Source organism: Trachinotus anak, unplaced genomic scaffold (assembly GCF_046630095.1).
Source record: "Trachinotus anak isolate AG129_WGS33_773 ecotype Australia unplaced genomic scaffold, CSIRO_AGI_Tana_v1 ptg000032l, whole genome shotgun sequence".
NCBI lineage: Eukaryota > Metazoa > Chordata > Actinopteri > Carangiformes > Carangidae > Trachinotus > Trachinotus anak.
Genome location: NW_027273883.1, coordinates 26,030,715 through 26,145,455, shown reverse-complemented (window position 1 = coordinate 26,145,455; position 114,741 = coordinate 26,030,715). Strand labels below are relative to the sequence as shown.

The window sequence follows — 114,741 nt, the reverse complement described above, 5'->3', positions numbered from 1 at the left end:
GTGATGGCTAACCAACCAGACATCGTGTTGGTCGACAAACTACAGAAGAAGCCAGTGGTGATAGATGTAGTGATCCAAAGGGACAGCAACACCAAGAAGAAGGAACACGAGAAGCTCCAGAAATACCAAGGGCTGACAGAGGAGCTAGAAAAGATGTGGAGAGTAGAGGCAACAGTGGTACCAGTGGTAAAAGGAGCACCGGGGGCTGTGACCCTCAAACTGGGAGAATGGCTCCAGCAGATTCCAGCTACAACGTCTGAGGTCTCTGTCCAGAAGAGCACAGTGAGAGCTATATATATATATATATATATATGTACAGTCAAGCCCGAAATTATTCATACCCCTGGCAAATTTTGACTTAAAGTTACTTTTATTCAACCAGAATATAGTAATAATCAATAGAATATATTCTATTGATTATTGAGAAGGGTATAAATAATTTTGGACATGCCACTTTTTGTTCAAATGTAAATAAAAGCTGAGAAATAATTTTTTCCACAATGATGCCTCTTGTACATTGTATTATTATCTTCTGGGAGATGCCTGTGTCATTTCCAATCAAGAAGAAACTTGCTGGTTGAATAAAAATAACTTTAAGTATATGAGCACACACATATAATCTAAGTAAAATAATAAAAAAAAAAAAAAAACATGAACAGTAAACGTCTTTTGTATGTGTGTGTCAATAAAAACAATTAACAGCAATATATTGATGGAAAATGATGAGTATGAGAAGTGAATTAAAGAAAGTGTGAGGAGACTGACACAGCTATCGTGTGTTGTCATGTGCTGCTGTTTTCTCAGGTTGTGTATCTCACTGCTTCTATGGTGCTGACACAGTTTCCTCCAAGTACATGTTGTAATTTAGTCACAGAGTGAATTTCCATTTATTTTTGTAAAGAACTTTGTTCTGATGCATTCATATGTTCTACAACATAGTAATCTCACTGGTGGTAAAAAGAAGTCTGATTGTATTGAAGTCTATGTGAAAAAGTCTCTACTTCTCACTTGATTTATTAACTCAGTAAACGTTTTCCTGATGAGTTGATGGTCTCAGTCTCTAGTTCCAAGTCTTCTTCAATACAACATGATGTTCAGTTTTTAAATTATGCTCCATTTAGAGGAAAATAGACCATAAAGCAGGGGATGCATTAGGGTGGGGCTACTGTGTACAGGACAGAATACAGAGCATCTCATATCCACCCATCTCTTAAAAACAAAGGTGTGATAACATGATTACATTGTTCTAACTCATCACCTGAAGGCATGAAAATCTCCAAAGGAGGCCAGAGTGAAGGTGACAGCCACACCCCTCCTCCAGGCTGTGAATGACAGCGAGCTGATTGTTTGACACCTGAACGGGTACAGATGTTGTAATAACACTTCATGTGATTCAAGCCAAGAACAGAGAGTACAGGAAGCAGTTCACTGTCTGGATTGTGTGTTTCGATCCAACACCTACAGGAGAAGCATTACTAACTATTCTCAGAAACTGTGGTCAGGTCTGTCCATCAGGAGAATCAGACCCACAGACTCTGGTCCAGTGCTGGTCCAAACACAGGACAACATGCAGCCTCACTGGATCTTTATTATCCAGACATATGGGCCTGTTTATGTCAGCATTCACAGTAAATTACTGACATACTGTATGATCTGACAGATACACTTGCTTCATAAATAAAGGTGACACCTCAGTGGTACTCCATGTGTCAGTTCATGGACTGATGGATGCTGTTTGCTCAGTGATGGATACAGGCTGGTTTCTTCTGCCAGACCGTTCAGAGTCTGCATGCCTCCATACAGTTAGTTAAAACAACAGCAACTGTTCTGGTCTGAAGTCAGTGTATTTAATGACCCTGACACAGACCTAGAGCTCCCCCTAGAGGCTACATAACTGAAGTGACATCACATTGTTAATCCCCCCTTTCTGTTAACATCTAAATAGAATAATAACAGTAAACGTCATGAATGTGCATATTGTGCATAACATGATATAAGTGCATTACTCTGTATACTTTATACTCTGTATATACACTCATTGGCCACTTTATTAGGCAAATATCTAATCACCCAGAATGTAGACATGGTCAAGACGACCTGCTGAAGTTCAAACCGAGCATCAGGATGGGGAACAAAGGTGATTAAAGTGACTTTGAACGTGGCATGGTTGTTGGTGTCAGACGGGCTGGTCTGAGTATTTCACAAAATGCTGATCTACTGGGATTTTCTCTCACAACCGTCTCTAGGCTTTACAGAGAATGGTCCAAAAACAAAAGAATATAGAGTGAGTGTGAGTTCTCTGGGAGAAAATGCCTTGTTGATGCCAGAGGTCAGAGGAGAATGGCCAGACTGCTTTGAGCTGATAGGAAGGAACCACTCGTTACAACCAAGGTTTGCAGAAGAGCATTTTTGAACGCACAACACATCGAACCTTGAAGCAGATGTGCTACAGCAGTAGAAGACCACACCGGGGGCCACTCCTGTCAGCTAAGAACAGGATAAACAAAACTGGACAATAGAAGACTGGAAAAACGTTGCCTGGTCTGATGAGTCTCGATTTCTGTTGCAACATTCGGATTCTAGGGTCATTGGTCAACAACATGAAAGCATGGATCCATCCTGCCTTGTACCAAGGCTTCAGGCAGGTGGTGGTGGTGTAATGGAGTGGGGGATATTTTGGTACCAACTAAGCATCATTTACACTCCACAGCCTACCTGAGTATTGTTGCTGACCATGCCCATCCCTTTATGACCACAGTGTACCATCTTCTGATGCTGCTTCCAGCAAGATAACGCACCATGTCACAAAGCTCAAATAATCTCAAACTGGTTTCTTAAATATGACAATGAGTTCACTGTACTCAAATGGCCTCCACAGTCAGCAGATCTCAATCCAATAGAGCACCTTTAAGATGTGGTGGAATGGGAGTTTCGAATCATGGATGTGCAGCCGACAAATCTGAAGCAACTGTGTGATGCTATCATGTCAATATGGACCAAAATCCATGAGGAATGTTTCCGGCACCTTGAGGAATCTATGCCACGAAGAATTAAGGCAGTTCTGAAGGCAAAAAGGGACCCTGTGCTAGCAAGATGTACCTAATAAAGTGGCTGGTGAGTGTATACCCACTACAGAGGCAGGAAGCAGGAGGTAATGTCTTCATATTTTTGGTTATGTACTTGAATCCAGACACTTTGAGTTAGGATCCTGTTGTCCTGGTTGTGTCACAGTTTGATGCTTTGACAGCTCGACAAACGGCTGTGAGACCTGATCTGAGTTTGTTTTCTTAGTAAAATGAGTTTTATCTGTTATTGACTCTGCTGCCACATGTGTGAACAGACAGCTGATCATGTGTCATCATGCTGGCACAGACGATACTAAACCATTATATAACAGATTATTGGGAAGGTAAACAGCCTGGTGCTGCTCATCATCGGGTTTCAGTCTGAAAGTCTCCAGCTCTGAACCTGTCTGTCCGGTTCAGCAACATCAAATAGGAAGGTGGGAGGAGACAGCAGCGCCACCAAAATCCTCCTCACTGTGTCAGTATCCTTGTTCTGTTAAGAGGCTGGGTCGATGAGGAAGAGAAAGTAGTCCCACAAAGGCTCCAGGATCATTATGATCCTGATTTAAAGGCTGCAGGCAGAACAGGAGAAACTGGAGACCTGGTCTCAGCTGAGAGGAATGTGAACTCCAGTCCACACTGTAATGGGATATAAGTGATGTGAAACTCCACAGTAATCCATTCTGTGTGACACTGGGGGACATGATCACAGTCAACAGTCTGACAGGTTTTCATTGGCTCATCATGTGCAGAGAGACCAGGACTCAAAACTATATATATATTTATATTCATGTATTAAACATTCACAGTCTACATGTGAACATTCTTGTCATCCTTTTAAAAGACACAATTATGTTCAATAACTTATTGTTTTTATTTAACAACATTATTTATTTGACATAATTCTTTTATACTGACAAACATTCCTGTTAGTTTTCATGGTTTTGGTATCAATTTCTGATGCAACACCTTTTATAAAGGGCTGATAATAATGGTTATTAACTCATCCACTAATGAATGATAACTTAATGTTAATAAAGCATTTATAAATTTGTAATAAAGAACAGTGCAGCAGAGGAGAAATGTTGTTTTCTGTCATATGATTAAAGCCTCCATGTCAGTGTGTTACTTAAATAAAGTCTGCTGGTTATAACCTTGGATGGATTGGTGAACAGGTCTACCACACACAGGCCCCGGGGCCGAAGAGGTCATGGGCCCCTGGACTGTGACACCCTCTACAACATGGATCAGTGTCAGAAATGAAATGACATTTCTTCATTCTCTAACGTGGACCCGGACAGTTTACCTGCAGACTGTCCCACACCTGCACACTGATTCACTTCAGTATATCGTCATGATGCTACACAGACTCTGACTCTGATTGGATGATCTGCTTTAAGATGTTTGAGAAGATGAAGCTGATGTTGAGGATGTACAATGTGAGTTCATCTGCTGGTGGGGTCGGATCCACTTCAGAACTCTTTCACAACAAAAACAAACTGCTTCAGAGTTGACTAGGGACCAGATCAAGACCACCTCCTCAAAAGGGTCTTGGTCTACACCCCAGAGCGATTCCTGTTTTCATAGCTGCCCAAATAAATCACACTGAGGGGGAAAATGAACCAGGGTTCGATTTAACCAAACCAAAAACCTCAGTTCCTTTAAAGCTGCTGTGGACTTCATAAACCCACCACTTACTGTTAGTCCAGACTGTGGTCTGTTCTTCGTCATTCCTATATGACAGCATCATCATCATCAAACAGTTTATCAATCTCTGTGAACACAGACATGACTTTTTTTTCCTCTTTATTAGTTCACAAACAAGTTACATAATATTAATAATAATTCAACAAACAGGAGGCCATCATTTCTAACCCTTCCAAGCTTTAAACTCTAAACCAAACCTTAACCAAAGTATCCCTCAAACAGTATCAGACAAAAGCTCTGCTGATATCCTGAACTGACTATACTCTTTTGTTACGGCACAAAAATTTTTTCGTTATATACAGGACTGACAGAGAGTTAAGCAACCATTTTTAGCTTTGGGTAGACTGGGGACAGTTGCAACAAATCTTTTTCCTCCAATCAGAAACATGTCAAAGTCATGACACTTATTCTGCACATGCTCAGTTAGACTCTCCTCCCGCCAGGATGCCAGAAGACACATTCTACATCTGCTACTTCATTTAAAGAAAAAAATAGTTTTTGAGGAATCACAGTATTTTTTTGTCATTAGCTGTATTTTTGTCAAACTGTCCTGAAATTTAATGTGTTTTTAAAATTACATCAGGGGTGAGGTCAGTTGCAACATCTGGATTCTTCCATTCAAATAAATATTGTGAATGATATCTCATATATAATCATCTTTAAATGATATGGGTAATTAGCAGACTGATGTAAGTTTAATATATGAAGGTTTGGTTGGTCTGGTCCAAATAGTCTCTGAGTAAGTGAGAGAAATGCAACAAGAGTTGCAACCGTCTCCAGTCTTCTCTTCATCATAAGAGAAAACAAAATCATAACAGCAACAGCAATACAAATATTAAAATAAAACAAAAATGGTGGTCTCTGCTCTTTTCCTGCTTCCCTCCTCCTTTATATTGACAGCTGGTTCCTTTGCACTGCAGCACACATTACATCATATTCTGGCTCATTATTCTGAAAGCTACCTTTTCCACCTTCATGATTTCTGTTGCTTCAGTGCTCCACTCTGTCTGTGTTGGTGTGTTTGAGGAAATCCAGGTGTTCATAATGACCTTCTTTGTGACTACTGACAATGAGAAAAAGATACTTTTATTCTCTGAGGGAACTCTGCTGATGTTATGTAAATGTTTGAGGTGTGAGTGTTTGTACTAGTGCTGCTGCTGTAGTGTTAGTGTTAGTGTAGTGTGTAGTGTTCTTTAATTTTGATGCAGCTCCACAGCAGATGGAGCAGAGCTCCTTCAGCAGCACCACACTTTATACATTTACCATCATCCTGTAACCCATTCAGTACAGCTGTGATGGAGTGTGACAGAGTATTTTAAATAGTATTGAGTTGTTCCATGTCACTCCAGGAAGTATCTTCCTCCCATGTAAGGAGGCCCCTGATTCATTTCATAGCACAGATCTTAAATGAGTCGATGGTGCATTTCATATTTTGTAAAAATGTTTGACTGTATTTTTATGGAACAAATTGTGGTTAAAATTTGTGTGTGTCAGTGCTCAGTTTGTCAGTGGGAATATTCTTTTTAACAGCAGCTGTGGAGTGATGTAATTTAAATCTTCACTTCATCTTCACTTAGACCTTGATGTTTTAAAGCAGTTACTAGAAAATATGTGAGAGAGCTTTGTGATTTCTATGTCTTTCCATTTATTCCACGTAATGATTTTTCTATTTACTATTATATTTGGTTGATTTAATGAAAAGACTGTGCTGATCCCAAGATGTAATAATGTTAAGTGATGCCTCAGTTGGACTTTGCTCCACATCCTTTGGAATTGTTTTCATGAAATGTTAACATTTCACATTAATGTTTAGGCTCTGTAACGTGTTCTTCCATGTGTTCTCAGTCTTTACTTACTGCAGGGTCAAATAACTGACTAACTGAACACAGACATGACTGGTGCTGGATGGCAGCTGTGGTCAGACACCCTCAGTGCTGTAGAAAATGTCCCAGGATGGCAGCTGACCACAGCTACACCCGACTTCACTGTGACGGTCCTGAAGGCTCAGGGTGATCAGGTGGAGTCCACAGACAAACTCTATCAGCTGTAACAGTCTGCAGACTCTCATGTCTGTGTTGGCACTGATGTCAGCTGACATGACAAACAGTTTACAGGAATCCAGTCCTCACAGAGCATCCTCAGGTTATAAATACCTCTGACCTCTCACCTCAGATCTTCAAATGTAAAATCTTTAGAGTGAATATTTCTAACGTCAGTCACATGCTAGTGCTTCTCCTGAGGCGGTGCCGTGTCTCTGAGCCTCTGTGCAGACTTGTGCAGCTGGTTGTGTCTCTGCAGTCTGTCACAACAGCAGGTTTGAGAGGATGATCTGCAGGCACAGAGAGGGACAGAGCACTGATGGTGACCTGCTGACAGCTGGACTGTTGCTCTGACCCTGAACATCCAGACACAGAGACAGTGTCGCTGGTTTTGTTGGAATACTCGTAGAGTTTCTTCCTGAATGCACTCTCTGTGTTTTTTTCCTTCTTAAAGAGGATTGTGTAGCACTTTGGGAAGAAATGGCAGCTGAGGATGCCGTAGTTAGAGATGAGGATGATGACCATCTCCACTGCCGACCGGTACACTCCTGGAGTGGTGACGTGGACGGGGATAAAGAGCAGCCAGGAGATGAGGTAGAGCAGCATGCTGAAGGTGATGAACTTTGCCTCGTTGTAGTGTTGTGGAAGTCTGCGTCCTTTGAAGGCGCAGACAAAACACACAAAAGCTAGGACGGCTATGTAGCCCAACATCACCCCGAAGGCCACGTTTGAGCCCTCGTGACATTGCTCCAGCAGAATCCTGGGCTGCGAGACAATGTCTTCAGATGGGCTTCCGAGGACCAGCCAGCAGATGCAGGTAACTACCTGCAAGGCCACGATGATGCTGACAATGACATACGGCTGGTAGAGCCTCCGCAGAACCTCCTGCAGCTCAGGGTTGAACTGGAAGACCAACAGGATCTTTAGGGTCTTGACCAGGATGCAGGAGACACACACAGTAAAGCTGATGCCAAACAGCACCTGTCGAGCCTTACACTGGAAAGAGCTGGGCCGGCCCACAAACAGAATGGCACTGATGTAGCTGATGACCAGAGAGAAGAGGATGACCTGGCTCAGGGGCCCCCCGGCAGCCTTCACTACTGGAGTGTCACGCTGGTGCAAGAACAGAGCCGACACCATCAGAACCAGGACGATGCCCAGGGCAGCGAAGGCCAGGAGCACCACAGCGAAGCCGTCGTGCCAGGAGAAGTAACTTGTGGTTTTGGGGGTGCAGCTGGAGCTGCCGTTTGCAGACCACTCTTTGGTTGTGTCGCAGCTCAGACACTGGTCCATGTCTGAGGGAGGAGGGAGCACAGGTACACATTAACACACCAGCTCACAAAGACCTGATCCTACTGCACATAGAATTCCAACCCTGACCTGGTTGTTCAGCAAACCTGGTTCTGGGTCAACTGGAAACAACTGGACCAGTGAGGAGTCAGAGACTGGATTTACTGGACTTATTGTTTCAGAAGATTCTCAGGCTTTCAGACCTTTATAGGTCATTCTCATCCTGATGTCAGATGAAGGCTGTGAGGTCACATTTCAGTTGAGAGGGTCACATGACTTCATGTGGGGGTCATTAAAGTCACATCATGGATGTATTATAAGACCTGGATGCCGGATTTAAAAATGGCGCCCATTCAGTTCAATACGAGTTGCTCGCCTGGCGCATATGCCGAAAAAATTTCAGGCTTCCAGGTTACTTCCGCGTTATGCGGCCCATAGAGACTGCGCAGTAGTGTCACTCCCATCGTGCCTTCGGGCAATGAGAACGAGCAAAAATGTTCTCGATCTGGCGCTGCGCGTTCACGAGTGCTCTGCTAAAGGACTTTATGATGTTTAACAGACTAATACAGGACTCGCTCAGGGCTTTAAACCACGGATTTAAAACGGCAACAGCAACAACATTCAGTGTGAAGCTTTAGAGCCGAAAGTCACATTGGAATCAACATTTTTTAAAAATCATAACCAGGCAAAAATATTACATTTAAATTGTCTTTAAGGCAATTTTAAGATATGGATGCTGCATGTGACAGATAACTACAACTCATCAGATAAAGTTATTACGTTTACTTTCTGTCATTGAGAAGCATATTTATACGGCATGCCTTCTTTAAAAAAAACAAACAAAAAAACAACCAAAACTGTGCAGGGCTGTAGTTATGCTTTATGTCCCGTCATTACTTAGCCCTTTTTCTATTTTTCACTGTTCTGTTTCACAGATATTTGATTTGAAAATGAAAAATATATCAAAATTATTTTTATAAAGATTTAATTTAAATGATGAATGCCACTGGACATTTAGCAAACTGTACACTGAGCACACACTGAGGACGTGGGGAGTTAGAGGCGGTGATGAGGACGGTTCCTCCCTCAGGGACAGAGAGGGGCAGCGGGCTGCAGCGGCTCAGGCCACCGCTGCTGACCCGGAGGACGCTGCATCCAGGCCGGACTCAGTTATAGTTTAACCCGCTGACACAGTGAAGGTCATTAAATAATCTATAAAAAAAATAACGTGGTTGTTGTGAGCGGATGACAGGCTGGTGACCTGCAGTCAGGATGAGACACTGCTGCTCACACATCACAGAAACTATCACATATAAGATAAATGACTCGCGAAATTAAAATACCTGAAGAAAACTGTTAGGGAGGAAGTTACGAAAAATCATATCGGCGTCTTAGTGAATCCAGTTATGCGGCGAATATATCGATTAAAGAACAATTACATTCCTGAAAAAAGTTTAAGAAGTGACGAATAAATGCGACAAATAAAAACACAAAATCAATGAACCTCGATGTGTGTAGAAGAAAACTCGCATTTGTGCCGTTTATTCACTTTTCATACTAACTTTTTCTCATCCTTACGATGCTAGCAGTAACCTAGCAACCAGACACAGCACGACCGCGGATAGTGCACGTACACAGTGGTGACGTCACTCAGAGAAAAAGGACTTTTCTGGGCTTTTTCTGGGCTTTGAAAAACCTTTACAAAGATTAAAACCCCATGGCTTAAGAATGAAGAATAGAAAGATTGATATTTGGCTGTGTGCACAGCTGGAGGGGTCCTGTTAAACGTTTTACAGGCCTCTCTTTTACTATTGCAGTCGATGGGGAAAATGCTTTTTGGGCCGCAGGGGGATTTTTCACTGCAATACCACGAGTGGCCACTGGAAAAAAATTGGCTGCAAGGCTGAGCGGCGGCACCGTATCCAGGTCTTCTAATACATCATGAGTCACATGAAGACATGAGCAGCTAACAAGTTCACGCTGGTTCATACTTTGTGGCCCGTTTGTCTAAAGGGTACCAGCTGAATGAACTTTTCTTTTCTTTTGTGTCAGTGTGTTATTGTGAATTATTATGTGTCTGTAAAAGAGCAGAGCATTTTCATTGTGGTGCCTGCTGTTGATAATAAATGTGTTTTAGTAGTAACTCCTGTCTGTTGTCACTGAGCAGCTCCACCACCTCTGTCATTGAATATAACCACCCTGTCCTCTGGATGCCTGAACATCCTTACAGCAACCGCCACATCAGTTGGTTAAAGATTCAGGTGATTCAGAGAGAAGGGAGGTGTACCTGGGGACAGGAAGTTGTTCTCCACCACAGCAGAACTCAGGAGCTCTACCTGCCCTCTGCCCACAGGACCTGAGAGTCTCTGCTCTGGGGGGGGGTAACACCCAGTGACTCCTGCTGTTTGTTGTTGTGTAGTATAAAGCTGCTGGCACAACACAAGCCTCACACACTGAAGGGCTGGTGGTACTCTGGGCAGGGACACTGCAGCGGCTCTGTTTACACAGATGTGCTCAGAGATATGTTCACTGATGCAAATTACACTGAAAACTTGTTAAAGGTGAGATGAAGAGATGACGTGTGAGCAAACGAGGAAGAGAGACCAAGCAAGTGAGGGAGAACCAATCCAGAGAGCTCAGAGTAGAACTGAACAGGCTGTTTGATTCAGGGTTGTTGCAGCAGGAATCAATAACCAATAAACACTGTTCAGATCAATCAGTTTGGAGACAAACTGTTCATACTGTGGCTGAAACATGAGACCTACTACTTCCTGTGTGTCACAATGTGATTGGATCACAGTGCTTCCTCACAGCACCTTGAATGTGACCACACCTGGTTTCTTAGAGCGCACAAACCTTGGTGACAGGTGAAGAGGGGCTTCATGTCAAGAGAGAGAGAGAGAGCGAGAGAGAGAGAGAGAGAGAGTGTGTGTGTGTGTGTGTGTGTGTGTGTCTTACCTGTTTCATTAGAGTATTGGTTCTCAGAACAATTGGCGCAATCATAACAGCAGGTGTGTTGACCCTCAGCTGTCTTCTTGAACTCTCCAGGTTTACAGCTGTTAGAGCATCTAGACGTGATGTTCTGAAGACAACAGAGACCAGGATCAGAGTCCAGAGACCAGGATCAGAGACCAGATACCATGATCACAGGGTACAAACCACGATCAAAGACCAGTGACCATGATCTCAGACCATGATCTCTAACCATGATGTCGGACCATGATCTCTGAGCACTCAACTCTCTGTTCCATTGTTCCTGATTTATTTCTGTATTTTCTTTTATTGTTCTCTTCACAGCCAGCTGTAACAGTTTGCATGTTGTCAGTCAACACACACTGCAGTGTGTGTGTGTGTGTGTGTGTGTGTGTGTGTGTGTGTGTGTGTGTGTGTATAAAATGACCTAAGGGCAGCAGGGTGTGGGCCTACCTTCAGGTCCTTGAACTGCTGGGTGCTGCTGTGGTTGGTGTGAGTGAAGTTGTTAGTGAGTAGGTCGTACTCAGCCACAATTTCATGGCAGTGGATTTCTCTTCCATCTGACCTCCACAAGTTCACGTTGTAGCCCTGGTTGACGTCCCCGTTGATGTTAAACTTGTAGCTCTTTCCTCCAAGTTTAAACTCCTGTGTCCTCAGAGCCTTCAGTACCTACAGGACCAGATCAGGTATTATTATCATGATCAGCTCACTTCCCTGGATCAGTCTATCAAACCACAATATTTCCACATGACAAGGACAAACAGCCTCTTCAGAGACTCTCAGCCTTTCATGTTTGACTGTGCCTGTTTGTTGCACTTCAGCTCAGCTCAGCTTCCTGCCAGAGAAACAGAGACCTCTAGGTGACTGTACAGCCATGTTTTCCTACAATATAAACCCTCTGGACCCCCTGGACCTCTGACAGTTTGAAATATGGTCTTAATATAGAAAAACACCAACAGTTCCACAGTGTGAGAAACAGGCTGCCAATGGTGTCAACCATGTGTTTATGGTATGTAAACCAAGGTGTCATATTTAATGTGACAATGATCTCAACAGCCAGGACCTGATCCTCAGATGTAACCTGAATCTAGACTTAGTCCTAATCTTAGCTGCCTGTAAACCTGAATCCTGATCATCAATCTAAAATTAACTTATACCACACATACACACACACACACACACACACACACACACACACACACACACACACACACACACACACACACACACAGGTGTGTGACTACCTCCCAGGGCTGCACTTTGCCTGGTGTTTTGCAGTCTGTGCTCCTGCAGACAGATGCCACAGCATAAGCCACGGCGCTCACAGCCATCTCAAGACCCAGGACAGTGTCATCATCAATGTGTTTTTTGAGGGTCTTCAATGCCTCAGACACCAGCTCGGCCTCTGTGGAGTCTTTACTGGCATTTAGCTGGATGTAGAACTTCTGCAGGAAGGAGTTATTCCTTGTGCGTTGATATCCAGCTGCTTCCAGCCTGCTAAGGTACTCATTGAATGATGACGAATTTCCATTTTTGAAGGTGAAGCCCACAACGTGTCCTATGTCCTTCAGAGTTAAGTTTCCTGTCACAGAGCTGGAGGAGGACCAACTGTCACTGGCCAACCAGACTCGTTTCATTGACTCCACAGTTTTTCCCTCTCTCAGCGCCTGGTCCTTCAGCTCCTGGTAAAGGTTCCTCATGTGATTAGACCTGGCAAATGACACGATGACCCTCGCCTTGGAATTGTTGTAGATGGTTTTGGCAGCCTGCGTGATAGCGTGACTGTTCACAGACTGATCTGACAAAACTGATTTGAAGGCCACACAGATCCCATTTTCTGAGGCCTTGGACTCAAAGTGCTCAAGAGCTGACCGGCCATACTCTCCATCTGTGATAACGATGCCCACCCAGTTCCAGTTGTTGTTGCAGAGGAGACGGACCATGGCAGCTGTCTGGTGCTCGTCATTAGGGACAGTCCTCATGAAGGCAGGATAGCGAGTCTTATCACTCAGAATCACAGCGGTAGATGAATAACTTATCTGGAGAACAGAAGACAAAGATGTGATGTTTCTAGGTGAATGGAAAAGTTCATCAAAATATCAAAACATGGGGCTTTGTGGTCCAGAGGTTAAGGTGCCAAACATGATCCATGTCATGACTGAGCACCAGTGTTTGCCAACATTAGATCATATATGACATTTTATATTGGTAATGAAATGATAAGCTAACACTGGGTGCACTATCAGATAGCTTACATTAGTTAGCTAAGCTGTAACTTAAGGCTAAGGTTATAAACTAGCTAACATTAGATAGCTAAACTATAACTTAAGGCTAAATATAGAAACTACCTAACATTACCCTCATATGTAAATACTTGACACTGTCTAATTCTGAAACTTAGAAGGTAGTTAAGAGTATAACACAATCTAGATAGTTAGCTACTGCTACATGCATTTACATACAGTGTCTCATTTAGCTGACATGATGCGCGGGAACAGAGACTTGAGGACGGGAGCCACTACAGAGAGTGAGGCAGAAAGAGATGTGCAGCTGACTCTAAGGTTTAGAAATGGTGCGGACCACTTTAGGGCTATCTGAAAAAGTAGTGCATCATCCAGGCGTGCCGATACACACTGCCACTCATGCTTGTGCTGAGAACGAATACTCTGATGAGACATATACAGTGCATCCGGAAAGTATTCACAGCGCTTCACTTTTTCCACATTTTGTTATGTTACAGCCTTATTCCAAAATTGATTAAATTCATTTTTTACCTCAACATTCTACACACAATACCCCATAATGACAAAGTGAAAAAAGTTTGCTTTGCTTGAAATTTTTGCAAATTTATTAAAAATAAAAACCAAAAAACATCATATGCACATAAGTATTCACAGCCTTTGCCATGACACTCAAAATTGAGCTCAGGTGCATCCTGTTTCCATTGATCATCCTTCAGATGTTTCTACAACTTGATTGATGTCCACCTGTGGTAAATTCAGTTGATTGGACATGATTTGGAAAGGCACACACCTGTCTATATAAGGTCCCATAGTTGACAGTGCATGTCAGAGCACAAAACAAGCCATGAAGTTCAAGGAATTGTCTTTAGACCTCTGAGACAGGATTGTATCGAGGCACAGATCTGGGGAAGGGTACAGAAACATTTCTGCAGTATTGAAGGTCCCAATTAGCACAGTGGCCTCCATCATCTGTAAATGGAAGAAGTTTGGAACCACCAGGACTCTTCCTAGAGCTGGCCGCCCGGCCAATTTGAGCGATCCGGCAGAAGGGCCTTAGTCAGGGAGGTGACCAAGAACCCTATGGTCACTCTGACAGTGCTCCAGCGTTGCTCTGTGGAAAGAGGAGAACCTTCCAGAAGGACAACCATTTCTGCAGCACTCCACCAATCAGGCCTATATGGTAGAGTGGCCAGACAGAAGCCACTCCTCAGTAAAAGGCACATGACAGCCCACCTGGAGTTTGCCAAAAGGCACCTGAAGGACTCTCAGATCATGAGAAACAAAATTCTCTGGTCTGATGAAACAAAGATTGAACTCTTTGGCCTGAATGCCAAGCGTCATGTCTGGAGGAAACCAGGCACTGCTCATCACCTGGCCATGTTTTTCGTCAGCAGGAACTGGGAGACTAGTCAGGGTCGAGTGAAAGATGAATGCAGCGATGTACAGAGACATCCTTGATGATAACCTGCTCCAGAGTGCTCTGGACCTCGGACTGGGGCGAAGGTTCATCTTCCAACAGGACAACGACCCCAAGCACACAGCCAAGATAACAAAGGAGTGGCTTTGGGACAACTCTCTGAATGTCCTCGAGTGGCCCATCCAGAGCCCAGACTTGAACCTGATTGAACATCTCTGGAGAGATCTGAAAACGGCTGTGCACCGACGCTCCCCATCCAACCTGATGGAGCTTGAGAGGTTCTGCAAAGAAGAATGGGAGAAACTGCCCAAAAATAGGTGTGCCAAGCTTGTAGCATCATACTCAAAAAGACTTGAGGCTGTAATTGCTGCCAAAGGGGCTTCAACAAAGTATTAAGTAAAGGCTGTGAATACTTATGTACATGTTATATTTTTGTTTATTTTTTAATGACTTTGCAAAAGTTTCAAGCAAACTTTTTTCACTTTGTCATTATGGGGTATTGTGGAAAAAGTGAAGCGCTGTGAATACTTTCCAGATGCACTGTAAGACACACTCACTCACTCACTCTCACACTCTTTCTCTCTCTCTCTCTGGTTAAGAGTCAGATTCACCTGTTGACATGAAGCCCCTCTTCACCTGTAATCAAGGTTTGTGCGCTCTAAGAGACCAGGTGTGATCACATTTAAGGTGCTGTGAGGAAGCCTACTTATCTGATAGGACACAGTGTGTCTCCTATAATAACACTATATCAACATACTCTGCTGTGAAATACGGAGTACCCCAGGGCTCTGTTCTTGGCCCTCTGCTTTTCTCCCTTCAGTCATGGAATAAATTTCCACTGTTATGCTGATGATACTCAGCTATATATGCCCATAAAGGTTGATGATTCCTTTCAGATTGCAAAGCTAGAGCTCTGTTTGTCTGCTGTAAAAAGCTGGATGTCTCATAATTTTCTGCTCCTAAACCCAGACAAAACTGAGATGCTGATAATTGGCCTGAACTGACATAGACACCAGTTTGATCAAGTAATATTAACTATCGACAATTGTGTGTTTGTTTTATCGACAATTGTTTCTCACAGTCGCACAGCCAAAAACCTGGGTGTCACATTCGATTCTACCCTTTCCTTTGATCAGCACATTAAAGATATCACTAAGACCTCCTTTTTTCACCTATGTAATATAGCTAGGATTCAGTCTTTTCTGTCTATGACTGATGCTGAGATCCTAATTCATGCCTTTGTTCCATCAAGACTTGACTGTTGTAATGTCCTGTTTTCTGGCCACATTCTCGTATTAAAAGTCTTCAAAAGGTTCAGAATGCTGCAGATAGAATTTTAACCAAATCCAGGAAATGTGATCACATTACTTCAGTTTTAGCTTCCTTCCTATCCATGTCAGATCAGACTTGAAGGTGCTTCTGATGACATATAAAGCTCTACACGGACTTGCTCCGTCATACCTGTCTGATCTTCTTCAACCTTATCTTCCTTCTCGTGATCTCCGCTCCCAGAGTTTAGAGCTCTTGTCTGTTCCTAGAGTTAAAAAGTCTTCTGTAGAGCCTTCTCCTATCGGGCCCCTCTGCTCTGGAACAACCTCCCTGCTCATATCAGGCTGTCTGACTCAATTCATGCCTTTAAATATAAATTTAAAACTTATTTTTATGCCTTTACTTGAAGATGTATATTCTCCAACTACCTCAGACGTTTTACCTGTCATTCTCCTAACAACGATGCGTGGGCCACAGTCTCAATAAATCAATCATACCCACAATATACACAGTATAGCCCTAGTTCTTCTGCCAACTAAATTACTGTGAACTCTCTGAATTTACTGCATTATTCTAACCACCCAAGCTGTGTGCCCCTCCACCTCTCTGTCTCCCTGTGACCCACCTCCCACCCCTCCTCTTCCTCTCTCTTTCTTTCTCTCCCCCTGTTGTTCTCTACAGGTCCTTCTGCCCCAAGCTGCAGAGTAAGAATCTCCAATTGCAACTGCCTCCACGATCCTGCTCAACAACTGCTGCTAAATTTGTTAGTCACTGTTATTAACTATCATTAATACTATTTTTATATCAGTAGCAGTATTATCGTTAACATTAACATAATCGTTGCTGCTGTTACTGCTTATTACTGTTACAACTATTAGTGCATCTCTCTCTCTCCCTCAAACCCAACCGGTCGAGGCACCGCCCACCCTGAGCCCAGTTCTGCCCGAGGTTTCTGCCTCTTAAAGGAAGTTTTTCCTTGCCGCTGTCGCCAAGTGCTTGCTCTTGGTGAGAATTGTTGGGTCTCTTTCTCTCCAATACTTTAAAGAGAAGGTCTTGAGATAACTTCTGTTGTGATTTGGCGATATATAAATAAAACCTGACTTGATCAGCCTCTCCTATGTGCAAGGAGGCGCTGGCACATAAAAGTAGGGTCCTTGAAATGCAGCCTTCCTGTAAAAACCTATGGCTCATTTACACACTATAATTTGATTTGTCTTATATCACAATGACTCATGATCATTTCAGTGTAGTGAGTGACTGACATGGTTTTCCTGGATGTATTGATTGGTTAAAATAATAATAATAACAACTTTATTTATATAGCACTTTTCTAAAAACAAAGTTTACAAAGTGCTTTACATACAATTAAAATCCTCATCCCTCAAGATACAGAAATAAAATACAATAGAATAAAATAAAGAATAAAACAAGATAAAATAAAACAATTCACACAAAAGCCTGTTTGTGCTAGCCTAATATTCTCGGGCAGGCTGTTCCAGAGCACAGGTGCCCTTACAGCAAATGTGCAGTCACCTTTTGTTCTGAGCCTGGACTGTGGCACGACTAAAAGGGCCTTACTTGAGGATCTCAGGCTCCGTTCTGGCTCATAGTAGTCTAAAAGGTCTGCAATATAGCTTGGGGCTAGACCATTTAGTGCTTTAAATGTTATTAATAAAATTTTAAAATCAATTCTAAATCTTACGGGTAGCCAGTGCAGTTGTGCCAAGATTGGGGTTATGTGGTCTCAATGTTTAGTGCCAGTTACAATTCTTGCAGCAGCATTTTGAACAAGTTGGGGGCGTGACAGTGATTTCTGAGTGAGGCAGGAATAAAGTGAATTACAATAGTCTAAATGAGATGAAATAAAAGCATGAATAACTTTTTCTAAGTCAGAGTGAGATAAAAAAAAACAACAGATTTTTTAGATATTTCTGATTGCACTACCCTCTTTACCTGCTCCTTAAAGGTCAGGCCACTGTCAAAGAGCACTCCTAAATTACTGGCAACAGGTTTAATATTATGTGAAAAATCGCAGAGAATGTTGGTAAAATGGTTTCTAATGGTAGATTTTCCAAGGATTACTATTTCTGTTTTGTTTTCATTCAGCTGAAGGAAATTGTGTGACATCCAACCATCAATGTCCTTCAAACACTTCCTAAGAGTAACAATACAATTAGTGTCATTTAGCTTAAGGGGTAAATAAAATTGTGTATCATCAGCATAGCTGTGAAAAGAGATATTATGTTTATGAATTATGTGGCCAAGTGGGAGCATATAGAGCAGGGGTCATCAACTACGTTTGTGGAAGGGCCAGAATCTTTCTCGGCAGACACTGTGGGTGCCAGACTTTAAAATAAAATTAAACAAAATTTACATTTTGGCCTCATTAATGTATTGTTGTTTTGATATTTTAATTTTCTTACAAAATTGATGTCATTTTTTAGCCTTTATCAGTCAGGCTCCTATCACCTATACCGCTGCCTGCCACCAGGGGTGATAGAGATATTTTGCCTTGAAATTTGTGGAGCTGTCATGTCCAGCACTGGAAGAAATTTATGCGTTTTGGAACAAACTTGATTGGTTCCAGGCAGATTTGTTGTCAAGGAGGCTGCTTTGGCAACTTCACAGAGAAGATGAAGGAGGAGAACTCGATCTCAATTGCTTTTTGGGTTGCTTTAATAGCGGGGATTTTTTTTTTTTTAAAGGATACCCTAAATACCACAAGAGATTTTCTTTTTCCTTCTCACTATTTCAGAATTCAATTGAGGGCCGGATTGGAAGCTTCGGTGGGCCGGATTCGGCCCGCAGGCCGCCAGTTGATGATCACTAATATAGAGGGAGAAGAGGAGGGGACCAAGGATTGAGCCCTGTGAGCTAGACTGCTGGGGGAATCCCATGATGCACTGGGCTCTCTCTCTCTCTCTCTCTCTCTCTCTCTCTCTCTCTCTCTCTCTCATGGAATGGGCAGTACTCAGGGAAGGTTCAGAAGAGGAAGAAGGAAGAGCTAGATGAATTTGTGCGTGGCTAGAGGAAGGTACTGAGGAGGAGGTGTGGCATGTAAACAGTCATGCACGTGGAGCAATCTGAACAGCGTGTTTTTATATTAGCCGCTAGCATGCAGCTGCTTAGCCGGTTAGGATGAATTACCTATAAGGCTCAATAATGTATGTTAATATCTGTGAAAGTCCTGTTGGTGTGAATCTATGAATGTAAACACTGCTCTGAGTGATGAACCTCAAATTTTATGTTAAGGAAATTTTAAGCAGGGTAACTACTGACACCTGTTTTACCAAAAGGTCTGACATGCCTGTTGGTGATGAACTGACAGTCGTTGTTGGTGACAGGTTAAAAGACTCTGAAGCTGAATGACTGTTAGAGTGAGAGTGGATGGAGAACAATGAAGGGAGCCATCTTTGAACAGAGACAGGGGCCACCTCCTTCCTACCGTAAATGACTGTGTGTTATCACATGACCAAACTGCACACTCTTGCTACATACACTGTTCCTAGATGTCCAGAATAAAGTTCCCTGCTCAGATGATTGTTCCTCCTCTACGCAGCATGAATGTGACTAGCTGATGTTGCTCTGGATAATATTGTTGGATGGAAAGACCAATCAAACACCCCAGTCCTGTGGCTCTGCTGCTGTGACGGCAAAAATAAGTTTCTTAAATGTAAATTGTTTTTTATAAATCATTCAAAGTGATGTAGATCTTTTTGAATACATGTATTTTTTACATGCTATGTGTCTATATGTTAATACAAAAATAACTGTGTACAGGTCCTAACACAGGGTCAGAGGACTGTTTGAGAGTCAGAGCAGGTCTACTGCAGCACACCTCCACACATGCTAAGGTGCAGGTCATTTCTGCTGCCAGTGAGACCAGTGGTATCTCTGTCCGTGTTCACTGTGTCCCATTTAAAGCACAACTAAGAGGAGGCAGCTGTGTCTTTTCCTGTTCATCTGTGGCGCCTCACCTTGAAAGTGTCCTCACCTGTGTTCTCTAATGACTGTCAATCATGCATCAGCTGACAGTTTATGGTCATAATAAATCTGTCTGACATTTATCAGCTGCAGCAGCTGTAAACCTGTTTGGGTGCTTCAGTGAACTCTGTGTCAAACCTGCTGAATCAGCAGCCTGGTCCTGTCTCTTACCTGAGGAATCATCCTGAGCGTCAGTTGCCTGGCGATGGCGATGGATGTTTCGGAGTTGGAGGCACCTATAACAGACATGATTGGCTGTCCACAGGTGGAGGCGTTGCTTCTTGCGTGGCAGTCGACCTGCTGCATGAAGTCTGCAGTTGCTCTCAGAGCTGTACTGACATCAGAGCAGGAGTCCAGGATCCGGTATCCCAAAGTGACATTCACCTCTGTCAGTGGAGGGGATTTATTCATCACCTCTATAGCGTTGATCATAATCAGAACGGAGACCAGGGCTCTCTCATTAAACCTGAGTGAACGGGACAGATAATAACTACAGCATCAATAATAACTGCAGCACCAATAATAACTATAGTACCAATAATAACTACAGCAACAATAATAATAACTATAGTACCAATAATAATAACTATAGTACCAATAATAACTACAGCACCAATAATAACTATAGTACCAATAATAACTATAGTACCAATAATAACTACAGCAACAATAATAATAACTATAGTACCAATAATAATAACTATAGTACCAATAATAACTAAAGTACCAATAATAATAACTATAGTACCAATAATAACTAAAGTACCAATAATAATAACTATAGTACCAATAATAATAACTACAGCAACAATAATAATAACTATAGTACCAATAATAATAACTACAGCAACAATAATTATAACTATAGTACCAATAATAATAACTATAGTACCAATAATAACTACAGCACCAATAATAACTATAGTACCAATAATAACTAAAGTACCAATAATAATAACCATAGTACCAATAATAGTAACTACAGCACCAATAATAATAACTATAGTACCAATAATAATAACTGCAGCTCCAATAATAGCTATAGTACCAATAATAACTAAAGTACCAATAATAATAACTTTAGTACCAATTATAATAACTACAGCACTGATAACTACAGTACACATGTGAAAGACTGGAGAACTTTTTACTCCACTACATTTATCTGATAGTAGTTATAGTTTTAACTTATGAACAAATATATAATCAGTTTAAACCAGCCAACAGTATAAAGACTCAGGAAGATCACTCCTGACTTTGGAAATTACAGTTTGACAGAATTATTTTAAATCAAGTTTCATTTTGTGGCTTTTTCCAGAACCCACTCTTCATGTTCTTCATCTTCAGCCACTGATGAAAAGGGTGAGAAGTGGTTGAAATCTCCAGAAAACATCAGTAAGTGTGTGCTGAGCAGATGTTGGTTAAATTAACACAGTGACTGTGTCATCATTCATCAGTCGTCCTGACAGAGGCTCTGCCTCACTCAAAGATACAGGATCAGTTAGTCTCTTCTCTGGTTTATCCAGTATCTGGACCTGGACCAGGGGACCAGACCACATCAAGTCCAGTTCTTCAGTCCTTGTACTGATAACAGGGGTCATCTTTTAGTCTCTTCTCTGTTTCCCTCTCCTGTTATCTGAAGGTTACTGATGCACTGAGTCTTTAACACTAGAACGGCCGTGGCAGTCATTCTGACTGTTTTGAAACTTACATGTGTAATAACTTGGTTAAATATATAAATACAGACCTTCTGTTTCCTGACTTTTCCTAAAATTGCCTTTTTTTTCATTTAAAGGAGTTTTCATGTAAATCACACAACAGGCAAAAAAAAAAAAAAAATCTACATATTTTGTCCAGTGACGGTCATTTTGACCACACAGAATTTCATGCTGTTATATTGTTTATACTTACTGTTACTGTTTATATGGGTTGCTTAGCAACTATTAAATCATAAACATAGAGGTCTTGTATGCTAGCTAGTGGATTTATATTTGACAACAACTATAAAATATTTTATAAAAATTGGCTAATCAGAAATATAAATATCAGAAATTGAATAATTGTCTGTCTTGTTGAATAACTGTCTACACAAGATATTTGAGAATTTGGAATATGTCAGAAATGAAAAGAAAAGATGAAGACAAAAATGACAGCTGCCATGGCCCTGGAGATGCTTCAGCAGTTGGACAGTGACGATTCTGATGCAGGGGGTCTGTTGGAGGTGGAAAGTGACAGCAACTTTTCCTGGGTGAATGAAAACAGTTCATCCTCATCAGAGAGTGATATAGAAGCGAAACCAGTGAAAATGAGGCGGTTGCTTTCGTCAGAGACTACCGATCCAGATGTTCTGTTCACCACTGATGCACCAGGTGAGTTCCGCTGCCCTGTTCTGTCTTGTGCTGAGCCAACTGGAGTGCTCAGCCTGCCCTCGGAGTCACCTCAGGCGGAGGCAGCTATGGAAAAGGGGAAGGATGGGACGGTGTGGACTGTCCTTCAGCCTACTGAACGTCCAGGGAGAAGGTAGAGCCATAACTGCCTGACAGAAGTTGCTGGCCCAACAGCACACGCAAAGCACAACTCAGACAATGTGCTCACAGCCTTCTTGTGTGTCTTTGATGATGGTATGCTGAAGCATATCAGAGACTGCACTGTAGCTGAGGCCCATGGGCACCATGGTGACAGCTCATGAGACTTGACAGTAGCTGAACTAAAAGCCTTCATCGCCCTGTTATACATCCATGGCGCACAGGGTGCAAAAAACATGGAGCTGGGCAGCAAGTGGTCTGAGAAATGGGGCTTTCCATTTTTCAAGGAAACTATGGGCAGGAATTGCTTCAGGGAGGAAATGAGATTCTTGCGGTTCGACAAGAAGGAGACACGGCTTGTGCGTCTGCAGGACGGCAAGTTTGCCCTGGTGTCAGGCACTTGGAACAAGTTTGTCCAAAACAGCATTGCCTGCTACAAGCCCGGTCCCGACATCACAGTGGATGAGCAGCTTTTCCCCACCAAGGCCCATTGCAAATTCATTCAGTGTATAGGGAACAAACCAGATAAATTTGGCATAAAATTCTGGCTGACTGCGGATGTCAGATGCCAGACAAAATATATGCTGAATAGGGCTCCGTTTCTGGGAAAGGAGGAGGCGCGGAGCAGAGGTCAGCTGGTGGGAGAGAGTGTGGTTCTGAGCCTGGGAGAGCCATATCTGGGGAAGGGAAGAAACATAACCACTGACAATTTTTTCACCTCCCTGAAGCTGGGGAAAACGAAACGTGAGCTGCCCCCCTCTGTGAATGAGCAAGCGGATTTGTTTAGCACAAAGGTGCTGAAATGTAGTGATGCGACACTCACCATCTACCAGGGAAAGCCGAGGAAGAATGTGTGCATTCTGAGCACACAAGCATGAGCATCACTGATGGGCCCAAGGCAAAGCCGGAGTCAGTGGTGTACTACAATAACACCAAGTATGGTGTGGATGTCCTCGATCAGATGGCAAGGAAGTACTCCGTGAAAGGCGGCACACGTAGATGGCCACTAGCTGTCTTTTACAACATCCTCAACCTGGCTAGGATCAATGCTCACATCCTCTTCCAGGGGTGCACCAGCATCAAAATAATCATAATAAGGAAGTTTTTGCAGAGGGGCTGAGAGCGGACTTTATGGACGGTAAAAGAGCAGGATGGCTATTTTATTTTATTTTTGTTTTACAGTTAACACTATAACATTTTACTCCTTTTACACTTTAGATACATTTGTAGTTGAGTGCAGGACTTTAACTTTGATTTGTGATGGAGTATTTTTAAATAGTGCTGTTATTACTTTTATTTGATTATTTGTTACTACAGATACTGAATATCAGGATGTTTTGACTCATGGGACTAAACTGTGACTGCTGACAGAGGAGGATCAGCTGTTAATCATGTGTTACATCAGTTTGATTGATCTCACCTGATACACGGCTGAATCTGAGGTGCATAAGAGTCGTTGTTCCTCTTCTCTACATTCCTATGAACGGGGAACATTCCTCCGATGATGATGTCTCCTGGGGCTGTAGCTGCCAGTGCTCTGGTGTCGGCTTCAGCAGCAGCGTGTCCTGTCTCCAGGATCATAAGCAGAAGTGTGAGGTGAGCAGTCCAGGCCATGGTCCTGCCCTCTGTACTGTCTCTCTGTACTGGGTCTCAGCTCCTCGTCCTGGTCTGTGGTGTTTCTCCTCCAACACACTGATACTCTCCTTTTAAAGCATCTTCATGCGGCTTAAAGAAAATTCCCTCTTGCTTCACTGATCTCAAATTCTCCCCTGCAGCCCTGCCCACTGTTTCCTGATTGACAACAGGTGAGTCACTGTTCAGCAGAAGCATCACATCTGTTGTTGTTTTGCATATTTCTCAGCTCTCACGGATCTGATCTGATCTGATATACTTTATCTTTATGGATGCACAAACAGACACACGCTGTCAGTCACTTTTGCACACAAACATTATTGTTTGATATTTGCATTAACTAGGACCTTATGTGGTAACTGCTGATGCCAAAATGCATTTTAGGTTGTGCTTAATAGTGTGATTGATATACATGGTAAACTCTGCAGCTGTTACCTGTCATTACATTAGATTAGATTTGACATTAAATATAAAATAATACTTGGATACTTTTTTCATAAAAAGGAAAAAACATTTTCTCTTTGAATGTGTAGGCTGTGTTTATGAAATCCCTTACGAGAAAATTACATGTGGAGCATATGTGGTATTCTGATATTTCACATGTGAAGCATTCAGGGATGTGGCTTTTTGACAATTTCAAAGTGAATATGAATGTTTATCCAGACTTCATGTGATAACAGTCTAATAAAACACAAATCCACATCACAATCATATGATAAAAACATCTAAATTAATGACTCCCTAGCTATGAGCAGAACAGGAACTGCTCAGAGCTAATTCAGCATAGAATTTTGAAAATACAAGACTGCAAGACTTAAACAAATATAGGCATGAAAATGGGAAAATGAAAAACACAAGGCTGAATTTGTAGCCCACAGCTAACCTCCTGACTCCATGGCAACATTATACATCCTCCTTGCGTTCCCTAAAATATTTTGAAGGATTGCAGTTTCTAAACTCTGAGAATAATGATTGACAAATTCTATTTATACCTCTTCAACATTTATCCTTTTAACATTGACACTCTCCTCTTTTAATTTATACACAGATATTTATTGTGTTCTGAACATGTATGGGAATATAGGGCATAAAAAAAAGTATAATAGTTTAGTTAAAAACTGCCACAGAACCATCAGTGTAACACATTGGTGTGTTTTAATTGTTTTTGGAAACAATGGAGCTCTATGGCCACAGGGAATGAGATACATAAGACTATGACACACAAACGGTAGCAGGTGCATTCACTGTTGAGATTTGCTTCTTAGTTGCCAAAAGGAAAAAACTGCTGCAGAATATGGAAGACCGTGGGTTTCTGAACCATGAAAACAGAACAATTGACCACTTTCTGTGATATACTGATATCATAAATACAACAACAAAGAATACTGATCAAACAGATGATAGTTGGGGCCCTGCTTGATCTTGTGAAGTTACCATTGCAGAGGTCAGTATGACTCCACAGTATGTAGGAATCAAGCCAGATATTCATTTAACCATCATGCATTATGATTGACAGCGCACAAATGAGGAACTATTATGCAAACTAGTACAGTAAGTATGGAGAGGAAACAATAGTGTCTCTGCATATTGAAATTGGAATTACAAACTAATATTTGAATTCTGCAGTTGTTGGTGACCAGAAAATAACTAAGCTACTGTTAATACTACTACTGTTAATACTTAAGTGTGTTAAGGATTCGATTTTGTTGAATCCAAAGAAAAATATTTTTGAAGGGTGCACAACAAAACATGTTTGTTTAGGTGTCTGCCATTTTGGAAACAAACAGCTTTCCAAATTAAACTAATACATGTGTGTTGTTCTGCATCCTTCAACACAAAATTTCAGCTTAAACTATGTTGTTTTCCTGTCTGTATCGATTTCATTTATTTTGAACCAGTACACTACCAATGACGCTTTTTGATGGATTTTAAATGGACCAAACTGTATTACATTTGCATAGAGCAGCAAAAACCACTATATGTGTAAAAATCCCATATATCACTCAAAAATACTTTTTACTCACCCTGGAGGGTGTCCTTAACAAATGGCACTTCTTTCTAGTCATGCCATTTCCAATGTACCTTTGCCACCATGCAAAGATTTGCCTGATACAGTCTCATACAACTGTGGTATCTGGTTGCATCCTCTGGAACTGGCTATGAAAGACCTCCACATGAATTGCAATGGAGGAAACTCATAAAGAATGCTTGGTGCCCTAATAGGAAGAGAGAGAGAAAAAGAGAATTTGCAACATTTCATTTATCATTTATATACACTTATTCAACCATTAGTGAACCATTTCATAGTTAAGGTTAGGGTTAGTGACACAGTTGAACAAACTCTGTATTAAGTGTTACCAGTATTCCTTCTAACAGGTCAGATATGAACATTTAGGTGGCATTAAGACAGCAATGTCAGCCCTAAATATCAACTGTTGTGTAGGCAATAATAAGAAATACTAATAAGAAACAAAGTAGATGCTGTGATTCCTCTGGAAGCACATACTTTAAGTCAGTGTCATTAGTGGCTCTTTCAGCTTAAACACAAATTGATCAAATTCCCCCCACTTCCTGAAAGCTCCTTTAAAATAGAACAGAATCATACTTTCTGTGAGGCCACTATCAACCGTGTCATCATCTGAAAAAAAGTAAGCAGAGGGAGATTAAATAGTTGGCTAAAAAGTATGACAAGAAAAGGTCCATTTAATTAGGGAGGTAACATTAGCTTTTTGTCCAACACCCAGGGGATGCATACCCACACAAAATTAAAATGCTGTAACATTCAGTGTTTACTCCACCATATAATCCACTACTATCACCCCTTTCATTTTTAGAAAATGAGTATGACTAAATGAGTGATAGTTAAGTAAAAAGAACTTCAAGTGGTAAGCTTGGCCAGCTAAAAGGCGCCATTTTACATTAGCAAGCGCGCTAGCTTTAGCTAACGTTAGCTAGAGCAATAGCATTAGTTACCCCCACCTACCCCCCAAATACCTAACTGAAGCCGAACTGGTACGTGTCATGTGTTAGTTAACATGGTTCTCTTCAAATTAAGACAAAATGAATTGAGTTAGCGAACGTTGGCCTGCCGCGTTAACGTTAGCTAAAGCTAGCACGAATGCTAACGTTTTGTCAACTGACATGGCTGTCCAGTTCAAATGTAAACTTACCTCAGAATCTCTGTGCTTCAGCTTCGGTCTCCTGTACTCCTGCTTCAGTTATAATTTAAGAGGTCTTCAGTTGAAGATTGTACGATGCGAGTTGTCCTAACACTAGCACAGAGTGAGTGTGTGTGCATGTGTGTGTTGCTTATCATTTACTTGCAGTCATATTGATTGAATGATTGTATTTTTTGTCAGTTGTTCAGTTATTTATTTATTCTATTTAAAGGATTCTTAACCATAACTATGGAGCCAAATCAGGGCCAAAAGTGTTGTAATTGAAGATTTTCAATTTGAAACTGAAAGTTCAAGTTTTGATCTTGAACTCTAAATACAACAATGAATTCAAATTAAAAATAAGGGTAGGAAAAGTTTTTTTTTTCAGTTTAAATATATATATATATATATATATATATATATATATAAATATATATATATACCACCCCCCCACCCCCCTTATTTTATATACAGTCTAAGGTCGAAGAGGACGCCATTGCAAGCGGACACTACGCTACTTTCACGGTGGCAAGTGGAAGTGGGAAATGACATTTCGTAAAGCGTGGCTGTTTAACTGCACCATCTGGCATAGTTTATTGCACTTATACTGTGATTGGTTCCAAGTGTGGTCTAAAACAGCTCGCTAAACGGAGCTTTGTCAGTTTTTTCACTGCCAGTCACGTAAAAATGGTGGATAGAAAGTGCTGGGTCATACTTTTCACAGAAGAACTTGAGGAACACCCTCCTCCTCCTTCTTTGTTGTGTTTGTTATGCTGTCACTCACGATTTCACGCCCCTCTCAGTTGAGGCCAAATGCCACGCCCCCCATGCCACATCAGGGCCAAAAGTCTGAAACTGAAAAAATGTGATCTGAAAGTGAAAAAATAAAATTTGCAACTGTAAAAAAAATAAGAACTGAATCTGGATGGGGTGTGCCTGCCACTGCTGCTGGATACAGGAGCTTCACAGTCATTGCTGAACATGTCCACAGTTGAAAGGCTTTTTCCCCAATGGAAGGTTGCGCCTGGCACAGAGGATTTTTGTGTCTGTGGCAACTCAAAGATTATAATGGTGGGAACCATATCCTTCTCTGTTCACTACAGAACCAGGGCACTCACATCACTCACTTTCCAAGTGTCCCGCCTTGACCTGTTGTGTGACTTCTCCCTAATTGACAATGCTGGTGGCGCCATCCTGACTGTGGGCTTATCATGGCAACAGTGCTGACTCTCTCTTTTCAATGGCCTAGGCTGCCTTGACGGCTTTAACCACCGGCCCTTCCTTAACCCTGAGGTGCGCCCACTTATCCAACCCCTGCGCCGCCTGCCCCTCACTGTGTGTGAGGATGTGACAGCTGAGCTGAAGAAGCCGCTGGATGCATGCATAATTGAGCATGTAGATGCATCACCCTGGATCTCAAAGCTGGTGGTGGCAAAGAAAAAGTTGCTGTATGTTGATCTCAGGTCAGTGAATCAAGCTGTGATCCCTGACAAATACCCACTGCCCACAGTGGAGGAACTGACTGCCAAATTCCACACCTCCTCTGTGCTCTCAAAACTCGACCTTCTCCTGCTTTGTCTACAGGTTCCACTGCACTCAAGCAGCCACGACTTCACAGCATTTATGACACACACTGGGGTTTTTCACTACAGAAGATTGCCATTTGGCCTTAGCTCCGCCCCCAGCTGCTTCCACAAAATAATCTCCACCATATCAGCAGGCATCTATCTGGTGGTCATCTATCTGGACGACATGGCCCAATGGCAAGCATCCATGATGAGCGCCTGACTAAGGTGCTGAATGTCCTCACCTGCCACAATCTCACACTAATGGGGACAAGTGCTGCTTTTCAGTGTCCTCTATCAACTTTGTGGGTTTTCCCTTGACGGTTGAAGGTCTCAGCCACTTCATTCTAATGTGGAGGATGTGAGACACCTTCCCGAACCCACATGTTCCACCCTACTGGCTTCTTTCCTGGGGATGACTGCCTATTACCTACACTTTCTTCTGCCCCACTATTCATCAACCACAGCCCCACTGCACAACCTCTTAAAAAAGGGGCATGGACTCCCGAGTGCTTATGTAGGTGTACACATGAATTTGGGTGTATTAATGGTGGCACATGTACCTTTACGGGTGGCACTTCATGCTGCGGACTGACCATCAGGCTCTCACTGCCTTGCTAGCAACCTCAGGGTCAGGACACAAACCACTGCAAATCCACCCCTGGTCAGAGAGGCTCCAGCAATACAGCTTCTCTCCACGATACACCCCAGGCCTTGAGAATGCTGTGGCAGGCTTGCTCTCTCGAGTCTAACACTGGACTTGGGCCTGGACCTGCAGTCTCCCTCCAAGATCTCCAGCTCACCTTAGAGACTGATCCCCTCTTCTCCCAACTGCATACTTTCATCTGGGAGGGATTGATGCCCTATCACCAAGTTAGAGACGAGCTCTCGTGCTGGAATGACATCTGTGTGGCCCAAGGCCTCCACTCTGTGCGAGCATGCATCCTGCCCCTGGCTCACAAAGTTCATCTGGGCATAGTGAAGGTGCTGCAGGGGCCTTGTGTGTTGGCCAGGCATTGACCAGGACATAGAGTCCATGGTAAGACTGCACAGCCTGACTCATCAGTGGGAAAACTGGACCTCCATCACCTCCACCACTGCAGCCATTGCAGTGGCCAGCCGCCGCTTGAGAGCACATTCAAGTGGACACCTGTCAGGAGCTCTGTGGTGTCCCACACCATCAGCGCTTCCTCATGGTGGTATATGACCTCCACTCCAAGTGTCCATAAGTGGCCACTACAGGTTCAGTCACAGCCCAGATGATCACTGCCTTCCTTGCCTCTCTGTTCGCCTGGTGGGGGATCCCCAATGCCATCACCACAAACCCATGCCAGCTGACTATTTCACAAAACAAAACAACAATTGATAAAACAAAACAACATTTCACATTTTCTGAATTGTTGTTTTGTTTGGTGAAATGTTGTTTTGTTTTCTGAATTGTTTCGTTTGTGAAATGTTATTTTTTTTGTGAAATGTTATTTTGTTTTCTGAAATGTTGTTTTGCCCTTCAGGGCCACTGTACTATACACATCCCTATCGATTTTCATACATCTAGGTGCAACGCAGGCTGCTTTATTGAAATTTTCTAGGGGGCAACCTCGAGAAATTTTGCCACACCCATGGCAAATGCCCATACCATTTACAGAGTTAAACTTGGGATGGATGTGCAAAGTTTCGTGTCTTTTCAAGTACCTAGGGGGTACTACTAACTAGGGGGTGCTATAGAGCCAACATGCCACGCCCCTGCCCAATTGTGATATCAAAACAAACTACTCATTAGTAAAAATGTGTGCACAGTTTAATGTTTTTGAGCATTGCACCTCAAAAATGTGTTCATAAAATGAAAATTGTCACAGGAAACTGCTGAAAATTGCTGACTTCCTGTCTGGCAAATAAAAATTGAAAAATATGGATTATTCCCTTTATGATGTGATCAATCATCCCACCAAATTTCATGTAACATCCAAGCACCTTCGTCTCAAAGGTACTTGCTCTACATTAGGGGGCACTATGAGCCTGCTGTCAGTGCCTGCCCATTTGCTACATAACTTTGCCACATAACCACGCTTGATGTTTTCATGACTTTTCAAGCATGTAAATGTCCTTAAAAATGCATTTTCCAGCAGAATAATAATGATCTCAGTAAAAACAACATTCCTTGCACTTTCAGTGCCTGGGACCGTTGGGTTCAGGTGGTGCTCAAGCACCTGCCCTTTTGGTCCATGACTAGAAATGTGCCCTTTTTAGAACATTTCTACTTCTATTTCTTTTTTAGGGTTAGGGTTAGTTTTAAAATTCTGCCCATGGCATCAATCCTCAACAAAAAATTTGCTGTTGTGCACAACAACTTAGCTGTAATTCTGCGAGATACCTGAGCTCCTGCCCCCACATCTTCAGCTTCCCTCTCACAGCCACCACATGAATGTGCACAAACTGAGAGCTCTGCGGAGCAGCACTTCTCACTGACCTGCCTTCACTGGTGACAACCAGGTTATCACAGTGTTTGTCCTAAGCCTGGACATTGTTCGTCACTGTCGTGAAATCAAACTACTATTAAGCAAATCAATACAACCACGCTCCCTCAGGCAATAACCCTCCATTGCGCTTTACAACGAGCAAGCTAGTCTGTTGTTAAATAATGTCAGTGGAAACGAGTGCCTGGCACACTGGGTGCTGAGGCCCTAATTAAGTAATAGGCCACACAAATATATACAAAAGGCCATGGGTCAGAGTCAAACCAGCTTTATAGATACAGTATCTTTCTCTTTTCCTGTAGAAGACAACCGTACATGTATTTCCCCACAGCCCACAGAGCGTGTCAGTCCACTGCTCATTGATAAACTTCTCCAACACACTTGTAGACTATAACTGGTTTACAGTTACTACTAAATATCACATTTTCGTTTTATATCTTCAGTTTGTCCTAAGTCACGTTATGAGGTGTGTGTGGTCTACTCACAGAGTCTGCGGGTTCCCTCTGCGGGGCCGCTCCCCTCCCGGCCACCGGGCGGCAGCACCGCGGTACACTCACGGTCAGCGCGGCGCGCAGGATGAGCGCCCGCCGGAAACGGCAGTGAGTGATTGACGGAAGAAGAAAGATGGAGGCGGCAGTGTTCATTCTGTCGCTGGTGGACTGCTGTGCACTGATTTTCCTCTCGGTGTACTTCGTATCCTTTCTGCTGGGTGTCAAGTGGCGGGTGTTTTGTGGCGGGGTCGAGCTCACCCACCACAGCGGATCCACTTATTTATGAGCGCTCCAGCTAACGCGGACTCGCCGAGCGGTGACCCGCCCTGCTCAGGTGTCGGTGAGGCCGGTGTGTACTGAGATGAACCGGCTTCTGTCCGCGGGGTAACGGCGGGACAAGGTGGTTACTACAACCTGAAAACATCACTGTAAGCTGGGTGTCAGGTCTCAGCCACCGCGGACACAGCGTCAGATACAGGCTCATCTCCAGCTCGCTCCTCCGTCGCTGAGACCGAAAGTCCGGCCGAATATGTGACTGTTTAACGGTGATCGGTGAGTCAGCAGCTGTGTTTGTTTTTTACAACCTCACCGATGACCTCGTTGACAACACTGAGATCGTCACATACCTTCGGCCTGGAGCTGCTCACACATCGAGCAGCGTCTATCGACACAGAAGGAAAACTTTAGACCGTCTCCAAACAGACAGCACCTGTTATTATTTCAGGCATGGTGTAAAACCTGTGTTAACTTTCTGTGCGGCGATAAACAAAAGTACAAAGGTAGTAATCAGGTCCGTGTGATGAATCCCGTGCTGAGCTAAAGTGCCCACACCCGCATGGGATTTTTCCATGGCAGTCACTGTCAGCTGGGTCTGCTCAGTCTCCGTAGTTGTTTGTGTCCCTGTCTGAACTACAGTGGGCAAACAAACTCCACCCAGTGTTTGTTGTGCAGTGATAATGTCCTGCAGGTGTCTGTCATCAGTCTATCCAGTAGAATCAGGTCATGTTGACGTGTCTGTATCACCTTGACTCAGCTCAGATCATCACCCTGTCTGACCTGGAATGTGACTACATCAACGCTCGAGCCTGCTGCTCCAAGCTGAACAAAGTAAGTCATGTAGTCTGGATCCTGGGGCCTCCTTTGTCGTCAGTGATTTATATGTGATTGTTAAAGATGCTATAGAGAGAAGTTTATTAGTGAAGCTCATCTGTTATGCCTGATTGTGATGCATGCGTGTTTGACATGCTGTGTTTCAGTGGGTAATTCCAGAGATGGTGGGCCAGTGTCTCTCCACCATGCTGATGCTGGTCTCCATGCACTGGTTCATCCTCCTCCTCAACCTGCCTGTAGCAGCCTGGAACATTTACAGGTGTGTTTATGCTGCTGCTGCGTCCTGCAGTGACTGAGAGAACAGGCTCCTCTGTAGAGTTAAAACTAAGGAGTGTGAGACAGTACAAACTAGGGCTGCGAGATATGCAAAAAATAAAAAATCATATTGCGATTATCTTGGCAGATATCGTGATATGAATCGAGGTTTCAGTTGGAATGCTTGTTTTTACATTTCATATTCACTGAAACTTTTTTAAAATGATGGTTTGATTTTTGTCTGGGCTAGTACCAAACCACGTTCGCTTAGGTCTGGAGAATATGATTTGTAGGCCGGGGCGTCTCTGTAGCACCACAACACTTACACACTTATGGTGATAACAACGCACAACAATGTTGTGACACTCTGCAGCTCTAGTACAGTTTGTACTGCAGTGGTTACTTTTGTATTATCTCCGGGTGGATCAGGCTGTCAACAGCAGTGATGCAGACTATTGACCTCACACACCTGTGGTCCACTGCAGGTAAGAGCACAGGGCCCATGGAGCAGCGAGGCTCCGGGTTGGTTCACCCTCTTCTTGTCCCTGCAGGCACGTGAAGGTCCCTATGGGAAACATGGGCGTGTTTGACCCCACCGAGATCCACAACCGAGGTCAGCTCAAGTCCCACATGAAGGAGGCCATGATTAAACTGGGCTACCACCTGCTCTGCTTCTTCATTTACCTGTACAGGTGGGAGCAGCAGTGTTTAGTGTCAGCAGCTTGCAGCAGCTCACTGTCTGTGTGATGGTGGTGGCTGTTTGTATTAACATGTGTCTCCACCTTGTTTCTGCAGCATGATCCTGGCTCTGATCAATGACTGAAGCTCCTAGCAGGCTCTCTTACCCCAGCTGCCAAACTCCAGGGTTCCCCCTCTCCCCCTGCTCCCCACTCTGGTCCTGCTCCAGTCCTGTGTCCACCAAACCTGTCAGAACAGCCCAGAGAACACGTTCAGTCTGTGGTCCAGTTCACTGTTATCTGTGTCGTCAGAATCCCAGAGTTTCTACTGTTTGACTCTTCAGTACCATCACGACAAGACTCCACTGAGACTCACACGGTTTTTTATTATTAGCAGCAGTTACACAGCTCCTGTAACACACAACTCCACAGGGTGGGCCTCCTTCAGCACACACACACACAGACAGACACACACAGACAGTCAGTGAAGAGGTTTATATTACCAAGCACAGCACTATTGATAATATCAGAGTTTTCTGTCTAAACAGAGGGTGGGGCCCTGTCACCAAAGCTAAACTGAGAAAAAGTATTGCTTAAAATCTCAAAACACAGTATGACCTATTTTACCCCCCTTCCCACCTGTGGGAGGGGGGTAAAAGTGGCGCTGTGGCTCCATGCAGAGTTCAGCTGCTGGTGTGTCACCACAGGACAGAAGCAGCTGTGCTGTGCTCAGGCCTTCAGCTCTGAGACACATGTAGCTCCATGTTTGGCTCCTGCATCACATGACCCTGTTCAGGTGGAGGCGTGGTGTTTCAGCTGTTTGCTGACTGATCCACCTCCATCTGTCCTGCTGAGGGTCTCATGTGTCTCCTCATCAGCGATGCTTGAGTGTTGGAGCTCATGAAGAGGCCGTTCACATGTCAGCTTTTCTTTCCACACATTAAATGTAATCAGACGTGTTCTGGTTTAGAAGAATCTGGATCAGATCCACAGAGGAGGGACATGGCTGATGGGTGTGTTTGTTACACACCTGCATGTTTATTAGATCAGAGACACCCTGACGACGTGTCTGCTCTCTCACACACACAGACACAGATAAATCAAAGGAAAAGCCACATAAAGTAACTTTTAGCTGCACAGCACCGTCCAGAAACAATAAAGACAGAATAAAAATAAATAAGATCTAAAACAGGATCAAGTAACTTTAACAAACACAACAACCAGTGAAGAAGAAGCCTCAGAGGAAGAGTGAGGAGGTTTAGATGAAGACACTGAGTCAGTGTGAATAAGGCTGCGGGTGTTCAGCTGGGTCACAACCACTCACAGGTCAGTCACCTGCTGATGATGTCGTCTGTTGTGTGTCACTCTGTCCCCTCCCAGGCTGTTGCTGTCTGAACTCACACTCTCCCTCTTCACTACAGCTAAATGCATTTTAGTTGGTTTAACACAAAGTGTTCAGACACCAGAGCTTTGTGTTGTTTGTGTTGTGTTGTTTGTACTGAAGTGAGGATAAAACTCTGTGATTGTGACGACACCCGTGATCCTCACTGAACCTGCTCTGAGAGTCTTTGTGCAAACAGGAGCTGCCTGACCTCCAGCATCACACTCCATCACTGATCAACCACCACAGCTCAGCCTGCACACACACACACACACACACACTCTCTGATTGATACATAAACAGTCACATTTGATCCATATTAGTCTGTGTGTGTGTATTCATCACACATCACCGGCAGAGTGAAGGACAATCACACTAAACACACACATCAGTCCTGTTGTTCTGAACTGGGGGGTTGTGTGTCTTGCCATAAATCAGGTTGTTGAAAGAAGTGATTTTGTGTGTCTGTGTGGGGGGTACTGTATGAGTGACTCTGGATTTGACTCCTGCTCTGATGATGTTTACTGACCTACTCCTCTCTGTGTGTTAAACTGTGACGTTCCCTGGATCAGAGCAGGTGTGTGTTTTTGCTCTGCTCTGTGTCAGGACGTTCATACCTGCTCTGCTCCACTGCTGTTCTGGAGCCACTTCTTTCTTCAGTGTTGGTGAACTGGGAGAACTGGTGAATGGGTTCATGTCTGATTGACACCACAGTATAATGTCTTATGCAGTGTTCGGTTTGTTTCTGGAGGGAAATGTGGAGTTTCATAAATAAACATGAAAGACAAGTTGTTTGTCCTCATTTGATTCCATGGTAACTGCAGCAGTGAATCATATGTTCTGTACCTGTGTCATTTACATCAGTGACCACAATGTGTTTACTGTTAGTTTAGAAGAGCAGCTGAAATTGTGTCTGTATTGATTCATCCTCAGATCTTCCTCCATCCAGCACTGCAGTTAAACCCATGACACAGTTTAGGTTTAAAATAATTATAATAGCTTCAAAAAACTCAGGAACACCAATTATCATCATAATGATAATAATATTGTCATTAGTCTCCTGTATGTGTTTGATATCCAGAGAAAGTTTCTCAGATAATTCATTGATGTGACTGTTGATGAGTTGACATGATTACATTTACAAGTTTATTTGGTGCTGTTGTAGCACCAAATAAATGCATAACAGTTAAATAAACCCACGGAGTCCATTTTATTGACAGTTAAATCTATTCAGAGACACAGTGTGTTAATGATGAATGATGTTTGATGTTTTGATGTTTCAGATGACATGTTGAATAGTCAGAGATCTGCTAGTATGAAATGCTTTTAATACCACAGTTATTTTCACAGTAACGCAACACATCACACAAGAACACTGTAGAGTAAAATAAATATGTACACTTCAAATTCAAGATTTAGCTTGACATGAGAGAAACTCGAGTGTCTTTAAAAGACACCATGTGACCAGGAAACAGTGACAAATGAAGACTCGTCATCAAGGAAAAGCTGATGTTGGAAAAATTCATGCACAGGAAACTGGTCCTGACAAATGTGAGTTTTATCTCAGATATAAAGGCTATACATCAATTGATTTTTGTCTGCTTTGAGTCAGTGATAAATTATGAGATGTAGCACTAGATGGAGTTGGGCTCACCTGTACGCACTGGAGAGGGGCTGGACTCTCCTTTCCCAGAGTTGCCCAGGGTGACAAGTGCTGGGCAGATGTGGGGATACTCACAAGCCCCTGGCTGAGCACCGTTATGTTGGAGGACATGAGAGTCGCCACCATGCGACTGTGTGACACCTAGTTGAGGTGGTCTGGGTATCTGATTACGCCTCCTTTGGGGGTTCCCCGCCACGTCCAACTAGGAGGAGACCCCGGGGTAGATCCAGAACTTGCTGAAGGGATTACACATCCTACCTGGCCTGGGAACGCCTTGGACATCTGGAATACCCTGCTCAGCCTGCTGCCTCTGCGACCTGACCTCAGATAAGCAGAAGATGGATGGATGGATAATTATTTATGATGGATTACTGTTGATTGGAATCATGCATCTCTTTTAGACGGTCTACAATGTGCTTTACAAGAGATTTTAACAGGCTTCATTTTATAAACATACAGTATCACAGGCTACTCACCTTTAATCCAGCTCCTCCTGTGCAGCTGCAGTAAAACTGTGCTGCCTGTACAACCACAGCAGTGACGTGTGCAGTCATGTGATCTGCGCTCAGTCATTAGTGCTTCTGATCCTGGTTCAGACTTTCTGCTCTTGTTGCATTAATCTTAAAGCTGCAGCTGATGTTTTTGGCCACATGAACTTGATCCTGCAGCTCTGGAGTCAGACTAACTTTCCCCCTCGATCTACACTCAGTCATCCATACTGACGAGTTGAAAATGTTTTTAAAAATTTTAGTGAAAAAGGGGTCTGAATACTTTGATTACTGTATGTGTATATAACCTTACAGTATATACACATGTTCAGTCAAGTGAAGGACATTTCAGAGTGAATTCCATTTTAAAACCCTGAATGCTTTATTTAAAATATGCATACATAATACTTCTCCTACAGAACAATACAGAACAGTACAATCACTTTTGTAGTAACACATTTAAAATGTAAAACTGCCTGCAAGCAAACAAAGTTCTACTTTGGCTTCTTACAGCGAGAAAAGAAGAGAAGCCTGAAATACTCAGAATGAACAAACCGCAGAAAGAAGCTGGAACACATCTGTGTGTGACATCTGGTGTTGTGTGTGTTCTGTGACGGCAGAGCTGAAGCTGGTGATGGCTGTGATGTGCCTGGGCTGATGAACAGGGTTCCCACAGTCCTCACCGTCCTGCAGGTGTCATCCTGGTTTTGAAAAAAGCTTGTGAAAACGTCCCAACAACAAACAGACGTGGTTTTGTCTGAGCTTTAAACAGATGCTCTGTGTCAGCAGGTGTGAAGGTGAACGTGCTGCTTTACAATCCCACAGTGGTACAGTGAGGTGCTGCTGACACCTCACAGAACCAGGTGTGGGAACCCTGGACATCTCTTCATCCTGTCCGCCAGTGGAACATGGCACACATAATACATGCCATAACATACAACTATACAGCACAAATCACACTGAACATCACATCAGGCAAGACTGTTCTCCTGACTCTGAAACACTTTGTCAAGTTCATCATAACTTTATGTTACAGTTGTGTACAAATGTGTCACACACTGACACACTGTGAAACCCTCACTCCATCAGTGTGTTACTGTGAACTCAAAGGATGAGGCTGAACTTCTTTATCATGAACCAGTACTTACTGTGTATGTGTGTGTGTGTCTACAGCCTGCCTGAGTCTCACACACACCGTCCCACTGCCCCAAACACTCACTATAGCACCAAATGTGGATTAATCCGCCGTTGAAAATGGTTCCCAACAAAGACACTGTTTCCTCCTGTTGATAAAAACTAGTGATCAGCTGTTTCAGTAAATTACTGAGACTCAATGAAAATCAATGTATATATTTGTAGATTAATGTCTTCAGAGCTGAGAAAGAGGAGGGAGACAGACTAACACACACACACACACACACACACACACACACACACACACACACACACACACACACACACACACACACACACACACACACACACACACACACACACACACACACACACCATATGAAACAGAACTCCAGCCTCATCTTTTGAAGCAGATGACATGTGAGCTGAGGTTTTGGGGGCATCAGGGAGCGTCTCCTTCACTGTCACAGCTCCACATGAAGGAAATTAAAAAAAACAAACACAGTGATAATAAATGAAACTTAAACATGTAACAACTGAAGCAAAGGAAGAGAGATTCCTGTGAAGATGCTGAGGCTGCGACAGAAGCAGAGTGAGGAGGGAGTCCACACTGACAGCAGGACGGAGAGCTGACAGCTGACACATCAGCTGCTGTGTACCCTCAGCAGCAGCCACTCAACACATTTAATAGATATACTGCAAGTGTAAAACACAAGTTACCATCAAACACATCGTCCTGTGCAACATGCTCATCAACACTGTTCTTCCTCTGGCTCTGCACAGGAAAGCTGAGGGGAAACAACATGTGGCGCATTAAAAAGACAAGATAACAGATTTTAAAATGAACACATCCTCTTCTTCAAGTGTGACAGCATCAGATGTCCCTGCAGCTAAAATCTCCTCAGAAGGAGACGGAGGGAACCAGAGACTGAGACTGAAGAAAACTACACCCACCGCTGCACCACCACAGCCGAGCACTAGTCAGTGAACTACTCATGAATAAATAATGTAGCAGATAATAAATAAGAGGAAGTGGGTGGTCCTGGATGGTGCTGAGGGAACGGGTCCAGACAGGAGGAGGAGGTGAGTCAGATATTGGAGGTCCTGGAGCCCAGCTTCATCGGCCGGCTCTGCTCTCAGTCATGTGACTGAGTCTGACATCATCACATGTGTTGTGACATCCTGACACGGAGCCCTGCCGGCCCCGCCTCCAAGAAGCAGCTGTCCAATCACCAAAGCTTTCCCCGCTTCATCCATTCAAGTGTCTACAGAGTCTTAATGCTCCTCAGGTTCAGAGGTCCAGCAGATCATCAGCTGTCCATGCTGCAGCATTCTGGGACAGGAAGGAGACAGAAGGAGACAGGTCACACTTACATTAGTTCATAAAATGTTTTGAAAGTCTCACATCTCATTAAAGTCATCTTCCCTCCAACTTCCCGCAAACAGACACCATCGCTGCAGCCCTGTACACTGAGCTGAGGAACATCAGGGAGCCGTGTCAGGATGCTTTTTACAGCTCCACCTGACATACAAGTCAATGAGCTGACCTCACCAACACCTGCAAACAGTTAAAATGAACCCCACTGCTCCTCCACCTTCAGGCTCAGCACTGACTCTCCACAGGGCTGGGCCTCTCCTCTGTGGTCTGTACACTCATGACTGAACTCCACCAACACCACCATTACATTACATGGGCTCATGCGTGTGGTGTGTGAAGTGTGTGTAGTGTGTGTGTCAAGTGTGTCATGCGTGTCCTGTGTGTAGCGTGTGAAGTGTGTGTCGTGTGTGAAGTGTGTGAAGTGTGTGAAGTGTGTGAAGTGTGTGAAGTGTGTGAAGTGCGTGTCCTGTGTGTAGTGTTTGTTTTGTGTGTATTGTGTGTGTCATGTATGTTGTGTGTGTAGTGTGTGTAGTGTTGTGCGTCCTGACAGCAGTGGCTCAGAGATGACAGCAGTGAACTGATTCCATCATTGAGCTGCACCAACAACCATGTACACTGCTGTTCATGCTCGTACCATTAAGCCCCTCTGCATCCTGGACATCCAGGAAGGGGGCGGGTCCCCAGATCCGGACAGTTCCGTCGTCTGAGGCGCTGGCCAGCAGTCCGGGCAGGACGGGGTTCCAGCTCACACAGTTGACCGTGCGGGTGTGACCGGTCAGCTCTGCGATGGGCAGCTCGCTGCGCCGGTGCCAGATGTAAACTTTGTGGTCTGTCAGGAAACAGGGACCGGATTAGACTTAAAGGACCAATGACAGCCTGTTTACTCATGATGTGGACCAGGTCTCAGACTGCAGGTGTGACCAGTAAGCCCCCTCTCTCTCTCACACTTAATGTGGGGACACATTAACTCTGAACTGACTCATCAGGATTTAATAAAACATCATCACAACAGTAGAAGCAACATCTGGATCAGAGTCATCATGGAAACATCAGGATCGTACTGAAGGTCTCACCTTCGCTGCCGCTGGCGATGAAGTCTTCATTGTGGCCTCCGAGGCAGGAGTGGATGGTGTAGAAGCCCTGGGTGACCCCCTGGTACTTCCTGACCAGCACGCGGTCCTGCAGGTCCCACAGGTGCACTCCCTACAGAGCACAGGATTCACTGAGACACAGGTCTCTGTAGAAACTGGTTCAGATTCAGAAAGTGGAGCAGCTGCTCACCTGGGTCGCAACGTTCAGCAGAGCTAACCTCCCATTTTTGGACACGGTGAACGACATGATGGGATGGTCCTCCTGCACTCTGCAACAACACAACACACAACATCATCCACAACACAACAAACACACACAGAGGCCCCGGGTCCAGGACTGGAGGAAGCAGAATCACCACCTCACAGCCGCACCAGTTCCACCAGCCAGTCAGCTTCCAGTTTACATCCATATCAGAACATTATGATGTCACAATGAAGCTGTCCTTTGACCTCTGACCATTAAAATTCTAACCTTGAGTCTGAGTGAATGTTTGAGCTGAATCTGAAGAATTTCCCTCCAGGTTCACTGAGATAGACTCAACACCGACCAATCAAAACGGACCAATAAAAATGTTCAACTCCACAACAGCAGCTTCAGTGTTGTCTAAACTTCACACACAAATAACCAAACAGCAGGTGTGACATGGACAGTTGCGTGCAGTAAGATGTTCGGGATCTTTGGGAATCTCAGGATTTAATCTAACTCTGAGTCTTGGATCACGATTAGATTCAGGATCAGTTCTCAATTCAAAACCGATCCTGGATTCAGTACAGGAGGAAGGAGGAACCAGTTTCAGGCTCTGACCAGTGAAACCTGAGTTCCCACTACACTGGGCACAGAAACTGACTGTGAGCCAAAGAGCTTCTCTTCAGACGTCTGTGAAATGGTTCATTCTCCGATCTGGTCTTGGTTATGCGCTCAGTCTCCGCTCTGCCTCCTTCCTTCTCAGTTCCACCTGACCCCTGACTGATCAGACACCAGGTCTCATTAAAGAGCAGGTTTCTCAGGGTGTGACCTACATGTTTCTGTCCGTCAGGTCCTCAAAGTTGTATCCTCGGATACGTTGGTGGGTGTCGGATGCGAGGACGGTCCGGCCGTCACTCAGACACCACAGGCACTGCACCCGGACCCCTTCCCACGAGTCCAGCAGGTTTCCGTCCAGGTCCTGGGAGTCAGGAGGAAAAAACATTAATTCAGTATTAGGATCTACACCAGACTGCTGCAGAGACCAAGTCCTTCTGTATCTGAACGACAGTCATTTATTTTTACTGTATCTCACAGTGACACACTGTTGGACTGTTGTGGGTTTGAACACTTTCTGTAATAAAACACCTAAAAGCCTGAATCTGATCAGACAGCTCTGTGGTCTGACTTGTGTCAGTTTAGGTCCCTGATGTCAGAGAGTTTGGGAACCATTGGTCCAGTGAACAAACATCATCTCAACAGAAGACCCGTTCATGTGTTCTCAGAGTCAGTATCAGACTGAGATCTGGACCGGCTGCTTCACACACTCATTTAACAGCTCTGTTAAATGAGTCCAGTGTGTGACGCTCTGACACCATGAGTGTGCATGTGCTGGGACAGATACTCACACATTGGTAGAACTGGCCTCTCTGGCCTCCAGTGACGAAGCGTTTACCATCTGGGTTCCAGGCCACGCTGGTCAGGCTGTCCTCATGAGACTGACTCATCTTAGTCCGTAACTCCCCCGTCTGCACAGCAGAGGAGGAGACACACAGATCAGACACCACACACTCTGCAACACACTGATGATGAGGTTTGTCATGTGACCCTCTCATCACCTGAAAACACTCTCTCTTAATACTGTCCTCCTGCAGAATTGGAGGGGACTGGAGCAGCAGCAGGAAGAAACACACTGAGCTTAAAACTGCATTGATCAATATTTAGATTTTTGGGTTATTGCAGCTTCAGGTTTAAGTTTAATGAGTCGTGTGCAGGTAAAAACCCACAGATTACTGTCTCCAGTAGACTGGAGGAGATCCACCCGATGTGACCACCTCACATTCACTTCAGCTGAAATCCTCCGTCTGTCACACAGCAGTCACTCAGTGGGCATCTGTCCACAGCCACTATGAAGAGCAGGGTGACCAACCAGAATCACCTGCTCCTGGCTGTTTCCTCCACCAACCAATCAGGTTACAGGAAATATGGTTACAGCTCCAGCGTTCAGTAATGATCAGAACATGATAATGAAGTTGACCTTTGACCTTTTAGATATTTAAGGTCATCACTTCATTTTCGCCTGTTAGACATATGTGCTGAATTGTGTCATAATTAGTGACTGAATTAATGAGTTACGGCCAAGAACATGTTTTGTGCGGTGACAGTGACCTCGACCTTTAACCTTTGACCACCAAAATCATATCAGTTCATCCTTGAGTCCATTGGTCATTTGTATCATATCTGAAGATGTTGAAAGGTGAGGCGTTACTGAGATATAGCGTTGTTCATGAGAGTGGGATGACCTGGGAACATAATACCTCCTCCAGCTCTGACCATTGCCATGGAGACATAAAATCTTTTAATGTATGAAAGACAGAGCAAATGTGAACTTGTCCTTTAAGAGTCTCACTGTTTCTAACTATCAACTATGATACTGTTGATGACATCATCAAATCATCATGTCAGTGTCTAGTGATGTCACAATATTTGTGTTATATGCAATGTTCACCTTCAGTTCACTAACAATTAACTAATGTCCGAGACCGGTGAACGTTGATGTACAACAACCACCGTTCAGTCAGACCTGAGGGAACCCAGTGACCAGCTGACGTGCACCTCTGTCAGGTGCTGTACCTGTATGTTCCACAGCCACAGCTCAGAACAGTCATCAGGACCACAGGCTATCAGGTAGGCATCATCAGGGCTCCAAGCCAGGTATGAAACTCCGTAAGCGTGACCCTCCAGAGTCTTCATCAGCTTCAGCTGCTGGGTTTCCTGTGGAGCCACAGACACACAGTCATGAATCCAGTTACTTCAGCTGTGAGGTGGAGCTGATGAGGAGCAGACTGATTACCATGTCGACGTGCCACACGATCACTGTGGTGTCTTTGGACCCGGTTGCCAGTTTGGTGCCGTTGTTGGAGAACTTGCAGAACCAGACTTCGTTGCAGTGTTCAGTGAGAATCTGCTGAGTGTAGCAGGGGAACTGTTTCCTACAGTTAAGGAACACACACACACACACACACACACAATAATTTTGTCAGTTTGAAGCTGTTAAAACAGTTGTGTGCATTATTATCTTCAGTTTTAAATGAAGTGTCTGTTTATATGTATGTCTGTGTGTATAAATATCTGCTGTGTATGGATGTGTATATGTCCTGTGTTAATTCATCATTTTAATTTCCTTCTCTTTTCTTTTCGTTACTTTTTGTCTTAACATTTACTTCATTCTCTGTGCACGTGTATCAATATAAAATTCACAGTACCTGCAGGTACGGGACCCAGTGCAGAACTCTGTACTTCACTCATTAGAAACAGGAAAACCCTGATCTGAACTGGTTCTATATACAAAAGGAGATTTATTTCAAAGCAGAGGGCAGTCCTCTGTGTGTGGGTCTGTACCTGCTGCAGGCGTGGTCCAGGAGCAGGGACACAGAGTCCAGTCCACTGTCCAGCTTGGTGTTGTGGTAGAGGCAGCGCTCTCTCTGCAGCTCCACCGCCTGCTTCAGCAGAGTCTGCAGGCGGCGAGGGGGCAGCATCACTGAGGGAGGCAGGTAGGCTGTGCACACACACGCACATACACACACACACACAAGTTCAGATCATAATGCACAGCTTTATTAGAACATACTAATGTGTAATATTCAGCACATCTGTCACTAGGATCATCATGAATCAACCACAGCCTCTCAGAGTCACTGTTCTCCTCTCCAGGCGTAATGCAGGTGAACATGTGTGTGTGTGTGTGTGTGTGTGTGTGTCTATTTTTTTTATACTTGTATGTGGAAGGTTTAGGTTTGTTCTGTCCATTGTGAGCCTGCCTCCTGACAGGAGTTGAATCAACAAATCAACTTGCTGATCTGCAGAACGCCGTGTGTGTGTGTTGGCTCCACTGCCAGCCTCTGACCTACAGTTACCCTCCTCCTTTGCAGGTCCACAGAGAAGTTTATATGTGCGAGTCTTCAGTCAGTTGTGGAAACTTTGTACATGCACAACAAGCTGAGTGTTTCCAGTCTGTGTTTCATGGTGTCAATACTGAGCCAAGACCAGGAGACAGTACTGAACAACTAGTGAGGAAAGTTTAAATTCATTTGTTAAAGGTCCATATTTTACTCTTCTTCTTTGTTTTATTTAAAGTGTTGATATCCATCAGAATATATATTTGTGGTTTTAAGATCATCTCAGTATTTTACATCTCCTCTCTGGCGACTCAGAGAAACCAAATCTTGCAAGGTTGTATTGCGGGTCCAGATGGGCGGGGCTTGGGGAATCCCTGAGGGCAATGACTGCTTTGTTGTGACATCACAAAGTTACAGAAGTCCTGACGGCTGGTTTTAAGGCTCAGTTTCTAAATACAGGTTGTGTGCATTTCTCTGTGGACTTGATACTTTCACAGTATTAATATAGAACCTGACCTGCTTTATAATCAAAAAACACATGGACATCTACCTTTAGACTGTGTGGACCTTTAAAGAATGAGTGAAGTTTTGTAAATGTAATATTAGCTAAAGGTCTTTATGATACATTATATTATCAATACAATGTTATATTCTAGGATCACCATGACCAAGATTAAACTACTAAATACTAAATAATATAGAATGTTCTTATTTGCACAGAGTGTGATGTAACTCTGTACATTACTCTCATCTGCACAGGAAACAGCTGTTAAAGTCCTGTAGGAGGCAGCTGCACTGTACATGAGTCTGACCCTCTGCTGTGAGTGATCACAGGTCAACGTACAGACATACAGTACACAGCAGGACTGTGTGTGAGTCAGACTGCACTCACTCTGCAGCTTGTCCAGCAGCTTTGTTCGGGATGCCATTCCTTTCCCTTCCCACTCAGCTTTGGCTCGTAGGTCCTCTGCATGACTGCACATCAGGTACCTTCAACACACAGAGACACTTCTCAGCTACGGTCAGACACAGTCACACACACCTGGCCCTGTCAGCGTATTGACCTGTTCTCCACATCAGAAACAAGCAGGACAGTGAAGTTAGATTTTCAGTCCTGGACCAACAGCAGGAACAGAGGCTTCAGTAGTGTTGACATGATGCTGCCGTCCCCTGCACCACACAGCAGTGAGATGTTTAACAGAGTGACTGAGACATGTCTTCAGGCTCAGGACACTGAAGCTCTGTCACACAGTGGGGTCAGATGACCTTGTAGCCCCTGGTGTCCCTGTGCTGCAGCCTGACTCAGGATCAGTCTGTGTTCTGCTGGACCTTGTGTGGATGCACTGACACAGTGGTCTCTGCTGTGTGGTGCAGGGGGGTCAGCTATGAGGTCTCTATCTAAAGACGGCAATGTCAACACTACTGAAGCCTCTGTTCCTGCTGTCCAGCTGTCTCCGTCTTCAGCAGGAGGACAAACTGTCTCCACCTGGCCGAGGAGCATTAGAAACAGTTTTACAGAAGCTGCACTTCTATCCCACCCTGATCAATCATTATTGATACTATTGACCCATCCTCATTGATCATTATTGATAATGCAGATGTGGAGATTATGTTTCACTAAACAGAGTAAAAGACATAAACATGTAAAAGGTCCTGTGTGTGTGTGTGTGTGTGTGTGTGTGTGTGTGTGTGTCAAAGTGGAAGCTTGATGAGATGGAGAAGTGTTGGACACACTGATCAGTTCTCCAGTCTGACCCCTGTCAGCTGGTGGACTTACCCGCTCAGGATGTGGATCCGCTCCGTGTTGTACTTCAGCGGGGTGAGCTCAGCTCTGAGGACCTGCAGGGCCTCCAGGACCTTCCCGTCCTCCAGGTACTCCAGGTACTTCTGCTGCAGCAGGAGGAACTTCATCCTCTGTGGAGGGGGGCAAAAGAGGACAGTGGTCATCATGTCATCAGGCCACATCAAACTCAAACTCTTCTTTACCAACACACTGAAGTGAGTTTATTCTGTCTATTATTGGAGACGGTCCAACAGTCTGTAAGCCTGAGGGTAGAGCCTGGTCCTCACACTAGAACCAGTCCCTACTGAAGATGATGGACTGTCAGTCACACACAGGACCATCTTCACTGACAGAGACTGAAGTGGGTCACCTCTCACATTTCACAGCATTTGTTTTATATGTTGCTGTACGTTCACCTAACACCAGGGCTGGATTATAACCAGGCAGCGTGGACAACAGGTCTCTACTGAAGAAGACCCCTCAGCTAAAGTCCAGTTCTAAACCTTGGATGTTAGAAAGGTTACTGTTACCACAGCTGAGTGTCAGACACACTGAGAGAAGCCTCTCTGTTCTGGTCCAGGCAGCACAGGCAGAATGAACCTGAGGCAGTGTGAGTCTCAGACCACTGAGCTCCAGAACCAGGATGTGCACAGTCTTAGCATGCTCCATGTTCTCACTGCTGAGGTCAGGATTTAAGTCAGGTTACAGCTGATGGGTTCCCTCTTTTACTACAGCTGGTTTCTCTCACTTTGTCTCTGTATTCACATGATGAGACGACACAGCAACAGAGACAGAACAGTCTGTGGTGGTCTGAGGACTGCTGGACTTGTCACTTACCACTATAGCACTTGTAGAATGCATCAAAGCCTTCAGCTCATTCAGGTCACTCTCAGCCTGTGGAGAGAGGGAGAAGGAGAGTGAGGTCAGGTTTACTGGATTAGGTTGACCAGCAAAGAATCTATTTTTTTTAGTAAAATACATCCATATTAATCAGATCATGATACAGTCAACGATACAGTGCACAGATTACTGTCATCTATATGTTAAGAGTATGGATATGCATCACAGATAACTCAGCTGCACCTTGTCCCACTCTCCTTCCATGACGTGGTTGCGGAACTTGGTGGCAGAGGGGTGCTCCAGCCTGCAGCCGGACTCCTGCATCAGGAGGTCCACCGTCTGACTGTGGACACAATCAAGTCATATCAGTAAGGGCTGCACAATTAATCAAAATATAATCTAAATCACATCAAAATCACAGGAGCTGCATTTTATTGATAGAGGTAAAATGTATCACAACATAAGACCATAAGTCGACCTACGAATAATATTCTCCAGATGTGCTTGTTTAGTACAGGCACCAACAAAAATCACTTGATCATCATTTTTAATTTTTCAATTATTCGCACTGAAATTGTGACCCACATCATGATATCTGCCAAAATAATCACAATGTGATCAGTGATGTGTGTGATGTGATCAGTTACTCAGCACCTGGTTTTAACATGCATCATGTAACTGTGTGACAGTACGCACAGAGTGGACTAAGCCACAGGTTTGATTCTGTTGCTACTGTCTATGAGCAGATATGAATGATGCTTTTCACTGCTGAAATTATTAGTCAATTAATTCTATATTCAATCCACAAAAAAGTAATTAACAAGATCTTTTATATACAATGGTTTTTTTTATATGTTTAATATGTTGAACATTATCTTTGGGCTGTTGGTGTGACACATTATAGACCAAACAGTTAATTATTTAATTGTACCATAAATAAATAAATAAATATGTGAAAATATTAACTGGTGTAAAAACATTCTTCAGTTTCCCCCCTTTATGGGTTCATTACGTCACAGTTTACTGCATGACTACAACAACATGAATGTGGGTCACATGGTTTCCCCTCCACATGTAAACAGTTCGTCCTCTCCCAGTGTCAGTCACTGATCAGCCCATAACGAACTCCCTTTAAAAATCAAGCGTTTTTCAGACTTGAGGATTGTGTCTTAATGTTGAACCTGGACTGACCGCTTCCTCCACCACAGCGCTGCAGATGTGTGACAGAAAGAAAACCACTTTAAAGTTCACCCCTGTCAGTCCGGGACAGTCTGATCCACTACGAGGCCTACAGACCCCCGACACTTAAACATGAAGCACGGGGCTGGGTTGTTTTCCTCCCTGTCCAGAGGTCATGGTGAGTGTCCCGGCTGCAGGACGGATGAGTGTGACACACCATCTGACAGCTGCCGAGGACACGGTGCTTTAACCGGCCGACTTACTTGAGACCGAGGTCGTGTAGGTGTTGTCCTATCAGCCTGATGACATCCTCCTCCGACTGAGACAGGCGCTTCTTCTTCTTCACATCCGCCGAGCCGCTGCTGTTGTTGGGCGCAGGCTGCGCTGACACTCCGTTGTTGTTGCTGACAGTGTTTCCATTGTTGGTGACTGACACTAGTCCGTTGGAGTGAGCTGCCCCGGTGGAGGACGACTCACCGTTCTGAGCACCGTTTCGACAGGACAGCTCTGGATCCCGGTCCTGTCCTGCCCCGTTAGACTGCATGTTACCGCGGGTTAAACGGGTCACACGACGTGTACACAAACGAACGACGGGCGCAGCGGGACACTGCGGGGAAAACAACACCACCGGTACGGCCGCCGACAGGCCCACTGACCCAGATGCAGCCCCGAACTGCCCTGCTCCCCCTACGGCCGAGTCTCCGTGTTTGTTACGCGGCGGTGGCAGCGACGATAACACGGTTTTCGGCTCGGAGGACGAAGAGACGGAGGCCGGAGTTACTTGGACAGCCGCATTTTGTGAGCTCAGTCGGTCTACGGTGCTGTCAGGTTCCGTTAAAGCCGCGGTGAAGTTGTTGGGTACAGCTTGTTATTGTTGCTCTCAGACAGCTGCAACCCTGTTATGGACATACGCAGTGACGTCAGCGGAAATTCCTTCACGTCGGTCCGTGCGGGCTGCGTCACCGTTAGGGGGCAGCAGACTTTAACTGCAAGTGTTTACTCCTTTAAGATGCTGACTATTCATTTAGAAAAAAATACATTATATTCTTTTATAAGAATATTATATAATATATAACAATATTGATTGGTCTGTTTGTTATCATGGTGCAGTTCTGTTCAGTATTTTATCTTTTGAGTCCTGCGGGGCTTTAAAGTAGTTCAAAAAGACCAAATAATGAGAGTTAGTGAAGTTCAAGTAAAATCAGGACAGACAGGCAGAGCTTCGAACTGGCTGCACCCAGTCCACCATCCTGCCCAGAGGTCCTGATCCAGAACTACCCCCACCCCCAACAACTCTTGATAAAATAAAGTAAGATCAAAGTATCACTGGTCAAACAAATTTATCAAAAACAGTTTGTTCTCATTGCCTTCTTATTCTTAAGTCCTTTTAAAGTAGAGTTGTATTGTTAGGGGCAGCACTTCCTGCTCAAAGTGACCAGAGTTTAGTTTGGAGTCTGTTCGTTTCTTCTTATGAACGTGGAATATCCCAGTCAATACAATCAGCTGCACAAAAAATCTTTGTCTTCACCCTCAAATTACATGAAAACGTCTCTGTCCTGAAACTGGATCAATTCAATCCAGTTTTCTTTCTTTATAAAGTTCTCAACATCCACGCAAAATAATCTGGCATGAATACACTGATAAAATAAATGACAAATTTCATCTTCACAGAAATTAGAAAAATGTAACAATGCAGAATTTTAAAGGAAACCTCTTTAATTTTATTACTAGAACAGTTTGTCTCCGATTATGTCAATGAATTTCTCCATAGTTTGAGACCCAACAAAAACTTTCTGGCTCCAGAATTTCCCGATGAGAAAGTCAAGAAAGTGTCGATGTGCTTCAGCCCCATTTCATTTTTTTTTTTTTTTTTTTTTTAACTTTTTATGAAAATATGAATCACGCAGAGTATTTTTTACATAGTTTACAAAGTGTTTGGGGGGGGGGGGGGGGGGGGGGGGTAGAGCACGTACCATTATGGCTTAGTCCTAACCACAGCAGTCTGGGGTTCGAGGCTGACCCGAGGCCCTTTGCTGCATGTCCTTCTGTCTCTCCCCAACTTTCCTGTCTCTCTCTTACTGTACCTATAGATAAAGGCCTAAAAAGCTGGAAAAAATAATTTAAAAAAAGTGTTTTGGGGAAACTTCATAAATCACTTTTATTGGCTGCATACAGGCTCGTCTTGACTTGCTTTAACAGCATTTCAGTATTTCAATTTAGCACTTGTTGAAATAGTAAAAACATTAGATGCTGTTAAGTACAATTTGTAAATTTAAAATATATTTGTAATCTAGTTTTAAGCTACTTCTTCTGCCATGATAGAACCATGTGGTCAAAGTTTGGAAATGTGTCACACTGATTGCAGACACTCACCGAGTTTCATGTCAAAGGCTGCAGCGCCACCTACAGGTCAGAGTGGTGCAGAGCTGTAGAGCTGAGGAGCTCTGACTTTGAAGTAAAGATGACACTGAGGCTTGTCTTTATCAGATTTCTTTAATCAACTCACCTTATGATGACAAACAACTGAAATGAAAGAGGGTACACTGACTGAGAGATTCTTCAACTTAAAAGACCAGGACTGGGATCAGCTGCTCAGATCAGCTGAGGAGACCTACAGTGTCTAATTCAATCCACACAACTGTGAAGAGGAGTCAAAGCTCTGGATCTGAACAGTAACAACTACAAACACAGGATTACATCACCCGTCAGACGGTATCTCAGTGTTCTCCTGTTGGAACTTAGCTCAAAACCTTTTTTGGGACCAAAACCTGGAATCATGTACAGAGTTGACACAGTATTCAAAGTGCTATTTGTTCCCAAGCCTGAGATCCTTTTAAAATACAAAGTAGAGGAGAGGAAACAGCCGTGGTCCATGAAGTGGCTTTTACACCCGAAGCCATTCTTATCATTGGCACTTTCACATCTGTGTAAGAAAAAAAGACAATGTCCCTGTCATCTCCAATAAATAAATCTGACCAATAAACACAGTCTGAACTTTATGTACAGCGAGGACACGCTCAGGCCTCTTTCCCTTTCTTTAAATAGAACAAAACATTACTTTATAAAAATATGAATTAAAGGGGAAGGAATGATCGAAGCTTTCCTTCAGAGAGGAGAGCGTCAGGTTTGTAGTAGAGGAAACTATTGCACTTTCATCCCATTCTACAGAGACACTATGGACTTTACAATCAGCAGAGGACAGAGCAGTGGCTCCAAAATACTGTCCCCAAACCTCACACACATTTCAGCTGCTTCCTGCTCGTCCTCCTGAACGCCACTGCTGTCAGAGCTCACACCTCAGAGCTGTACGGGGTCATGTCTAAAGCTCAGGTCTATGACTGAGAAGAAGCTCTGTGATCAGGACCTGCATGAGGGACTTCAGGACCTACATGTGCGCAGGCTGACCTGTTGATAGCTCTTGTTTGCTTGTTTACCTGTAACTGGTCCAAAAGGTCATGCGACTAGGCCCATGTCTTTAGTTTGGACACTGTCCCAGTGAACCTTCTGACCTTTCCACCAGACCTCCACCTTGGGTAGAGGGACCAAGATGATTGAGTCACAGGTGAGACCTGAAGCTGGAGCCGTGAGAGGGTGTGTCAGTGAACGTGAGTTCAGCTGACGTCAGGTCTTTCACCTGCCCAGATGTGTGAGGGTCAGTGCGTACCTGTGACTGCACAGAGCATCACCATCGCCAGCTGCCCCTGTGAGCACATCAGTGAGGAGAACCCTGCTGTGCGAGTCCAGCAGAGACCGAGGAGACACAGGTGAGAGTGAGACCTGGTGTCAACATCACATCTGAACCTGTCTCAGCCAGGTGTGCACAACATCTGTACAGTTTGGCTCCAGTCGACCCAACCAGGTAAGAGGTCACCTGACCCTGACTGTGGCTCTTCTGTCTGAAGCTGGTAAACAGCTGCAGGTCACATCCAGTACATCTTCACAGGGAGTTCTTTAAAAGTGGACGACACCTGTCCATCATCACATGACATCACTGTCAGATCACAGCTGCCTCACTCACCTGACAGGTGTGTGTGAACAACAGGCAGGTGGATTAAATAAATATTAATCAATCCCAGTTGTGAATTTAAAGGCCTCATCATCATCATCATCATCACTGTACAGGTGCAGGTCACATGTGAACACCTGGTGGAAACAACATGGAGGAACTGAAAGGAACTTTTTTCGTTGCTGTCGTTGTTTTACATCATGAAATAAATAATCTCATCATTTTACCTCTGATTCACCACACTCATTATTACAGTGTCCATCTTTACTGCTTCATCTCTGAGGTCATGTGACACAGTGATGTCATTGACATGAGTCTAACAGGTGAAGAAACAGGAGCAGTCAGAGGATCAGTCCACGGTTTATCCACATGAACTTATACACTTTATTTTGAAAGTGAGCGGATGTGATGACCCCTCACTGCTGCACAGCAGGGACAGGAAGTGGGTCTGTAAACTGTGATGGTTCCCTCCTCCTCCTCTTCTTCTTCTTCTCTCTCAGTTCAGTCTGATTGCTCGTGTCTCTGGACCTTCCTCATTATCACCAGCATCTTCATCACCACAGCTACAGACAAAAACTCAGGTTTAACAACCTGTATGATCCTCTCACAGCAGAGAGGGGACCATTGGACTGTAGTGGACTGTCTCTGTCTGTAGAGGATCCCAGCTGGGACAGGGACCTCCATCAGTCCACCATCAGTGTGAATAATAACTCTGTCCTGTGTCCGTCTCCTACAGCTGACAGTCTGGACACCTGTTGTCCTTCAGGTTCACACATCATCACATGGTGCAGAGTCCTGCACCAGGTCCAGGAGCAGAGAGACAGATCTGACCTGACCCCAGATCAGGATCAAGGAGAACGACAGGCTGTACACACACTCTTACACACAGCTAGGAGCAGGCAGCAGGTCTCTGCAACATCACACTCTGGTCTCTCATTGGTCCACGTCAGAGACCTGAACTCAGATCAGTCCTCAGACTCAGAACATGGAAGTTTTCTGTAAACGGGGGACGTTCAGAATTTAAAAGACACATGGTGTTAATGTGCTGAGGAGATGGGGGCGGGAGTGTGTGTGTGTGTGTGTGTGTGTGTGTGTGTGTGTGTCATCAGCCCATTGTCGCATTAAAATCACTCATCATCCTAATGTTGAAACGTTGAATTGAAGTTAATGTTTAAAGAGTTTATAATTAGTTTGGGTCAAAGACTCATCATTTGGATCAGAGGTTTTCTTTGTTGAACTGAAGAATGTAGAAAGGTAGTCAGGTGGTAGGAAGTACAGGTAAATATTTCAAAAATAAAAGCCATTAAATGTGGTTCTGGTTATTTTGCTCTTAATGATTAAATAAACATCTTAAAGCTACTGCAGATAGTGATAATGATCAATACCTTTGGCAGATTGATTCGTAACTATGTGATGTCTGGCTGAGGACTGAAAATAAAAGTTGTAGTGACGGATATAAAAAGTGAACATTAGCTTGATCGTGCAGCAGAATATGAACTTCTTTGGTGACAGGGTGAACACAATCATGTGGTAACAGTGGAGCCCTCTGCTGTAAACAACTGTAAACAACCACACAGTTTATTTCACATTGTGATTAATTAGGCTGTTAATTCACACTGTGCCGGTAAATAATATATCACACTCTTCTGATGAAATATTTTTTACATCTTAAGCAAAGTAAAAAATCTTTATCTGTCTATGCTTCCGTAATGTTACACTTTAGAAATGCCCATTCTATCCTCTTGGCTTTTATTTTGAAATATTTACCTTTACTTCCTTCCACCTGACTACCTTTCTTCATTTTCAATTCAACAGAAAAATGAATTTACAAACACCAGAATTGAAGCGTTTCTCCCACTGTGATGTTCTTGTTTTTTCTTGTTTTTTTTAATTCTGACACAAAAAAGAAAAAAATTGATCTGCTTTTATGATTTTATGAAAAAACTAACTGCCTCACAGGAGAACACTCAGTTTCACATCAGGAGAACGTGAACACATGCTCCATCCTCCAGTTACTAATGAAACTCCTGTTTAATCACATTCAGTTTCAAATTAAAATCACTCTAATTAGTGAGTTATGAGTTTGATAAGTCTGTTAATGAGCAGGATAGTTTTAATTAAAACATGTAAGGTCCATTAACAGGTGATTCGTTTAGTGTAAATCCAGGATTTCTTTACAGAGGTGTTTCTTATATATTTTTCTCAGGTGTCATCACAGACTGGACGGTGTGATGCTTGTTACTTCACACAGTCTAATTATTTCTGTTTAATTGACTTTATTGACGTGTGGAGCTTCTGTCTTTATCGTCATCTCTTTTCAGGTAATTCAGATTTTTCTTTTCTCAGAATTCTTGGTTCAAACATGACACTCTACTGGCTCTCCTATCTGTCCATTCACATGAGCACGTGTGTGTGTTGTTGTCATAGGTGTGTGTGTGTGTTAGTGGTGCGTGTGTGTGTGTCAGTGGTGCGTGGTTTGAACTGTAAACATTGTGTGAAGCTCAGGTCAGGGTCAGGGTCAGGTTCAGTCCTCTGCCCCCCCCCCCCGCAGTGGTCACACAGGTGGGCAGTGTGTGTGGGTGTGGCTTCTAGCTGTCGACCACCTGGTGGGGCAGAGTGACGGAGGAGCCGTTGATGAAGGAGCCTTGTTTGTCTCTGCCCTTCAGGAAGTAGGTGAGCAGCTCCCCCTTCCCCTTCACAAAGATCGGCCCCCGCCTCACAAACCGGAAACCGTACTCCTTCAGGATGTTGTAGCAGTCCTCCACCACCTGGGGGCCACACACGCGCACACACACACACGCACACACGCACACACGCGCACACACACAGTAAATGTTCTCGTTCATATCAAACTAAACATAAAGACCTAGATCTGCGGCTGAATTTTTAATTGTGTGGAAAGCCCCTGACTGATCAGCTGTCCTCTCTTTACTGCTCACTTTATTAGGAAAACCAAACCATCACCAAACCAGTGCACAGACAGAGGCTGGAGATGACTTTGAGTTTGTCTGACTCCTCACATTAACCCTGTTGTTATCACTGCAGCTGTTCAGAGACACTGTCTCTGTAGATTAAGACCGTTAGTTTCACTGGAGTCACAAAACAAATCTTCTCATCTTGTCTCACCACTGCCTGTGGATGATTTACATACATACATACATAGATTTATTTACTTTTGTCATTTAAAGGAGCTGTTTGTAAGTTCAGCTACTGCTACATAGCTAATGTTAGCATTAGCAGCTGTTTACTCACAGGTGTAGAAGAAATGTTCTGAGTTCAGCATCAAACTTCTATGTAGCATTAACAAAATTTATAAATAAATAGCTTCTTATAATGCAAAATGGTATTTTTCTGCCAGTGAACTGACATATATTTCCTGAATTTGTTTCACCCACTTCAGAATTAATGTGTTGAAGCTTCTTTCATCATCATGTGAAAACACACAGACAAAAAGAGTCTGGATTAAACCTGGATTAGACCTGGATCAGACCTGGATTGAACCTGGATTCGACCTGGATTGAACCTGGATTAAACCTGGATTGAACCTGGAAACAGTGTGAGTGATCCAGAGACTCCCACTAAACCCAGTGCTGTACCTGGATGTTTCCCATCACCCCTGTGGACTCCATGCGACTGGCCACGTTCACAGTGTTGCCCCAGATGTCATAGTGGGGTTTGCGGGCACCGATCACTCCTGCTAAGACTCCACCCTTATTCAGACCTGAGGGACAGGGGACACAGGTGACAGGTGAGAACCTAGTTCATCATCAACCCTAAGGAAAGTCTCATATCCTGTTATACCTGGAGCTACAGCTGTAGACCACCAGACAGGGTCTTACAGGACAGGTCTCTGGTTTTCAGCATGCCGACTGTGTGTCACAGACCCCTTAGACTGTGGATGTTTGATCTGAACGTCTGTCAGCAGACTCTTTAAACTTGATGATAACGATGAACACAAACCTGATGTTCAAAAAAACTACACAACATGTACTGAGGTCAAACTGGATTTATAAGTTAAACAATGTTGTGTAACATCTTGTTTATGTATTTTTGTGTATTTTATATATTTATGTCTTTACTGTGTTGGCGGGTTGTCAAAGACAAATTTTTATTTTATGCAAATCTAACGGAAGATGAGATGATGATGGTCTACTGTAAAATCTAGTGGCAGTGACGATGGTTTACAGAACCCTTAATGACCAGTGACCATATCTGGGGAGTGGTTTAGGGTCATGTGAGTAGCCTGTGACTCCTCCCCCTCTCTCTCCTTGAAATGTTCTTTTCAACAGGAGACAAAGGCCTTGTTCAGACCTGGTATTAACCTGATTTAAAATGGGTTTCAGTGACCACCTCTGGTCAGATCTCACTTCCTGCTTCATATGCAAATAAACAGGTATGTAGTGTTATTTTTAGCAGACAGACGGGTCTGTTGTCCATGCGCTTCTGTGTTTGTGTGTGAGTGTGTGTCAGTGAGAGAGAGCAAGTGAGAGAGTGTTACAGAGGGGCTGAGTGGACCATTTCTCTGTTCACAGCTCTACAATGAAGTAGAGTTTTTTATCCATTAGAAACAGTTTATTATGAAATTGTGTTGGGACCAATCAGCCTGTATAAGAGGATGTCAGCAGAGGAGGCAGTCGTTCAGTGTAGCCAGGACCCATTTGTGTTCACACTGCTAAAAGAATGTGGCCTCCGAATGTTGTCTGTGTGATCGTATCTCAAATGCATCCTGAATGTGTCCTGGGTCCGTTCACACCTGAACTTAAAGCTGTAAACTGGTGATTGGATCACTTCACTCATGTTAATACCGGGTCTGAACATGTCCTCTGTCTCTGTGGTCTCTGATATGGATTAGACTCTTCTCTGCCAAAGTCACATCTTCTACTGTCTGATAAAAACCACCTGTTCACACAGCAGCTCAAAAGATCTAACACTAAACTACAATAAACTACAGTAAACTACAGTAAACATCTGGTTACCTGGGTAACCCCAGTTCTCTGGAAATTGAGTGAGGTATCTCACTATGGGATGCGCCCTCTGGTGTGACCAATCACGGAAGCTCCGGTACCACCATGTCAGAGGACAAACCAATCATCTGAGCTGTATGATCCAGCCCTTCCCCCTTTATAACCGCTTGCAGCCTCCCACACTGCATTGCAGCGCATATTTCTTCCACGTGCCCCACATGTGCAAGCAGGGCAGTGCTGTGAGATACCTCACTCAGTTTTCAGAGAACCGGGTTTACCCTAGTAACCAAATGTTCTCTTTCAAACTTCGCTTGGTATCTCACTATGGGAGATATAGCCTACTCCCAGACTGCATGCTCCGAAGCACGCAATACCTCAACCCAAAAGGTCGATACCACAAACCCTCCCCATGGGGTAGCACGCAATTATGATGAACCAATGCTCAGGACTCAGTGCGCCAATGAGGGCGCTGTCACATCCAGGCAGTAAAACCAATTAACAACTAGCAGCAGCACAGGTATCCTTCACAGAAATGCCCCTGAACAGGGCCCATGAAGTGGCCATTCCTCGAGTGGAATGAGACTGAAGAACCTCTGGAGGCTGTATCCCCCTACATTCGTATGCCAAAATGATTGCCTCCACTACCCAGTGTGACAGATGCTGGCAAGATGGAGCCTTTTTTCTGTGAGAAGGTGCCCAAGACACAAAGAGCTGGTTACTCCCCCCAAACCTCTTAGGTCTGTCCAAATAGGCCCATTAGGCCCAAACAGGACAAAGTGTATTAATCCACCTATAGCACTCCTGGGCAAAAGGCAGGGGATGAAAAGCAAGCAGCCCTAAAGTGAGGCAACTATAAGATGACACACTAACCTTGGGTACAAAAGCAGGGTCAGGGCGCAACATCCCTTTCCCGTAATCAGGGGAAAATTGCAGGTGAGATGTGTGCACAGACAAAGCTTGTAATACACAAATTCTTTTGGCTGATGTCAAAGCTAGCAACAGGATGGTCTTGAGAGTAAGCACCTTTAAGTCAGCACAGTCTAATGGCATCCTGAGAGTGCCTCGAAGACAGTGAGAAGATCCCATGTAGCAACTAAAGGTTTACACACAGGCAGCAGACGGCAGGCCCCCCATCATAAATCTCCTTATCTCCTTAGGAATACTGATCAATTGGCACATTACCAAAACCTACATGGCAAGTTGAAATAGCAGACAAATAGACCTTAATAGTGGAGAAGGCCTTACCATCATCCAGTAAATCCTGCAGGAAGCATAACACATCCAATGTCCCTAGCTTCAGACCACTTCTGAAACACACACCACTTGCTGTCATCCAATGAGCATGTGGATGATGCCCTCTGAATAGTCTCAATTACTCTCAGAGGCAGCCCCCACTCATTTAAATTCCTCTTTCCATAGGCCAGGCCCAAAGAGCCAGGCACTTGGGGTGTGGATGAAAAATCTGTCTGTCCGCCTGTGATACCAAGCAGCAGCAGTGTCTGTGGCTGGGTGTGAGGGAGTTGCACTAGGTCCACCATCCATGGTCTGCTGGGCCAATTTGGTGCTATCTGAATCAAAACCAGCTGCTGCTCTCTCACTCTGTTCAGAACCGGAGCTATGAGGCTGAGGAGGGAACGTGTACAGCAGCACATTTGGCCATGGATGAGCCTGCACATCCACACCCAGTGGTGCGTCCTCATTTCTTAACAAAAAAAACCAGAGGATATTGCATGTTTTCACATGATGCAGAAAGATCTATGGACGCACGACCGAATCTCTCCCACACTAGATGAAGCACTTCAGGGTTGAACCTCCACTCGCCATAAATAGGAGACCAAATCCACTCCCGTACAGAAACACACTGCTCTACATTGAGTGCCCCCCTGTCGATTTATGTGTGCCAATGCTGTCGTATTGACTGTTCTGACCAAAATATGACAATTCCTCAGATGTGGCAAAAAATGTGAGAGAGCTAGGAAGACAAATCCAACAAATCCGAGTAATTTATATGAGCAAACTGGAGTCATGGGGTCCAGGTGCCATTCACGACCGTCTCCTCAAACACAGCCCCCCATCCTGTCAACGAGGTATTGGTTGTCATGGTCTTTCTCATTTCCACTGTTCCAAGGGGAACGCTGGCAGTGAACATGTCCAGGTCTCTCCAACGAAGGAAAATAGCAGACATTCTTGGGAAACCCTCACCATCCGCCTGAGATGATTTCGTACGTCCAAAGCAAATCCAGAAACTTTTGTGCACCAGATATATGCTTATGTGAAAACAAGCATCCTTCAGATCTATTGAAGTGAACCAGTCCCCAAGTCGTATCGAGCGGAACAGGATGTTTGTGTGAGCTTTCTGAACTTGTACTTTCGTAGGTGGGAGTTGAGGAAATGGAAATTCAGAATGGGACGTAACGCACTTTCCTTCTATGGGATTAGGAAATATCGGGATTAGAAACCCAGATTCATTTCCTCCTCTGGAACAATTCGGATTGCTCCTCTGCTTAAGAGAGAAGAAATATCGCTCTTCATAGCCCTTTCAGGCTATCCTGTGGCCTCTGTAAACGCCACACCATTGAAATTCAGCGGTTTTATTGCAAACTGAAGCCTGTAACCCCTGGCAACGTTTGTCAACACCCAAGGATGAACTGCACATGCATGCCACTCTTCCGCGTTGGCTGCCAAGGGGTCCAGCGCTCAAAGCTGAAACTTGGAGCAGCTGCCCGTCTTCTGGTGACAGTCTGCCCCGCACTCTTTGGTTTCTCTCTTTTTGATTTGCACACTGTGCCCTCAGCTTTACGCCTGGATGCAACAGTGGTGTTGTGAGCTTTACCTGACACAATCCCTCTTCCCTCTGAACTGACCCTGTAGGGCACTGGGGGGGGGGGGGGGTAAATTAATTCAGGGGCACAGGGGGAACGCTTGTGTCCCCACAACTGTGAATTGGATGAACATGGGCTGTTACACAGCCATGGCTGGGACATGGTTGAAATCCTTCTCCTCTTCTAATCTCAGGAGGGGAAGGAAAACCCTGATCAGTCCCAGAGAGGCTCAGGGCAGAGATCTCCATGAGTGCTGACTGCTGAGCACTCATGGAGTGCTCTCCACCAACCACAGTACCTAAGTCGACCATCGCTTCTTAATCTCCGGTGGGCAGGAGGCATGGTTCGGGTGGAAGCAACCACTCCAGTGCTTATGACCCTGAGTGCCCTGCTGGTGTATGGCCGCAAAACCTGGGAAGGATGGTGGTGGCTGGTGAGGAGTTGCCTTCTGAGGAAGACAGAGGTCGAATGCCTCCCCCTGCTTCTTCCTCAGGTCACTAACTTGCTGCATGGAGGTGGCAGCTTCCCCAAACAACCCCTTAGCCCTTGCTGGGTCATAAGGGGAATCCATGATGACCTGCTTATCCTGGTCCAACAGAATGGAAAGATTAAGCCAAAGCGATCTCTCACCTGCCTCAGCCAGACCCATGACACAGCCACAGCCCTGAACTGCATCTCTAGTAAAACTCAAGGAGCTTGTTAAACAGAAGTGGGAACACCGTATCGGCATCTTCCATGTTAGCATGTCCTAACTGAGGCCGGTTTTTCCTTGGGCTTTGCCGTGGTGCTGGAAAGGCAGGGGTTGGCCCCTGAAGCCGCCAACACATGCAAGCAATGTTCCAGGATCCTGGTTGGTATGGCGCTGCGGTGCTCACATGACTCGGTGTCTGTGAATGACACCTGAGCATGCTTCACACCCATACATGCAGAGGGGATGGGGGTCTCTTAGACAGTGAAATCGCAGGTAGCCAGACAAGGGTGGGAAGCGTCATACCTAGCCTTGCCGCCACCAACAGTCCCTTGCACAGCAGTAGCAATGGAAGAAAACCACAGTAGCTAGCTAGCTACTCAAGCACACTGTGAGGTGCCTGTAATCCAGTGTGAAAAACAGGTGAAGGTCTTTTGTTGACGAAAAAATGTAAAGTAGCCTTAAACTCTACAGTCCCAACCATAGATATCCACGTTCAGAGACTACGTTGACACTGCATCGGTGAACAGTCAAGTGGAAATGCAGAGGAAGGATAGCTGAAGGATAGCTTAAGTGATCTTCACAGGGAGAAAGTGAGAATGCAGTGTGGGGGGCTGCAGGCAGTTATAAAGGGAGATGGGCTGGATCGTAAAGCAGAGATGATTGGTCTGTCCCCTGACAGACGTGGTGGTAGAGGGCACGAGGTTTGAAAGAGAACTACACTACACAGTAAACTACAGTAAACTACAGTTAACTATAGCTGCGGTGTTTCAGTCTAGACAGGACTCACTCAGTGTTGATGAAGCAGCTCTTCATTGTTCGAGTTTGTGTCTGATAAATGAATCAATTGGACTAATTTAATTCATTAATTTAGACACACACACACACACACACACACGTACCGATACGCAGCATGAAGTTGTTGAACGACTGGTAGTTGATGTTCATCAGTGTGACTTTCATGGCCAGAGCGAAGTCTGCCAGGTCTGCCAGGTGCTGCCAGCGCTCCCTGTCTGACTGCTCCTCCTTCTGTCAGACACAGACCAATCAGAGGCCACCATCATCAGTGAGGTCAGAGACCAGGATTTTGTACTGTATCATGACATCACAGTATTGCAGAGTCATGTAGGTTTAATAAAATCCAGAGAGGTCCTGGACCAGCTCACCTTCATGCAGGTGTAGCCGTTGCTGACGTCTGGGGTGACACCTGATGCTGCCATGTAGGTGCTGCCGATGGTTTTGATTTTAGTGATGCAGCGGAACTGAGGCTCATCCAGCAGCTGACATGGACACAGGTCAAAGGTCAAGTATATGAGGTCAAACACTTCAAACACACACACAAGACAGACAGACAGACAGACAGACACACACACACACACACACACATAGCTCTTACACTGTCAAAGTCTGAGATGATCTCGTTGAGGAAGCGCAGACACTCGATGCCTCCGTTGTTGATGCTCTCCTCGGTGTAGAAGTCAGAGAAGTTGGGGATGGAGGCAAACATGACTCCGATTTCGTCGTAGGACTGACTATACAGCTCCTGGAGGGGTCACATCAACAGCAGGGTCAGAGGGGGTCACAGGGGATCAGAAGGGATCAGAGGGGGTCAGAGGGGATCAGAGGGGATCAGAGCGAGTCAGAGAGTCCCTGACCCTGTAAATCTACAGGCTGATCTTAGAAGACACAACTTTAGCTGCAGGTGAACAGGTGAAGAGGACGTCCTGACATTTTCAAACTGGTGACTCAGGTGAACTAACATAATGTTTTGAATCAGCAGTGAGTCACAGATTTCTTCTTCAGATTGATCTGGTTAACAGATGTGATGGTCTCACCTCGTCCCTCTTCTTGGAGCCCAGGAAGTGTCGAGCCACGTGTTCAGGCAGCATGTTGGTGACCAGCGCTTCGTTCCAGCGCCTCATCTCGTAGACCTTCTCCTTCTGCTCATGGACCTCGATCTTCCACAGGAACAGGGTGCGGGCGAGTTTCTCCACCTATGGTGATTGGGGGGGGGGGGGGGGCGACAAATAGTTGATTTGCAGACACAGATACAGGTGTTCCCAACCCCTCCCTCTTCACACCCCCCTGGCTGTCCCTCTGTCAGAATGGCGGACTTGTCTCATTGATGAGGACAGTGGACACAATGTCAGGACAATATGTCTCAAAACTGCTTTTCTACTGAAGTTCAAGGTCAACATGAAATAATGGTTAATGATCAATACAATCAATGAGAGATTGATGGGTGGAGCCAGTCATCAGGAGGATTCAGATCACCCACATAACATCTCTCTCTCTCTGGAGTTTAGATATCACACTAAAATTAATTATATCAATAAAACAGACCTGATGCTAAATGAAGACTGATCATCAGATCATCATCATCATCATCACACCACCTCCTCTTCATATCTAAATCAGAGTCATGTCATTAGTATCAGCTCAGTCTCTTCACTTCCTGTGTGGTTGGCATCTGATCAGAGCTGACCTCAGTGAAGTGTTGGATCATTGCAGCTCAGAGGAATGTCCACACACACACACACACACACACACACACACACACACTTTGTGACAGAAAATGTGTGTGTGTGAGCAGAGCTGGAAGCTGAACAGACGCAGCAGTGAAATGTTTAATGAAGGAGGACGATGTTTTCAGTGATGTGTCACAGACTCATAGATTTGTAACCGCTACAGCTGATGGAACACCACCACCCCCCCCCCCCCGGTTTTATCATGTTCATGTGTCATGTTGTGTGATGATGGCTGTGGGATTCATCTGTTACTTTTACACTGTTGCCATAGCAACCTAAAACACCAGGCTTTGCTCTATCATTGATTTTATTTGTATCTATACATCAGAAACATCACTGGGGAGTTTCAGCTGTTTCCTGAGACAGACCATCATGTGACCCTTCAGACAGACAAAGAAGAAACAGGAAACTGCTGTGATATGATGTCATGTTCAGGCGGCAGGACAAATGTTTCCGAACACCATCACCACCGCTGACCTCATCACAGCAGACATGAACTTACGTGTCGGGAGAAGTAGTAGAAGCTGACCATCATGATGAAGATCATGATGGTCATCGTGAACTTGGAGGGAACCAGGAACGACCTGCAGAGAAAACACGACACAGTCATCAAACACATGAGGACATGAAACTAAGTCTCTCTCTCTTCATCATCACACAGGTGTGAGGACACCGGCTCCCTCCCTCTCACCTGTAGTCCTGGAAACGGGCCATGTCGTAGCGGTCGAAGATGTCCCTCCAGCTGTAGATGTTCACAATACCGGTCGCCACGGTGATAAGCAGCATCAGCGTGAGCTTGACCATGTGACTGACCTGGACCAGCATGGTGGTGGCCATCAGAGCCAACACAGCAATGTAGCTGTAATATTTGGGATTGCCCAGGCAACCGTCAGGGCCAGACTGCATGGAGGAGGAGGAAGAGGAGGGGGCCACAGTGGTGCTGCCTGAGTCTAGGACTCGAGGCAGACAACTCAGCTGGACAGAGGAGGAGACACAAAGTCCTGAGATCAGGATCGTGATGAACATTTGAAACTGGACTCTGGTGAGTTCTGGTCCAGTTTCCTGGATCTAGTTCCAGGTTCCTGGATCTAGGTCCAGGTACCAGACACAATTGAATGAAAACAGCTGACACGAGCTCACCATGTCCATGATGTCGGCCATGGTGAGGATGAAGATGGCTGCCATGGCCCAGGTGTTCCGGGCCCAGCGGGTGTGGTCGATCCAGGTGGAGAACGACACCAGCTTCTTTGGAAAGACCTAACCCACAAACACACTCCAGTCAGTAATAGTCCAGTACAATCCACAAACCAGACCAGTTCAGTCTGAGGCTGAGAGCCAGGTCCATGGATACAGGGACAAGGTTCAAGAGCATTTGATCACATTCAGATGCAGTTACAAATCCACTGATCTGATCCGGATTCTTTAAAACCCCTTATCAGATCTTATTGAGGTTTAGCTCACACCTGTATCTGCACTTCCGAGCTCCTGGTCCTCACACCTGACCCTCACACCTGATTATCATCTGTTCATCAGTGGAGCAGAACCTCACTCAGGTACAGGTGAGTGTGTCACCTACAGGAGCTGACTACATGTCTGCATCATGTGCCTCAGGAGTCTACACTGTCTGAGAGCCCTGGACCTGGGACACCTAAATGGAATGCAGCCGTTACTCATGTTATTAGTCACACCTGCTGTGAGGAAGCTTCTCACTGACATAAAGATGATCACACTCACTCACACACACACACACACACTCCTCTGTTAATGGAAATGTTACTGCAGCCTCATGACTGTGGCATCTGATGTAATATTGATGTTAACAGTGAGTCTGCATCTTCTCAGAGCATGTGACTGTTTGTGTGTGCGTGTGTCTGCTGACTGACTGTGACAGCAGCAGTCGATACTGTCCTGCCTGCTGCACATCAATACATCTGACTTTCCATGACGAGGTGGGATCAACAGAACCGCTCCAAGCCACACACACTCTCACACTCACACACTCTCTCACACTCACACACACACACACACACACACACACACACACACATTTATATTCATGTGTTCTGCACAGTCACAGACGACATCATCTCCTCTTCTTTGGGGTGCAGACAACACATGAAGGATTTTAAAGGAATCAGCTCCAGTCACATGTTGTTCATCAACATATTATTTAACCACAGTTAAATTGTGTTACATTGGAGACACAGTGTGAGCTGTAGGGGTGTGTGTCTGATCTCTGGACACTCCCCCTGCCTCCAGTCTTTATGCTAAGCTAGGCTAACCACATCCTGACTCCTCAAGAAGCTCAGAAACTGTCAGTTTTCTCACACTTACCTGTGTTTAGCTTTAAGAGTCACAGTCTCTCTGATAACAAGTCAACCCCTCCCCCGCTACGAGGTAGCACCAGGAAGTGAAAACATGACACAACTGTCAGATGTATGAAACGTGCTGTGACTCACTCTGGGGAAGATGGCGGCTAGAGAGCAGATGGTTAGGATGAGCAGCAGCACTTCTCCCACTGCAAAGGTGATGTAGTTTGCAATCAGCCTGTTCCACAGCGCATGTGCGCACACACACACACACACACACACACACACACACACACACACACACACACACACACACACACATGCACACAGAGTGAGAGAAGTTCACAGGAGTCCACCTGAACAACTGAACAGGAAACAACATGGCAGTGTGTGGGGCTGTGGTACCGATACTTTCACGTTGACTGTATGAACAGGAGTCCACACAGTACCAGCTCAGGTTTGTCCTCTCTCTCAGACATAAATGAGACACACAGTTAGTAAAGATGAGTGAGGAGGTTGGTTCTAGTCTTGTGGACTAACCAGGGGTCTATGAGGGCCTCCATGACTGCAGTGAAGAGCAGGACCACACAGGAGCAGCAGAAGGCCGCTCCACTCTGTTTCTCCTTCTCCACAGAGTAACGAGTCTCCAGGTCTGGATCCACAAACCTCAGGGACAGTCTGTTGGTGTGTTTCCCCTTCAAACTGAAGACACAAGAAAACCTCAGCTGTTACATCAGACAGAAAACGCTGCTCTACACTTTAGCTGACATTATAACTCACTTTGTATTTTTTTGGATCTGACCAAAATGTGACTTTAGCACCAGCATCAAGACCTGAAGTACTGAGACTGGGGTCGAGGGTCATGGTCCAGGATCAGGAGGCAGAGCAGCACTTGGATCCAGACTGTGTGCAAGACACTAAACAACAAGTTGTTCCTCATCTAGATCTAGATCCGAACTATGGAACTGTTAGTCTCCGTTACACAGACTGGGACAGTTATTTGGTGTTAAAGGAGCCACGCTAAGCAGTTCATTTCAGTTTAATGATGAATCTTCCATGTACACAAACGTTGGTCATGGAGTTCCTCATGGTTCTGTGTTGGGACCGTTTCTATTCACCTTATCTGCTTCCTTTAGACAATATTATCAGGAACATAAACGCCCATTGTTATGCAGATGATACTCAGTTATCTTTATCAATGAGCTCAGATGAAACCAGTCAGTTGACTAAACTTCAAACCTCAAAGACATAAAGACCTGGATCGAAGCAGTTTTCTGTTATTACACCCAAACTGAAGATGTTATACTTTGCTCAGAACACCTCAGAAACACATGACCTGATGATACAGTTACTGCAGATGTCATCACTCTGGTCTCCAGCACTGCTGTAAGGAAACTCTGAGTTACCTTTGATTTGTCCTTTAACCACAGAAAACTAACTAAAAAAGGACTGACTCTTCTCACCTACCTAACAGTGAAAATCAGAAACATCCTGTCTCTTAAGAAAACTAGTTCATGCATCTGTTGCCTCTAGAGTGGACTCCTGTAATTCTGTATTATCAGGATGTCCCAGTAACTCAGTGAAAAGACCTGAACCATCCTTTATGGTAAATGGTAAATGGAATTGCACTTTAATAACTTTTCTAGTCTTACTGACCACTCAGTGCGCTTTACAATACTTACCACATTCACCCATTCACTCAAACATTCATATATTACACCCACACACTGATGGGTCAGCCATCAGGGGCAATGTGGGCTTCAGTATCTTGCGGCTCTACCTCCTGAGCCACAGCCGCCCCTTAGTGCTCTTAGTGATGCTGCTATAAGCCTAGGCTGCTGGGGGAACTCCCATGATGCATTGAGCTCCTCTCTCCAACTCTCCCTCTCCATCGGATTTATGTCTCATTAATACATGTTACTAACTTGACAGACGATCCAGGCTCAGTGTCAGGTCTGATCAACTCTAACATGACATCAGCTGACAGTGAGGAGAGCAGGTTTATGGTTCAGTTGGGGGCGTGCTCACTTACGCCTGAACTGTCTCTCTCTCCAGCAGAGCCTCGTTCAGCAGTTTGTTGAGTTCCTGCTCATTCTCCTGAGCATCAATCACCCTCTCAGCCAGGTCCCGCAGCCGCAGCCGTCTGCGCGGGTTAGGGAAGGACGGGTTCACCACCTGAAGGCCATCAAACACACAAACAGCTGCATTTCTATGTCTGATACCAATGTTATCATCAGCAGCATTCTCAGTCAGCTGGTCTGTAAGTCAACTGTTCTGTCAGTCAGCTGTTCTCTAATCCAGCTGTTCTGTATTCCAGATGTTCTGTCAGCCAGCTGTTCTGTCAGTCAGCTGTTCTCTAATCTAGCTGTTCTGTATTCCAGCTGTTCTGTCAGCCAGCTGTTCTCTCAGCCAGCTGTTCTCTCAGCCAGCTGTTCTGTCAGTCAGCTGTTCTGTCAGTCAGCTGTTCTATCAGTCAGCTGGTCTGTCAGTCAACCATTCTGTCAGCCAGCTGTTCTGTCAGCCAGCTGTTCTGTCAGCCAGCTGTTCAGTCTATCCGAACCTTTCCGCAAGGAAACCTGCTGCTTGATGTTCTTGGTGCTCTGAGGTGGAGACCAGGTGTTCAGTGCTACTGTTGAGCCTCAATAATAACAGACAGGTCAGCTGTCAGTAGCTGTCGGAGCTACTGAACCAAACAAACTCATGAATCAGTTCACCAAAGTTGAACAATGTGAAGATCTACATTTAATCTGGGAGAACTTCACTCCCGTAAACACTGAAGTGACTGGGTTCTGAGACTCATAGTGTTAACATGTGTTCTGATGGTCCAATCAGAGGGCCTCAGTGAGGTCCTCAGTGGTTACCCTGGTGTCCAGCTCCTCCGGCTCCTCTGGGGTGGTGCAGGCTGTGTTGGCGCTGCCGTTACACTCTGTGGTGTTAATCAGCAAAGGGGAGTTTCCATTGGAGGAGGTCACTGACAGCTTCTGATGAGGAACAAGAAAACAGGAAGTGATCGCTGTGACAAACTGACACAAATGAGACAAATGTCTGAGTATCTAGATATCTGCAGTGTAGGTGTGTGGCAGGTGTGACTCACTACACCGTTGATGCCATTCTTTCCCACAGGTGCTTTAGGAACAACCACCAGGTAGGTGTCGATGCCCCTCTCCCTCAGGTAGTCGCAGCGGTCACCTCCATTCCCAGGCTCCACGTCAAACTCTCCGTGAAGGCACTCCATGGTGCTTTGAGAGATGTGGACACGACTGGTCCAAACACAAAGGGGTCACGTCAGACACGTTTGATCTATCTATACATTGATCTATCAGCAGGTCATTGATCTATCAGTAGGTTATTGGTCCGTGATCAGTTCTCCTAACATAACCACATGAACTTGTGGTTTCATGTTGTTGAATCCACCTGAAGCCAAATAAATGTTTATTATTTCACACTCATCAGTGTTTTCAGTTTCCTCGTGATCCGTGATCCTTGCAGTGAGGACCTGTCACCAGCTCCTCTCAGCTGCTCTGGTCCTTCAGCCTCTGTTAGCTCATTGTTTTGGTCTCTGCTCATCCCTGTCTCCAGCTGTGAACAGCCTCTGTCCTCTACCTGTTAGAGATTCACTGTATGGTCCCTACCACGGCTCCAGGTGAGTGCTCATGTTGTGTGTCTGCTGGGTGTGGACACAGGAAACAGTTTGTTGAGATGAAGCAGCTGATTTTACTGTTTCTGTCACTAAATTTTCAGTTCACTGTGATGTGAACTCTGAACCATCAGACCTGACTCCTACAGACGCTTCATGAGAACGAGCAGCTAACTGATGACATCATCAACCTGGGAGTGATGGCTAAGGCCTGGTGGATTAGACCTGTAATGTCAGATCAATAAAGTCATCCAGGTATTTCTCTAAGGTTTTACTAAAGTGGTCAACCACAACCTGGTCCATAGGCTGACTGGTGAACTGGTAGAACCAGGTTCAGTTCAAATAACAGAGCAGGTACATGTTATATATTCAGGTGATGAAACAGTAAAACCACAGAGCAGCACACACAGTTCTCAGCTGCTCTGTACCAACATTGGACTGGACTGGACTTTAGGGGGTTCAGGTCTGGTCTTACCCTGGGATCCCTCCAGCCTCCATCTTGTTGGCTACAGTGACATCAGTGGACCAGACGTCATACTGCCAGCGTTTCTGACCCAGCACTCCTCCCAGCACGGTGCCGCTGTGCACCCCGACCCGCATATCCACGTCGGTCTGGGTTTTCTCTCGGACGTACCTGTGCAGGTTCACAGAGACACACATTCATAATCAGCAGCAGGAGACACAGGTAGGTACTGGTTCAGTCTGCTCCTGACACAACAGGCGTCTCATACACAGACACACTGAGCATGCAATCAAACTGTTTAATCACAACTGATGTGACCTCTCACTGTCAACCAGAGGTCACTTCACTTCATGTCACAGCTGATCAATGACAGTCCATCAGACCATTGATTCCTAGCTCTCTGTGGACCAGATCCTGGTCCCCGTACTCACGAGATGGCCTCCACCATGGCCAGGCCCATCATGATGGAGCAGGCAGCGTGGTCCTCCCTGTAGTCCGGCAGACCGCAGATGCAGTAGTAGCAGTCTCCCAGGATCTTGATCCTCAGCTGGTGATATTTCTGATGGGGAGACAAGGTTCAGTTAGAGACATGAGAGACCAGGCTGGGACCTGAACACTAAACTGGGACCAGAACATCAAACTGGGGCCTGAGGGGGGTGGCATTGGTGAGGGTGTGATGGTGGGATGGTGGGGGCTGCTGCTACAGGTACTTATGATCAGGAGTCCAATAACAGATTCTCAGATGAACACTGAAATGAATGAAAGGCTGTTTTCATGCAGGGTGATGGTTTCAGGCCTTGTGCTAAGCTAGGCTACTCTTGCTACAAGCTATACTGTGCCACCTATGGTCTGTGGTGATCTCAGACTTGTCCTCTGACTCAGCAGGAAACACTGATGTAGCTACAGCCTCATCCACACAGATGTTACAGATGTTACACTGAAGAGGAGAGCTCTGATGTGGGATCAGGACTCTGGGTCAGCAGATGGAGGTGGTATGGAGGCACAGTCTAATGTCACTGTTCCAAACATTCTACATTTCATTGATGTATTTATCTATTCTGCCACTGTCACTGGTGGGAATAAGAACAAACCCACAACAGATCATTTCTTTATGTAACTGTGACTGCAGTGATTCAGATGAAGGAGTCTCCACACTGTAACTGTAACCTGATGACACATCATGGAGATTCATGTCTGTCTGTAACTGGACCGTGTCAGTCCTGAGGTGGTGGTCAGGTAACACGCAGACTCACTGCAGCCAGTTTGTCGAAGCGAGCGAACAACTCATTCAGCAGTTTGACCAGTTCCTGAGCACTGCAGGACGACGACAGCTGGGTGAAGCCCACGATGTCTGCAAACAGAATACTGAGAGAGAGAGAGAGGGAGAGACATCAGTACACACTAACAGCAGCCTGCAGCCACAGCTTCAGTCAGTCTGTGAGCTGTGGTTCCTCTCTCTCTCTGGACAACAGTGAACATCAAATCATGACTGGCTGCGCTCTGATTGGCTGTGCCGACACGCCGCCTGTGACCTGGTGGATGGGTGAGGAACTCACAGGCAGCACAGGAGGCAGCAGGATGTGGAGATGATGTGAGCTCTGATTTCATCTCGTCACAGCTTAACATGTGGAGACACAACAAGACAGACAGAGACAGACAGATATAGACAGATAGATACAGACAGAGAGAGACAGACAGACAGACAGAGACAGACAGAGACAGACAGAGACAGACAGATAGATACAGACAGAGAGAGACAGAGACAGACAGAGACAGACAGAGACAGACAGATATAGACAGATAGATACAGACAGAGAGAGACAGACAGACAGACAGACAGAGAGAGACAGACAGATACAGACAGAGACAGACAGAGACAGACAGAGACAGACAGAGACAGACAGATAGATACAGACAGAGAGAGACAGACAGATAGATATAGACAGATAGATACAGACAGAGAGAGACAGACAGACAGACAGACAGAGAGAGACAGACAGATACAGACAGAGAGAGACAGATAGATACAGACAGAGACAGACAGACAGGGAGGTTACCTGACGTTCTCATGTCTGTACATGTACATGGTGTTGAACTGCTGCATCTCTTTCTGACTGGGCTCCTTCTTCATGTCCTGCAGCATCTCATCAGCGATGTGCTTTGGGAGGATGGAGAGCAGCAGACGCTCCTGTGGAGGACAGAGACACAGAGACAGACACAGAGATCTGATCTGAGCAGAGGTATGATGATGATGATGATGATGATGATGATGATGATGATGATGATGATGTGACTGTTAGACTGTTCTGGTTCTCTACAGACCTTAAAGGAAGAGTTCAACCTTTGTATTTGTTAGAGGAGGGAGGTCTGAAGAGGCTCAGAGGAGAACCACTCATGGATGCAACAGTCCAGACACTGATTATTTCACATCACTGTGCAGAGAGAAGCAGGTGAGATGTTCAGATCTGATGAAGATGCCTCCCTGTGGAGGAATCACATCAACCCAGGAGGAGACCACCACACAGACTCAGGACAGGCTAGGAGGATCACACCTGCCATCTGGTGTGAGAATGCCTCAGGGTCCCCCCTCAGGAGCAGGTCCTGAGGCAGCTACAGAGGAGGCCTCTGGGGGCAGGAGCCCCTCAGGTATACATCTGATACCTGCTGCACATGACTCACTCAGAGATGCAGCAGGAAATGATGCCGCTTCCTGGTCACATGACCAGAAAACAGCTGCAGGACTAGAATACAGAAACAATTATCACCAAAGAGACACAGAGGAGCAGGACACAGGTGAGAACAGCTGTGTTTACACACACACACACACACACACACAGCGTGGCAGCTTTCAATATTCTTATCAAAACCCTGACAGAGGCAACAAACGGCTGAGCAGGTCGACTCTGTGATTACAGCTGACACTGTCTCAGGAGGCCGGTTGCCATGGTAACCAGCAGCCGCCGGATGCTCCTTGATTGGTTGACAGCCCTCGTCTCCCAGCAGCCTGTGCTTCTCCATTAGTATTCTGGGAGTTTCTTCCACTCATGGTTTTGATCAGTTCTCTCTCTATCGCTCTCTCTCTCGCTCTCTCTTTCGCTCTCTCTGGTGTAAACCATCTGGTCCATAAATAGTAGTGATGGAGAAAACCCAGATGCCACAGGGAGGTGACTGCTGACACAGTCCCAGCTCTCTTTCTCTCTCTCTCTCTCTCTCTCTCACACACACACGCACACACACGCACACACACTACTGTGAATCAGGATCATCTTCAGGACATTTAAATAAGTCTGTGTGAGGTTGCTATGGAAACGTATCCTCTACACCAGCCTCTTCCCCTCTAGCTTAGCTAGTGCTACGATCAGTGTGGCAGACTGACTCTAACAGCATGATGTTTAGCATGCTAACCACTCATCTGCTAATTAGCATTTCACACAAAGAGCAGCTGAGGTTGATGGGAACGTATCAATGTCACATGATCACCACAGTTTCCACTGGGACCATGAATGTCAGCCTCATGGCGACACTGGAGGAGTCGTCCTCTGGAAACCATCAACACACATTCTGCCTCTAGGAGTCATGAAGCAGTGTGGGATCATGGGAGTGGTTCAGGAGGTTTTGACCTGGAGCTGAATTCTCCACCGAGGTCTCCTCCTCTCCACAACAAACAGAGCAGCTGATTAGAACCAGTAAAAATACCGAATCAAACTGTTTCACATTTAAAGTCACTGATTGGTTGACGCTCTTCAGTGACACAGGACATCTCTGATTGGCTGGAGCTGAGCTGTCTAACATTTCCTCAGCTTGTTTCTCTGATAACTTCAGATCCAGACATCCGACGACTAAAGTCCTTCATCTGGTTCAAACACAGAGCTGAAAACCACCAAGGTGGAAAAAGAGGATCTGAAACATGATACTTCAAACTGGACCAAAGTCAATTTGAGCTTCTGTCAGACACACACAACACTGACACATGAGCAGAGAGGATATGACATCACTGACAGGCGACCAATGAAACAGAGCGTTACCATAATTAAAATCACAGATTTCTCTGGAAACATTTGTGATGATGTAAGAAAACAACTCAACAACATGTAGAACAGAGGTCTGGTTGATTTAATGACAGATGATGACTTTAACACTTGAACTGATGAAGTTCAGAGCAGCTGACATTAAAATCAAATCTCAGAATTTTTTTGTGAGTTTAATATTTATCATAAATCTAAAAGAAATAATGTTCATGTTTGAGAATATATGAACATGTCAAGTGTAACTGTGCCATGATTATTGTGATGAATGAAAATGAAATTTCAGCTTGTCAGTGTGTCAGCCCCCACCATCACTCATGAACCTGTGGGCTGGATGTTAACACCTGATTGGCTGAAACACTCCATTGTTTGGTCTCCAGGTCAGTATCATCAGGTGTGAAAGGTGTGACAGGTGAACTCAGCTGTGAATCCATCTTCATCTGAATAATCTGACACTGATTCATAAACTCATGAGGTCGATCTTTTACAGTCTCCCACGTGTTCATGTGATCAGCTCTTACATGAGCTCTGGTCATGTGACAGACACAAACATGGCTGACGTGGCTCTACTGAGGGTTCAGGTCTGAGGACTGATGCGTGGCTGGTTCCTGGACACAAGCTGTGGACCTGTTCACATCACTGACCTGCCTGTTTCTGTGGTTAAATACAAAGTGCAGTGATGTAACTGCTCTGGGACGTGTCCTGATCTGAGCTCTGACTCTGGTCACGTGTCTACGACCCTGACAGAGACACACATGGACAGTAGAAGGTTTGACCTCTGACCTGTTGCTGGCTCTGCTCCTCCAGGTTGAGTTTGACCTCCAGTGACTGTCTCGCCTCCAGGAAGGCCTTTCGATGCTTCCTGTCCGCCATGTAGTATGACATGACTCCCACGGTGATCGCACACACGTAGATCACAATGTTTGCCAACAGCTGGAGGAACAACACACAACAGTCAGGGCTCCATGAGAAATGAACAGTCAGAGCAGGATGGAAACTTTCCCACAAAGTTTCCTTTTAAATGTTGCACAAATTCGAACTTTATTTTCAGACAATCATTAAAAGACAATGTAATTTGACTTTGCTCCTCTGCTTTGATTGGCTGATGGAGATGAACAGCTGTGGAGCTACAGCCATGCAGACAGTATCAGACTGTAGCTGGTTCTGAAGTTCATTCAGGTCCATGAACAGCAGACAGGTTCAGGTGTTTGTTAATGTGAAGGAGAGGAAAGGATCTGTCTCTACTGTACAGGTCACCAGGGACCTGAAGACCACCGACTTCACTCTGCTCACACACACTCCTACACACTGCGTTCACACTGCACTGAGTGTGTGTTCAGTCACATGTCTGACTTCCTGTGGTGCTTTCAATGACTGAATCATTCTCCATCACAGTAGTAAATATTTATCTCTGTTCAGACACCAGAAACACTCTCTGCTCCCACGAGCTATTTATTCTTAGAAATTATACATAATTATACATAATTTCTAAGAATAAGAGGACTGTCTGTCTGTCTGTCTGTCTGTCTGTCTGTCTCTTAGACATGTTGCTGAGGAGGGGGGGGGGGGGGGGGGGGGCGCTGTACCTCCATACATTCAGTGTGTTTCTGTAACAGGTGCAGGGGCATTAATCTGGAAATACACACGTTTTCTTTTTTCTGAACTTAACCTGGATATGACTTCTTTCCCTCCTGTGTAGCAGACATGAATTCCTCTCAGTGACTGATGTAAAAGGAATCTGAAGAAAATGAGGTTAAAGCTGAGCACCAGCCTGCTGCTGCATCCTCTCTCCTGACCGTCTCATCGTGTCACTGAGTCCTGGACAACAGTGGTTCCCCCAATCCAACATCCCATCACAGCCTTTGTGCAGCTGCTGCTGGTTATCAGCTCATCTGGTGGACAGTGACAGTGTGGACAGTGACGGTGTTGACAGTGTGGACAGTGTGGACAGAGGCTATGGCGAAGGAGGAGCTAGGAGCTAGCTGTTAGCATGCTAACTTCAGTAGAAGAACAGATGTTAACCCTGGTGTTTGTCTTGTCTTTTGTAACAACACAAATAACTGAAATCCAGCCTCAGCTGTAACAGTAACAACAGTATGTTGAGTAGAGACATTTATTAAATCTCTCATTTACAAAAGTTCTCAGAGCCTTAATCCAGGACTTGGTTATAGTCATGTTGTTTTTCACATCATGTTGAGTTAGGTCTAGTCCCCCCCCCCCCCCCCCCAAAAAAAAGTTTTTCTCTCCTAAAAGGTTCTGATATTAGTCAGCAGGCTCCACATAAGTCTGAGATGTGTGACAAACAAACTAATGATGTCACAGTGATGCTGAATTGTATTTCATCATCTCTATTTTGTTGCACTACAGACACGTCTCTCTGTGTAACACAGGTGAACCAACACCTGAACCAGCCTCAGGGAGCAGGACTCACTGCAGCACTGTGTCACACACGTGTTCCTAATACACTGAGCAGGTCATATATCTTCCTCTCCAGCTCTTCACTGACTGATGAGTGATAATCCTCGATGAACTGACCTTCACAGTTCTTTGTGGGACCTGTTGGTTTCTCACTAGAACAAACTAGGTCTGACCTCACCCTGGAAAGAGCCTTGGGATAATGTAGATTGTGATTTGGTGCAATACAAATAAAAACTGAAAATTAAATTGAACAGACTCTACTGATGAGAACTAGAACTAGAACAAAAAGGAAATCTAATCTCTGAATTTAACACATCCTTAAGTAGTGAACACACACACACACACACACACACACACACACAGAGCGTGGGCTCATTCACTCCCCCTCCATCTCTTCCTGCTGGCTCAGGGATTCAAACTGGTGTCTTTTCAGTCACAAACTGCTCCCCTAAACTGATAGTTACTGTTTTAGATAAATATCTGATCTGATCTCCTTCAGCCGATTTGATGTGACACCGAGTCCAGCCTTTTCTCTGCTGTGAACACTCAGCCAAACAACAGGAACACAGTTGGAGGTTCAAACAGCTCAGAACCTGTACAACACTCTGAATGTTTAGTCCACGCAGCAGTTTCATTTGCTTATGAACACATGGTATTAGTGCAGCGAGGTGAAAGGTGAATGTGAAGCTGTGCTCAGTTATAAACAGAACCCTGTGAGTGGAACAATAAACACTGAACATGTCTGGTTTATATAAACTACAGCATCAGATCATCACCTGTTCAGACCTCTGTCTCCTCAGGCTCAAGTTGGTCTGGAGAAAATCTTGTTTAAAGGTCCATCCAGTCTAAAGAAGGATGTCCATGTATTTGTGATTATGCAGCAGGTCTAGGTTCTATATTAATACTGTGAAAGTATCAAAGCCTCAGTCCACAGAGAAATGCACACAGCCTGTATTCAGAAACTGAGCCTTAAAACCAGCCGTCAGGACATCTGGAACTTTGTGATGTCACAACAAAGCAGTCACCGCCTGTTGTATCTGTTTTCTATTTTTATTGGATTACTCAGAAAACCGTCACTGACCTGGCTGACTGACCTGTGGTTACCGGAGCTCCAGAGAGAAGCCTGAGAGAGGAGATGTAAAACTACACTGAGATGGTTTTTGGTTCTTAAAACCACAAATATATCTTCTGATGGAGATCAACACTTCAGATAAAACACTGGAGAAGTTTAAGTATGGAGCTTTAAATATTTTCAGGATGTCTCTTCCATGTCAGTCTAAATGAACCCAGTTCAGCTCCAGAAGACTTTTCTTGTTTCTGTTTTAGAAAATGGCTAAAAGTCAAAAAACTGATAAGAAGAAAAAACTGTTATGATAACATAACTACGGCTGGGTGTTGAACTTTAATGCTTTTCTGGTACCAACTGAAATGTGTCCATAGAGGAGCATAAAGAAGCACAGAGAGCTTTGAATGTCTGACTGATGCTGGATCAGTTCCTGGTGTTTACATCACATCACAAACGTCTTCACATTCATTTTTCAGCTGATGATTCCAGGGTGAAGAATAAACTGTCTGGATAAAGTCTGGTCAGTTTGGATGATGCTCAAGATCATGAGCAAAGTTTATCTGCTGATGAAGACTGCATGAGATGCTCAAAAGCTCTAGAACAAGTAAGTGGCCTTTAGTGATGCTGAGGATGCAGTTTGATTGGTGCGAGTTTGAAAGTGTCTGGAAACACCAGCTGTGTCCTCAGGATGACATCAAATACACACCTGCCCCCACCCCCCCACTCCTCAGTCCCAGTCTTACCTGTCTGCCAAGGGCCGCCCCCTGGATGTCCTCCTGCTGCTGTTGGGCGATGGTGACGCCCAGAACCAAAGTGTGGACCCCGCAGGACACGGTGGTGATGAGCACGATGGGGGTCAGCCTCAACGGCAGAGTCAGGAAGAAGGAGAAGCTGAAGAAGGCCTGCCAGCCCACCGTGTCGCTGGCCTGGTGGAAGCGAGCGTAGTTCAGACCCAGGTAGCAGAATATCTGCGCCGCTATGAGCACCCACAGGGCGTAGGGCACCACCCGTCTGGAGATGCGGTCTGGCAGCAGGCCGAAGCGGCACAGCAGGTAGAGGATAATATCTGCAGCCAGGCCCACCGAGGCCACCAACACAGACGCCAGCTTGTCGGTGGTGTAGACCACCGCACACATGATGATGATGTAGCTGTCGAAGAGGGCGGCGAACACGACCAGCACCAGCAGGGTTTCGTGTCTCTGCCGTCTGAAGTAGGTCTGGTACAGGTTCTCCAGAGACTCGGGTGCGAAGGTGAGGCGCATGAACCGCGGCAGACAGAGGCAGCATCCCGAGCTCCGCACCGTGACCTCATGCGTCCGCCCCACCGCCTGCCCCGGGTCAGAGGGCAGCGTCACAGAGCAGTCCGCCGAGTACTCCGCCGAGTACTCCGGCTCGGAGAAGGCTCGGTTCCGGGGCATGGTGGACTCAGAGCGTCCGTTTCCCGCCTCCTCCTCTTCTATCAGAACCTGTAAAGCTGTCGGTCGTCCACACTCTCAGGTGTTCTCAGGTGTGCATCACCTGCTGCTCTCTCCTCTGCTCAGTAACCACCGCCGTCCCCTGAGAGCCCACAGCTGAGGCATGAATCACAGCAGAGAGCTGACTGTCTGGACCCGCACTCTGCAGAGACGTCCTCTTACATAGCTGCGTCCGTCCTCTGCTGTCATTGACTCAGCCGCAGATCGAGCACGCCTACTCTGTCCGCGGCCACACGACGTGCACTTTTTATTTCCTCGTTGAGCTTCACAGACGTGACCGCTGCACCAGCTCCTCTCCACCCGTGTGCTCCACCTCTGAGAAGCGTGTCATCCTCACTGGATCAGCTGGGTTTATGTGTGTTTGACTTCCTGCGTCTCCGTCACTCCTCAGGGTTGGACAGCCTGTTGAATGTTGGCCTTCCATGGTCCCGCCTCACATGGCCTGAACACAGAGGACGAAATGAGGAAGAGGAAGAAATTCACCATGACTGAATCTCTCACCACACACATGCACTTGTTGAGCAAACAGCAGGTACACTTCAGTCCCTGAGTCCTGCAGCTGGCTCAGACCACATCCAGCTGTTTATCACAGCCTCTCCGTTCCTGCCTCAGCCACCACATCACCTCACCCCGGCCTACATCCAAACACCAAACTCCAGGGTTTTCCACTAAATTTTCCCTCGCATCCTTTTCACCACCTTCATCAAAACATCCGCCGAGAACTGAACAGATTGAGGGCCGAACATTAACATTTGGTGTTTTCATATTTAAGCCGAATAGAGAATTGTCTCCTAATCTTTGATAAAAACATCAGTTATGTGTTGTGGGGTTTGCTCTGAGCCGGTGAACCGAGGCGGCGGTAAACTGGCAGATTTGTCTCCGGAGTGTCTGACACCGGGGCCGGGCTCTGAGCTCAGGGCCTACCGAGCTACATGTTGCGCTCAGTCGGACTCAGTGAAAACACAGAGACGAGATCAGTGACATGGAGGATGAAACCGGTGCTTCAGCTGCTCTAACGTTAACATGTAAATCTGAGTGATTCGGGTCTGGATCTGGTTCTCGGTCCGGTCTCAGAGTCCGCTGTCTCGCGTCCTCCCAGCTGCTCTGCTGGACGCTGACATTTTGTCCCTGTTCCTCCAGCTGCTGTGGAAACCATGAAGATGATCCGGACTGATGCGGACGCTTACCTTCTGTCGGAGCCAGATTCCCTCTCCTCCGGGCGGCAACGTCGATCTCAGGCCGGGGGGAGGCAGGGGGGAGTCACCGGGCCGCCGGAAGCCTCAGTCTGGAGGAACTGATGAAGACGGTTCAGAGAAACGGATCCACAGACCCCACTCCTGTCTCTGCTGGTCCTGGGTGTTTTCCGCAGAAGACACAGCACAAGCACCGTGAAGCTGCACGCAGTGACGATAAGACTTCCGGTCACCTTCAAATTAAAACCGGTTTGACCTCACGTTTGAGCTATTTTAATTAGCCTAACATATTAATTTATATTGTTAATTAAGAGGTGCAATATTATTTGAGTTTATTGCATTATTTATCAATATTACTCAATTAAGTCTATTATATAATTATTTTATTATCAGTTGCAGCACCGCATTGTTTTACATATAATATGTATATTTTGTAGCAGTAATATTTAAGTTGCTTATTTCCAACCCTCCTTTAGTGTGCAATACTTTTGGTTCCCACCTGCCCTTGTTTACAGGGGGACAGGTGTGAATGTGACAGTCCCCTGGGAGCACATGTGCTGCTAACAGGGCAGAATCAAGTGATGGTGTTGCCTGTCCTGTTGTGTTGGTGTTGATTATAGAAGACAGTCTCCCACAGCCCAGAGAGCCTGGGTCCCGCCTGTGTCTGCAGGTGAGACTTTTCAACCTGTCTCAGGGTAACAAACAGTTAAAAAGCTAAATCATGTTACATCTGCCACATTTAGATCAACCTGTAAAGGTTTATGCAGTGAAACTGACTTTAGATGGGTTTCTACATCTCAGTATAATGACGCTCTACAGTCTGTTCATGATGTTGGAAAAATCATCTTTATATAGACAAACTGAGTAAACTCCATTTGGTGATGAAGACTTTGGGATGTGGTTGAAAGCTGTAGTTACTGGACCTTGAGTTAAGATGTATTTTGTCATCTCAACTCAGGTGTAAGAGACCACTGAGTGGACTTGATGAGCATCATTACCAGCCTTGTTCACAGTGACAAACTGTAAAACCACAGTTTCTCATAAAACGGTTGTAAAGAAGGTCTCCAACACCAGAAAAAACAGTCAACTTCAATATATTTGGGTATTTGTTTATGCACTAGCCAGCTTTCTTTTATTTTGAAGGTAAACATTGAAAAGCTTCCGCTTTTATTCTGACGTTTTCTGTCTAACTTGACTCTGCCGCCTCACCGTGTCCACATTTTCTCCTGTGTCCCCGCCCCCTGAAACCATCACCACCCCTCCCTCCACGCTCCCGGAGGTGAGGGTCACAACAAGAAGCTCAGTCTGCGGCCTGAGCGGGAAACCTGGTAACCTTAGTTACACCTTGGTCATGGGCACTGATGGAAGCTGTTCAGGGGGAGTTCACCTGTGAGCAGGTTCAACAGGTGTTTGTCTCATTTCCGTTTTCACAGGTGATGTGTCAGGTCAACCTGCAGTGAAGAGAGATGACATCTGCATGACAGGGTCTGATCCTCAGATCAGTTATCATCATCATCATCATCATCATCCTCATCATGTTATTGTTATTAATCCTGGGTACACACATGATACATTAGACTACACTTAGACAATGACTTTCTGCTTCTGCTCCACCTTCCTGGAGGTTCAGTCCATGACTTCTGAGACCACTTCAGACCTGCAGGATGTGGACACTGAGTCATGATTTTGGACAGGTCCAGGTCTGTGAGGGATGAGCAGTAGACACTTGAACTGACAGACAGCACATATCTGACTGGACATCACCACTTCCTGGTTCCTGCTCTGTGCTTGTGATGGTCCAACTGGAGACTCATGTCAGCCCTGGACTCTTCATTGAGGTCTGAGTAGGTTTCTGTGCAGGCTGACTTCTTCTCCTGTGTCTGTGTCCAGGCCTGAACCTTGTGCTGAAGCTGATGTGGCTGCACAAAGCTACAAAACACTGACAGTACATCTGTGTGTGTGTGCACGTGGAACCGGCTGACACCAGCTGCTCTCAGTGACACCTCACCGCCTGCAGGCCTGTATCGATTGTTCCACTGAGCCCTGCTGTGGAGCTCTGATGGTGGGGCTGACCGTTGGCCATCGACCACAAACATTTCATCAACATCATCTCCAACCGTCAAGGTCACACTGAAACACACTCACACTCATGATGAGCTCGTGGATTAGGAGACCAGAACATGCCACCTTCAGCCTGGGGAGTCTCACTGAATCAGCCTCTGGAGTCCACAGAGAGCCGCCAGGCCTGTGGATGCACCGTCAGTAATTCACTTACCTCTGGATTCCCCTAATGATGTGACTGTGGGAGTGGATTACCTCGGAGAGCAGCCGGCTCTATAATTAATAACCTGTGTGCTTCAGCATGAGGAGCCAGGAGACAGATTATGTGCTGGATTAAAGTCGTTTGACTTCTGACAGATCAGACAACTGGAATGTTTCTTCTGCTATTTAATTTTTTATAATAATTGTAAAAAAATGTAATAATTATTATTATTGATTTAATTAATGATGAATAATTAATAAAATAATTTATTTATACAGCACCTTTCAGGCAAACAATGCAGCTCAAAGAGCTTTACAAAAAAAACCAAAAACACAGGTTTAAAACACACACGTACAAAAGGAAACTTTGTGCATGTGCTATAAAATAGCATTAACAGCCAATGTTGTCCATGTTCATAAATTGATGAGGCAACAAAGAGACAAAAGAAGAGACAGATTTCATCAGATCAGTGTTACTGTGATGTTAGTTTGGCTGTTTCTCTGTGACGTCAGTGACATTATATGATGATGTCACAGTGATGTATCATCTTCATCACTGAACAAAAAAACCCAACTTATTTAACCAAAGTAGCATCATGTAAATGCTGCAGCCTTTACCTGTGTCGACTCTGAGTGTGAACCTGGAGAAAACTTTAATAAACAGTATTTGTACCAACAACAGTGTCTGCAGGCACCTCCTCAGCCTTTCAGTGATCTTTCACCATTAATCAATAATTCATCTCTAAAATATTTGTATAAAGCACAAACAACGACAATAACACACTGTCAAACCTCTGAAGCCCCATTTCATCACTTGCACGGTGAATATTTTATCTACATGCATCTGTAGTGACAGGGATTCATGGTTCTGCTTATGGTCCTGTTTAGATCTGGATACAAATCTCTGATGATATGTGTCAGATATGTGTCAGAGCTTTGTGATGACAAGTTTTTGGAAGTTTAGCTGCTGTAAAAGGAAATAAAGAGAAACTTTGACCAGGTTGAGATTGTTCTGGACAAATATTCAAATTTTAAATACATTTGGAATCATTATAGTAGGCGTAGATGCTTTTTTAACATCATCTCTGTAGTGATAGTTCCGCTAGTTTTATGGTTGAATGGGGGTTAACTAAATATGATTGTAAAGTTGACTTTCTGATCCAAACCAATTATATTCAATAAAACATTGTTAGAGAGTTAAACAGTAAATATTCCTGTGACGCTGAAACAACAATAATAACCCAATGACAGCCTACACACGTTTTTAAGTTTCATTTTAAAACTGTTATTATGATATGAACATTTTGCCAAATGCTTCCAGGGAAGAACTATTTTATCATGTGGCTTTTAAAACAACAACAAACAAACGACGTTTTGCGGTGACGTCAGAACGCACAGTACGGTGCCCTACGCTGCTGACGTGTAGGTAGGGAAGTGGCTGTCGGCCGAGTTTAGCCGACAGGTTTTAGCTCTTCCTCTTCATCAATACCCTTCCTCATTGACAGCTCCCTGCCAAGTCATCAGAGAGAGCACGAGGCTGCCTGACAAGCAGCAACACGACACTAACCGGTTGCACAGGTAGGAGACTTCTGCTCAATCACCGGCGGGAGCTAGCAGGCTAGCATGCTAACAGACTGTAGAGGGACCTGTGTGTATTTCAGCTAGCTAAACTTACATTCCTGTTGATAACAGGGAGCTTGTCTTTCCTGTGTAGCCCGCAGTGGTGGAGGACGAGCGGAGGAAAGAGGCGGACATCGGGAGACACTGACCAGCCGTCAGTCCCACGGTCAGTGCAGTTAACCTGGGGACACAGTGAAAACCACAGCAGCTGATCACATCACACTCATCCCCTCAGCCTGAGGCAGGCTCACAGGCTCGGTCTCCTCAGCCTGAATATTCCTTACACTCTGCTGTCAGTCACTGACCAGCAGCTCGCTGTTCACAGATGACGTTGGCAGCTGTGTGAGTATAATCGGACATACAGCTGCCAAACCGGTCACTGCGGTAGAAGTGAACCGAAGCCCAAACCGGAAATGTAACGTGACCATTCGGGCCTACCGCGGGCAGCTGGATGAGCATAGGTCTCACTAGAGACAGCCGCGGTGGTACTGCAGTGCTCATGGTGATTCATAATTAACAGTATAAATACATGTATACATCGTTAAAGTTCCCTCAACATGTTCTATGATCCAGCGTTTGATCGCATCTCACTTATGAACTGACAGAAAGATGAGACTGCTTGTTTAGTTGGCTCTTTATTTCTGTTATCGATTAGTCAGACTGGCTACGGTGGCTAGGCTAACAACAGCCAGGTTAGCTCAGGAAAGTTCCGCTGTTTGCTTCGGCTACATCGTATTTATGAACCTGTAAATAAAAAAACAAGAACAAGTCGACATTTTTGTTATGTAAAACAATTCACCACCACCATGTTTAATAAAGATAGAAGTGAGTTATAAAGCCGCTAAAAGTGGTAAATTGTTGCTATTAGTCAAAATCAGCATCATTGACTCCTTCTACAGGTCCCGTCATCATGTTTCCTGCAGCTGATTGGCTGCATTAATAATGACTGAAGCATCTAGGAAAACACCAGAGAGACTTTGCATTCATGCCTTCATGTCACTGGTGTGTTTGGTATCAATACTTCACAGGAATCCAGCACCCAGTCTGAATCCACCTTATGTGATGTCATCAACCCACCTGGACAGCTGTGTGTTTAAACTTGGCTGTTTGGGGGAGAAGCAGATGGAGGATGTCGCAGGTAAACTAACTCTGTGTCCTCCACAGGTGGCGTTAAAGACAGCAGCTTTATGAAGTGAGTGACCTGCAGAGCAGCAATGGGGAAGAGGAGGGTCCCAGATCTGTACAGAGCCCCCTTTCCTTTATACTCCATTAAAGTGGATGGTAAAACAGGGCTGGTGATCACAGCAGGAGGCGGAGGGGCCTCCAAGACCGGCATCAAGAATGCAGTGGTGAGTACTGACCATCACAACAGTACAGTGGCCCTGAGAGCTCTGCAACACACTGCAACCTGAGAGAAAACACATACACAATGATTTTAGTTGTGTAGTTTTCTCTTGTATTTACATGTCTTCTTGAGCTGCCGTGTGTTGACCTTCAGAGCCACCACAGATACAGCAGAGTAGGACATAATACCTTCACATGCTGCATGTGTATGGCAGTAGAAACACTCACTGGTGGTCATGTTGCAGTGTCAACACTAGAACATGTGTGAGTGGAGATCTGGATCCCAGATCTTGTGAGTGTGTAGACCAGGTGCAGCAGAAGAAGACTGATGACTGTGTGTTTCAGCACTTCCTGGATCTACAGCTGGTCGGAGAACACCAGTACAGTGCCACCCTCCTTCACTCTCATGACACAGACACGCGTGCCACCATGAACATGGCAGTGGGTGACGGTGTACTTGCTGCAGGGCAGGACGGGACCTGTTGTCTGATGAAGCTTCAGCACTGTGCAGAGAAAGGAGGCAAAGCTGCTGCTAAAGAAGGTGAGTCTACCTGCTCCACCTGCTGAGTGTAGTGATGATGGAGGAGCAGGTTTCAGTAGACAGTCAGATGTTTGCAGATGTTGCAGCAGGAGGGCCCCCCCCCCCCCCCCCCCCCCCCCCCCCCCCCCTTTAATTTTCAAAGCTTTGTAACAGCTTGATTCATGTACATAAACATGTGGCCTAGTTCAGCCCCCATGTGCTTCCCATGCAGTAAAGTGTGTGTGCGTGTGTGCAGGAGGGGGCAGCACCAGGAGACGAGCTGTGAAGGGAGACAGAGGGGGACAGGATGCAGCTGCAGCCTCTGGAGATAAGTCGGAGCTGAAGGACGAGACTGCTCACATCTCTGTCACTGGTTTGGCTGAAGTGCAGTCAGACCTGAACCCTCAGGACCCGCTCCAGAAGGTGGTCCGGTTCAGTCCTGACCTGAGCCTCCTGCTGACAGGAGGCACAGATGGGCACATCCGAGTGTGGGAGGTAAACACTGTCAGGTTCTGGAGGCTGTGTTAGTCTGGTTCACCTGGGAGGTGATGACTTCTGGGTATGATGTAAGGTGGACGTTGTCATGTGAACCAGGTGGAGCTGAAGATAAGATGATGACTCCATCAGAAACATGCTGTGATTCTTCATTAATATTAGAAGTAATTCACCAGGACAATGAGCAGCTTCTCACCTGTTCATTTCAGGTGGATCATTATCAGCTGCTGTCGCTCCTCCACCATGAGGTCAGAGGTCACTCAGTCTTTATAAATTCAACACTTTCCTCTGATCTGACTCCTGCAGGTTTTATTTTATTGTTACGTCAGTTTAGATTCTTGTCGATGAAACAGAGAAGACGTGATGACAGAGTCAGACAGTTTTCACAGGGAGACCACATGAGTCCACGAGATCCCAAACTGTTGATGATGATGATGGTGAAGATAAAGGTAGACACTGACTGTAGCAGCCTGGAGAGTCAGGGTCAGAATCAGTGAGGGCAGGTGTGTTGATCTCAGGTGTGAGTCAGTTCTGGAGAACACACTGTTCTGACCCAAAGGAATGATGGGAAACTTTAAAAAGACAGACGACAATCTTCACCAGTCTGATGTGTTTTGATGTTGTTGTTTACCTGAACAAAGGGGTGTGTTTGTGGTACAACGTGTGTATTCGTGATACAATGTGTGTGTGTTTGTGGTATGTGTGTGTGTTGACTGGTTGTGTTTGACTCTTCTCAGTTTCCGTCCCTGAAGAAGAAGTTTGACTTCAGAGCTCATGAGGGGGAGGTCGAGGACCTGGACCTGAGTCCAGGGAACAAGGTGAAACACTGTTGACTGTCGGCTCAGAGTGATGACAGGTGCGGTGTATTGATTGATTGGTAGTGATCAGTACGTTGATCAGTATGTTGTGTTGCGATGCAGCACCTGGTGACTGTTGGGCGGGACTTTGCGTGCAGTGTGTGGAGCGGGAACCAGCTGGCTATGGCTCTGAGGTGGAACCAGACTGTGCCTCAGATGGATGAGAAGACGTATCGATACATGGCCTGCAGGTCTCTTCTTCTTCTGTGAAACACCTCATCATGTGTGTGGGTCACGTGACAGTCACTGGACATGGTGGTGTTTTGATGTGTTTCAGGTTTGGAAAGGTGGAGGACCAGAAAGACGCCCTGAGGCTTTACACAGTCCAGATCCCCCACAAAAGAGAGAGAAGACCTCCTCCGTGCTACCTCACCAAGTGGGACGGCAAGAGCTTCCTGCCCATGCTGACGGCGCCCTGCGGCACTGAGGTCATCTCCAGCCTGGCCGTCAGGTGACTGACGGGTTCAGACTCTGATTCAAGAACACATAATTATGTTTTTTTTTTTTTTTAATATTATGAATTTTTAAAGGTCTGTAGACGATCATCAGCCACAATCCCTCCCGTCCTCAGTTTGTGAGATTTTATGACGCTTGGCAAGAGTGTCACTAAACACACAAGAGACACGACTGAATAAAGTTTCCCTGAGGACACGAGAGCCAACAAAAGCAAACTAACCACAACCATTGGCCCACGCTGACAGTTAGCCAGCTAGCAATAGCAACATTTGCTGAGCACATTCATAACACTGGTAACAGCAGTTAGCTAACGTTATCATGCTGCTGTAGCCTCAATGAAAACAGACATTAACATTATGTAGCATCAAGTCACTGACACATGGAGGAGAAGAAAAGCAGTTCTCAGTCCGGCTGGAGCCTTTAGCAGCTCGGAGGGTTCTCCATCTCAGTAAAGACACACCAGGACTCAGGCTTAGACTCTTTATCTGTCTCTTTGTCTGTCTCTGTCTCTCTGTCTGTCTCTGTCTCTCTGTCTCTCTGTCTGTTCTCTCTGTTAATCTGTGTTTGACAGTGACTCTGGGACGTTCCTCGGCCTGGGGACTGTAACAGGATCTGTAGCGATCTACATCGCCTTCTCCCTGCAGGTAAACACACTGAACACACACACACGAGTGTGCAGGCAGCCTCTGTGTGGTGGTAACCTGCTGCTCTGTGTGTAGAGGCTGTATTACGTCAAGGAGTCTCATGGCATTGTGGTCACAGACCTGGCCTTCCTGCCCGACTCTCTGAGAGGCAGAGACATCAGAGGGAACAATGAGACAGCCATGTTGAGTGTAGCTGTGGACAGCCGCTGTCAGGTCCACACCGTCCCCAACCGAAGTAAGTCCTGCATCATCATCATCATCATCATCATCATCATCACCATCATCACCATCACCACCACCACCCAGTGAACACACTGAGTCAGACCCCCTCACCTTGTCTTGTGTCCTCCAGGGTCCTTCCCGATCTGGCTGGTGCTGTTCTGCTGTGGCCTCATCGTGGTGGCGGTGGTCCTCCTCCTGCAGAACCTCTTCCCAGGATTCATTTGAATCCAGCTCCATGGAGCTTGGACTCTCCTTCACGTGGCTGACTCTGTCAGAGTCAGCAGTCCTCAGTCCAACATCCAAACATCCAGCACAGACCTACGACTCCCAGCGGAGCCTGGAGGATCCTCAGCTGCCGCTGACTTTGGGTTGTTGTGCACTCAGGGTTGTTTCTGTCTCAGACCTGTGAACCCAGTGGACTCAGACCAGCACAGACTGGGGTTTTACTATCAGTTATTCTTAATCTTTTCCGGCCTCATGTTGGAGAGTTGAAGGACTTGTGAATGTTTAAAGGGTTTGATCTTTTATTGACATATTTAAGAAGAGTATAAAAATATAAATGATTGGCACATGAAGTGTCTGATTCAGTTTCTCCTTCGCACACTTTGAATCACTTCCTGCTTTTATGTGTTTTTCCTTTTCATCCACTAGTGGGCAGCAAAGATCCGATCAGAGACCTGTGTCCTGACGAGAACACAAAACAGGTACAGATACAGGTGTTGTGTTCAGGGTCAGATACAGATACAGGTGTGTTCAGGGTCAGATACAGGTGTTGTGTTCAGGGTCATTCAGTGACACATTTCTACACAAAGCTCAACATCCTCCAAAACTAAAATCATTTCATATTTATACAAAAATAAAGGTGTGGGAAGAGTTGCTGTGAGCAGACGAGAAGCAGGGAGTCAGGAAACATCTGTGAACATCTTTGAACCTGATGACAGCTGGGTGGTCTCTGATGTGAAGACGTGTTTAGTTTCAGATAAACTCTCTGGCTGCTCAAAACTGTGAATGAGTTTTTAAGATGTTGTTGAAACGAACCTGGTGAAATGATACAGAAATAAAACATGAAGCAGAAACACAGATGAAAACAACACTGGGTCTGTTTCCTGATCTCTGAGGTCCTCCACCTTCATGTTCTCTCCTGCCGTCTTCATCAGGTCATGACACCTGCTGTGAGGTTCTGCTGGTGCTGAGAGAAGCTCAGTGTATGTGAGTGGTTGTTTTCCTCATGATGGTCTCAGCTCAGTTTACTGTTGGTTTAGTTTATTATGGGCCCCTGAGGGGACAAGGACAACTGAAGGACCTGGACTCATCATGACTCTGATCAGAACCAGCTGTACTGTATTTCTGCAGGATGTGTGACTGTGACACAAACACATGAACGCAGCCTGGTGATCACACTTGTTGTCCAGCAGGTGGCGTCATGTGTCTGTGAGAGTGTGATGAGCTTCCTGTGTGAATGTAACCTACGTTTAGATCAGTCACAGCTGATCCATCTCAAATACTGACTGTTGTCACACATGGAAACCATGGCAACACAAAGGTCCTGTTAGATAGTGGTCACCATGACGACTGGCTGTAGACAAAGTTCTAGACTCTTTGAAATGAAATGTGTGAAATCCTGAGTTCAGACTGGACCAACCAGTGAGAGGAAGATGAACCAAAGACCGGGGACGTTGTTTTTAAAGTCTCTGGATTTATCATAATCTGAAGCCTGGGGGTGAGAGGTCAAAGGGGGACAGGACGTCTGTGACTGGTTTTGACACTGATCTGTCCCTGAGACTTGTGTCTTCAGTCACAGTGGAGGATTCGGTGGTCTTCAGTTCACGGAAAATAGAAAAGACGCATGTGTCCGATGTGAGGACACAGAGAGACACAGAGCTGCTGTCAGAGGGTGGAGCTTGTTTCCTCTGTAAATGTCTCTGCTCTCAGATAAAAACATGTCCTGGAGTCAGAAACATATAAAACACAAACAGCTTTAAAGGCAGCTCAGCTCAGTGAGCGTCCAGATAATGGGAACCAGACACCGGGCAGACGTTCTGTCAGCTGCTCAGTCTGCAACACAGGAAACACTGAGGAGCACGTCATGACACTGAAGGTGTTTCTCCACCTGTGACAGGACCTCAAACACTTACACTCAGTGATCCATCAGCGTACACATGGCCTCAGGCTGAGAGAGAACATGGTTGTGATGTAGGGTCTCACATCACAGTGCGTTTCTCCTGCCTCAGAGACTACCCTTCATCAGAGTCAGCTCTCTGCTGCCCTGTTTCACAGTCATGTCTTTGTTGCAGCAGTTTGTGTCAGTGATAATACCCAGCGTCCTGTCGTCATGGTGATATATGACACTGGTCGTCATCTGTAGTGCTCAGGAGCTGATGTGATAATTAGCAGGCTACTAGCTTAACCCAGTACTGTGCTCATGTAGTTTATAGGTGACAGTTATTATTGTTATACAGCAGTGGGCTGGGTTGACTGTGTTGCTCATGTTGTTATGTTGCTAAGACTAGCGAAGGAGTCATTGAACTCAATGAAACATAGTGAAGTAAACGAGGCAGTGTAGCCCAGCCATGTGACCTTCTACCTGTGGACTTCAGCACCATATTAGTACTCATTCATGTTCATGCCCTGACCCCTTGTGGTTTTTAGGTAGCACTACGTGTCTTTGATGTAACTTGATATCCTGTTAGATTCTAATGTAATGACACTGAAGTAATTATCACGATTATTTCTTGTTACAGATCATAAACCACACATCCAGTGTACCTGTCAGATAACAGCTCCTCTTTAACCGGCCTTTTTTAACAGACGGAAAAGCTTCAAGAATTAGGACTGAAGAATTTACTGACAGATTTGATGTTGATGATAAAACCTGAAAACGTCTTGAGCTGGTGTTAAACACAGACCTGATTTCAGTCATCAAATAGAAACACATTCAAACAACCAGAGACTCAGGATCAGGGGACAGGAAGTGATGAAATAACTAATCCTCAGGTTTTAGGACTCAGTCCTGCAGAAGTCTATAGTTCAACATTTAGGAGATGATGTTAATTTATTTTATTTTATCATAAATTACTTGAGAAGTTTGATACTGCTCTGTGCGTGTGTGTGCGTGTGTGTGTTCATGTGTGTGTTCAGTACAGAGCTGGAGTCAGGAGGTGGTTTGCCTAGCTTACCATGAAGACTGGAAGCAGCAGCTGGCCTGGCTCTGTCCAGAGTCTACAGTCCTCAACAGGTGCTGGGTCCAGAATGGAAAAGGATGATCCTCCTTTAGACTTTAACATGTTAAAGTGGTAATTGTTGTGGTTCTGAGAGAAAGGTCAAAGGTCACTGGAAACATGTTGATGTGTTTCCACTGAGGACTGTGATCTGTGTGATCTGTTTGGTGTTTTCACTGGGTGGTTCATCTGATGATCGACACCACCTCATACAGTTCAATGTTCCTTTGTCAGGTGTGAAGCTCCTCTCCCACAGCTCCGCCTCCACAGCTCCGCCTCCTGATGACAAGAGAGAAGAAGAAGGTCTAAACATGCTGAAGTAATCATCTCTAATGTGTTCCATCTCATGGTGCCATTCCCTAGCAACAGAGTGTGAAGGAGCCACGGTGATGATGTCATTATTGTATTTCAGATGTATCTACTGAAATTAGCATGCTAACAGCTAGCTCTGGCCCATCCCCTCTTGTGACACTCGATGCTGTGAGTCAGTGTAGCGTTTCATCTGCCCTCAGTCCTACAGAAGAGGACGAAGAACAACTTCCTCCAGAGCTTCAAGTTACAGATGCAGCTCTCGACGAGTCTCGTGGCTCTTGGTGAGTAAAGAGATGTGGTTTGATGCTGAGCTCAAAACTTTTCATAAATACAATACAATAATTCCCATTTTATAAATTAGTTTTTTGAACGCAGGTAAACCCACTAATAAAAACTGATTGACCCCTTTTCCACTGTTGCATTGGTCTGTCTGTTCGGACTGAGGACACACAGGCAGTTACAGAGACACACAGAGACAGTGGAGAGACAGTGAGCTGTCAGCTGCTGTGCTAACTGATAAAACAAATCCATGGCGTCTCTCATCCTCAGGTTGTTGCTCCTGTAAAAGAGGTGGAGCCTCAATGTGAGACGCTTCAATCTGTGATTGTGTTTTTTTTAAATTTATATCGAGACTGCAGCTCACTCTCTTATCTGTTGTACTTGTTATAGGGTGGGGCGTGGTGGGTTACAATGAATTCTGGGTAAATTAAGAGTTTTTTCAAAATAAAAACCTTCCTTGGCCAGCCAAGGAACAACATCCAGCCACTGAGCTCCGTTTAGCCTCAGCAGAAATGTTTGTCTTTTAGAAGAACTCAACAGTTACAATAAAAACTCTTAAACAATGTCAGTGAACCACAGTCTTGAGCCATGTTTCCTGTTTTTTGTTGTGGGGTGTCACTGATTGTTACCATGGTCTATGGCCTGAGTTAGTGTGGGGGTAAGGTGTCTGATGTTTTTAGTTTGAAATGAATCAGTCTTTATTTTTGTCTGACTAACATCAGACTGATCTGTGAGTAAATAAAGACAACACACAGACCAGTGTGAATCATGTCTGTGAGACTGGCCCCTGGGGTTTGGGGACAGGGTCTGGTCCAGCACGCCACAACCTCAACAGCCCATGAAGGCGCCGTGGTTCGTGCATTTTTAAACCTTTGAATCAGAGGGCAAGCAGCCACATGTATGTTTGTGAATGTCATCAGTCACGTGACTTTTTGAATGAATCAAAAGCTTGACACAAAGCTTCTCTGAAAGTAGGTTCAGTTTTATGGCACACACCTGGAGGATCTGTGTGACAGGAGCATCACTGCTGTCTTTGAGGGACACTGTTCACCTGACCGGAGACACTGTGGTCTGTCCAGATCTGGTTCCTCATCGTCATAAATAAAAGCCCCTCAGTCCTCTCATCTTATGTCTCAGACAGTTTTTGTGAAAACAGAGGAAACAGACGCTCCTCCTGGTTCAGAGTCTCCGTCAGCCTCTGTGACCCAGAACTGCAGACCCTGACCTGGGACACAGTCAGAAACCGGGTCTGTGTGTGTGTGAGACCACGCTGGTGGTTTGTGGCTGAGCTGCTGTTATCCTCAGAACGAACTGAGCCAGAAGTCAGGCTGAGTAAGACGGGAGTTCCAGAGAAAACACACACACACACCACAAGCCTGAGTGGGGCCTCCACACACTGACGTCAGTCCTGGGGCCTGCTGTGAGTGGGAAAGATGTCACAGTGCTAAAAATGGATGCGGACTACACATGTTAGTGATCCAGGGTCCAGACCACACAAACAGAAGGGGGTGCTGCCTCTGTGTCAGAGAACAGCTCTGAGGTTCAGGGTCACAGAGATGGTCGCAGTCTGATGAAGGAGCCTGTTTACACTTCACCTTCATTCAAACTAATGAGATGGACAAAATATTAGGAACACCTCTCAGCATAAAACAATACAGTTCAACACAAAGTGAACATTATTGGTTAATTAAAGCCTGTTGGATCAATCTGAACCCAGAGTACCTAATAAACTGACCAATGACAGAGCTGTTCAGCCTCTGACATCACTCAGCATCACTGGTGTGTCTTTACTGAGATGGAGAACCCTCCGAGCTGCTAAAGGCTCCAGCCGGACTGAGAACTGGTTTTCTTCTCCTCCATGTGTCAGTGACTTGATGCTACATAATGTTAATGTCTGTTATCATTAGTGACGCTAGAGTAGCATGATAACGTTAGCTAACTGCTGTTACTGAATGTGCTCAGTAAATATTGCTATTGCTAGCTGGCTAACTGCAATGTTAGCATAGGCTAAGGTTGTGTCTAGATTGTTTTTTGTTTGCTCTTGTGTCCACAGGGTAATGTATGTCATATATATAACCTGTATGTGAGCTGGGTAATGCTAACTGGAAAGCTAATGGTGGTGCACATGTGGTCAGTGGCAGGATTATATTTCATAGTACACACTGCTTGTTAGCTACCTTTACGTCTCCCACTATGGCTGCCACTCGTCCCGTACAGTAGCCGACAGGATCGTCCTGTATTTGAAGGTAAAATAATTTGTCCCGTATCCTGTGCCGTGAATAGTCAAAAGTCAAATAAATCTGAACTAGTTATAGTCCACAGTGGACTGGAGAAGTTTATCACTGAGCAGTTAACTGATGAGCTCTGTGTGCTGAGAAAGTAAATGTACATTACACATTACATTACAGTGAGGTGCACCGATGGCTCACCTGGTAGAGGGCAGGTCATAAACCCTTATTTTTAACCACAGAGGTCTGGATTCGAGTGCAACCTGAGGCCCTCTGATGCATGTCATCTGCTTTCCTCTCTAGTACTACTGTAAAGCTGTAGTACACTGTATTTGTTGTTACCCTTGATATTTTTGGGTTATAAACGAATGAGTGTGTATCTGCATTTTCAAATCTCAAAAAACTTTTACAAAAGTTGACATTAATCAATAGATTCCCTCATTTATGTGAATACACATACAAAATGATTTTTTTTAAAAAGTACACACAGTGCTACAGGGTGTGGTGCAGGGGCTTGGTCACATGGTCCAACAGCAGGGACACAGACTGGACAGAGAGTCAGACTTTAAACTGGTAACAGGTGTGAACACTGAACCTGAGCCTGTGGATAAAGGCTGACGGTAGAAGACAGAGACTGGATGTTCAGTCTGACGCAGTGTAACATACACACTCATCCTCTACAGTCTGCCCTCTGACCTCTGACCTTGTGTGTGAAAAACACATTACTTGGCTGTAAACTGTGTTTCCAGGGAGAGTGTGTGCACACTGGATGATGATTGTGTTGTTCATCTACGTGCACATCTCACCCACAGAGTCTGACCTCTGGTTGTCTGGACTCCTCCACAGTCCAGGTCTCTGACTCTGTGGTGTCTGACGTCTCAGTGAAGGTCACGGCTGTTTATTTCAGTTTGATTCTGCAGACTGCCCCCCTCACCCCCCTATGGTCTACGTGTCACTGTGGCTGCTCTGTGTGTTCATGGGACTAAATTACATGTGATGGGGATCTTACCACTCACACACCCTGCTGCCTCTCTGGGTAATATAAGCTGCTCTTAAGACAAACATGGAAAAGTAAACAAGGTCATATTAGAAGGAGGATTTTGGTTTCTGACAAAAGAGGAACGAGACAAAGAAAATGACAGGGTGAGTGGAACAACCTCGTCCCACTGACTCCTCCCTGCTCTGTGGTGAGGGGAGTTCACCTCACCACAGAGCAGGGACCAGAGGCTGGATCACCAACACCACAGGGACCACAGGCCAACATGTCTGAACATGTGTGACCTCAGCAGTGGTTATTTCAGGTGTCTCCCACAGACCCTGAAGGACACATATTGATGACGGTGGTGTGGTTTCACTGCTGTGTGTCAGACCACTCACACTGTGTTAGTACACTTGTGAGGACCTACAGACACTCTTCACATGACAGACTTGTTTTAAAACAATGAAGTGGTTTTTCTGGTGTGTCAGTCCTGATCATTCTGGACCAGGACTTGTCCTGATGTGCTCTCAGTGACGGGGACAGTGTTCCGTGTAACAGCAGTTCAGTTCATACTGTATGTCCACATTAAACTGAGATGTTTCTGTAAACACAGATGTTCATACACACTCTGCAGACTGGATTAACATCTTCATGTCGTCCTGCTGCTCAGGCTCCTGTGGTGGACTCTGTCTGATGCATTCAGGGCCGACACCAACAATGATGTTTGGTACATCCCCTCTTAAAGTTATAATCTATAACTTTTCCACATTCAAATGTCTAAAAATGACCAAACCTGTGTTATATGTGTTTTTGATCTGTGTTCTTACATCATCAAATGTTTCCATCGATTCTCAAACCAATCTCAAATAGTGATTTGAATCATAGTAAAGCTCCATTTCACTTGGTCGCCTGTCAATGATGTCATATCCTCTATGCTCATGCATCAGCGTTGTGGTTCTCCTGAATGTTTTTCCAATAAAGATAAAAAAAAAAAAAAAGTGTTGCAGACGCTCAAAATTGACTCTCCTGTTTTAAGTCACATTTTAAGAGTTTTACACCTTGGCCATTTTCAACTGTGTATTTTAACCAGATGAAGGATTTTAATCATCAGATGTCTCAGAGAAAACAGGCAAATGGCAACTCAGGTCCCATCACTCATGATGTCCATGCATCAACTCTGAAATGTCCTTCTGTCCACAGAAGAGAGTTGATGAATCACTGATTTCTAAAGGGAAACTGTTTTGTTTCTTTTAACCCCCTGGTGCGTTTGTGTGGAGAGGAGGAACCTCTGCTGATCGACTGCTGGTAAAAACCAGCGAAGAGTGACAGAGAGAAGAGGAATGACCTGCAGTACATAGTCCTGGCCAGGACTTGCCTGCTTGGCGGATTAGTGGCTACATGGTGAACCTGTAAAAACATCCTGAATGTCTGGTTCATAAGTTACCAATGAAACAAAGGTAAGGAGTGTCAGTTTGCAGCCATTCCAAGACATCGTGTCCTCTGAGAAGCGTCAAGAAATCACTGATTCTTAGAGTGACACTGCTTTATTCTTTTTTTTACTGGTTTTAATCCAATGGTCCCTTTGTTACAGAGAGGAGAACACCTCTGTGGATAATTTAGCTGCAAGTAAAAACGTCCTGAACGTCTGGTTCATGGATTGGCAGTTAGTTTGTTAGATTATCAGTCTAAGATCCCAACCCTTTCCTGATGTCCTGTGTCAGCTGTACAGCATCAGTGAATCACTGACTTTAAATGTGAAACTGCTTTCAGTGCTTTTAATGGTTCTAATCAGCTGGTCTGTTTGTTGTGGAGAGGAGGAGACCTCTGTAGATAATTCAGCTCCAGGTAAAAACCTCCTGAACCACTGACACTTTAGAAATCCAAACCAGGAGGAGACAACAACTCCCATCATTCCACACTATATCATGATGTCACCCAATGCTGTCTTTTATTGTTTTGACTGAGAGACCCCTGGAGGCAGACTGTGCGTTTAAGATAAACATTTTATACATTGATGGAGATGATAAGGAAAAGACTCTGTGTTAAAAAGTATTCAGATGTTTATTTCTCAAACACGTCAGTAGCACACAAACAGAGGATTAACATGTTGAGAATGAGCTGGTCATCGTCTGGAATAATGTCAGTTTCGACATTAATGACAACATGTTTTTAACAGAGCTTTATTTTCCTAATGGTCAGTCTTCATCCACACACCTGTTCCCCCTGCAGTCACCTGAGCATCTAATCAGCCTTCCACTCCATCAGGTTGTCATGTGATTCTGTTGTGTGCTTCATGTGTTGTTTCCTGTTTCTATCCATGTTTTCATATTTTACCTGTTTATTGGACTGTGGCTTCCTGCCTGCTTCTTCCAGGACAGGTCTCTGTGACCTCTGCCTCTCTCACCTTGCTATAAACCTCTGTATCTGAAACACTGTGAATAAAGTCACTGTGCTGCAGTAGCTTTACCTACCCTAAGTTCCTGTTCCCCTGCTAACTACACCTTGATGATGCGTTCGCTGTCCTGCCCTGAGTCCTTCATTGCTGTAATCACACACTGCAGTTATCAACACTGATGTTGTCAGACGTCTACACAGTCACATCATCGTGAATTAACCAGTGACTCAACGGTGCAGGAGTTAGTTTGTGTGGTTATCATGTTATGTTAGCATGGATCAAATTATTTTCATTATGACACCAGAAACAGAAGAGCAGGTAAACACTGACCGAGACGTAGATTTAGCTGTTTACTGTGATTTAGCTAAGCAGCTAACAAGCTAGCTAACAACAATGCTAACATTTACTCTCACATGCCAGTGAAGTGTAAACATCAGCAACAAGGTTTTATAATAAGAAGCGATGAGGAGTGTTACAAAGATAGAAAAACAGCAGTGCAGTGCAGCAACACAAACCCCACCACAAACATTTATCCATTTAGTGTCAACACAAAGAACCAAAGGACAAAGAACCAAAGGACAGTGAACAAAAGAACAAAGAACAAAAAACTAAGAACAAAGAACCAAAGAACAGAGAACCAAAGGACAAAGAACAAAGAACAGAGAACCAAAGGACAAAGAACCAAAGAACAGAGAACCAAAGGACAAAGAACCAAAGAACAAAGATCCAAAGAAAAGAGAACCAGAGGACAAAGAACAAAGATCCAAAGAAAAGAGAACCAGAGGACAAAGAACAAAGATCCAAAGAAAAGAGAACCAGAGGACAAAGAACAAAGATCCAAAGAAAAGAGAACCAGAGGACAAAGAACAAAGATCCAAAGAAAAGAGAACCAGAGGACAAAGGATAAAGAACAAAAGAACAAAGAACCAAAGGACAAAGAACCAAAGGACAAAGAACAAAGAACAGAGAACCAAAGGACAAAGAACAAAGAACCTGAGAACAAAGAACAAGGAACAAAGAACCAAAGAACAGAGAACCAGAGGACAAAGAAAAAAGAACAGAGAACCAAAGGACAGAGAACCAAAGGACAGAGAACCAAAGGACAAAGAACCAAAGAACAAAGAACCAAAGAACAGAGAACTATATGACAAAGAACCAAAGAACAAATAAGCAAAGAAAAGAGAACCAGAGGACAAAGAACAAAAAACAAAGAACAGAGAACCAAAGGACAAAGAAACAAAGAACAAAGAACCAAGGGAACATTTTTCACTGTTTCACCATTTACGTCACCACGTGTACCCGGTTCTTGTCTAGAGTTGTGTGCACTTTGTTTGGATGAAGAGGTCAAGGGCAAAATCCTTTGGTTAATTGTGATCATGTAACTCAGCCCCTACACAAGTTAAATGACACAATATGTTGGTGTACTACACAATACATTGAAGCTAGCAATTCAGCTCATGAACATAGTTTAACAGGAAGGCTAAAACATGGAAGTTACTCACAATTAATCACAATGTCATTGTCGACCTCTCCTGTGGAGTACAACAACAAAAGGGGAGAGGACCCCACTTTATAGCAGGACCCCAGGTTAGTGCAGGGATACAGAAACTGACGTTTCACATATTGACTCTGGAGGGCTAACGTGTCAGGCTATAACTATTAACACAGATTTTATCGATATGTATATGTATGTATAATACTACATATTACTGCTGTATAATTTAGACTGTCACATATTACTGTTGTATAATTGACTCTGTTACACATGGTTACTGGAAGTGCTACCAAAAGTTCCAGCATTCCCAATAGAAGTGCGCATTTTGATATATACTGTGCTGTGATTTAGATTTTATCTACTTGTAAAATGATCAGAGCTCATTCACACTAGCTGCTATGCAGTCAGCATAGAGAGGTGGGTCTGTGGAGGGAAAGCCTGAGTTCACACTCACAGGGCAAAACTGATTCTGACTTCTATGGATATAGCTAAGGTTTATCCAGAAAGTTAGATTTGTCACTAGGTGCCTTTTTTTTAAATAAAAAAAGTCACTAAAGGATCTGTAAGTCAGCAGCACTGCCTATAAACACTCCTTGATGACATAATTCAAACTGTTGGCACCAAATCATTTTGAAAGAGTAACAGCCAATGGGGAAACTCTAACACTGGACTGGTTGACCAATGACGTAACTTCCTGACTCAGTCAGTCAGTGACCTTTGCATTTACAGGCCTGGTCCTGCTGTTGTGGTGTGGATTTTTACCAGTTCAAAAATGCCACATAATCAGAGGATTACTGACTAAACCAGAACATTACTGACTAAACCAAAAGATTGCTGACTAAACCAGAGGATTACTGACTAAACCAGGATATTACTGACTAAACCCGAGGATTACTGACTAAACCAGAACATAACTCACTAAACCAAGACATTACTGACTAAACCAGAACATTACTGACTAGACTAGACTCATCATGAACAGGTTGTTAACTTTGACCAGGACACTAAGAGATCATAGGAATCATACATGATCAGCTGACTGTCCACAAGCTGAAAAACAGCTCCACATGAACTTTAAAGCAGCTATGAAGAAGTGAAAAAGCTATCAAACTAACAAGCTAACAATCAAACTCAGTTCTCCATGTTGGAGGAGCAGGGCCCTGATTAGTTCGTAAAACCATCAGGATGTTGTGGTTTCTGTGGGGGTGTAATGAGCCCTGAAGCCTGTAGGGGTCACTATGGAGTTGCACACCTCTCATCTTCCTGCAGAGTTCATCTGAAACTGACCCAGCACCATGAGCAGGTCTATAAGATAAAGTGCAGCTCTGCCTCCAGGTGGAAGTCAGAGAGGGAGCGGTCACACAAGGCAGTGTGGGGATGGTCATACAGAGTCAGCTCCGTGCAGATGATCTGGCTCAGCAGTAAAGCAGTGCTGAGAGTAAGTGGGGTGGGCCATCTATGGACTCTCACAGCACAGAGGAGCCACTGTCTCACGGCAGTAAGAAAGTTAGAATAATATATGTGTTGGACGAGGGCCCACTCTTTAAGATGGAGTCAGTTGTATAAACTCCAGGCGACTTGCAGTGTCTTTCTGCGATGTCAAAGAGCCTCTGAAAAGTCTAAATTGAATCAGTGTAATAGACGAGGGGGGAGATTGGGAACAATAAGCTGTATGAAATTAGATTTCCTCCAGCGATCAGGTTCCACGCTCTTCACCTTCAACAGCAGTGGTTTGTGACTGAGAGACGGGAGGAGGGAAAGAGCTCGTGGTACTTTGTGATTTGATCATGCTTTGAAATGTTAATAGGACAGAATTTGAATGTGATCCCTCTTCAAAATAAGCAGGGCTGGGGAGGGGCATATTGTGATTGGAGGGGTTCATGTTTATCCTGCATCTGGGCTCCGCTCTCTGCTCACAGAGGTTTTCTCTGGCAGCTGTGATCCAAACCAGCTCAAATAAAGGGCCGCACGGTTCAAGAGACGCAGCGAGTTTCTGTCACCCTGAGTACTTCAGCAGCCAAGGCCCCAAAACAGCATAGGAAAACATGGCAGCCCCCGCAGGGCCCTGAGTCAACAGGCCTCCTTCCTCTGCTGGATGCCAGAAGCTGCTTTTCCAATCACAGGCAAAGCTATCAGCAGCAGCAGCCTGTGGACTCACTGCAGCTTCACTCTGACAGTCACATCAGTCTGTTATTAAAGTCATCTTCTGCCTTTAAATCAACCAGACCTCTGTTCTACATGTTGTTGAGTTGTGTTCTCACATCCTCGCTAATGTTTCCATCAATTCTCAAACGTAGAAATCTGTGATTTTAATCATGGTATCGCTCTGTTTCATTGGTTACCTGTCAGTGATGTCCCATGACGCTGTTTGATTGACGAGTGTCAGTCAGAGGATGTGTCGCAGCCACAGACTGTGGGTTAACGTTCAGGTGCCTTTATGCCCAGCAGCTCGTCTGAAAGCTTCAGCTCTGAACCTGCAGCTGCGATGAACAACAACCAAGCTTCTTCTGCTGGAGATAACTGAGCACTTTTGAATGTAATTGATGTATTAAGTGGAATAATGTCATGATGTCAGATAAATGTTTTTGTCCTGTTTTCTACTTTTGTCTCTCCCTCTCTCTGTCTCGCTCTCCCTCTCTCTGTCTCTCTCTCTCTCCCTCTCTGTCTGTGTCTCAGGACCCACACACTGTGGTCTACAGTCCTCTGACCTTTCTCACACACACGTTTTGTAAGTTGTTATTTGTAATGAAAACTGCAGGGAGGGAGTTTATTAATATTCATATTTAATTCTTCTGTAACACAGTCAGTGTCACAGTGTAACACACCGTAGAAACACACACAGTGTGTTCATACCTTTATGACTGAATTAGAAATCAGCACACAAAGCTTTGTATATTGTTGTTGCTGTTGTGTGAGTTATCGTTGCCAAACCGTAACATTAGCACATTTATTTGCTGGAGCTTTAGCATAATAAACAGAGAGGGATTTTAAGGCCTCGTTAACATTGTGTTAATGTCCATGAAGCCTGCTCCTCTGGCAACAGGAAAAGGCAAATTGAATTACATTGGTTCTGATGAGCTAAGCTAAAACACAGTTTTAATGACTTCTGGTTGGCAGGGTGCCCTGGGGATGGCGAGGGGGGTGGGGGTGGGTCGGGGGATGGGGTATACAGGGAGTAATTTTAGGAGGGGGGCGTAGAGCTGGAGCTGAGCCAGCGTGGAGGCTCCTGGTGGTGTTTGTGTGCCGCCCCCGGGGTTCAGCAGCCAGAATGTTTTCATGTCTTCATATTAAAGCTCAGCATTTGATGCTTTTTGGAAAGTAAGAGAGATAAAAAGTGAAACTAAGACGGGCTGTGTTTGAACACCGGGGTGGTCCAGCAGCCTCAGCTCTGCCTCCAGCTGCCATCAGAGCTGCTGCTGCACAGTTCAGCAGCGAGAGGAGGGAACACAGACACGATTTATGACCTGACCCTGAAAACAAAGAGAAACACTCACAACACATTAATCTGTTAAAGACACAAATAATTTGCAGCAAACACCGTGCATGTGCTGCCATATCACACACTGAAACTTAAACCTGATCACGTCTGCAGTGTTGCATGTGTTTTTATTTATTACATTTCATTAATGTTTGTGTTTTTACTCTTGCATGTGCTTTGTCCTTGAGGGCCACCATAGTTATTCATCATTGGAAAATAAAACTGTAGCAGTGACTAGTTCAGGGTCTCATCTGAAGACTGATCACGTAACAGAGACTGGACTGTCCCATTTCAAACATGTCCGTCTTTTCCCTGACAACAAAGGTTCCTACAGGTAGATCCTACATGCGTTTTGTGATGCGTTGGTAAGAATGGTAAGGAGGGGCCATGGATGTATTATAAGAACAGGACGCTGGATCTGATATTGGCGCCAATTCATTCCAATAGGAATTGGTCACCGAAAAATTATGAAAAATTATGAAAAATTATATCAGTATCATATCAGTAAATTCAGTCATTGTGAGGCTAAAATATAGATTAAAACATTATTACGTTCCTGAAAAAAGAAGTGACGAATAACTGTGACAAAATAATCACAAAATCAATTTACCTTGATGTGTGAAAAAAAATTGTCTTTGTTGCCTTTTATTCACTTTTCTGACTAACATCATCCATATGGCGCTAGCAGTAACCTAGCAACCATCGTTCCTGCGACACAACACAACACTGGACAGAGTGCACGTACACAGCAGTGACGTCATTCAGAGAAAAAAGATTTTCTGGGCTTTGAAAAACTTTTAAAAAGGATTGAAAATATACAATAGAAAGATTGATGTTTGGCTGTGTGCACAGCTGGAGATGTCCTGACAACAGTTTTACCGGCCTCTCTTTTACTATTACAGTCTATGGGAAAAATGCTTTTTGGGCCGCAGGCGATATTTTGCTGCAATACCACAAGTGGCCACTGGGAAACATTAGCTGCAAGGCTGAGCGGCGCGCTGTAACCAGGTCTTATGATACATCCATGAGGTGGGCACAGCTTGTGATGCTTGTTTACCTTTGAACTGTCTGTTACATTCATTGTAACTGGAGCTGAGGGACAGGAGAGTCACCAGAGCTGGGATGTGTGTGTGTGTGTGTGTGTGTGTATGAAAAATGTATTTTAAAGTTGGTTCTTTGCTAATTCTGTCAGAGATGTTTAATCTTTCTCTTCACATCTGTCACATCACCTTTTGTTTTTCCCATTGTTGCCTTTAGTTTATTCTCCTGAGCTTTAACGACTCCTCGGTCCAGTGAGATGTGACTGAAGCAGACGGTCATAGTTAATGTGGGCTGTGCAAAGCAGAGGGACTGTGGCTCTAAAAGTAAAGTTGTACTGATGCTAAACTTTGCGGCAGGTTAGGCTGTGTGTATGAATTATACAGGATAGATTGATATGATTATCGATGTAGATTTTTGAAATTGTGCATTATCACATTAATAATGTAGACTATTAATCACATTTATAAATATCTTAACCTTCAGCCCCAAATCTAAGTGGATGGAATATTAGCATGATCAATTTGCTGATTATTGCCTTGTTACCCATACTGGTTATTGTATAATATAGGCTAATATATATGATAATATAGACTACAATTGGCATTGGTATACTCTTAATTAATTTTGTATTGATTCTGAAGCCACAGAGGGAGAGAGGGGATGACATGCAGCTAAAGGCCACAGGTTGGACTTGAACTCGAGCCACTGCAGTTCGGACTAAGCCTTAATGATATGCGCTCCAGGTCTCAGATACTCTAATGGATTTCTGTGAGGTCTAAAGCTAGGATCACATGACCACTGCTGAAGTGAGGTAGGTTAATGGTCCGTCCTGTAGATAGGAGGAGCCAGGCAGTCAGGTGACCTCAGCTTTCTTCAGAACAGGTCAAACTAAGAGATCTGAGATCTGATGACATCACACTGTTACCTGGACGACCTCCAGATGTGATCAGACTGATTCACTCACATTTTGACTGGAATGTATTTTCCACCTGAATGAGCATACCTTTATATGATGTGAGAAATGGAGTCTTGGTAAAAATGAGGTCAAAGTTCACAGACAAACTTTGACTTCCTGCCATCAAACCTCCGCACAGCCTCATCCAGGATCTGTGAGTAACAAATGAGCAGGTAATTACATAATGTTAGACACAGTGATCAATGATTAATTTTTTTTTATTGGAACATGAAATGAGATGAAGGTGATCTCACTTCATGTTGTTGTCTCAGCCCGTCATCATGTGACCCCAGCTCCTCTGCTGCTGGTTCTCCTCTATCAGATTAATAAAGTTCTGATCCTGTGATCGTCCCATCAGCCTGGGATCTTTATTGAGGGGGTGTGGTCAGATGAGCAATCTGGAATCTGTCAACACCTCGGCTCCCTCGGCCGGGAATTCCTTCTGTAGCCCGGCCGCTCTGGAGCGGCTCCACGTGGAAAGTACTGTGCAGTGGAAACTGGCAGCCAAAAAAACTCAGACTCTGCAGTTCGTCCAGATTAGCATTCCTTCCCCCTGACACACAGGCCGAGGGGCGCTGTGGTCTGACCAGCAGGGGGCGCACCTCAGGGTGCAGATGAGCACTGAAGAAGATGGGCAGCAGTGAGGCCAGTGTTTGATCACCACTGTGTTCAAAGTGAAATAAATGGGCTGAAGTGAAAACACGAGGAACTTCATCAGAGCTGGAGCTGAAACTCAGAGGGAGGAGCAGCTCCATCATCCCCACCACTAAATCATAAAAGGCCTGGGCGAGGGAGGGGCAGAGAGGAGGGAGGCTGTAGGATGAAGAGGAGGCTGCCAGTCCATCAGTGGGGGTGTCAGGTGGGAGGGTTCCTGCTGGCTCCTCAACAGTAGCATTCTTTCACACGTAGCTGGAAGTAATCAGTGACTGAGCTCTCTCTGTTTGCTTTGGCTGCACCTCCCTCCTCTAACCCCTGCCTCCACCTCCTCCTGCTACAGCCCACCTCCTTATCCTGCCTCTGTGCCCCCCCCACCCCCCCCCACCCCAATCCATCCATCCACACCAGTCCACTCCAAATGATCTCAGCACTGTTGCCTAATCAGAGTGCAACTGATCCTCACGTTTCCATCCTCCCTGCAGGAGAGGACAGAGAACAGGAGGAGGTGAGATGAGAGAGGAGAAGGTGGGAGGAGCAGACTGCAGATGATTTGTCAGGCGGTTATTTTTGCATCCACCGTTTGAAGGAAGACGTTTCTCCCCCTCTCACCGTATTTCTCAGAAGCTGTGGAGCACAGACCGAACTCATCAGCCTGGACACAGCAGGGAGAAAACAGATGCTGTAGGTTAATGCTTTACTCGCTGATGTTGAGAACAGGATGTTGCATAAGTCTCAAATCCCACTTGAATTGGAATGGCCTCATTGGCACTATAAAAGCAGCTGCAGAGCTGCCAGAGCTTTTTGGACCTCCAGTTTATATGTTGGACTCAGGACAGCCGTGGATGTAGTAATAACTGCCTCTCTGTTTGTGTCCCTGAGAGCTGCCTCCTCCTGATGCTTCGTACTGACCCACTCACATCATCACCTTTCTGCAGTCACACATCATCGCTGAGTGGGCGGTGCCACATGTGACTGATAGCTCAGCCGCAGTGGGAGCTGTAGCTGATACGTTAACAACAGACTGTGTTGAACCTTAATGGCTCGCTCACAGATACAAAGATACAAAGCTGCAGCGTTCTCTGGTCGTCTGGTCTGAAGTTTGCACTGAGCAGGTGATGAACAGGTGTTTATCCAGGTGATGCAGCGTTAACAGAACCAGAACAGATTTTGACAGGTTGTGTCTCCTGTGTGCAGCTGAACCATGTGGACCTGCTGTGTGTATCTGCAGCGCTGAGTCTCAAGGTTCAGTTCACATTAGTGGCGTCCTGTGTGCAGAGAGTGACTCTGCATGTGTGAACAGAACATGGACCACACCCTTCAGCATCTGCGCCATCTGACTTCAGCAGGTGTGTGTTCAGCTCTGGGGTCAGTGAGCTGCAGCTGGGTGTTAGTGTGGTCACAGAGCTGTTAGCTACAAAGCTAATGTGTGACGTGGCTCCTGTCTGAATAAACATCAGCTGTGGATTCTGTCAGGACCACAGCTCTCACTGAGAATATATACGACCAACAAGTGGAGAGGAGGACGAGCTACAGGCTTTGTCTTTCTCTCTCTCTCTCAATAATTAGATTGATGGTTAATATTATAATCTGACAGTTTCACATTTTTTTCCAGTGAGAACTTTGGTTCATATTTTCTTGTTGACCTCAGTAGAAGCTGATTCCTGAACAGCTCAAACTCTAAAATATGAGTCAGTCTAATGATTCATAAGTTTTCTAAAACAGGAGTGAAGCCGACGTAGAGCATCAGTGACACAATGATCTATTTACTGGATCATAATCTGTTCTAACAGACCACATACAGGTCTCCCTGGGACTGCATCCTGGGTCTGTTCAGGTTCCCCTCAGTACTTACATCTCTACATAGAAAAGAAGAAGAAGGAGAAGAAGAAGAAGAAGAGGACAGGTAGGACAACACCTCACTCAGTCAATATCACTGTTTTCATCACAAACTTTCTCATCCAATCAGAAATAGAAACTGCTTGTGCTACACTGTCAGGTGACTTATCTTTGTGGATAGCAAGTTAGCTAACGTTGTTCAGGTAAAGGCTAACTTACATTCAAAGCTTAGCTTTACTGCTAACACAACAAAACAACAAACGCCTACAGCAGCATAGACAACATGACAACATGACAACAAGAGCTACACTTCTCTTTTCTCTAGAAATCTAGTAAAGTTGGTCATTGGTAGTCGAAACACAGAGCTGCTGTTTAGTGTGACCACAAAAATAACAACAACGAGCTGTCACTCAGAAACTCATCAGCCAATGGGGATGCACCTCTGAAAAAAACCTGGCCAGGTGAGAGGTTTGTGTCAGACAGGAGAGAAAGAGGAGAGAGAGAGAGGAGAGAAAGAGAAGCGAGAGAGAGGAGAGAAGAGAGAGTGGGGAGAGAGGAAAGAGAGAAAGAGAGGAGAGAGAGTTGACCAATGAGAAAGAAACTGAAAAACATCAAAAGTTAAAAGACCACTTTTTTACTTGATCACACAAATCATTTGTTTCATCATGAGTTTTACTTCAGAGATGATATTTTAGTATTTTATCCTCTGAGTTGTTGTCCATATTAATGAGCTACTGTCCAGTAGTCTCATCTTTAATCTCAGATTGTGGTACTGGTCATTACTGGGGGGCTACATCACTACACAGTCTACATATTGTCTGAAGTTTCTCTATAAAGCCCAATAATTGTGACGTGGCTGAAAAAAGAGGGAGGGATGTGGTGGAGGATGATGATGCTGATAACCTTCACCAGCTTATGCTACAGGGTGGAGCCATCGAGGTCGAGAGGGTCGACCAGGTTCAGAAAGAGTGCACACACCTACACCACCATGACTCAGCAAAGATAACACTCAACACTATTAACGGCCACAGCTCCAACAGGAGACATGTTGGGATAACAGAAGGGGAAACTGCTAATATCACAGGTGAGAAAATGCTCTTCAAATCCCTGACCCTGAGACTGGTGATGAGGTAAAACCCTGAGACCGTGCATCACAGCTTAACTAAAAGATGAGCCATCAGGCCCTTGTGTAACTACGTGAATCAGAATCAGAATCAGAATCAGAATCAGAATCAGTTTTATTGCCAAGTATGTTTTCACATACAAGGAATTTTTTCTGGTGATTGGTGCAATTGATCAGCAACAGTGGGGCTCTCTAGCCTTGTTGATGAGGCTAATAGCAGATGGGAAGAAGCTATTTTTGTGGCGAGAGGTTTTGGTCCTGAAGGACCGCAGCCTCCTGCCAGAGGGGAGTGTCACAAAGAGTTTGTGTCCAGGGTGGGAGGAGTCAGCTACAATCTTCCCTGCACGCCTCAGAGTCCTTGAGGCGTACAGGTCCTGGAGGGACGGAAGATTGCAGCCAATCACCTTCTCAGCAGAGTGGATGATACGCTGCAGTCTGTTATTGTCCCTCTCCGTGGCAGCAGCGTACCAGATGGTGATGGAGGAGGTGAGGATGGACTCAATGATGGAGGTGTAGAAGTTCACCATCATAGTCCTTGGCAGGTTGAACTTCTTCAACTGCCTCAGGAAATACATCCTCTGCTGAGCTTTTTTGATGAGGGAGCTGATGTTTAGCTCCCATTTGAGATCCTGTGTGATGGTGGTTCCCAAGAAGCGGAAATGCTCCACGGTAGCCACGGGGGAGTCGCACAGGGTGATGGGCGTGGGTGGGGCTGGGCTCTTCCTGAAGTCCACTATCATTTCCACTGTCTTCAGAGCGTTTAGCTCTAGGTTGTTCTGCCTGCACCAGGTCACCAGACGCTCAGTCTCCCACCTGTAGGCAGACTCATCGCCATCAGAGATGAGTCCAATGAGAGTGGTGTCGTCTGCAAACTTCAGGAGCTTGACAGACTGATGGCTGGAGGTGCAGGTGTTGGTGTACAGGGAGAAGAGCAGAGGAGAAAGAACGCAGCCTTGCGGGGATCCAGTGCTGATGGTCTGGGAGTCAGACACGTGCTTTCCTAGCTTCACGTGCTGCCTCCTGTCAGACAGGAAGTCGGTGATCCACCTGCAGGTGGAGTCAGGCACGCTCAGCTGGGAGAGCTTGTCCTGCAGCAGAGCCGGGATGATGGTGTTGAAGGCAGAGCTGAAGTCCACAAACAGGATCCTGGCATAGGTCCCTGAGGAGTCCAGGTGCTGGAGGATGAAGTGGAGAGCCATGTTGACGGCGTCGTCTACAGACCTGTTGGCTCTGTAGGCGAACTGCAGGGGGTCCAGGAGTGGGTCAGTGATGGATTTGAGGTGGGACAGGACAAGGCGCTCAAATGATTTCATGACCACAGAGGTCAGGGCAATGGGTCTGTAGTCATTTAGTCCTGTGGGCCTTGGTTTTTTGGGGACAGGGATGATGGTGGAGGATTTGAAGCAGGCTGGCACGTGGCAGGTCTGCAGTGAGGTGTTGAAGATGACCGTGAACACTGGAGACAGCTGATCAGCACAGTGCTTCAGGGATGATGGAGAGACAGAGTCAGGACCGGCTGCTTTGCGGGGGTTCTGCTTCTTAAAAAGCCTGTTGACATCTCTCTCCAGGATAGAGAGAGACGTTCCTTTGGTAGGGGAGGAGGAGGGGGGTTCTGATGTGGCTCTGATGTGGAGGTTAGTGTCAGGCTTGTCCCACTGTCTTTCAAAGCGGCAGTAGAACTCATTCAGATCGTTGGCCAGACGGAAGTCATTAATGGAGTGGGGGGGTTTAGGTTTGTAGTTTGTGATCTTTCTGAGCCCTTTCCAGACAGAAGCAGAGTCATTGGCTGAGAACTGGAGCTGAAGTTTCTCAGAGTACAGACGTTTAGCTTCTCTCACCGCCTTGCTAAACCTGTACTTGGACTCTTTAAACTTGTCCCTGTCCCCACTCCTGAAAGCTTCCTCCTTTTGCCTCCTGAGCTGACTGAGCTTAGCTGTGAACCAGGGTTTGTCATTGTTATAACTCACCCTGGTGCGTGATGGGATACAGCAGTCCTCACAGAAGCTGATGTATGACGTCACAGCCTCTGTGAACTCATCCAGACTGTTGGAAGCAGTCCTGAACACCTCCCAGTCAGTGCAGTCCAAACATGCCCGCAGATCCTCTATGGCTTCACTGCTCCACTGCTTTGATGTCCTAACAACAGGTTTACACAGTTTTAGTTTCTGCCTGTATGTGGGAATCAGGTGGACCATGACATGGTCAGAGTGGCCCAGTGCAGCCCGGGGGACGGCGTGATAAGCACCACTGATTGTGGTGTAACAGTGGTCCAGAGTGTTCCCCTCTCTGGTCGGGCAATTAACAAACTGTCTGTATTTGGGCAGTTCATGACTGAGGTTCCCTTTGTTAAAGTCACCAAGGACAATAACTACGGAGTCCGGGTAGGTCTGCTCCACACACAGTATCTGGTCGGCAAGCGCCCGCTGTGCCTCCTGCACGTTGGCCTGTGGTGGGATGTAAACACCGACCAGGATGATTGAGGTGAACTCACGGGGGGAGTAGAAGGGCCTGCAGTTTATGATGAAAGTCTCCAGGTCAGGAGAACAGTGCTGCAGGATCACTGTCACGTCTGTGCACCAGCCACTGTTTGCATAAAAGCAGATTCCTCCACCTTTGGTTTTGCCGGACAGCTCTGTGTCGCGATCCGCTCTGAAAAGTTGGAAGCCGGCCAGCTCCAGCGCAGAAGCAAGTTAGATTTGATAAATTATTTCTTAGGCTACTTTCACACCTGCACTTTTTAGCCCAGTTAAATCAAACCCTGGTTCATTTTCCACTCAGTGTGATTTGTTGGTGCAGGTGTGAAAACAGGAACTGCACTCAGTGCGGAACCAAAACAATTAAACCGAGACCCTTTCAAGGAAGTGGACTCAGTCTGGTCCCTAGTGAACTCTGGAGCAGTTTGTTTTTGTTGTGAAAGAGTTCTGAAGTGGATCTGACCCCACCAGCAAATGAACTCACAGGTTTGACCTGGACAGTCAGACATGACGTTAGCATGTCATTGTACATCCTCAACATCAGCTCCATCTTCTCAAACGTCTTAAAGCAGATCATCCAATCAGAGTCAGAGTCTGTGGAGCATCATGACGATATACTGAAGTGAATCAGTGTTCAGGTGTGGGACAGTCTGCAGGTAAACTGTCCGGGTCCACGTTAGAGAATGAAGAAATGTCATCTCATTTCTGACACTGATCCATGTTGTAGAGGATGTCACAGTCCAGAGAGTAGGACCTTCTTCCCGTGTTTACTTCCTGCTCCCTCCAGACAATCTGACCAATCAGAGAAGCGAATGTTCTCATGTGGTTTGTAGTGACGCATTTTGAATTTTTCTCAAACTCATCAACTGGATCAGACCAGAGCAAACGTACTGTTGGTGGGAAACTTTCAAGGTTAAATCTGGCTTGAAAAGAAGATTTAGGCTCAAATAAATTGTATTGCTATACTATTTTTCTTTGAAAAAAACACAAAAACAAAATGAAGCCATTTCTTCAACAGCCAGCTCTTCAACAAAGGCCTGTGGAACTTTTTCAGGACTTTTTAGCAGGACCTAATCACAGTGATATCCAGGAAGTGATAGAAGAAAGTGTAGTACCACTTCCTGGTCTTGTGGATAATGAGTGCATCAGCCAGGTCAACACCGCCCATGTGCTGGTTGTAGTCTCTGATAGCAGCTGGAACAGGGACATCAACCTGGATCCACTGTCCTGCAGTCTTCACCCTCCTCCTGGCTGTGTCACCACAGAGAGGTTTGTGAATGGTGGGACACATCATCACCTCACGAGTATCCACTTCACAAGAAGCAGACTGAATCCACCTGATGGGACCCTGAGAAGTACCCCTGGTGAAGTCGTTCGCCTGGGTTCTTGGGAAACCAGCTCAGTTATGATGGATAGTCCCACAGCCCCCAATCCTGTTAGCCAGCAGGTCCTGGAACAGCTGGGGACTGGTGTAAAAGTTGTTAATGTAGCGATGATAACCAGTACCAAGGCTGTTGAAGTCCAGCGACATCATAGCTCAGACCCTTTCCGTAGTGTGCCGATTTCCCTCATAGATGTTGAAGTTTCAGATGTAGCCTGAGCCATAATCAGAGAGCACAAACAGTTGGTAGCCCCACTTTGTGGGCTTGTTGCGACTGTACTTCTTGTTTCCAATTCAGGCCTTAGATGCCGCCATCCTCTCCTCTGCCAGGCTGGAAGTGGGTCTCGTCAGCACTGATGATGCTGTGGTAGAGGGGGCTCGATCTTGCTGAGGTAATAATAGTCTGACGTCCCCCTCTTTGCATCATTTTCAGCATCTGCTGTGAGGCTGCTCATGTGGAGGGCTCGGCTAATGTTCAGGAACTTGTTGCAGGTGATGATGGAGGGATCCTTTCCATGAGTATCTGTATACTTGACCAGTCTCAGGATGACCTAAATGACCAGGCTCAGGAATGAAAGAAAGTCCAGGATGGTGAGGTCATGCCATGGGTTTTTTTCCTTCTGCTTTTGGGCACTCTATGAATTTGTGCTTGATAAAAACACTCCAGCACTGCATCGGTAAAAAAGAGTTTGAAAAAGTCAAGTGGCGTCCTGGAAACCCTGGTGACTTGCCGCAGTCCTGTGAGTGTTAGTGGGGCAGGAACCACAGCTTCATCCTCAGCAGTCTGCCACTGCTGGTCTTCCACCTTTGGCTCGACCTCTATCCCCAAGCACCCCTGGCAGCACAGGTCGTGGTGGTGGTGGAGGCAGCCCTGGTGACATCAGAGGAGGAGCTCCATGGTCTCTTTGCTAAAGTGAGCTCTCTGTCCTCACTGCTATATTCTCCTACACAACAAAGTTAGAAAAACATCCAGTTCAGTTGAAGAGACATAGGAAACATGTTTACATTGGCAAAGCCAGTGTGATATACAAACAAAAAAACATATACACAAAGGAGCTGTAGTGTGAGCATGTCCCCAGACATCCAGTCACTCACCGTTCACTATCTCTAACGTGTGATGTAACTTCAACACTGTGAAGACATCCCCACTGATTTGTTTATATCAATGTGAAATACCAAGTTTCACTGTATTTGACGTCAAAGTGAATACAGAGAGCACACAGTATTACTGACAGCAAACGTCAAACTGAACTCAGCAAAACGTAAAACATAAAAAACCAAGAAGACGTTTCACTCACTGATCTAAAGCAGTGTTGAGGAGTTCAGCAAACATGTCCTCCATCTCTGAGTCACAATCGAAGAGGCTCTGGATCTTGTCTGTGGTGAACCTCGTCTTCCCCTGGGCCTTCAGTGATGTCAAGTGAAATTGTAATACTACCAAACTGATAAAATTTGTGGTATTACTTCGTTCTCTTTGTTCTCTCTGTCGATCCTCTTCGTGTTGTTATCTGGTCACCACCACTCCTCCATCCTGCTGTTTTACGATGTTGGTATATCTGAATGAATTATTCTTTTGTGCTCACAGTTACTGAAAAATGAACAGATATTTGCATTGCGGAATTTATCTGGGCTAACAAGGTATAGCATGTCAATACTGACCCATGTATAAGAATTTAATCTGTGAGTGTGTTGCAGTGTTGCTTCTTACTATCACTTCTGGGTCGCTGACAACCTGGTGGGTTTTAGGATCTGTCTCATTTATCATTAAAAAATAAAAATTGACGATGGACAGATTATGACAGAAATTTTACAACTCTGTCAAAATGATGGACAACAAGAAAGTCTAACGCGACCTCTGAACTCAAAGGTTCCCTTGTTTTACAAGTGTTCATGAAGTGTTGATCTCCATCAGAAGATATATTTGTGGTTTTAAGAACCAAAAACCATCTCAGTGTAGTTTTACATCTCCTCTCTCAGGCTTC

The 114,741-nt window shown here is 45.1% G+C and overlaps 5 protein-coding genes across 16 annotated transcripts; 2 read left to right on the top strand and 3 right to left on the bottom strand.

Annotated features, from left to right (window-relative positions):
- Positions 1–4,377: 4,377 nt before the first annotated feature.
- Positions 4,378–31,943, bottom strand: gprc6a (G protein-coupled receptor, class C, group 6, member A). 7 transcript variants are annotated; one of them, XM_071468504.1, is made up of 9 exons: positions 31,827–31,943; positions 26,750–26,782; positions 26,169–26,360; positions 23,933–24,081; positions 20,159–20,453; positions 12,319–13,113; positions 11,528–11,743; positions 11,060–11,183; positions 4,378–8,106 (listed from the first exon to the last, which is right to left on the bottom strand). In XM_071468504.1, the coding sequence occupies exons 3-9, from the start codon at positions 26,208–26,210 to the stop codon at positions 6,989–6,991; spliced, it is 2,739 nt and encodes a 912-aa protein (XP_071324605.1). In that variant the 5' UTR covers positions 26,211–26,360; positions 26,750–26,782; positions 31,827–31,943; the 3' UTR covers positions 4,378–6,988. The 7 variants fall into 7 exon arrangements, with proteins under 7 accessions (XP_071324605.1, XP_071324610.1, XP_071324608.1 ...); XM_071468509.1 differs by having other exon boundaries at positions 23,933–24,077; XM_071468507.1 differs by lacking the exon at positions 31,827–31,943 and adding an exon at positions 26,904–27,018.
- On the top strand, positions 31,876–36,043 carry cnih4 (cornichon family member 4). The gene is made up of 5 exons (XM_071468512.1): positions 31,876–32,034; positions 32,871–32,939; positions 33,089–33,201; positions 33,749–33,889; positions 33,993–36,043. Exons 1-5 carry the CDS (start codon positions 31,966–31,968, stop codon positions 34,018–34,020), a joined length of 420 nt encoding a protein of 139 aa, XP_071324613.1. The 5' UTR covers positions 31,876–31,965; the 3' UTR covers positions 34,021–36,043.
- Positions 36,044–37,764: 1,721 nt separating this feature from the next.
- Positions 37,765–49,812, bottom strand: wdr26a (WD repeat domain 26a). The gene is made up of 14 exons (XM_071468511.1): positions 49,158–49,812; positions 47,959–48,058; positions 47,713–47,769; positions 46,870–47,006; positions 45,985–46,082; positions 44,596–44,752; positions 44,048–44,186; positions 43,828–43,968; positions 42,603–42,722; positions 42,030–42,175; positions 41,200–41,278; positions 40,992–41,121; positions 40,553–40,747; positions 37,765–39,873 (listed from the first exon to the last, which is right to left on the bottom strand). Exons 1-14 carry the CDS (start codon positions 49,436–49,438, stop codon positions 39,851–39,853), a joined length of 1,803 nt encoding a protein of 600 aa, XP_071324612.1. The 5' UTR covers positions 49,439–49,812; the 3' UTR covers positions 37,765–39,850.
- Positions 49,813–51,368: 1,556 nt separating this feature from the next.
- adcy3a (adenylate cyclase 3a) lies at positions 51,369–80,659 on the bottom strand. Of its 3 annotated transcripts, XM_071468488.1 has the most exons (22): positions 80,483–80,659; positions 78,564–79,737; positions 75,120–75,269; positions 72,369–72,499; positions 71,565–71,676; positions 70,743–70,870; positions 70,324–70,482; positions 69,306–69,471; positions 69,073–69,192; positions 68,244–68,386; positions 66,752–66,913; positions 66,362–66,449; positions 65,043–65,159; positions 64,594–64,877; positions 64,405–64,486; positions 63,210–63,368; positions 62,771–62,917; positions 62,541–62,654; positions 62,277–62,403; positions 56,497–56,621; positions 55,504–55,668; positions 51,369–51,817 (listed from the first exon to the last, which is right to left on the bottom strand). In XM_071468488.1, exons 2-22 carry the CDS (start codon positions 79,236–79,238, stop codon positions 51,812–51,814), a joined length of 3,360 nt encoding a protein of 1,119 aa, XP_071324589.1. In that variant the 5' UTR covers positions 79,239–79,737; positions 80,483–80,659; the 3' UTR covers positions 51,369–51,811. The 3 variants fall into 3 exon arrangements, with proteins under 3 accessions (XP_071324589.1, XP_071324586.1, XP_071324588.1); XM_071468485.1 differs by having other exon boundaries at positions 51,369–55,668; XM_071468487.1 differs by having other exon boundaries at positions 51,369–55,668; positions 62,277–62,400.
- A 3,488-nt stretch (positions 80,660–84,147) lies between these two features.
- On the top strand, positions 84,148–89,483 carry preb (prolactin regulatory element binding). 4 transcript variants are annotated; one of them, XM_071468491.1, is made up of 11 exons: positions 84,148–84,328; positions 84,472–84,536; positions 85,535–85,719; positions 86,060–86,255; positions 86,491–86,729; positions 87,467–87,547; positions 87,650–87,777; positions 87,864–88,037; positions 88,614–88,686; positions 88,762–88,921; positions 89,039–89,483. In XM_071468491.1, the coding sequence occupies exons 3-11, from the start codon at positions 85,585–85,587 to the stop codon at positions 89,131–89,133; spliced, it is 1,281 nt and encodes a 426-aa protein (XP_071324592.1). In that variant the 5' UTR covers positions 84,148–84,328; positions 84,472–84,536; positions 85,535–85,584; the 3' UTR covers positions 89,134–89,483. The 4 variants fall into 4 exon arrangements, with proteins under 4 accessions (XP_071324592.1, XP_071324590.1, XP_071324591.1 ...); XM_071468489.1 differs by having other exon boundaries at positions 84,465–84,536; XM_071468490.1 differs by having other exon boundaries at positions 84,443–84,536.
- The last annotated feature ends 25,258 nt before the right edge of the window (positions 89,484–114,741 follow it).

Excerpts from the sequence above, each read along its gene's own strand:
- adcy3a (XM_071468485.1), bottom strand. The coding sequence starts at position 79,238 with ATGCCCCGGAACCGAGCCTTCTCCGAGCCGGAGTACTCGGCGGAGTAC. Across the intron at positions 70,871-71,564 it reads GCTTCGACAAACTGGCTGCA|AAATATCACCAGCTGAGGAT; the intron begins GTGAGTCTGCGT and ends TCTCCCCATCAG. Across the intron at positions 56,622-62,276 it reads CAACTTCATGCTGCGTATCG|GTCTGAATAAGGGTGGAGTC; the intron begins GTACGTGTGTGT and ends CCTGTCCCTCAG.
- preb (XM_071468491.1), top strand. The coding sequence starts at position 85,585 with ATGGGGAAGAGGAGGGTCCCAGATCTGTACAGAGCCCCCTTTCCTTTA. Across the intron at positions 85,720-86,059 it reads CCGGCATCAAGAATGCAGTG|CACTTCCTGGATCTACAGCT; the intron begins GTGAGTACTGAC and ends TGTGTGTTTCAG. Across the intron at positions 87,548-87,649 it reads ACCTGAGTCCAGGGAACAAG|CACCTGGTGACTGTTGGGCG; the intron begins GTGAAACACTGT and ends GTTGCGATGCAG.
- wdr26a (XM_071468511.1), bottom strand. The coding sequence starts at position 49,438 with ATGCAGTCTAACGGGGCAGGACAGGACCGGGATCCAGAGCTGTCCTGT. Across the intron at positions 43,969-44,047 it reads TCGTGTGGCACGTCGACATG|GAAACCCAGCAGCTGAAGCT; the intron begins GTAATCAGTCTG and ends GTGGCTCCACAG. Across the intron at positions 41,279-42,029 it reads GACCTGACGGACAGAAACAT|AGTGCAGGAGGACCATCCCA; the intron begins GTAGGTCACACC and ends GTGTTGTTGCAG.
- gprc6a (XM_071468503.1), bottom strand. The coding sequence starts at position 24,126 with ATGGCCTGGACTGCTCACCTCACACTTCTGCTTATGATCCTGGAGACA. Across the intron at positions 13,114-20,158 it reads CGCTCAGGATGATTCCTCAG|ATAAGTTATTCATCTACCGC; the intron begins GTAAGAGACAGG and ends TCTGTTCTCCAG. Across the intron at positions 8,107-11,059 it reads CCAATACTCTAATGAAACAG|ACATGGACCAGTGTCTGAGC; the intron begins GTAAGACACACA and ends CTCCTCCCTCAG.
- cnih4 (XM_071468512.1), top strand. The coding sequence starts at position 31,966 with ATGGAGGCGGCAGTGTTCATTCTGTCGCTGGTGGACTGCTGTGCACTG. Across the intron at positions 32,940-33,088 it reads GCTGCTCCAAGCTGAACAAA|TGGGTAATTCCAGAGATGGT; the intron begins GTAAGTCATGTA and ends GCTGTGTTTCAG. Across the intron at positions 33,202-33,748 it reads GCAGCCTGGAACATTTACAG|GCACGTGAAGGTCCCTATGG; the intron begins GTGTGTTTATGC and ends TTGTCCCTGCAG.